The 144,179-nt window shown below is 39.2% G+C and overlaps 4 protein-coding genes and 1 long non-coding RNA gene across 9 annotated transcripts; 3 read left to right on the top strand and 2 right to left on the bottom strand.

Moving 5' to 3' along the window:
- Positions 1-23,925: 23,925 nt before the first annotated feature.
- Positions 23,926-64,057, top strand: SYBU (syntabulin). Of its 2 annotated transcripts, XM_053964217.1 has the most exons (7): positions 23,926-24,049; positions 24,223-24,409; positions 37,608-37,802; positions 57,025-57,127; positions 59,497-59,700; positions 60,679-60,828; positions 62,010-64,057. In XM_053964217.1, exons 1-7 carry the CDS (start codon positions 24,023-24,025, stop codon positions 63,106-63,108), a joined length of 1,965 nt encoding a protein of 654 aa, XP_053820192.1. In that variant the 5' UTR covers positions 23,926-24,022; the 3' UTR covers positions 63,109-64,057. The 2 variants fall into 2 exon arrangements, with proteins under 2 accessions (XP_053820192.1, XP_053820202.1); XM_053964227.1 differs by lacking the exons at positions 23,926-24,049; positions 24,223-24,409; positions 37,608-37,802 and adding an exon at positions 55,141-55,243.
- Positions 64,058-68,797: 4,740 nt separating this feature from the next.
- Positions 68,798-86,951, bottom strand: EBAG9 (estrogen receptor binding site associated antigen 9). 2 transcript variants are annotated; one of them, XM_053939666.1, is made up of 8 exons: positions 86,790-86,951; positions 80,821-80,995; positions 79,848-79,945; positions 76,447-76,525; positions 76,066-76,224; positions 74,295-74,402; positions 73,183-73,274; positions 68,798-69,329 (listed from the first exon to the last, which is right to left on the bottom strand). In XM_053939666.1, exons 3-8 carry the CDS (start codon positions 79,928-79,930, stop codon positions 69,209-69,211), a joined length of 642 nt encoding a protein of 213 aa, XP_053795641.1. In that variant the 5' UTR covers positions 79,931-79,945; positions 80,821-80,995; positions 86,790-86,951; the 3' UTR covers positions 68,798-69,208. The 2 variants fall into 2 exon arrangements, with proteins under 2 accessions (XP_053795641.1, XP_053795646.1); XM_053939671.1 differs by lacking the exon at positions 80,821-80,995.
- A 105-nt stretch (positions 86,952-87,056) lies between these two features.
- Positions 87,057-95,756, top strand: LOC128786444 (uncharacterized). The gene is made up of 4 exons (XR_008430294.1): positions 87,057-87,223; positions 91,890-91,982; positions 93,989-94,075; positions 94,251-95,756. It is a non-coding gene; the product is annotated as an uncharacterized LOC128786444 (long non-coding RNA).
- A 1,650-nt stretch (positions 95,757-97,406) lies between these two features.
- Positions 97,407-101,861, bottom strand: ENY2 (ENY2 transcription and export complex 2 subunit). Of its 2 annotated transcripts, none has more exons than XM_053939681.1 (5): positions 101,779-101,861; positions 101,290-101,383; positions 99,438-99,508; positions 98,569-98,643; positions 97,407-97,638 (listed from the first exon to the last, which is right to left on the bottom strand). In XM_053939681.1, the coding sequence occupies exons 2-5, from the start codon at positions 101,355-101,357 to the stop codon at positions 97,562-97,564; spliced, it is 291 nt and encodes a 96-aa protein (XP_053795656.1). In that variant the 5' UTR covers positions 101,358-101,383; positions 101,779-101,861; the 3' UTR covers positions 97,407-97,561. The 2 variants fall into 2 exon arrangements, with proteins under 2 accessions (XP_053795656.1, XP_053795662.1); XM_053939687.1 differs by lacking the exon at positions 101,779-101,861 and adding an exon at positions 101,555-101,650.
- A 158-nt stretch (positions 101,862-102,019) lies between these two features.
- NUDCD1 (NudC domain containing 1) lies at positions 102,020-139,796 on the top strand. 2 transcript variants are annotated; one of them, XM_053949783.1, is made up of 10 exons: positions 102,020-102,206; positions 111,336-111,490; positions 120,714-120,899; positions 122,640-122,820; positions 125,391-125,576; positions 128,002-128,209; positions 130,277-130,421; positions 131,714-131,839; positions 133,546-133,705; positions 135,370-139,796. In XM_053949783.1, exons 1-10 carry the CDS (start codon positions 102,089-102,091, stop codon positions 135,660-135,662), a joined length of 1,758 nt encoding a protein of 585 aa, XP_053805758.1. In that variant the 5' UTR covers positions 102,020-102,088; the 3' UTR covers positions 135,663-139,796. The 2 variants fall into 2 exon arrangements, with proteins under 2 accessions (XP_053805758.1, XP_053805763.1); XM_053949788.1 differs by lacking the exon at positions 111,336-111,490 and having other exon boundaries at positions 102,124-102,206.
- Positions 139,797-144,179: the final 4,383 nt, after the last annotated feature.

The following is a 144,179-nucleotide window of genomic DNA, read 5'->3' as shown; positions in this document are numbered from 1 at the left end:
TGTTTTTACATCCTTTTAATTTTAAACAAACTGTGTTCTTCACAAAAGGGGTATAGCGCTCCAGGAAAGGACTGACATGTCTGATTCACACTGCTTTTGAGACAGCCTCAATGGAGTTGATAGAAGCATGTTAAGAAATTGATAGAATTAATCAACAATCAATTCTTATTTTCATTGTTTGAATATGCTTGCACAAGAATTTCTTGGAAGGGCAGCAAACACTACCATGCACTACCATGGCCAAGGCTTTTATATCCTTCAGCTTCATTTATTCATGCCTTGAACTGCTGCTGGTTTCTGCCCACATGCCCACATTCACTCTGAAAGGGTGCAGCACAGTGGTTCTGATTTTATTAACAGGATATTTTTTGCTAGAAGCTCTTTGTCAGATCAAATCATTGCTTTGCAAAGTAGCAGGAGCAGTGTAAGCAGCAGGTTTTCCATTAGCATTCTGCCTAGAACAAAGGTGCAGTTCAGCAAATAAGAACTTAGTGCATGTCTCTTTGTTTTCTGTTTGGAAAGGGTGCAACAGCCGCATGTTAAGTGTATTTAAACAGCTCTATTTTTTGGATCCAGATCAAAAAGGAAAATATCTTTTACCGCTGTGTCCAAGACAGGGTTCTCTAAGAAGAACACAGCTGTTGCTGTGCTATCTCATCTCTTCTCAAAAGGCAAGTATTTTCTTGTTTAAATTGTGGAGGAGATTTATTGTTCCTATTGTACTGACACTGCTGGTTGAAGCTCTGCTTGCTTTCCTGAATCAAATCCACAGGCCTTGTTCCAGGCAGCAGCACTAAAACGATTAAGAGAATAATGCTGGTGGGAGGGAACTAATTTTGGAAATTCTTCATGTTCATAGCTCAAAATAATACAGCAATCAAGAAATCAGCATGTTTCATCTCAAAAAGTAACACATAAATCTTAATCCTTGTTACAATAATCCTTAAAATATTACTTTTGATACTTTTTAGCCTTTAGAGATAATTTCATACTAGCTGATTTTAGTAGTCTTTATCAACATAGGTAGCGTTTTGAGATGAGTGAAAAGCATCCCAGATATCCTTTACAATCCAGCATAACTATACAGTGTCTGACAGACAAACAATAGTTATTAATTTGATTGCAGATCCCACATATATATATATTAAGGATTACAATTATTTAGCCTTGTAATTTTTCTGGAAGTGAAAACTTTATTGGAAAGGTCTGCAATTGAAAAATGGGTGCAAATTTTCCCTAGTTTTGAAGTGTATAAAGAAAATATTTCTTTACCAAGAGTATATTCAGACACTGAAACAGGCTTCCTAGAGAGGTTGTCATACCTGTCAATGCTCAAAAGCCATTTAGACAATGTCTTTAATATTCTTTAGCATTTGGTCAGCTCTGAAGTTGTCAGGCAATTGGATAAATTACTGTTGTAGATGCCCTTTAACTGAACAAGTTTAGTCTGGTCTAGTCTATATAATTATTTTATTTGATGTAATTTTTTTAATCCTTTTCTTTTTCTAAAATCTTGATATTTAACATCAAAGTGTTAAATTCAAATCATCTCAGGAGGTCAGTGTAAGTGGGAACATTAACTGTGCTCATCTCATGAGGCCCAACTTTGCCTAACTGCCAAGGCAGCACGTTCTCCTTTGGAGGTGTGGACTCACAAGCAGAGCGCATCATTCTGCGTTTGATTCCAAGCTCTTCACAGTGCTCAGCGTGCACTTCAGAAGAGCAGCATGAGGTACATGCTGTTCTCTCTGACTTGATCTGTTGAGAGTATACACTGAAGCTCATTACTGCTACCTTATTCCTTATGTTAAGTAGTAAATGTGCTACAGGGCAGAAAGGAATAGCAACAAATTTTTATGGGAAGAGCCTCTGATTTTGAATAAAATGTAGGCAGTGCCACCACAGACAGGTGCCCTAGTTTTTGCTGTCATAAGCTTGCACACAGGAATAGCCAAGCTTCCTTTTCTGTGCTATCTTCACAGGAAAATGAAACCTGAAATTCCCATTTACAAGGATGCCCACAGCCATGTGCTTCACAGAGCCATACTCACATTCTGCTACACTCCAGTTAGTCCTGCTGAAGTCAGCATAAATAAAGTACATGACATTGAATGCCAGCTTTTACTCCAATATAGATGCACACTGTCCAATTTGAAATTTACTGGAATTATTTGACTCATATAAAGAGTTCATATGGAGTTTCTGTACAAACAGGTTTTTGGTTCTGGATGCTATAAAGAATGGATACTTCAATATAGCTGACATCTGTGAAATAAGATATTCTCTCAATTCTTTATTGTTTTCCGTTTTGTCGCAAAGCCACACAAAGTTTGCTGTTCAGAAGACCTAAGGAAAGGTTCTCTGTAAATTATTTTTACTTACATTGAAATTATATAAAATGAGTTTATTCCATCTCCAGTTTATTTGATAAAACTTGTGATTCTCAGAATCAGTTCAGAAAAAAATTGCTTCTAGCAATATCTAGGCTAGGGATTAAGAAGGGAGAGGTGCTCCATCAGATCTGCTGTGCTTATTTGCTTTAAATTCCCTAATAATTCACGGTAATTTTCTCTTTCACAGTCAACCATCCACAGGGAAGGCTGTGATACTGTTTACCATCAATTCCATGCTTGGAGTTTGAGTGCACAGAATAAGAAACCGTACAGCATTTTTTCCACAGTAATTTTCCACATGCCCTCTTATCTCCTAAAAAGTGTGAAGTATTTTAAGAAAGCTTACCCTTTGTAGATTGAAAGGCTCTTCTCCATTCATTTGAGAGAAGCAACCAATTCCAAAGCCAATTGCTGGAAAACTACAGATGTACAGAAGCTAGCTTATGTGCTAGTTCACCTTACAACATCTTCTACAGGGAAAGGATTATGATAAATTGTATAATCTGGGATACACTGAATCACTGGTTATATTTATCAAAATTTATAAATATCAAAATATTCTTAGACACTCAAGATCATTATTAGATTTTAAATCTCTAGAGACATGAAGTAAATAAAACAGCATGCATAAGTGTTTAAGCATAAACTATCCTCACTCTTCAGAAAGGTTAAATTTAATGCAGAGATTCTAAAGTATCTTACTTTATTCAAGGAAAATGTAAACAAAATATTCCATATAAAAAGGCAACTGAAACAAGTGTTCAAACATATCGGCTGAATTACAGGGTGAACTTTTCTAGTCTGGCAGAAGGGTGATGTAATTCAAATCATTTTGAGTTTGCATCTATAATAAAAATAAAGTCATCACTATAGCTCAATTAATGAAATTTAGCTTGATACATTATAGAAGATTTGTGCCTGACTCCTTTCTTTTATTAGGATCATTCAAGGTATATGGTATTGGTATATGGTATTAGTATATGGATTATTTGCTTCATCACCTGTGAAAAAGGAACATGACAGTAATTTTGTACAGCTGTGCACACACAGGTTTGACAGTAAGGAGATTCTATTCTTTGATTTTCAGCCTGTGCTGACTGTAGAATAGAACAACACATCAGGCTGTGAAATTATAACTTTCCATTGCACCTGGAGCAACTTTAGAAAACATGCTTAGAACTGAACATGGTGATTTCATTGGAGTCAGTCTTTTTTGCTTTTACAAGTAAATACAATGCTAGGTTTAAGGCTTATGAAATTTTTGAGAAATTCACTAATTTTTGATCTCTCCATAGCAAATACATTAGCCTGTAATAAAAACTAATTGTAGGGGTTGCAAAACAACAGTGAGAGACACATTTATTTTACACATTTGTCTTTATTAAAGGTTCTATATTGCAAAAATAAACTAATTGCATTTTTCACATAAACTGTGCAAGGGAACAGAGATGGAATGTATTATGATCTTAATTAAATTGCTTTATATAATGACAAAGAATATCGCTGGCAACATAATATATCCTCTTGGACCAAAGGTGGTTAAAGAGATAATTCATCTGATGATAATGAGCTTTGAATAACATTACAAATGTTGGTTATTTGTTTCAGAGCCTGCTAGTGCTCCCAGAATTACCATACTAAAGTTATCAATTTTGTGAAAAAATTAATTATAATTGCTTTTCTCTAAGATGTGCTGAATACATGTAAAGCTGAGCAATTAATAAATATCATGTCTCATTTGTGTATGCCATAGATTCAGAAAAATGGCAAAAGAAATTATTTCCTTTCATTTTTGTATGTATGTATGAAGATTTTGAGTATTCAGAAAAAATGCTGAAAAAATGCATCAACAAACATTAGCATAGAAGACGTAAATTGACTCAAATTCCACTAAAAACCCATTAGGAGACCCTGAGTGTCCCTGTGAAAAGTTGTCAGATAATGGGACAAACTTGTTCTATTCTCTACTCATGCAAAGAATTTGACCCTTAGTTTTTATCTTCTTCAAGACAATAAATAGCTTGGAAAATAATTTTGGAAATTAATGCTGAGTTGTTCAGACAGGCAACTCTTTTTCTGGCTCTAATTAATTATAAATTAATAATTTGCAAATAGGCTGGGAGCCTCCACCTGACAATTATCAAAGCCCTCAGGTGTTGTCCCATTCTTGGCTGTGACTCAAATTCTCAGCTGAGGTAAAGGAGGTACTACCACATCCAAGACAATGTTCTCAATCTCCAGATAGACAATTACCCAAGAGGCTCTCCATAGTGGTGTCAGTAACACACTTGTGTGAGAAAACCTAAATGTGAAGCATAGACAAAGAAGCAGGAGACATAATATTTTTATATTCACGAGTTCATTGTCCATACTTCCACTGCCCCTTCCCCCATTCATACAGGCAAGTCTAAAGGCCAACCAGTCTCTTACATTAGATACTGAAGAAGCATTCAATCAGACACACGGATATCAAACACTACATCTCTTATCAGATTCTCTCTTTCTAAACTAAATAATTTAAAACATTTTTGATCCCTATCTCACTTGGATTTTTATATAAATACTACTAATAATTGATTAGCAATTGCAAATGATGTTCATATATAACCACTGTCTAATAGTTAGCAGAGCACCACTCCTAGTACATATTCAGCAAAGCCTTGATTCTGTGCTTTCCTCAGAAAGAAATAAATTCTAATAAATAAATTTATGTGCATTTCAAAGGTTGTATGACTCATGTTGCTTAAAAGAAGAGCAGCAGAATGCTAAACTAGTTGAAAATTCTTTAAAATCATTTATACGATAAAAGAATTCAGCATTCTGATACGATAAATATAAATTGATATTGTACTACAGATCTGTAGAATACTAATATTTGGAAGATAACTTATCATTAAATCTCAATAAAAACAGAATTGAAAGTATTATTCATAAGATTATTTCTGAGCCTAAATAGTAATAGTTAATTCAAATTATGTCAGCTACAGTGGTGCTATACTGACTGGGTCACGCAAATAGTGCCACTTCACTGAATTCGTAAAAAAATTAGGTCTGGAAACTTCTGTAATACCATAAAATACTGTAAAATTGAGTGTAGCACTGTATTTTTCCTGACCTAGTTTTCTGTAGTATTTCTAGAAACTGTTACTGCATTTGGTTTGAATGCAGATGTGGAATTTAGAAGGGAAGTATAAAAGATCTGATCCTTATATTTTAAAAAACTCAAAATAGAATCTGATAGTTATATTTATATTAATTCAATTATATCAATACAATTTTTACTTAAATTTCATTTGGGTTGAAAGTAGATTCTCTTATAGAGAAAACAAAACTGAATGTTTTGGCAAATGGATGTTAAATATTGCAGGAATTTTTGCAGGAGTCTAGACTATCAACATGACTGCCATTATTTATACATTGTTCTTCATGGAAAATAATCATAACATTCTACAAAATTTCTAGCAATATTCATAGGCTATTTCAGAGTCTATTAAAAGAATGAAAAGTGCTTTTACCCACTAAAATCCATCAGTTCAAACAGGCCAGATGAAGCCCACGAAGGTAGAGATGCTGGGTGCCAAGGTTTTTATGCAGAGGTTCACTGCTACTGGCTTTGTCCCTTGAGACCCCCTCTGTGATTCACAAGTTGGACAGTTGCATTTGTCTGTCTAACACTGGAGTAAGTAAATCTTTTAGGGACTTTCTCTTCCCCTGAACAATTGCCAAAAATGTAGTTTCTCTAAAATCCTAAAAATAGCTGGCAAATGAAAAGAATATTGATAAATGAGTTCCAACCAATTTTTCTTCTTATTCAGATAGTAATAATTTCTCTAACAGTAGTAATTGATGCATTAGGGGAAAAAAAATCTTCTCTCCCATTGTTCATACAGCACAAGGGGTGTCATTTTATGTCAAATTCATGTCAATTGAGACATTGGTGCATGACTTTTGTTACTCTGCGTGGAAGACTGATTTAATGATTCTGAAAAAAGTTGTTGAAATTAGTTGGGTGTCAGTCTCTTCTCCCCAGAAACAAGTGGCAGGATGGGGAAATGGCCTCAAGTTGCACGAGGAGAGGTTTAGATCAAATATCAGGAAAGCTTTCTTCATGGAAAGGATTCCCAAGCATTGCAATAGGCTGCCTAGGGAAGCGGTGGAGTCACCATCCCTGAAAACGTTCAAAAAGCATGTGGCTATGGCACTTGGGCACAGGGCTTAATGGTGAAAATGGTGGCTGTGCCACCATTTTGGTGATTGGACTTGGTGATCTAAGATGTCTTTTACCAACCTTGGCAATTCCATGATTCTTTGGTTCTAATATCCCTGACTGGTAACTGGCACCAATCCTGTAACCTGTGGATCGTCACTGGGGCGTCGCCGTGCTTACCCCATTGTGAGTTAGTTGATGTGTGAGATTTGGCCTTTGGCTCTGGCTGTGTATTGAAGTGTGGCTGAGTTTGTTATCAGCGTGAAGTTAGTTTTTTTTGTACCTTCATGGCATACCTGCTGATTAAATATAGCAAATCTCTAATAAACTATCACCTTGCATTTGGCTTATTCTGACTTTTTTGAGAAAAAGGCTATCAAAAGCCTCAAAAGTCACTCACATCTTCATAGTAATTTAGAAATATATTTTCTTTTAGATGCAATCTTTTCTACATGCATTTATTTTTACATATATATTATAAAAGATTAATTTACTCTTATGTATTGCATACTTCTCTAAGTATGAACATCCTTACCAAAATCCTTAAAAGCATGAAAAACTTTTACCTTTCATTTATCTGAGACATTCTTGCAATAGAGAATATCAACATTTTCATAAAACAGCCTGATACTAAGAGCCCTGCCTTTAATTTCATAACATCTTACATTCATATGCATCAAGTGAAATTTAAGACCTATGAAATTACTGCATTTTAGGACTACATCTGCAACTTAAGTAAGTGATGACCTGGTTAGAAAGTGTCCTTTCTCTCTCCATTTTGCATACTTGGAAGAAATTATTCACGTTAGGCATGAAACCAATTTTAACAGAACACGGATTTTGTTTTACTGCTCTCCTTCTTCCAGAACTACAGCTAAAGCTCTGTACTGTGTTCCCTGGGATACATTGTGCTTAGTGACTGGAAGCAGTGGATGCACTGTTTGGGAAGGCACAGGGGAGGTGGCCGTGCTTGGACCCACTGGAGTGACCTTTCTGCAGCACCAGCACTGTGGCTTCACCACATGGCAGGTGGCTGCTCTGGGTCTGTGCCCAAGCATGTAAGAATGCAAATGTGTGATTTCATTTCCCAAATTAACAATACTTTATGACAAACACAACCCCTCCTCAATCCTGCAGATAGGCTCATGGTACATACAGGAAATAGAAAAATAATTTCGTTTCTCTCATCCACTTCATTTCCACTTTAACTTTCAATTGAAAATGTAGGTGTAGTCTGTCATCTTCTGTTTCCCCAGAAGACCTGGCACTTTCCAAGGCCGTATTGCCACTCTTGAGCCAGCCAGGAGAGGGTGCCGGAGAACACATCAGCAAAGAGCTCCCTGGGTAGTTTTGTACCTCAAAATGCAAACCAAAGTCCATTACTGTCATCATGTTTTCTGCTATCTCATCTCTTTAATTCTTGCTAATTGAAGCTTCTTGGTATCCACTCTATCCCTTTCAAATGGCATATCACAAGTACAGACAAATTATACCCAGATCTTTTCAGGTCTGGAATTTTGTTTAGACAGATTTGCCTGTTATTTGAAAAAGATTTAACATCCTCTAATGCTGAATCTGAATTTATGTCTCACCTATGCACCAGTTTAAAGGTTATGTATAAAATCATAGAACCACAGAATGATAGAATCATTTGGTTTGGAAAATCTATTATCATTTGGATAGGTGATCTTTAAAGATCATTGATCCCTCCTACCATGGGCAGGGACACTATCCACTAGACCAGATTGCTCTCTGGATTGTGGATGCCCCATCCAGCCTGGCCTTGAACACATCCAGAGATGAGGCATCTACAGCTTCACTGTGCAACCTGCTCCAGTGCGTCACAGTAAAGAACTTCTTCCTTATGTCCAATCTAAACCTATTCTCTTTTAGTTTAAAACTGTGGCCATCCAGCAAGCTTCTTATCCATCAAATTGTTTGTCCAAATTGCAAAAAACAAATTTATTACTTTTCTTAGCCTGCAGCCCAGAATTAGGAAACAGAAGTCTCCTGGAATGGGAAGCATCTAGATTAAATAGTGCACTATATAACCTTTTAAATTCTGATATTTTTAGATGCATGTACACTAGTACATGATGTTCCTACTTTTATAAATGTTACTGTGATCCCCTAACCTCATAAAATGACAAACAGCAGCAGTAATTAAAGAATAAAAACAAGAAAGATAGCATTAAATTCAGGCAGACAAAAATCTTTCTTCAGGCTCATAACTATTTATGACAAGCATAGAGAGCCTATAAGCTCCCTTCTCCCATGCTTTAATTATTTTCAGAAGCTTCCACGTTTACAAGTCATGTGTGTCCTCCAGTCTTAATAGCAGAAACACCTTTGTGTGATATCCATGAAAACAAATAAGAGAATTCTTTGCCATATTGTTAATGCTAACTGCATAATGATTTTTTTCTGGAATTAATAATTTACTCTATCACTCTATCACTTATAGAGAACTGTTTTCCAAAGTTCACCTGACTTTTTTTTTTTTTTTTTTTTTTTTGGTTTGGTTTGGTTTTGCTTTTGAAATTATCCTTGCTTATTTTTAAATGTGTGAGAGCTTTCAAATGGAGGAACTTAGGTCACCTGGTCTGCATTAGGTTGCCTGAACAAACTCCTAACTGGAGGAATGAGTATAAATCATTGGTTCAGTCACAAAAGGGAAGAAAAGAGACAGCAAGGCCACCTTTAGTGTACAGCTCTGGGAATAGAACAATGACAACCTTACTAAGGCACCTTTTCTACCCATCACAATCACACCTGAGTCTACAGGACATGCAAACATCCTTCCCCCAGAATGCCCTCCCTGGCAGTGCTGCAGCTTGCTTGTAGGAGCATTCAGGGAATGTGCCAGCAACACCTGGGGACTGTCTCTTTTTTTTTTTTTTTTTTTTTTTTGTGTTAGAGGTATGGGATAATTAAATAACTTTAATTAAATTGATTTTGATGATAATTTTATTTTTAAAGGCCCACATATGAAATTTATTCCTAGATAAATACATTTATTATACATTATTATTATACATTATTATACATTATACCTTTTTTATATTATATATAATGCATAGTTTTATGTTATTTTATATATATATAGGTTTATGGTATTTTTCTCATGTTCAACATGTTCACTTTCGATATCATTTTAAAATGTAGTGAGATGAATATAACTATTAAGCTGTCACATTTTAGTGAAAATAAGCACTTGAGCCAACACTTCAATAAAATTCACTCTAAAAGGGCTATCAGATAACAGAGTTTAACTTCAAGACAAAATTATTACTCTCATACAAGGGAAAAAAAAACTGATGCAATAGACATTTGAGGACTTCAATCATAAGGGAGAAACTTGAACTGTTAGTCTACCATTCAGTGAGTATGAACAAATCATGCTGCCAAGTTTCATTTCACTAAAAAGATCACTTGCCAATCAAGTATTTACCACTGGTGAGAACTGTGATAGATTTCAGCTTTGAAAAGGGATGCAAGAGGTTAAGAAGAATGAAGCTGCATCCCAAGGAGTCTAATGAATGTGCCAGGAACCAGTCCCTGGCACAAGGGCTGGCTGGCACAGACACAGCCTGTTACTGACTGCCAGGCAGCAAGGATCCTTGCTGCAGTCTGGAGGGCAGCTAGGGTGAAGAGTCTAAAGAGGTAGGCTTTATTCTGGTGTTAGCCACTGACATTTAGCTGACAGCCACCCATGGTGATGGTCTCATGTCAATTCCTCCCCGCTCCCTCCCTGAACCAAAATGATCATTTTTCTACAAACTATCTGTAAGCACCCGGCAGAGAAGGAGATGACTAAGAGTCAGTGTGGATTAGTTAAGAATAAATTAGGTCAAGCCGATATAAATTCCTTTGTGACAGGGTCACAGGCATATGGGTAAGAGAGAAACAGCTGAAGTCATATATTTTGATTTTAGTACTTGTGACACTGTACTGACAGTGCATTCTCAAAGCAAACTAGGAACACGTGACAGAGGTGGAACTGTCTTTTAACTAGATGTGAAACCAGTTATGAAATAATACCAGGAGAACAATTATCAATGGCTCATTGTAAAAATGGCAACATGTATTTCAGTAGGGTCCTCAGGGATCCATCCTGGGTCTGGCAAACAGTTCCATTAGTGGCCTGCATAATGAAATAAGGACTATATTGTTAATGTGCCGACAACTCCAAGCTGAATGGGACTGTCAGAGATTTGAAGAATGGTTAGAATTTATAATAATCATAACAAGTTATATCATCTGAGTATAATACGATGATTGTTTTAAACAGAATAAATGAAAATAAATGAAGGAATCATGCGCTAAACAGAATAAGGAGGAACTGAGATAAGCAGGGGCAATATTCAAGTGCATAAAAGGTTGCTAAAAACAGCACACTCTGTTCTTCATGGCTGTAGAAGACAGGACAAGAAGTAATGACTTTAGCACAGAACGTTCAAACAACAAGTAAAGATTACTAAGAGTGGAAGAGTAAGGTAGTTGGGGAAATTATGGAAACTATTGCTGGAGACTTCTAAGAGCAAGTTAGACATGTACCTACCAGAATCAATATAGGTATAGTTGAAATTCTTACTCCCAGAATAATTTTTATTACCATCTAGAGAACATATTTATTATTTGATATATTCACCAGAGGAGAAAACCAAACCACATACAGACTGATGATAGGAAGGAACCTGATTTGTTACTTTCAGCAACAAAAAATCTGAGTGTCACCAGATAAGCACATGCCTGAGCCTCTACACAGCCTGGGGGAGGCACATGCACACCATTGCCTCTGCAGAATCAAGGCTTCTCTCATGCTGCTCTAACACTACCATAAGAAGCAACAGAATAAGATGCCATTTTACCACTTAGAACATTTCAAATGCATTTATAATTACCTCAAAGACAAATATATTTGCCAAGATCCAGAACCTGCAAGATGATGATAAAAAAATTATGTTATTTGAAACATTAAACCAACTTCCATGCAAATTTCCTAATTAATCTGAGGAGTAAGGTACAATTTAACTTCTTCACTCCACAGGACAGAATTCAGGTTTATTTAGTATTGCCATTATTTTAAATATTGAATGAGGTTGCACTCTTAATCTAAAAGCATTTTCTGAGTGGAAACAATTCCAAGTATGACTTCATACTGTTCATATTTTTTCTAGTCCTATTTGGAATTGAATAATGGCTTCTAACAAGAAGCTGGAGAAAACCCACAATGTCTTCAATAAAAGCAGATGTAAGTGATCATTAAGAAAAATTAGAAAAGGCATCCCACCATCCAAGATCTGTGAAAAAGTCAGGAGTATGAACAGCATTTGTGACACGTTACTATACAAAACCAGTAAGAGATGTAATTGCTCTCCCTCTGTCTACAGAACATGAAATTCTAATTGAAGAAGAAAGAAGTAACACCACCTCTGCTGATGTTATTAGTTGCCTGTCATTGAAAGAGGGCTTGTCAGTGAATGTTTCCACCTTACAAAGTACAAAAAAATCTACTAACTTCTGAAATCCCTAAATGTTCTTATCTTACATTAAAACAAACTTCAGACTCCTGAACTAATATTTCTTACATATTGATGTACACAAAAGATGGAAGAAGAAATTGTACTTAGGAGAAGATAAATTAGGGAACCCTGAAAATGTACTGAATGATTTGCCAAACTATACAAAAAATATAGCTGAATACAGAAATTTTGGTGAGATTAGACTGTGTAGGATTAGTGATATGTAGATAATTTTGATTCACAATAGACTGTGAAAAGGAAGTTTTGTGAGGTCCAAGGGAAAGGTGCCTTCCAATACATTTTTGGGGCAACAAATAAAGCAATATACAAACTTTTGAAAAATATAGGTTTAAAACCTAGAAGTACCTGCATTTTTGTTGAAGCACTGCTAAACCTATTTGTGAAGATTCCCAGTTGGCAAAAACAAGAGATTCTTTAAAAAAAAAAAAAAAAAAAAAGTTGAACTCAGCTCTGAAATCAAAATCGTTAGCATGTTCTGGAAACCTCTAAAGAGAAAATGCCCCCTCATTACGAAGCCCTGTATTCTCCAGCCACATCCAGTTTCATCTGCTGCAGTGGAGAAGGGAGTTTCTCTGGAGTTCAAGGTCGGGTCACAGATACAGACTGTTTGCAAAAGCATTGGAGTATCTGATGAGAAATTGTATCATGTCCCTGAGGCAGGAGCATGAAATCTCACACCAATCAACAGCATAGAATTCTTGCTATCTTCGGACAAGAGTACACCACAAGTTGTCAGGTTTGACACAAGTTCCTCACCTGATGTTTTAAGTAGATATAATCTCACCACTTCAGTGGTGTCCACCAAAATCCATTTATAAACTCAAAAGTGTTGCCACGTACCAGGCATGAACTGAACACTAATCCCCTATTTGCTGCTTTGTTGCAAAGAGCAGATATTACACAATAACATCTCACAATGAAAAGTAAAAAAACATCCTGTATGTATACAGGATGAGAGGAGCCACCCCCTATTTAAACTGTAATGAAAACTAAATTCTTAAATAACAACAGTGTTTCTAATATTCCTAAATAGTATTAGAAAGTAGTTCTGATACTCAAATCCATTTCTTCCTTATTAAAAAACAAGTCCTTAAAATTAATTTCTGTCTTGGGTATTTGTATAAACAGTTTATGGTTTAATGGCTTTTTTGCCAGATGATTGCTAGCCTTATTCATGGGTGTACCACTTAAAAACAGTGGTGACATTAATATGTAAGCCCTCTCTTTCTGTTTGGTATTACTTTTAATGTGAAACTAACATAATTGTTTGGCACAGCTTGTGGTATTTGCTTACAGTAGGTTTCAGCAGGCTATATTTCATTTTGTCACAAGTTCTCTCTTGAGTCCAGGCTCAAAGTATGTTTCTTTTAACTCTACTGATACCATAAAAAGTAACACTGGGTGTTATTTAAATATTGTTTATCAAGTTTTATTATCTTACAGCAGTGTTACAATTTTAATAGTGATCTGAGGGCAGATCCTGCAGACTTGCCATGAGCAGAATGGCAGTCCTCCTTGCATCAAAGCCCTGCATTTGTGGCATTGTGCGCTGATGTGGGTTAAATCTGCCCTCCATGAAAACTCAAGACTAATGTTTTGAGTGGGTTGAGTGGGTGTTCTTGACTGCTTAAACTCAGTTGAAACCCACAATTAACAATCATGATAGTCTCTCATAATGACTTATAAAATACCTATATTAAAATAAAAATGACAAGAAAAAATAAGAGGTGTATGGAATAATAAAGGAACCTACCACTTAGCGTACTTAAATGCATTCTTAAATACACTTTTCAAAGGAAAAAATTAACACTTTTGAAAACGTGAATCAGCATTGGTTACCCTCCAAATAATTTAAAAGGCCCACTGACCACTTGACATCTAGATTAAGAGAGTAAAGTACAAGGAAAACAGGAAAACTAATGTGGAGAATAGGCAATTTTTAATAACATATGTTTTTACTAACAAGGATTTTGAATCTTTTGAAATTCCTATCACCAATGAGTGTGCAATAACTGCATTAATTCAAGTCCCTCTTATTATCTACAGCAATTCCTCAGTAGGTGATTTCAAAGTTTAGGCCTTACTTTTGGTAGGAACTACAGGGCAGAACATAACCTTTCAGGTGTGCTGCTAATTATGAGTATACAAGGACTGTGGGTTTGAATCATATTTCAGAAATATTTGAGCCCAATCCCTTATCTTGCCTGAACTAAATCTTGCCCAACACTGTTTTGTGCTGCAGGGCATGCTGAAATCCATTGGTGCCAGGTGGCACAGTACCCAGGGCAGCTCCTGGGGGAATGGGATATGAAATCAGCTCTGACGCGATCCCTTCCTGTCCCTACAGTTACACAGATGCTCCTGCTCTCGAATTCTGGGAGGCATTTGTTGCAATTAGCAATTAAATGGAGCCGAGGGACTGGGTGTCAGACGTGTGCAGCTGAGGATTACTGGCTGAGCGCCTCCAGCCAGTTTGGAACAACACAGAGAAAGCCAACACATATCTCAGCAGGAGTGCTGCCATCTCACCCACTGCAGCCAAGGGCCTCTCTAAAGAGAAGGGCACTGCCTGCAAAAACACAGCTGAGTCTCAATAAATAGGTAAGGGGGGCTGATGTAGTCTTGCACTGTCACCCATAATTCATGGCTCAAACTGCATTCAGTCCTTTCAGCTCAATAACCACACTATAAATCAACAGTATATTTGACACAGTCAACAATTACTTATCTGTTGGAAATATTTTCATGATTATCTTGTCTTCTTTTAGAGAAAAACAAAATAAAATTACAAACTTAGAGTGTAAATAAAATTATCAAAACAGATGCAAAATTAAGATTAAAATCCTCATTTCTTCTTCCTGACATTTATAAACATTAAAAATCTTCAGTAGCCCTACAAACATACATATTTTCTTTAAAGTCAGGCATTCTTATTTATGCCCTTCATGTATTCAATGTTCTCAGAAACTTCACAAGGCTTTTACTCAAGGCAGTCTCACTGTTATTTATTGACAGTTGTGGAAAATGTGATTTTGTCGTTGTCTAAAGCAGATGCCTAGATTAAAAAAATAAAATAAAAAAAAAAATTTAAAAAAAAAGGCATGGCATTTTCCTTTCAAATGTCCCAGATGGCAGGCTTATCTTATTGAAAGGGAATGAGAGGATGGTAACAACAGACCTTATTCCCATGTTATGTAGGTGGGTGTTATCAAACAGAAGTTACCCGGCAGGAACCATACACAGGATAATGTAGCTTGTGAACTACAAACACACTGTTCCAAAACCCTTACACCAGTGATTTTGAATCCATTCAGTAATCACTCCATTTGACTATTTAAGAATTTGTAGCCTAACTGGCATCCCGATAATCTTTCTGATGTTGAAGTCATTAAGCTTAACCATTTACTCATATTAACATCTATTGTTTATATGAATTAGCATTTCAAGGTCCTGTTCAAGACCACATTGAAATAGATACTGAAAAAATGGATAAAAAAACCTTGCCCCTGTTCACAATTCCACCTCCAAACTTTCTCAGAGAGTGCCTATGTGGGCAACACTGCTGAGTAAGTGTGTAGCCGAGAATGTCAGTGAAGACAGGAAGGAACAAGAGCAGGAGGAGGACAGTAACTGTGTTATGCTCCTTGGCTTATATACATCAGTACTGTGAAGTTGATAGAAGCAAGACCAGGCTCTAAGAAGATCAAAATATAAATACTATAACATCAGTTGAAAAAAATTTAAAAAACATATTTCTGGCTCTTCTTCTGAGCTCTTCAAGTTTTCATGAACTAGTTTACAGATAAATACACATCTATAAATTCCTACTTGTTCAATACTGAATCTCAGTATTGAAAAATTCATACATATTCCAAATCTTGTTTTTAAAGCAACTCCAGGAGGACTAATAGAGTGCTTAATAAGAAGATAAAAGCCTTTGCAAGATTCTTAGTTTTTAGTCTACTTGGGGTGGTGGGAGGGGGGGAAGTATTGTTCATACTTTTGCCATTTAAAAGGACCAAAGTAAAAAGCTGCTTTGACCATTCTTCTGCTGTTACCTTTGAAATATGGTTAAATTCAATTTAGTTATCCAGAGCTCAAATTACAATGCTTTGCTAATTCAGTTTCTGCTCTTCCCTGAAGCTGGACAGCTACTGACATTGGCAATAATGTACAGTTTATGCTGGTTTTCTTACTTCAGTTGCAGCTGAAATGGATTCGTGCTTCATTTATGGAGCATGGGAAATCATATCATTATTTGACCAGCAGTGCCTCAGATCACATGTGCACCCTTGACATCCTTTCCCCATTGCCTTGTGCTCGCCTCCCACAGCCTTAGGTGGCTTGATTGCCACCTCCAGTATCACATCTCACTTGGCTACAGCACATGCAGTGCTCTTTGGCTCATACAGAGGAGCCTTTGGGGACATTCTAGATGCCATCTCCTTCTACAGCATCATGGCATCTCATTTTGCCTTTCACTCCTGGGTGAGTGTTTTTATAAATTGATGGAATTCATACTGGTTACAACCATTACATTTTGGCAGAAGCATGTGGTAATTGGCAAGGCATTACTTTGATTCAAAGAAGAAAGCTCTTAAGAACCATGTTAGACACCAGATCAGTGACAGTTCATACTTTTAAACATATTAAATTACTTCAACCAATTTTGAGCTTACCTTAAGAGCTCTGCAAGGGTGTGCTTAAATTCCTGGGAAACTTTCTGATATACACATTTCACTGCATCCTTTGCCTTTCCCACAGTGAAGAGGATTCAAAATCGAATTATGTTCTACCTGCATTCTAAGAACAGAATAAAAGTAGATCAGAAATCCAGTTAGGCCTGCAAGCTAAATGAGCAGACACTTCTCAGACACCTGTTTTGGGGTCATAAAAATCCTTTCACAAGTGACAGTTGTTTTCAGATAGAACTAAAAATATCCAAATTGGACTTCAGATTCCCAATCAAATGCTTGTTTTGTCCACTCTGTGATGCAAGTGCTATATACTGCGGCGTGGGTTTTTCCTCTCCCCGGCTGCACGCAGCTCTTGGGAGCCCAGCTGTGGCGTAGGTTCCACGTGCTGCCGGGGTTTGCTGCCGCGGGTTCCCGGACACGGCTCCGTGTCTCGGGCGCGTGGGCTGACCAGTCTCTGTTACCGTGCGCTAGGGATCCGGTAAAGAGGTAAGGAATTTGTCCATTTACTCCGTGCTTGGCAGGAACGGTTTATTGGTCACACATGGCGCGGTTCGATGGAAAGACGCGACTGCTCCCGGCACTCGCATGGGAGAAAATGGCGTCTGACTGCCGGCGGGATAGGGCTTTATGGAGGGGCGGGGCGAGAGGATCCACGGCCTGCCGGCCAATAGGGGCGGCTGCCGTGGCGGTGACGCCAGCAACAGCGACCAACCAGAGAACTCCGCAGGGGCGGGCACTGAGCCTCGGGCTGAGCGGGACCGTGTGGCTCGGCGCGGCCAGCACGGAGTTTCCCGGGGCCGGACGGCAGGGTGGTTACAGGAGCGGCACAGGGGTAAGGATCCGGCAGCAGGCAACATGGGGGCAGAAACCGTGGGGGGGAACAACACGGGGGAAACGCGGGATTACAGAACTTGACTTATTTTAACATAAATTAAAAACTCTAATCTAAACCCAAACTCCGGGATGCAACAATATACTATAAGCCTCTCTATATCTCGTAATTTCACACATAAGATATTGAGGAAAATAAAGCAAGATACTAAAATAATTTTCTTGATAACCCTAAGAGATGCAGCACTCAGAAATAATTAACTGCTGAATACCACCACTATTTACTTCCTCACTTATTCTGACAATATAAAAAATGTCTCTCAGAGGTACCATGTCTCTATCCTCCAGCTTAAATAGTGCTTGGCTGATACTATTGAGCCAAGACAAAATGAGCACTTGCCCCAAAGCAGAAAAGCTTTCAAAACGAGGTAAGAGCCATTGTGTGTGTCCATGTCTGACCAATCTGTTTCCCCTGAGTATTCAGGTTTCAGCAATATCATACCAAAACCTAAACCAATTAAGGTTGAAGATTACACTAGGACTCATCTGCCAGAAATAGCTGCACACCATCATCTTTTTCAGGACCTCACTACAGCTGCATCCCAAGCTCTACTGCAAATCTGTATAGAATTTACATTATATAAAAAAAGCCATATGTTGCAGTAGGATACCATAATTGAGCTTAGATGGTTGGATTTTAAGAATCATAACAAGGCCACTCCTAATCTTTTACACGGGACCATGCAGTAATCTTCTCAGAGATTATAAAAATATGTGTCCTGCTATGTACAACCATTTTATGAATTAGAAAAATCAGACCTTTATAGCAATATCATATTTAGTTCTGTTACAGCTCAGGCACAGCTGAAGTCTAAAACACAGAACACTTCTGTGCCACTTAGACCACACATCTATAAACCAACAGACTTTGATGGGAGTGCCTGTTACAATAAGTAATGGCAATCATTTCTAGATAGATTTTTTGAATGGGTTTATACTATTTTAAAAGCAGATCAGATCTGTACTTTAACCCAAATTTCACATATTTACCAAACTGTTTGGATGCAGAGCTGAGTCATGAGTTTTGGCAGACCTCTGGGACCCCTGGGGAGAGAAGCTTAAATCCAGGCAGTTGCTGGCCACAGACCCTTCCTTGCACCTCCTTCTCCAGTGTGGGCACAGGCACAGATGTGCCTGCTTGCCATGCTTCTGCCTCTCTATATCTCATAATTTCACACAGTAACTTCAGATGCCTGAAGTCAGACAAGTCAGCCCATCCTTTCTACATATATAAGCTGCTTCATAAACATCTGAGAGTACACAGTGCTTTAGGTTGCTTTCTGGCTTGCATTTCACTGAGCAGTACTGACAGAGATCTGTCTAATACAAACAGATCACACAGCTCTTATCAGAAGTCAGATTAAATAAATGTCTTGCAGTAAGTAGTATTTCCCTTGAACTCTTTCCCAATAGCAGTGAACACACTGTTCCAGCAGACATCTTACACTGTGTACACAGGCAAGATCCCTCCCCTGTTTCAGCTAAATATTCCACTTCTTCTGCATTAGTTCTCTTAACCACAGTCTAAGTCTAAGAACTCATATTGAGATATTGGCTACTAAGGGCTCAAAGTATTTTTCTCAAATTTGCTTTCCAAAACAGTTTCCCCTCCTATTGGCAGAGCTTTATTATTTGTCCCAGATGTTTTTTCTTTGAGTTTGGCTGTAAGTTGTAAAATGTCACTATTCACTCCAATGAGCCTTTCTTACAAGATATTTTTTCCTATAAAGATGTCCTGATACCTGTTACTTTAATTTAATATTTAATATTTAATAATTTAATATTTTTAACCTATGATTTGTGCTTTCAGAGTCTCAAATTAATTCTATTATTTTGCCCAAGCGTGAAACAATCCTTCCCCTCTTCTGTTTTCTCTGTCTTATAATGATATTCATAGTCTTCTCATCTTTCTCTCATTTTCTAGTATTTCTGAAAGAAGCTGAAAGAATTTTTCCAGGTAATTCTCTGCTGACCTCCAATGTAAGCTATTGCTATGAAAATAGTTAGCTCCAGCTGGTTTTCTTTTTAGCATTTCTGAAGTGTTTGAGTGAGATCTGCTGATATTATACAATCCATCTGAATAGAAAAACAGGATCAACACATTTGATAAGCAAACTTGTCTCAGCTGGCAAAGTACAGATGCTTTCTAAGTCACCAACAGAAGCATTATCAGCTATGTGCCTGCATTAATGAAATCATATAGTCTTGGGATTACAGGGCCCAGCTCTGCCCTCTGCCTCATTCATCACTGACCTCAGAGGGTGAGGTAATTCAAAACCAAAACATGGCCTATGGCCAGTACAGGTATTGCCTGCACTTTGTCAACCTGTGAAAGCCCAGTGCCAAAACAGAGAAGAAAAACTCAGACCCATGAAATTGAATCTAGAGAGATTTAGGCACCAAAACTCTCCAATTCAAAATAACTTTGTGAGAGAGCCATCTAACCCTAGTGAACATAAGATCACAAAATGTGTCTTTGGTTTCCATCCCAAATGCCCACAAGTACTTTCAGCATTATAAAAAATTGAAACAGTCCTGATCTGAGCAATGAGCCAGCCTGGTTTTGGACCAGCATTCTTTGGGTGATAATCCAAGTGTGGAAGCATTCACTTCTCCACAAAGTCGAATTTTGCAAGTATATGCAACTACCAAATGGTGGCAACATAAAAATAGCAAAGGTGCGTGAGGTGACTATTTAGTAAGAATTCATGTAAGACAGGAATCCTTGGTCAGCCTTTTAATTATTTTAATTATTGCACACACACACATAAACACATCCACCCCCCCCCCAAAAAAAAAAAAAACCCAAACAAAACAAAAACAAACAAGAAAACTCAACAAAAAAAACCCAAAGAAGTTCCACTCCTTTTGCCACCTGGGATGATTGCTGTCTCTGACTTCCTGAAGGACTGGTCAAAACAAAAGTGAGGAGTTGAAGCCTTCTTGCTGAAGCTGAGCTACTACATAGAAAAGGAAAATTCATGGAAAAAGAAAGAAACATTAAAGGCTATACTACAGAGAAGGTCGCAGTTGAGATTTGGTCTCTGCTGGCAGCATGAATAAACCACTTGTGTGGAATGGTGCAAAGGACTCCTGTACGTACTGCTGAGCTCTAGGCAATTCTCTCCTGAGTATGTTATGGTTTCTCCTTATTCTTCTGAAGTGCCCAATTCTGAACTGAGGTATTTGGGCACTCAATTAAGATATCGAGACTTTTACTCTACTGCTTTCCTGCTGTTATTCTGGCAGGTCATGAGTGAAACTACTACACTGCAAGAAAGCAAACTGGAAAACAGCATTTGTGGATGTCTCGAAACAATGTGCCATCAGATGGCACAAATAAACTTAGAAAAACAAATTTCACAGAAAGCTCTGCAAAAACATCAGGTGAAGCTTTTCTCTCAGCAGTTCAGATATGGAAATGTCAATGCAATGAGTTCCTTGTGACTGTGCTAATGGACACAGGTAACTGCTGGCCAGCAAAACTCTGCTGAATTAGAATCCCATTCCCCCTCCCACTGAGAAAATTCAGAGGCAGCAGCAAAACGTACTCTGTGATCCTCTGTATTTCACCGCATCTTCTCTCCCCCACAACTTACCTCTGGAAGGGCACTCTACCAGAATGAAGAACTTGGTAGAAAAGCCTGGAATAAAAACTACTTCATGTACCTTGCTCCACACTCAGGAACGCATAAGGTCTAACCCCAGGGCCTGGCACAGCGCCCAGCTTCCCCTGGCAGCTCCTGGAGTCCAGGAGCTTCTGCTGAATCTGCAGCCCTCTGCAGCTTCCTGGAGAGCTGTTATTTTTCAGGAGGGAGTAAAGCAAGGAAAGGCTAAGAAGACAGTTTGTTCTGTAGGTTTTCTGAGGCCCTTATGAATGCATAACATTTTTTCTTTCCAGCAAACACAGATTTCTTCAGTTACACACTGGTTATAAAATTAGTTTTATAGGTCGTGCAGAGATCTTGACAGTTTGTAAAAGACATGAGAGGAATAGGAGTGATATCACATGTTCATATCAAATATGTGTTTCTCACAGTACTGATGGTTAACTAGTCCAAAGTAAAAATATTTTAATAAATGACTTAAAAGTTAATTAATTCATCAATTACTGAAAAGTGACTTAATTCCTCAATATTTATAAGATACACATAACAGTAAGGGGAAAAAATGTTTGCTTGAAGGTTAATGATTGTTTTATGAGTTATGATAAGGCCATAAATCTCTATGCCAAGAGGAGAGAAGATCAAAAGGAATCACATCCCATTATGAATCCTGAGGCAGCCTGAAGACTTCACTTCTTATATCTTGTTTCTTAACAAGGCAAAAATTTGAGCTTGAAATGTAAAAAGATAAAACAGGCTCCGACAATTGAATCAGCAGCACCAGCAGCTCTAGAGCTGAGTTACTATGGCAATGGCAGTGCTGCTGCACAGCTTCGTCTTACTCTTACTACTGGTACAGCAGCTTTGCAAATGTACGTGGGAATTTTCCACCCCAATGTGCCACGGGTGCCCATGGTGTCAGGAGAAGCCCACAGTCTCACGTGCCCTGATCTCTACTGAACAGAAGAGCAAATTTGTGTGATTAAAATATGTGATTTGCAATTTTCCACGGAAACAGTCTTGGAGCAGTAGAGAAAGGTCCAGAATTCTTCCTGATCTTTTGTGGCAGGAAGGTAGGTGCCAGTGCTTAGAAGGTATTTTAAAAGCACAGAATTTTTATTACAGGAATTTTAGGCTTTTTTTTCAGCTGTAACTACCTCACGTCTCTGAATTATAGATGTCTTGTCACTGCCAGGGAAGGATGGTATCATCTTTTTGGCAAAGCATAGCTTGGAGCTCTACATAAGTAATGGATCTAATTCTGATGCCAGGTTAATAAATTAGTAATGACTCTTTGGATATACAACAATCAGTGCGTCAGTACTTACCAGTGTCCTCTTTCCTCTTTGAGGTCTAGATGAATGCATCACCTTTCCTGTTACTGCTGCTGTGCTCTCTGCACTACACATTAAAAGCAGATTTGCTCTTAATTATTTTTGAGACAGTATTTAATATTTACAATCTAATAGCAAACAGAAGTTCCCAAGAAAAACTGGGGCCTTTTATAGGTGTCATGGGAAAATTAACTATATCCCAGCTGAAACCAGGACAGGAAAATTAACTATATCCCAGCTGAAATCAGGAAGCACAAATGTAAAGGGAATCTTTGCCCAAAAATATGATTACTGAAAGTACAACTTCTGCAAGCTCATTAAGTCCTATAAGTAGACATATATGTGGAACCTCAAATGAGTTTCATATTGAGAATTTCATCATCCTTCTTGTGGAAAAGCAGTCCTTTTCACCCATTGTGTGTATATGCTTATAGCCCAGAATGTAGTCCTGATAATGCTTGTTTTTTAAATAGATCCTCTCTAGAAAGCAGATGAACAAGGTCACCACATGTGCATTAATCAATAGGACGGTCAACGACAATTACCACAATGAATGCTAAGAGAGAAAATACTACAATTAAATATATTGCAATGTATCATCTGAGAATCAAATACTTTTTTATGTCAGAATCAAATAAGTTTTTGTCTCTCTACATATTCCATAAACACGTTACTGAAAAATAATAGGAAGAAATTCTTTACTTTAGGAAGAAATTCTTTTGATTTCAGTGGTGAGACACTGGAACAGGTTGCTCAGGGAAATTGTGGATGCCCCAGCAGCAGCAATCTTCAAGACCAGTTTGGCTAAGAGCTTGAGCAACCAGGTCTAGTAGGAAGTGTCCCTGCCCATGGCCGGGGAGGTCAGGACTAGATAATTTTTAAAGTCCCTCCCAAACGCTTAACAGTCTGTGATTCTGTGACTCAGAAGTAGAGAAGTCTGACGGTGCATTTTGCTAACTCTGTGGCTATACATCCATCGTATCTGTATCGGCATCATCTGCCCTCTGCCCCTGTCTCCTTTTGCCCGCGTTCCTTTCCGCCTTTCGCGGCCAGGGCCCGGCAAGCCCGGTCGGACGGCGGGGGCTGCCCCCGGCAGCGGTGCCGAGGGGCTGCGGCCGCGGGGCCGAGGGCCGCGCCCCAGCCCCGCACCTGCCGGAGCCCCGGGGGCGGGCGCGGCGCGGGCGCTGCGGCGGCACCACGTGTCGGGGCGGGGAGCGGCGGCGGGGCCGGGCCGGGCAACGCCACCCCCAGCGCCGCAGCGCAGCGACAGCGGCAGCGCAGCCCCGCTCAGCGCATCCCTCTCGCCCATGCCAGGTGCCTGTCCCCGGCTGCGCCGTGATTGAGGAGCGATGGGGCCTCTGCGGGAGAGCAGCAAGGTGAGGGGATGGACGGCGCGGCGGGGAGAGAGGAGAAGCAGGGGTAGGCAAATCGCGTCCTGCCCCCGCCCTGGGGGGGGCGGAGGGGCCGGGGTTTGCCTGCCCCTGCCTCGATGATGGAAGGAGGAGGGCACATCCGAGAGGTTCCTGACGGGGTGTCCCTTCCCGAGCAGGAGCAGAGGACGCAGCTGGAAAAGGAGGTGTCCCGCAGCCGCATCCCCCGCTTGGTCCTTCGGCCGCAGCAGAAGGTATCTCCCGCTTCCGAATCGCCCTTTTCGGAAGAGGAAAGCCGGGAATTCAACCCGCCCAGTTCCTCCGCGGGCTCCGGCAGGACTATCAGCAGCAACAGCTTCTGCTCAGGTACCGCAGAGAGATCCCCCCCAGCCTCAGGCACTCTGGGGAACACGGTGCGCCCCACACGGCACCCCCGAGGCTTCGCTGTCATCCCAGCCACAGCATCCGTGTGTTGGGCTCCCATCGAGCCCGCATGAGCAATCCGTTTTACCGATGAAGAAGGGCAACCATTGATTTTTCCAGGGAAATCTAGTATCTGTTCTTTTAATATGTGTCTGTAAGCGACACCAGATGTTTCCATTCCGAGTTCTGCTATCCACCGCTAAAAAAGTTGGCGGTTTTATTGTGGCAAAAGCGTTGCTTTAAAGAGAAATATTTGCCTTAACAACTGCAGCGTGATATTAAGGCATTTTGAAAAGCCCTTAAATCAAAAGTCGGTAAAACAGGGGAGTTGCTATCAGACTGCAATTCCTTTTGGTTTTTTGACAATGATCTCCATCAATTGGAACAGAATATATAGGTGAAGTCTTCACTGTCATATTGAAATACGTTTTGTTTATTTCAGAATTCAGTCTTCTACTGATGAGTGCATTGCCAGATATGAGTTGGGCATGATGGCTTCTCTACAGAGAGGGCAATGGATGTGTGATTGATCAGAAGTAAATTATTGCTCTCCAACTGTAGACCAAAAAATGTCATCTGCTCTTCAAAATATTACATGAGCGACAACTCAAAACCACATTTTTTAATGTAGAATATTTGCCCAGTGTAGAGTTTAGCACAATTTAAATGCCTCAACTGGCAGTGAAAGACTCAGATGCCTACTAGTGGTGAGTAATTTTTTAATTCAGTGAAACTCTTCACTGTAAATGACATTATTCTACACGCATAACAAAACTGAGGGTCACATCATGAACAGCTTGGACTCAATATGCCTACGGTTATTCAAAAGGTATTTCTGGTGTGGAGAAATTTGTTTTCAATAGTCAGTTTTTTGGAAAGCATAACATTTTCAGTGGTGGAATTGGAAGTGCTAGGTTGGACTCAATAACTTTAGAGGTCTTTACAATCTAAATGTTTCTATGATTCTGTGATTCTCTATTTAAAAATCTGAATTATAAGTCTTTTTACAATAGTTAGTATCAGAGAAACTTCTTAAGCTTCCTTTTTTTTTTTTAGTTCATAAAGTATTTTCAATTACCAGAGGTGTTCCTGGGAATAGACAGGAATGCTCTTATTTATCTTGGTCTTCGCTACAGTGGATTAGATTACTGTTGTTACTTTTTAAACTCATTTCATGAAAAACAGTGTATTGAACACAGTGTACAAGTTTTCTTAGATGAGAAACACAATATCCATGTTTGAGTCTAGCTCTGCCAGATTTTGCAATTCAGGCTCAGTGGAATGATCTATTTGGTCATTGTTTAATGAACAATGCAGAGAGTTAAACAAACATCATAGGATTGTAAGAATGCTGGAGTCTTTTTCCCATGCCTTTTTAATCCCTTCACCTTACCTGCTTGAGTTTGTGTGTTTCAAAGAAATAAAATCTTTTGAAGCTTTCTAGAAAAACGTTATTTTTATGATCTCTCCCAAATGGCTGCTTTTCATCCTGATTTTTTTCCTTCTGTGTTGACAAGCCTTTCATCTTGATCACTGACATTTTTTCATCTTTTGCATTTGTACCCTGTTCTTCAGATCTACTCAACAAGTAGCTGCCACTGTCATATACCCTTGTTGTCCCACTGCACTGCACAGGCTGTCTTGAATCCCAGCAGAACGTTGTTTTTATTCTGGGTGTGTCTGATTTCATGGCTTGACAGTTTTAAGGCACCTTATAGGTATTGCAGTGTGCAATGCTGGTCTCTTAACCTGCATCTTAAGCACAACTGCTCATCTCTTTTATTTATTTTATTCATCTTTTATTATTTCTTGCATGCTGCAATGATGTAATTTGATTTTTTTTTCTCCATGTGAGACCTTTGTGTTTCTAAAGCTGCCTGCAGCACCCATACAGGTACACACTATGTGGTGTGCTGCTCTTCGTCTTCAGACCTCACACAGCCATGGATCAGCCAAGGCACTGTCCTCCATCCTAGACCCTGGTTCAGTTGTTGCTAGGTTTGATGGATTTTTCACTGGGATGCAGGTATAGCAACAGTCACTGACTTGATTTCCTCGTTCTCTGACATCTCTTTCCTGTCTTCCACTTATGATCCTTCTTTATCAGCATTTGTCTGATTTAGAGTGAAATCCCCCAGGGGCAGCAGGTGGCTGCTAATTCCTGTTTGGGGAGGAGATGGTGAACAGATGTGTGAGAGGTGAGTGGAGGGACCACAGCCTAACCTGCCTCTCCTGGTGCTTCTTCTTAATTTAGAAATAGCATGTGCAAAAAGGGTATTTAAAATTAGCAAGTAGTACATTTGGAAGACGACAGCAGATGGGAGCATTAATGTAGCAGTTTGAGAAAGTTCATAAGAATTTAGATGAATGTCTCTTTTGTCATTTCTTTTGAGCATTAAACCCCAAAATGTTTTTGATAAGCAGCAGATAGTATGAATTGATCCCTGGAATAATTCCTTTCCTCTTTACCCTTCTCTTGTCAATTTGTTCTTTACCTTTCTTCCATTATTACTGACACCAAGTAATGATCTATAGATTTCTTTTTACCCCAAAAGAAATTACTCTTTTCCCCTCATCCATGAAATATGCATGTTTTGCTTCATTCCCTAGAGCTTCTGATGTTGTCCATTTTTCTTGTGTGCTTACACTGGTCTCAGTGCCTAAGTGAAGGCTTGGAGTTCCTTCTTTCTAAAAGAGGGTAAATCTTGTAGGTATTAATAATGTTGGTTTTGGGAACCATGGCAGTGCTGCAAGCATGGTGGTAACAGCAAAAAATATCTCTTGGCAACAGAAAAGAGATGGCTTTTGTAATGCTTAGTTTCTTTTGAAGAAGTTGTTAGTTCTGGCTGTGGTAAGTTTAAATTTGCATTATCAGCTCCTTTGTCTTGTTTGAGTGAATCAGAGCCTCACTTGATCATGTTGGTCAATTATTTGCAGTTGACTTTATGTCAGTTTTGCTTTGTAAGTCCATATGAAACGCAGTGAGAGTGTTAGTCATATCTGTGTTATTCCTGACAAAATTTTAAAATGCTTTTATATGTGTTTTAATATTCTTTGTTTCTGCCAAGTGAATGTGGATGCTGTCTGGATGCTGGGTAGGCAAGCTGAGCTTTTGTGTTTGCATTCACTATGCACAACCCTTTCTTAAAACCTTAGAGCATCTGGGGTCCTGGTTGTCATTTGATATGGGAGCACTTTTCTTCTTTGGCTTGGATGTTAGCCACAGAACTCATACGATGTCAAATGATGGGAAAACACTCTCCCAGCAGCTTGGTGTGGCTAACCTGCTACGGAGCATTTGCCTGTGTCACACGTGTTTCTCTCCTAAGTTGTGCTTGGCTTCCCAGTGGCTGCGAGCACTTACCTTGTCAGTTGTGCAGAGAATGTGATCCAGAGCATCTCAAACAAGCCTCCTGCTGAGGGATCCATGGAGGAGCAGCTGTTGGGCCTTTGGTCATTCCAGTTAGTGTTTGCTCTGTAAAAAATATGATACTTTGGGTGGAGCACTATCTTTGGGTTTGGAGTACATGTCCTTGGTTTGAAGTCAGCCTGTGCCAAGCTCAGTAAGTGTATTCAGCTTCTCCTTTAAAAAGGAATTTAGTCTGGGATGTATGTTCTTTTCTACTTTTGGTTTTTGAATACCTCAGCTTTTAAATTTCTCTGTATGAAGATGACTTTACAACAATGCCCAATTCTCTTTCAGCCTTTTCTAGGATGCCAGCTTCCAGAATTTTGGCAGGGAATGCAGTGAAGCTTTGGTAACCAAGATGCAGTTTTGCAGGAAGCACTTGTATATTTAATAATTAGTTCAGTGAAGGAATTTTTGAGCCAGAGGACTTGGTTTATACCTGTAGCAAACAGGTTCTCTTTTCTTGGGCTTACCTGTAAATCACCTTTTTGATTAGACTGAATAGTCCTACGAGCTATGGAAAACCAGCATCTCTGTACATTAATGGCTGCGACTCACTCCAACGCAGTCTTCAAAAATAGGAGTTGAAGCTTTGTTTTTGCTTTTTCTTTAAAACGTCAAGATCTGGTTCAACACTCACTCAAGTTCAATCCTTGTTTCATAACTACTTCTTTTCTGGGGTAGAGATTTTATTTAAATCTTGTCCTTTGCATGTGTGGCACAATAAATGTGCACGTGTACAGTGGCTGCGCTGTAAGCCCGGGGTGTGGATGCTGCAGCAAGAATCTCTGTGTTGCCATTCCTTGCTCACTTGCTCCTGTGCCCTTGATCTCAGAGATTATTTGCCAGTTGGCCCAGCTATTGGTGGATGCCGGGGCTGAGTTTACAGTGTGTGTCCAAAAAAGCATGTAGGCTTGAGACAGGCTTATTAAGTCCATGTGAATGCACAACCCATTTTGCTTGCCATAGACAAGAAGAAGAGGTTGTACAACTGTTACTGAAGAAAAAAGCTGTACCTTCTTGCACTCCAGTAAATAATTTCTCTGTGAGAGCATTGAAGCAGGTTGCATTATAAAGCAGCTAGCTTTGGAGACCACACTAAATAAGTATCTGTACTGAAATATATATTCCTGAATAGAAATAGATACAGAAAACTAAATTTTTAGTAGTTTAACAAGTCAACAGACTGAGGCCAGACAGCTAGTTTAAATTACTGAAAGTAGTTGCTCCTATTATTTGTTTATATATATGTATGTATTACTATGGAAACAGTGAGCTCTCTCATTCTTCTCGTTTCTGGGTATATGAAAAAATATTTTGTTTAAATAGTTCCTTACTGGTTTATGTGTTTGATTTTTTTCTCTGAGTTACTGATCCAAACAAGCATGCTTAAAAGTTCTCAAATATGTGATGCTGAAAGTTAGATTCTCTTTCCTGCAGTCCTTTATTATAAGCTTTCCCACAGTCATTTTGCCTTTTTTTTCATACTGCTGGAGGTCTTTTCTAGCACTTTCGTTTGCAGCACTTTGTAAGGCAATTCAGTGATATTAATTTACAAAAATATTGAAACAAAATCTGCTTTCAAAAATACACATATGGCCTTTTTTCAGGAGCGTGGCACTGGTGACATGCTTCCTTTTCTCACTGCTGCTTCCCTAGAGAATTTCCTGCTGGACCAGCTTACATGCAATAATTTATTATTGCTTCATGTTATGAGCCACCAGTTCTGTCACTGTGGCATAGAGATCTGTTCCAAACCTGGAAATAAGAACAGTGCCTAGGTACTAAAGAGCAAAGTCTGCTTGTTCCCCAGTTTTTGGCCTTTCCCTGCTTCCCTTTCAACTTCAGTATTTAATCCCCCTAAGTAACAATCCTTTTGTTCCTTTTGCCACACAACAAGATCTGGAAGCCAAAATATTTGACCTTTTGGATGTTTTTTATCACCTTTTAATGTGTCTGTCAGTACTGTGAACCTTTAAAACCCGACCCAGAGCCTCCTGGGGTCAGTTCCTCTTCTCCCTGGAACATTTTGCATGGTGTCCTGAGAACAGTCACCCTTTCTACTACACCTCAGACTTTCTACTGCCCTTTTTTTGTTGTAGCTTGTTGTGTACTATGGGGGAATTCTAAACACTATCTGGTATTTTCTTCACCACAAATGCATAATCCAATACTTTTTTTTTTACAGTGCTTTTCATGCAACTTTCTATTGAGTTGAATATTGTCATGCACTCTGAAGAAAATCACAACAGGAATCAAACTTTAATCAGAAGTCTTGGATTTACTTTGTGTTAAAAGAGAGTCTTGATGTTTTAAGAGAAATTCAGCATTACATATTTTAGACCTAAATTTATAGGATTAGTATATATATCCATGAAATTTTCAAACAGTGTTTTGAAGTGTATGTGACTAGATTCTATGGTGCTGCTAAGTGCCACTCTGGGCTTGAGGATAGTTAAAAGAGAAAAGAAAAATATGCATAAAACAACAATGGATAGAACATATATTATTTCCTTCCATGAGAAGGTAAGCAGGGCAATGTTATGAGGTGATGTTGAAGCTATGAGGGTCACAGTTATATGCTGTTAGCCATGGAGGCAGAGCTATATGAGACCAAATGAGTATAACATGTTGCACCATTTGAGGAATAGCTACAAAATTCTTTGTGATCTGTTGAAGATTTTTATGTCCCAAAATGATGCCTTCAAAACTGGAAAGAATATTTCTAATTTCTTTCTTTGCTGCATAATGGAATAAACCACACAAAACCCCACAGAAACCCATCTATATGTACACATATATTTCACTTAATGTTAATATTAAATGCATAGTATTTCTTACACTGGATGTAGTCAATGCTTTCCCAGAGGTAGCAGCAGTGGTTCCACTTCCAGCTGTTGTCCTCAAAATATTAATGAGGTCTACTAAATTGCTGAAATCCATTCCAAACAGAAAAGACTCTTCTTTGTCTTTTTTTCTTTTTTTTTTTTAGATTCTTTCCTGTCCTTACATTTAGTTAAAAAATTTCTATAAAATTTTCAAATAGATTTTTCAGTCCTTTATCACCTTAAACCCCTTATCCAGATGTTTTCTGTGATGTGACAATGAAACTCAGGGAGCTGTGCTATTCCTGACCACAGCTCTCCTAGTAACAGTACTATTTTTATTGATATTTTTACTAGTAAGCCCTTGTGCTTCTCTTCTGTAATACACCATTAGTTGGGTTATAAATGTAATGACAAAGCCAGTAAACCACAATTATATAGTCCTCTTTCTTTTCCTATGTTTTGACAGAGCTCATGTCAGTCCTGTTTGTTAGTGAAATCTTCAAGTAGAAGGAACATTAGTAGATTTGCTGCCAAAATCAATTAAAATTAGCTACTTCAGTATGACTTAGCAATTGCACAGTCAGACATCAAGAGCTTTAAAGACATGTTTATGTGAAATCCTGCATTGCAAAAGATGCCCAAGCTTAGGAGCAGGGCAGTCCATCTTTTTTCACCTTCCTCTCTCCTCTCCTGTATAATCTCAGCCTGTCAGCACTCCTGCCATGCTGTGACTGAGTAGAGAGGGCTTCTTACCAAAGTCAGTGAGCAGCTCTCATGCTAAATTTTCAGCACTTAGTGGGCAGCCTGTGGGTGTGACAGAAGCCAGCTCAAAGGGGCTGGTGAGCAACAGGTATAAAAGTTGCCTGTACATTGATGGTCCTCAGCAACCAGTTGAAGATGCTTAGTCGTGATTTTACTGCGTTAGATTTTATGACTAGAACATTACAGTCAAAAGTTCTAGCTTGAAAGATGGACCGTGAATAGCAGGGTGTTTTCCAGATGTGGAATATCTGACAAAAAGAAAAGCATGTAGGTTGTAGGGACCTGTAGATATCATTTAATCCAGCCTCTTTTTTGAAGCAGGACTGTTCCCAGCACATCCCAGCAGCCACGTATTTGTCAGAGTCTAGAAACCCCTCAAGGAGAAGAGTTTGCACAGCCTCTGTAGGTGACCTCAGGGAGTGGTGGAGCTGCTAGCCAGCCTTTGTTCATAAACAAAATGGAGCAGAGTGAATTCAAGTTTTGCCTGCAGAGACACTGAGATTAAATGTGGAAATTATTTGCATGTCAGGATTTTGCATAAGTAGGCCTCCTCTCTTTTCCTGACACTGCTGTAGTTGTCCTTGTGCTTCAGCTCTGCATTACTGTGTTTGACTTTTGGTAAGAGACTTGGCTCACAAGTACATCATATTCTGAGAAAGCTTCTTAAATACCAAGCCAAACAGGTCTTCAAAATAGCTAAGAAATTTCTTTTAAATTGATCAGAAGGACCAAAACCATTAGCGCTTTTAGGACTCTACCTTTAGTGAAGTTAATAAATATATTTTTCTAAAGTCTGTGTGATTTTGTAAGCAACAAATTGTTTCTAGCAAATTATTAAACTTACAGAGTACATACAATCACATACTGCAATGGCCACTACACCTCAGTAAAAATGAAAGGTTTTAGTATAATCAGGAGCTGAGGAGAATATCCCCACTACTTACCTTAGGCTGTGCTCCCTCAGTGGTTGCTGGAAAGGGGAGGGTGCCTCCAGGGGTATGAGATAGCATTTTTGCCTGTTGAGACCCTCCTGGAGTGAATGTGAATATGCCCCTACCTCTGCCTTTCTATGTGTACTAATTTTATCTGATGTTTTGTCTGCTGCTTTTACTGTGTTTCCCAGTTGTTCCAGAATGACATTGTGACCCTACCATTAGCAGTTTTCTCTGCTGGGCACTGAGCCCTTACACTCCCTAGTTCAGCTGCCCAGGTCAGAGCAGTGCTTGTGTTAGTCCTTGGAGAGAGCTGTGACCCTGCAAGCAGTGACTCAGAGTGCTGGGATGACTTAGCCTGAATGGGGCTGTCCTTCTGGCTCACCCTCCAGAGAAGCCTCTTTCTCTCTGTTTAATAGAGAAAAAGACTTACAGGTGGAAGGGAGGTGCTGTATTCCCTTTGGTGTCTGTCAGCAACTTTCATAATTGAATAAACATCCCTGTGCTACAAGGCTGGCTGGCCATGAAGAGAAGACCAAAATAGTTTCAAAAACTGAGGGTCAAAAGAGGTGAGGCAGACAAGCAGGTTGGGAGATTACCCTGAAAAATTATCCTTTGTGGTACCCTCACTGCCAATAGCCAGCTTGCAGTGCACCTTCCTGGAAGAGCTGTGGCTACCCAGACTAACAGATCCTGAGATGAATGCAAACATAACCATCAGGTAAAAGCCACAAAATTGTTTTCGTCTTGGTACACTGAACATTCAAAATTTTGTTAGAGCCACGTGTTTAATTCCAGAATCCACGTTTCTTGGTGGAAATTCAGACTGTGTACAGCCTGGACACTGGTCAGGGGACTCTTAGGAGGAGACAAATGTTGGACAGTGAAATAGGGATCAGGCAGGAACTGGACCATTCAGTGTCACAGGAATGTCTAACTCGATCTGTCAGTTAGGAATAAAAGTAAAAAGAAGTCACTGCTTCTTCAGCAAGAGCATCATTAATTATTTACATGTGTTCTACAAAGGAGGTTGTATATTCGAAGCTTCTTGAAGCCTTTTGGGAAAGGCAGTATTTTTTTAAAGAAGGTTCTAAGGCACAATCTAGTGAACCTTCTAAGATATCTGTGCTGAGAAAATCATCACATCTTAACATATAGCCTAAAAGTCTACAAGAACAGTATTTTTGTCAATTGTTCAGAGTATTATTATCTTTAATACTGTTGTTTATATTTTGACTTTACTGTTTAAAGGTTAGTCAGGGCATGCAAATGTCAGAGTGCTCTGAGCAACTTTCCTGATGGTTTGTTTGAGGAGACACTATCCCGTGCTTGGCTTTGAAATTTGGCAGGCATGTCTGATCTGGGAGAGGGCTTGGACATAGAATTTCAAGTGATGAAATCCAGCTGATGTTCAAAGGAAAAGTCTACTCCCAGAATGCTCCTAGGAGGCCCCTGTGGAAAAAAAAAAAAAGACACTGTGAAAGAAAGCAATGGAAATCGTGTGTTATGAATTCATGTGGTTTTACCTCTTGTGCAAGTAAATTCAGGCAAGATCAGAAGTCCAGGCTTTCACAGCACTCTTTACCAGTTTTCTCTTTTTTGTCTTCCTGTTGCTGATGTGCCCGAGAAGGTAAATCAGGTCTGCCTCTGATCCTAAGGAGTCTAAGGTCTGCAGTCCTTACTGGGGCAAAACTCCTGTTGAGTTACAGCATTGAATCCTTAACTGACCTTGCTGGAAACTATATGCACATCATATCAGAGAGTGAATCCCATTGTGGGCTCATCTTCTCCTTACCCACTTTTTTGAGAGAGATTCCTTATCTTGGCCCATTTCTGGGCAGGTGGAGGTCTCACTTCCTTCCATCAGAGTTTCCAGCAGGGTTTAGGAGGAGCCTGCAGGTCTGGGGGAAATACTGAGCGCACCGTGCCACAGTCACGTTCTGCTTGCAGGTGAGGAGCAGAGGCGTTGCTGCAGCAGTGAGCAGGGAGGGTGGTCAGGCTGTCTGGAGATTGAGGGGGAATCAGCTCCACATCAGGGTCCACAGGGAAGTCTGCTGCTCTCCTGTGGGGAGTTCACCTACAGTATTAAATGCAAATCAATGGCCTGTTAAGGTTTCAATTGCAGGAAAGATGAAGGTAGGCAGGCAATTGGTTGGCACTAAGCAGCTAGAGAGCATCTTGCTCTTCACCAGGATTTTGCCATGTGCCAGGAGGATGAGCTGTGGGTCGGGTGAATCCCCCTGATGTACAGCAGAGCTTTGCTTGCTTTGACAGTGAGCACCAGTGTTTCATAGGCAGCTCTTCCATTCTGTGGTAGCAAACATCTTGATTACTCAAAAGGCTGACACAGAAAAATCTTTCTCTACAGCTTGCCCTAGTTCTGGAAAATTTATAATTTTGTTCATGATTCTGGATAATAGTAGTAGAAGGATGATAAGTTTTACATTACATAAAAAGATAAACTATCGGAGGAGAGGGAATACAATAAAATCATTCCTTTTCTGTAGCTGGAGTGGGAGTGAATGCTCACCTGGTTATTGGTGTATCTAAAGGTTACAAGGGGTATGAGTAGAAAAGAGCTATTCTTCCTTGTGCCAGGCTCATTTGTTCTTTTAAAAAATGCCCTGTTGCACTGAAAGCTGAAGTTCTTAACAGTAAAACAAGAATATGTAGATATGACATAATCTGATGGTACAGTGTCACCAGTGTGATATCACAGGAAGTGTTGAGGGGTGGTAGATAAAACATTTTTGTGGTATTATAGTATGTATTCTTTAGCTACCTTTTTCCTAATTGTAGTTAGTTTTGTACATTTGGGGGTTTTAGTGCCCCAGTTTTTAACACTGAAGTTTAGTTTTTCATTGTGTGAAGTTTTACCAGCTCCTGTGGTTCTTCCAGGCTGCATCTCTATAGCTTTTGGAGTTACTTCTACATAAATTCTCCCATATAAAACAGATCTGTCAGGTCTGCAGAACCTGTGCAGGTATTGCAGAAACTGTATTGGTGGAGAGATGAGGTAAATAGTTTCTTGTGGGTTTGGGTGGAAGGTTTTGGGAGGGGACTCTGCTTTGGGTTTTGGCTTTTTGTTTTGAGTGGGTTTTTGTTTGTGTGGGGATTCTTTGTTGTTTTTGTTCTAACAGAAAGTTTGGAAACTAATACCACATACAGAAACATCTAAGTGGAAAAATCATAATTAAAAATGAACTGCGCAAGCTGTCATTTCTTTCCGAATATATTTGATTATAAATGTTTGTGTGCTTCCAAAGAGAGGATGCTTTGGACACAGCTGAAGCAGATGCTTAAATGCAGTTCAGGAGCTCACTCAGTTGTGCTGATCCACTGTCCTGCAGGTAATATTCATTCAGCCTGCAGAAGAGATTCCAAATGTTGGAGAAACAAAAACACATACTGATCTGGGAGGAAATTGCCACCTTCTGTCTTCTTTGTGTTGAGTTATATTGTGATGTTGGTGGGAAGGGAAAGGATAAAAAAGTAAACTAAAGTCATGTGGGCAGCAATGAAGGTAGGGACAGGCTGAGAAGTTTATTAGCAGTTTTTTCTATTACTTTACTAGGAACTAATTCTGAGTTACAGAAGGCAGCAGCAAGATGGCAAATGGGCTTAATGGGCAAATGGGATTATTTGAAAGAACTAAATATGATTAAACTGGATTGATTAGGTGCTTTGCACTGTTACTGCCCTTTGTGCCCTGGGAGGTGTTTCTGGCAGTAAGCTGGGTTGCCCCTTGGCTTGGCATTATGCCTGGCACTTGGCAGGCTTGGGATGCAACACTTCAGGTTGCTGGATGCTCCTGCAGCCTAATACATGCAGCTTGCTCTGGACAGTCAGCAGCTGTGGGTACCTTGCTGGGAACTGAACGCAGGGCATGGAGAAATGAGAAGCAGAACCTTGGAACACATGAGTGAGGGTAGAACAGCTGCCCCAGCATGAAGGAAAACTGGATCACATGAAAGAATGAAGTTTTTTCTACTGTACTGAGGGAGCAATAGCTAAAAAAAGCAAGAGCTGTTCTTTCTTGCTGAGGGGAGGTAGGCAGAAAGGTGTTAGATAGATATGGGTGGCGCTTCTATCTTATAAATGTGCAGTCATGCACTGACTTTAAAATCAATATGCCCATGCAAAGCTCAGTGCAAAATGACCCTTGACCTACATTATGAACAGGGTGGAAGAGGTTAGTGCAACACAGTCATGCAAATTATTTGGCTCTGTTGCAGGTACTTCTTTGGGTTTCATGTTAGCTAAAGATAATGCATCAGGAGAAGAGTGCAATGGCATAATTCAGATGGCAGCTTTCATTTGTCCTGGGAAAGAATAATTAGATTTCTCCAGGAGAGTCAGAATAGCGTGTTTGGTTTTGTTGTGTATCAATTAAACCACCATGACTGCTAGGGAAACTACAATTACTCCAGATAACATGGAATGTGATTAGATTAAGTTGGGGTTTGATATGTGGATTTCATTCAAAATCAGATTGCTTACTTTGCATTCAGTTGTTAAGGGCTGGTGTGTTTGTATCCCTGGAGGTCAGGAACCTGGGTCTGCTCCCAGGGTGGCTGTTGATGCCCTGGAGTGCTGGTGTGCCCTCAGAGGAATTCAGTTTTAAATAAAAGCAATCTGTGTGTAACCCACTCTCTTCTAAACTAGGTACTTCACAGCACTTGCCAAGAATGGAGGAGTTCTATGATCATGGTTGCTTTTAAAGGAAGGGCAATTTTGAGGAACCTGTATTAATTCCAGTTACATTAAATTCCTGACTTCATGCATGTGGGCTGTAGGCTGTTGTCTTGTTGTTCAGATATGGGAACATTTCTTGAAGGAGAGCACGTGGCCCATGCTTGCTCTTGCAGCCAGTGTGCACTGCACAACATTTATGTCTCGGGTGTTTTCATGCTCCAATATTCCCTAACCTTGCTAAAGGAATTTGTCTTAGATAGGAATTTTCATTATGTAGCCCCTGATTTTGTATTTTGTCAGACTGGGTAAAACAAGTACTTGCCCTTTTAGCTTGCCACAAGACATTCAAGATTTCTTCACAAAATACATGAAACAAATAGCTTCTCACCAGGTTTCAGAGCCAAGGTTGTACATATCACTTACTGTAAAGAGTTGTAGTTCAAACACACTTTCTTTTATTCTGCTAACTTTCATATACATGTTAGAAATGTTGATGCTTTCCCTTTTCTCTTCAGATGACACTGGCTGTCCTAGTAGCCAGTCAGTATCTCCAGTTAAGACTCCTGATGCTGGAAACAGTCCAATCAGTTTTTGCACTGGTAGCGATGGAGACTTTTCCAGGAAGAAACTCAGTGCAGGGTCAATGAGTGAAGGGAATACGCAGCTGGCTCGATACAAGAAGGAGACAAAGACAAGCCTTGTGAAGCCTGGTGAGTATAATTCCTTTCATTTCCTTAATTACACTTTCTAAATGACTTGTATATTTACAGGTGTCTACATACATAGACACCTGTGTTGTGCCACCTGTCATATCACTAATACTGATAGTAAATATAATAGGTGGCTTCTTTCTGTGGAACCACCTGAAAGATATGAAAACACTATTGTTATTGACCTTTTCATGAAAATATAATCAACTGATGTTTTCACTTTTTTAATGAGGCTCAATGGTGATATCAAATAGCTGAAATGGATTTTATTCTGTTTCATAGTAATTGCACACATATTTCAGTGCCCAAAGATAAATGACTCTTAATATAAGAAAAAAGTCTTGTGATGTCCTTACATTTTTTGATGGATCATGCCTAAACTTTGTGCTGCCAGGCTCTGACAGCTCTGGGGATACAAGATGTCTGACAGGCAGCCCGTGTGTGGGAGTTGGGCAGACTTGGACCTGTACTGCGGGGGCTGAATCAAGAGTGTATCTCCCAGTGCTTTGGGCTAATGGGCCACCTCAGACCACCAGCTAAATCAGCACCTGCTTGTTGCACATCCAAGACTAAATACCCAAATGTGCCATTGGTTCCTGTAATTTTAGTGAGTTGATATAAAATATTTTATATAATTTGATTCATGTACAGGCAGCTCTTGATTACACATGGTCAGGATATTTGTGCTGCTGTTTAATTAATCATGGAGACAGAGTTGGCCCTGTACATAGCCAGCTGCAGAACTGACATGGTTTATGAGCTCAGGTACCTCCTGGCTATATTGTTTCCAGAGTCACTTTACCTCTGGAAGCAATTTAGATACTTCCCTGAAAAACCAGCTCAGATTTGCCAGCACCATGTTTAATCCAGAAACAGTGGAAAATCTGTTGCAAAATCTCTTCACTGGCTTGGTCATTGGAGGGTTGATTAAATCTGTTTTACCACTATCCCTGCAAGTTCTGTGGCTCATTTCATAGCATCATGTTACTTGAGTGTTCCCAGTCTTTCACTGCTGTGCATAATGGGTGATAGGTAATAATTTTTACAAGGTTTACACTGAGTGTGGTATATGACAGTCAAATCCGCAGCTGTGGCTACCACAACCATTCTGTTTGTGAATATGAATGTCACTTAGCAAAATGTGAATAATTAATGCAAAAGTTTTTTTCTGATGAAGAGTCCTATACTCATGGAGAAGAGTTATGCACCTTTTTCAATACATTAATTCACTGTTTTCAGTTTTACACTTTAATTGCCTTATAATATGAAGTTATTAGCCTTTGGAAATATTCAGCAACTGGGTCTGTTTTACAGAGTACTTCTAAGTTCCTCCTGCCAAATATATCACAATTTTTTTGTGAAAAGCTGTTCACAATCCTGTCACAGTGTGAGAGCTGACACAAATGAGGGATATGTCAGACATGGATGCCAGGGGACAGCTGGGGTTCATTTTTCTCAGTGTTGCCCACAGGGGTTAATGTGATTTTCTTCTATTGCTGTCTCATTCCGTAGCTTCAGGTGGACCCAGTCTTTTCCTCATGACCTACTTGCAGATGAATTTCTGGTGACTCAGTTAAGATGTAGCCATTGTGCAAAGACATGTGTTTTGCCATGTAGGAAACGGATCAGTAGAAGGGAAGTGGGATATGGAGGAGAGTAACAGCAACATGTCCTTATCATATATAAAAGAAATTGTGTGTAATTTTCTCTTTACCAAAAGCCCTTCTTGATTTATAGAGATTATCTCTACTTCATATTAATCTGAAATGGCTTGTGACAATGATCACATAGCAGGAGTCATATATGAGAGACAAAAATCTAGCCTACCACTTTTTTTTACCGTGTCCTGCACTACATTTTTTACACAAGTACATCCATCACTGTGGACCTTCAAAATTCCTGTCATTTTGCTGAAATCTGTCTGTTTCCAGTATTGTTTTCTTGGGACATGCTGACTCTCAAAAGAAACACACAAATATTTAGATAATTCAGGAAATGTCAGAAAGGGATAGCACTGAGAATGAACCCTGGGATGTTTTTAGGCTGTTCCCAAGCTCTGATACTTTTCTGCACCTCTGGTAACATCACTTCATCTTTCTTTTCTGTACTTCAAAATGCACATAGCCTTTTTTTCCTCTCAAACAGCCTAAGGCCTTGTTATATGAATCTAAGCCATCTTCACCTCTTGAAGTATTAACAAAATAGATTGGGCTATCATTCATATTTTATGTAGTTTGCTTTGAGAACCATACATAATCCTGGAATACTCTTGCTAAGCCTATAAAATATTTATAATAATGGAGAAATTATTCATTTGAGAGAGACGGAAATGGTTTCTATTCTGCATTAAATCCGAATCACAGCAGTGTAGAAGTGAATTTGGCTTAAAACCTGTGCCTGCTTTCCCAGGGAAGAATGGAGAAAGAAGAACATTAAGGAAAATAATAGAACATCCACTCTCAGAGATAGCTACAAGCCTTTTAATTTCTGGATTTTAGAAGTTGGTCCTTCTTTTAGATGTGATTCATTTACATAATATTAAAAACAGTACAAAATGTGTTGCAGAAAATGTCCTCACAAAAAGGCACAAAAAGACTTAATTAATGTTGGTCTTAGTTTTGTATCAAGATGCTGTACTGAATCCTACACTTTTTGTAATTGAATAAACAGGACCATAAGCACTTCTACATGCTCACATTCTTGTGTAGTCCTCCTAGAAAAATCCCTTCTGAATTCCTGTAGTTTATGTCCACATCCTGTTGAGAGCTGTGGGAATTCTGTTGCTTCCTTTGACAGTCTTTCCCATCTGCTTTTTCGACTTCCATTAGAATGCTTAGTGAAAGGATTCAAAATTTGTGTCTTTCAAAGACATGGATAAAGAAACAAATCTTTAGCAGAAGTTGTGTCAATAACTTTTAAAAGTCTTGCATGTTTAAACTAACACAGACGTATTTAAATCTCTGTGAGCATCAGAATTTGAGAAGGGCATCTGATCAGCTGTGTTCAGCATTTCTGTAAAGTTCGGGTCTTCTTGATTTTGGTGTTACAGGCACACTTGGGGCACTTTACTGAATGTTTGCTCTTGGAGCTGTTTCTTAGAGCCCATGGAATTACTGAAGTTTCACATGAAACTGTTAATCCCTGTCCCAGACCTTTTAGCACCTTCAGGATCCTGCAGAATAGATGTGTAAACACCATGGCACAAAAGGAGCCCTGGGTGAGCCCCAATTAGGGTAAGCTCCCAAACCTTGTAAGGACTGCCTGTCTGTCATTCATCTCTTGGTACAATAATAAATATTCCGGGTAGCAGAGGACTATGCAAAAAGGGTTTTTTTTTTTTGTTTTTTTTTTTTTTTTTTTTTTTTTGTTTTTTTTTGTTTTTTTTTTTTGTTTGTTTTTGGTTTTTTTTGTTTTTTTTTGTTTTTTCTTTTTTTTGTTGTTGTTGTTTGTTTGGTTTTTTTTTCACTTCTAATAAAACATCTGGCCATTTATTACTGAATCTGGCTAAAATAGCAATATTTGGATTTCAGTGTCATTGAACTGCTACAGATTATATTTCAAGAAGGGTCATCACTGGAAGTTTGGACATTAAAACTTTTTTTGTTCAGATTAATGGGAAAATCTCAGAGGCTTCCACCACACACAGCACCTACATTTGTTGGACAATAGGCAAAGAGCACAAATTGAAAAACATGAAATTCTATCTGGACACAAGAAAACACTTTTTTTTTTTGTCAGACACTGGCACAGATTGCCTGGAGAAGCTGTGGAGTCTCCATCCATGGATATAGTCAGAACTCAACTGGATACGGTCCTGTACAGCCTGTTCCAGCTAGACTTGCTTGAGTGGGGAATTGGGCTGGGTGGCTTCAAGATGTCCCTTTTAACTCCCAGCGATTCTCTAATCCTGTGTTGCTGGACTTTTTCTTGTCCTTTAAATAGTGCATCAGCTAGATCTGTAGTTAAGTAGTTGCAAGGCACGGTTTGTGTTTTTCCTGCCCTTGCTTGGCCACATAAGTTCATAAAAATGAAGGTGTATTGAAAAAAAATGATCTTTTAACAGTCACTACTCAACTAAAAATGTTATTTAACAAATAGTAAGTACAAGGCAAAGTAAGTAATCTTGTATTCAACATGTGTTTCCTACTTTTTCCCTGTGAATTTATTTAAGTCACCATAAATGAGCCTTGGGATAGGGTGTCCCAGTCTGAACAGATTAATCTTTGAAGGCTTTAGGACAAGTAGGAGTTTTAGGAGAGACAGGTAGAGCAAAATGTGTTGCCCTTACTTGGTTGTGAATATTCAATACGTGCAATTGCTTTTTTAGTCAGTGTTGGAGCTGATAGTGATCAAAAAGGAGGCAAGGAAAATTACCCTAGACAACTGGAAATATTAAGACTAGAACTTAAATAAGCCAAACAGATCAGAAAAGAAATGCAAGTGTTTTATGTGTTTTATCTGTTAAAAATAGCTAGTCTAGCTGTTAAAACATAATGCTTTTCCTGAAGTTTGGGGTTTTTTTATTCTTTTTTTAATTGTCTGGTGTGTGAAGATTAGATTCCCAGGACACTAAATGTCCAAGAACTTATTTCTGGGAGTCCCCTGTGAAAGCAAGGAGTAGTGACTAGTTAATCCATTAGTATAAAATTAGCAAATAAATTAATCCATATTGCTACTTCACTTCCATATCTGTCTGTATTCTAAAGGCAGTCACTTTGGTTATTTTAAAAACCAAACATAATTTTGATTTAGGTTATATTCCTGACATCTGGCTGTATTATTTTACAGGTCTTTTGTCAACTCATTCCCTCATTTCAGTCTGACAGTGTGGGGAATAGCAGTGTCTGACTCTGATATATGTGTGTGTATGTACTTCACTTGAAAAAGATGAGTTGGTGTATAAGTTCTGTGAGAGCATTGTCTTACAGGTAATTCTGGAAATTTATTTCACTGTCAAGAACTTCCTTGTGAGTGCATCATTTTGCAATGATAGGACTTTCGTTTAATCTTGGAAAGTTTGATAAAACATTAGAAAGACATGTTTTACCAGCACATTTATCCAAGAACATTGTATCTGGTATTTGCATGACTTTTCTTTATTCTCTGTATGAAATTTCGCAAGCAGTTGGAAAATAATAGATCTGTTGTCCCTGTTATTCAAGAGCAGCAGTACAGAATACAAAAACCAAGTTACAGAATGTGCTAACTTGAACAATTCCTATGGCACACAAAGAAATTCATGAATCTTTTTAACTACTTGCTAGGACTTCTACCTATTATGTTGAATCACTTCTTAAAATGCTGATGGTGTACTGTGTATTCTAACACAAAGTCACACTGTTTGGTTGTTTGAAAAAAAAAAAAAAAACACACCAAAACCAATGGAAAACCTCTATTTGGAGATAGCAAAGTGCCTTGACTGATCCTTCAAACAAACTGGCATTCTTCATTCCATCCCACAAAGGTAAGAGCAATAAGAAGACTGGTGTCTGTCTTCTTGCTGTAACTTACTTAACAGCACCTCATAACCCATATTCCAAGACTGCCCCTTTTGTTCCCAGAGGGATAATTTAGAACAAGGGTATGGCAAAGAACATTTAACCTGGTTACAAATGCAGTATTTAATCGATGATCACCATGTTCCCATCCTGCAACCAGTGATAACCATACTTGAGTGGTGAAATTGGGAAATTCATGCTTCCGTTCCTAGGAATATGCAATTACTTAGATATGTGGCTGGTGTCACATGCATAAAAATGCTGAAATTAGGAAATGAGCTACTCCAGGTTCGGTGTACTTTAAATAATTGGTCACAGAACAAAAAAATGTTCTGAAGATTGACCAAGTGACTTGAGTTGATACCAAATGATGGAACGTCTTGCCTATGACTGACCATTAGTTCTTCCCTTAAAGTACTTGAATTAACAATAAGGAATCTCTTGATCTGACAATGTTTATTGACAAGTGTAGAGCATAGATTCTCTGATAGGTACAGAGGAGGTTGCAAGTGGAAAGAGAAAGAGCAAAAGCCCAGGTTCCCTGGTAACTTAAATCAGATGAGGAGGGCTTTAACTTGAGCATTATATCTTTAAGCCACTTGGTATTTGGCAAAGATCAGATACACAGTGGTCAAGTACTTGTGCTTCTGGAAGGCTTTTGATCTATATTTTAAAATATCACCTGGGCAATAAAAAGGGAGGAAGCATCTTTCTCAGATGTAAGCACATGCTTTGAATGCTTCACTTCTGTCCCACACCTGATAGCAGCCATTATAACCATCCTGACATTCAAATCCAACCGTATGCAACATTTTTATGTTTCCTGTACAGTTTCAGTCACACTCTTCTCCCTTTCTACTATATGTATTTCATAATTTCATTTGTGACACTAAAATTTCTGAAACCTTTTCTAATACAGAAACTAACAAATACAGTTGAGACAGTTTTTGACCCTATTCATTTTCCTCAGTTACTTTTGCTTTTCTTCTTTCCCTTAACCTTTCATTTTGCCACACAGAATAGCTACTGCTGATTTTCTAAATTAAAAAAAAGTTTCTGGATAATAATTCTGTGTGTGCTGAGTCCTCCTGCATATTTTACTGCTTTAATTTCATGTCTGTTGCTATGGAGCAGTGCAGATTTGTGTGCTTCACTTGCCAGCACAGGGAGTTATTAAGGCCTTGGTTCCATGGGTCCCAGAGGAGCAGGGTGTGCTCTGGGGAGATGCACATGCACATCTCACCCTCCAGGAGTGAGGACACCGTGCCTGGGTTCCAGCCCATGCCATCCTCAGAGCTTGTACTGCAAAGTTGAGCCCAGAGGGACATCTCCCTGTGGAAGTTCGGTGGTTGTAGCAGTCAGTAAGGGCTGGAAGGTGGCCAGCCTGTGAGGTTTGGGGGATGGTGGTGGGGGTGATACTGCTGAGGGTCCAGCATTTGCAAAGCCCAGCCTCCCCTGCATACTCTGGGATATCAGGATTCTTATGGCCCCTTTGAATATTTCCTTCTAGTTCTAGACCCAGCACAGCCAGTAGATCCCATTGGTTGGAGCTCCTCTGTCTGGCATGAATCCCTCACCTTTTGTGATTCAGAGGAAGTGAAATTGGAATCTAATTATTTCCTTAGACAACCTTCAGTAGCAGATGGGGTCTGACTGTCACTGGTCCTAGTGACTGGTTCCATTGCTCAAGGGACACAAAATAGCTTTAACAGGTGAACCTGCCATTTCCCTTCTAGGGGTTGCAGGAGCTGTTTTGGAGGTGAGGGACGTGTGAATTCGTGGTCTTCATCCAAGTTGAATAGAGCAGAGATGGCCCCTAATTTATCTGACCTCAATCCCCAATATGTAGTGTAGGGATTAATTATCTTTGCCTGCATGAGTTTACTAAAGTCCTATTTCGTTTTAAAGGAAGTAGAACAAATAAGTCCACTGTATCTGGTGTGTGTGATCTTTCTGACCACAAATATTAAAGCATTTACTTTAGGATTCACTGGTTATGTTGACTGAGAATTAGGACCGAGGTTGGCTCAGACATGGAAGACTTCCATGTTTCATCAGATGAATCCAACCTGCCACTCCTGTGTCCTCATCAGGCCTCTCACACCTCTCCTGGTGGCTTTTATTGAAGTCAGCCACAGTCTCTGTGGCTTTTCTTTCTCTTTATTGGCTTCATTCTTTTTTTAATGGAAAGTGATGCTCTTAGACATTCAGTTGTGGAAGAAAGTTTGTGCTTGAAGAGCACACATGGACCTTAAAGTAGCTCTAATCAGAGCTTTTTCCTCTTCCATTCATCCCTGGTAATCTTAGGCACTCTCCGTTTGTCCATTTTGTGAGGACTGCTGCCCAAGCTGCCTAGCAAAGGGAGATTCTGAATCCCATTTTGTGCTATGGATTCACAGAAATTAAATGTTTTTAGGAATAACTAAAGACTTAAAGCTAACTAAATACACTGAAGTGAAATAAGTGCTCTGTAGCTTCTGAAAAATAATACTGGAATATAACCAGAATCTAAATATTTTAAGCAAAAGATGCTTAGAAAGGTAGGTAAACATTATTAGCATAGCAGTAGGTTTTTAGTTTAAATTTATATGTATTTTAGATTTAAACTTTTAATTTAAACAAATTTGCTTGAATTGCTGGGGATGAACATGTTCAAATACCCAAACATTTCTTACAAGCATGAATAAGCAAAATAGAAGGTACAAGTAGTTCTTCAGCTTCAAAGTGTTTCATAGTATTTAACACAGATCTACAAATTCCTGTTGAAGTGGCATAGAAAAACCATCTTTTAATTATGTGTCACAAATTTTATAATCCAGCCCTTTCTAAAACATTATTTTAGATGTTCCTTAGTAGAGACATAGGCAATTAGCGGGTAGGCTGTGGCCTCTCAAAATATATTACTTTGTTTGGAAGACTCTTAAGCTGCAGCAAGTGCACAGATGTCACTGCAAAAAAAGAAGCCAGCAAGTTGTAAAGGAGAACCTGGCAAGTAAAAGCTGAAAGCCTGAGTCACACCTGTCCTACATAGTGACCTGCGCAGCTCTGGGCTGGTGGCACAGGCCACCTGCAATTCAGGGCTTTGGGTAAAAATCTGCAGTTACATACCTCCTTCCTTACAAAAAATAAATAAATAAAAGGATGTCCTTGTTGCTTAGTTCAGTAAATGAAAAATGAACTTAGATTTAGATGTCTTTGTGTGCCTTTAGCCCAAAGCAGAGGAGTGCCCTAATACAGAGCCGCCGGGCAGGCTGAGGGCATGCAGGGTGTCTGCTCCCAGGGCAGCTGCTCCACTTTAATTCAGTTACTCTTTTACTGGGGGCTCGGAGCTGAGCTCCCAGCAGGCACACAGTAGCTCCTTTCTCCCTCTCTCCCTGACCCATTAACTGTACTGCTGCTGCAGACACACAGAAAGTGGGACAGCCACTGTCACAGGGAGATCATGGCCCAAGGATGCCCGTGGCCTCCAGCTCAGCCTCGCTCTTGGTCTACAAGAGAGCCACTGCTCTGACTGCAGGTCACAGGGAGGAGGGACCTGGGTGTGGGGCTTCTGCAGGGACTACCTGGGATGCTGCAGAGGATGACATCCCTGCCACACAACACATCTGTTAGACCCAAATGCCTTCTGATAGAAATGAAGGTCTCCTAGGGCTTGCAGGGATGTGCTCCTGCATCGGGAAAAGGCAGCTGAGGGCCTGGCATAAGAAGGGCCCTGGGGTTTAGAGGTAGGTATTGAAGATGGCAATAGCTGTGATCTTTAGTAAAAACAATAAAATTATTTTTGTATATTCAAGCAGGTTTCTTTGGGTTTTTTTCTCCTCTGCTAATCCAGAGTGAAATTTGAGCCAGAAAGGAGAAACCGATGCTATACACACTGCAGACTCTTAAGTATTTGGTTTAAAATGTGTGTGAGGTCAACATAGAACATGCCTTGAAATTTGTATATTTACTGCAGTGAGTTTTCTGTGCCTTGAGTTTGCTTTCTGTGGGTTTCAGCCCACTTCACAGAATGAAATGCTGTGCATGAGAAAGAGTCCATTATGAATCTTCCCTTAGGAATTTTTTTTTTTGTCCTCTGCTTTTAAATTACAATCTGTATTATTTATGCCAATGTTTAAAATAGCTTCCTAACTTTCCCTGGTTAAAGTATTCTGAACCTACTCCAGACACATTTTACTATGCACAACTCCCACTCACCATGAGTTTTTATTTCAAGTAATTTTTCATGAAATAACATGCATCACAGCCAGAACCCTCTGTTGCTGTTACAAAGTTTTCTTTACAGTTTTCCAGCTGTATTCCCCCTCCCATGATAAACTGTATTGTCAGTATGCATTTTTATCTTAGAATAAACAAATTGCATTCCCTTAATCTCTCTTCATAAACAGTGTCCTGCCATGCTGTTATTATTATTGTTGACTTTTTTTTTGGAATTTCTCCAGGTTATTAATGCTTTTTTAATGAGAATCATGGGATTTAAAGTGTTTTCTGAGCAGTGTTTACTCAGGAATTGATAGATGTTTTCCTTTTCTATTCTTCTTTTCATCCTCTATTGCTTTTTTGTCTGACATCTTACTATGTTCAAAGCAGAGCTATGCAAACAATTGATTTGGGGGTTGCTGCGAAATCAAAACATTAAAGAAAATCTTTGTTTCAAACTGAACAAAGGCCATATTCAATCTAAAATATTTTGAATTTTGGGGGATTTATTTTTATGTTTTACCCCATTGTTAAAAGAAGAAAGGCATTTATTAGTTTTCATAATTAAAGCATCATTTTGAACAGAAATTAGAAAAATCTGATTTTACATTTTTCTGGTCATATTTGACTTCAAATCATAAATATTTTCAGTGCTCTCTGATCTCTTTTTTTGGTGACCAAATTACTATCTAAAAGATTTGTTTCCCTCAGAGTCATTACTTCAAGTACTTTTGAACAGTATTGAGTGGATAAATCAGTATGTGTTTATATATCTGTATTTATGCATAGAAATGGAAATCTATGAGAATGTCTTTATTTTAGTCATGGAAATCTCACTTACTTGATTTCACTGTCATATAAAGGCATTGGTGACTGGGTAGTGACTGGCCTCAGAAGGGGAAGGTCAAGCATAAACAACTTACTGGATCTTTGCAGATAGTGGTGTCTTTTTAAGCATCTGGCCTATTTAAGCAGTGGTATTTTACTTGCTTTTATGTATGTAGAGATCTAAATCCTGATCCTTTAGATGTCTTAACTCTGTTTTGTTTCTCCCTTGAAGTTAAGAATTCTGAGCTTGGGAAGAGCCTAGGAGAAAGGAAAAATGCATGCCCAGTCCCTTTTCCAGTAAAGAAACCGCAATACTCATAAAATCCAGCAGCCAGAACAACTAGATAGAAGTTGCCCAACTTTGCTAAAATTTTAGATTGCAGACAACAGTTTTCTCAGCTGTGTTGTGTGCAGGATGGAGTCTCCTGATGGAGGTGGGACGGTGGGAAATTCATGCCTGTATGGATTTCACCCATGTAGCAGGGGTTAATGAAGACAGGCATTCCAAACTACTAGGTGGTTTTATGGAGCTGGAGAAGCACATGACAAGCTGCAAAGACGGGGCCTCATCGCTTTATCAAGTTCTTATTGCTGGATGCTGTGTTCCTGGGGGTGTGATGGGGAGATCATGTGCAGCATCCTCCCAGTTCAAAGCTAAGTTTGGCACTAAGAATCCCAGGTGGAGCCTTTCTTTCCCCAGTAAATCAGACAGCATAAAAGAGCTGTCACTGGGTTTGTTTTGTGTGGATCCTGATATATGTGGTGTATTGTGAAACACCCACCCAGGTCTTTCAAAAGAGGCACCAAACTGTTCACCACTTTTTAAGCTGACCTGTTTCTAGGCATGCACAGAAATGAGTTTGGCAGAGCTGAGAAACTTTGCTGAGTGAGACTGGTGGAAGGTGGTTCCCAGTAGAGATGGCAGTTAGGGAGAGCACCAGCTCCAAAACTGCCGTAACTCTCCCCAGGAGCTGGAGACCTGGCCTTGTTTTGTACATTCAACCTCCAACCACTGCAAGAGGGACATGGCTTCCCCAAGGAATCTGAAATGTACTGCCTTTAATGTGGCATAAAAAATAGCAAACCTGCTTTATAATAGTGTATTTTATATACACAATTACATAAAATATATTTTAAAGAAATTAAAATTCTACCAGGTTTGTTTCATATTTTATTAGTATTATATTGTCTTGTTTCCATGCTGAGGCACTTTATTACAGGTCTGTGTTCCACCTTTCTTAGATTCTGTAAGCAATAGGAAGCTGTTGGCTTTTGAAATCTGGGCAAGCTGTGTCTGTTTGCTAGAGCTGGTGGAGTACAGCTTGACCACAAACCTGCAAGGATTGATAAGCTGAAAAAGGCTTTTTGCTTGTCATTTTTGCTTCTTAACAGTAAGAGTGAAAAAAAGCAGCAAATGATGGCAGTCATAACTTGAAATGCATTGACCTCAGACCTACCTTGGATTTGTTACTGTAAAAAATATAGTTTATGCAACCAATGGCATAAAGTTTTGCTGTTCTTTTCAACAGATGGCACTTGAACTTCATTAGTTTTTCGTAATAATTTCAACATGTGTGTTACAGTAAATATTTGATTAGCTTATGACAATTTTTGCTTTTCATCCTGAATTGCAGGGTTGTTTCATCAGTTACCCCCCAGATACATTTCTCCTTCCAATGTTTTCCCCTTGCCTGTTGAAAACATGTCAAACTGATTTAAAATGTTTTATGCATATTGAAATGAAAACCATATGTCTTATATTAAGGGTGACTATGCAGAAGCTTTCACTTGAATCAGGTTTTGCATGCAATTTCATGCAACTTCATGCAGATACACTGTGCCCTCCTCCTTGCACACGGGAACCAGATTTGGGAGATTGTTGAAGGGGCCTCTGAAAGCCCTTTGTTAAACTTCTGCCACCAACGTGACGGGAGGGCTGGGATCTTTTCCCAGTCTGTGATGAAGTTTGCTGCCTCTCTGTGTACTGCTAAGTTATCCCTGCCAAAGATGACATTTTCCAGTTCCTAAAAATACTTCTGACCAGCCTATCCATTTCCCTTCAAACAGACCAAATAGTACTGCCCGGTACATTAAAATATCCCCTGAGGTGTTACTGCATGGTTGCTTATTAAATATACTTGTCCATAGGTGGATTAATGATATAATTTATAAAACTGTCAAATGCAAGTTAGCATTATGTTATACAACTCCTAGTGTATTTTTTGAACCTCCGGTCTCAATGTTTGTATTGAGATTGGTCTAGGAAAGCAGCATCCTTCTGTCTCTGATAACAAAGAGCCTTTTTGTTTGAACATGAAGATAAGTTCCCCAGACTGTTCCCTTCTGCTCCATGAGCATATGTTCCCCCTGACAAAGGTCACTTCAGGCTGAGAAGAGTGAAATTATGGGAGACATTTTTAAGGTGTTGTTAGAATGGCTCAAGTTCATACAGAAGCACAAAAAAATAACTAGATCAGGCTGACTTCTGTATGAAAAATATACTTAAAAATACATAAAGCAGCAAAAAACTCCAACTTGTAATGCTCTTTGTCTGTTCCAACATCTGCTTTTGGCTTCTCTACAAATCAGTGAATTAGAAACAATTAAGAAAAATACAAGCCCAGATCATAGTGATATGCAGAATATGCATGATGGCTCTCAGCCAATGTCAGTAATTATTTTGTAGTGACTGTGTTTTGAGAGAAGAGCTTGATTGATTGTGGTTTCACAGAATATGTAAGTCACATTATGTATTCATGTTGACATCTGCAATGCTTATAATTTGCATTAGTGTGGTTCAGATTACTACTAAAACTATAGTACTTAGATCAGAAAACTGCTTAATGAGATTAATTATTTGATAACAATCCTTCTTTCAAAGTAAAAAGAATAAGCAAGAAAAATAAGCAAAAATCAAGATAAATAATCATTTGTAAAATTGCATTTCAATCCAAACACAGAGAAGCAGGATCTGTGTTGCAGTCCTTCCCAAAAGTCTGTCTGGTTTTGAGCTGGAAGTCTTCTTGCCCAACACGTTTGAACAATTTATGGAGACCCACGCCCAAAGTTTTTCTCCATATCCCCTCTGACTGTGTCTCTGCCAGCTGCCAGCTGTTACTGGGCCAAGCACTCAGCTGAAATGTGACCACAGACCTGTCTGCTGAGGGAGCACTGTCGAGCAGTTGGGTGGATGTCCACCCAAGAGTGGGGAGTGATGGCTTCATTCATTGCCCAGTGCAGTGGGATAGGGAAGGGATGCCTGTTGGTACCCTGGATTGAGGATGCCAGACATTGCTGTACCCAGTTTCTTGCCATTATTCGTGGAGCACAACTCACAAATGTGAGTTCGGTGACTAAACCTCATATAAAACCAGAGGGGTGATTAGGTACTAAAATCCAAGATTCACAGCAGAGATCATGCCAGAAATGCCCACAGGAGATGCCAGGGAGAAGTGCCCATCTCACAGACTTAGTCACCTGCCTGTAGTCCTGGGTGTGCCCACGTGCATGCCTTAGATTCACTGTGAACCTCCATATCAGAGCCAGACCATTTCTGTGAGTGCAGAAATTCAGCAGGTTTCATTCCTCTGAAATATGGGCAGTGCTAGTGCTGTGTCACACCTGAGCAGTTAGAGCTTGAGGAAAAGGTCTGAGTCCAGTGCCCTTTTTAGACGAAAGGAGCCCAAATCTACACTTCTCCTAGGAGTTCCTGAACCAGTGCAGCCTGTCCTCAGCTTCCTCCGCTGATGTTAGACCTCATTATAGTGGAGAGAGTGACAAAGGCAGAGCATATGGGAGCAGCTTTTGTCACCCAAAGATTACAACAGTCCATATGGAGGAGAGCTGTGACCTGTTCCTTGATTGCAAGGTATATCTGCTTTTACCCAGGTACTGTTCAGCGAGAAATTTAATAGTTAAGTCCAAAATAAGAGTCTCCCATACAATAATCCTAAGTCAAATAAGTAGTAAGTCAAAGACCAGGGACTGGAACCAAAACTCACTGTCATCTACGGTCTTGACTTTGAATTCAGCACATCTCCCACGAGGAGACTTCAAAATGGGTCATTTTTAAGGGTGTTATCTGAAGAAAAGCCTGAAATGTGAAAGCAAGATTTCACTGCTTCTTTGCAGCTTGTTTTTTCTTACATTTGTCAGTGCATGTGAGCAGTGTGGTTTTCTTTCCTAGGTCATTTTTAGTGTACAAAATCTATATTGCAGAAACAACCTTATATTAAATAGAAAAATAAAAGCAGCATTAGTGCTTTCCTGGAGATATACTGCTTATGCTGTTAAATATTGGAGCTAGAGATGTAGCTGTGACTTAAAGCTCTCAAGATAAATTGAACCAAATCTCTTAAAAATACAGGTCCTTTCAGTAGTGGGCATTACAACTGAATTCTCTCTACTTTTCCAGCTGCTTCTAATGACTTTGCTGGATATTTTTTCACACAGTCAGGCCCAAGCTCTGGGAGTCTCTAGATCAAGCTATCTAGAGAGACAGCATGACACTTATTTGTCAAGTAGCTACACCAAAGTGGTTAATATGTATGCATATTTTGGTCACTTTGCTGTATCACAGAGTGCTTTTGAAGGCAAGAAAGCTCAGTAAATTTAAATGCTTTACATTTTGAGGACAAGCTGTTACTGTCAGCACTGTTTTATTTACAGCTCTCTTTCACTGGCTATATGCAAAATCTACTTCAAGACTGATATACATATAAGGATATGTCATTTTTAAGAGTGTTATCTGAAGAAAAGCCTGAAATGTTAAAGCAAGATCTCCTTGCTTCTTTGTAGCTTTTTTTTTTTTTTTTTTTTTTTTTTTTTTTTTTTTTTTTTTACATTTTTCAGTGCATGTAAGCAGCTTGGTTTTTTTTCATTTCTGATGTACAAAATCTATCTTTTGACTCCATAAACATGATATATGTATATGTATATATGTATATGTATAGTGAACTCCAAATGACATACTGCTGAAGTTGGTGACTCAACGTGTAGCACCTTTTGCAGGAAGGGGTAAGAGTCCTTTTAAGAAGAAACTGTACCGCTGTTGTCCTTGCACTGTTGCTGCGGCAGGGCAGAGGATACAGTTAAAGGTGAGGCTTGTCCACGCCCAGAATGTGGCCGTGGTGGCCGCCCTGCGCCGCTGGGGTAAACACGCAGCGGTGCCAGCTGGAGGCGTAGCGGCCCTCGCACAGGCAGCTCCTTCTCCCGCTCCTCAATCCCGCCCCCAAATCTGTAACTGCATCAGATGCAGGATGGGAAGCCTGCCCTTGGGACGTTCCTAAGAGTCTCCCAGTTGATTCCCGTGCTGCGACCGGAGAGCGTGCGCTCCCCGCGCAGTGGTGGCAGATGCCACGCGCGTCTGCCGGACCGTGGTGGCCCTGTGCGCCCCTGCCCGGGTGGCGCTGCCCGCACGGCACGTCACGGACAGCACCGCAGCTGGCACGGGCTCCCTTCCCCTCCCTCGGGGTCAGCCGAGCCCAGTGACTGTCGCGATGCTCTCAGGGCAGCAAGGAGGCGAAAAGGCAGCACAGAGCGTGATGGTGCCTGCAGAGCGCTCTCAGCTCGGTGCCGCAGCCCACCGAGCGGTAAAGAGCACTGGGCTCTGCAGGATTGCGCTCTTGCTCCTCAGATCCCCATTCCCGGCAAAGAGCAACCCTGGAAAATGTGACGGTGTTTCCTTGGCCATCCTTGTGCTGTTCCTCCCATTGCACAGAGCAGTGCAGAGCTCTGCTCCCATGGCGTGGGCGTGCTGCTCGGAGCCCGCTGCCGGGCGGGGGGGGCCGGAGGACGGGCTGCCCAGCGTGGACACCAGCCTGGCTCCTTGGGCTGGGACACCGATGGCTGCAGCGCGGAAGAATGCGAACGAGTGAACTCCAAATGGCATACTGCTGAAGTTGGTGACTCAACGTGTAGCATCTTTTGCAGGAAGGGGTAAGACAGTCCTTTTAAGAGGAAAGTCTCTGATTGGAGCTAAACAAGTGTTACGGCCAGTTAGGACAAAGGAATGCGGGATTGAGAAATGTTAGTCTCTTTCATAGTTAGCACTAAATTAATGGGCTGTTCTGGAGCTTACATGTGTGAGTTTTTGCCGTTACATAGTCACAGTAACAAAAATAATCAACAGTCATCCTTAGGAAGCTGTCGGCCTGGAGAATGGCATTAGGAGAACGAGAAGCCACGTTCAGCTCCTGCCTGCACTGCTGCTAGACAGTTTCATGTTTTGTTATTTGTAAGACAGAAGTCATGCCTACCCAGGAGAATATGTTGCAATAGATATCTTATGGATAAATGCCATGTTATTTTGCTCAGAGATGTCTACCAAATGGGAAAAGATGTTTTTTAAAGTCTCCTAATAACATTGCTGTCAAGCTGTGCTACACACAATACTGGCTTGAACATAATTTGTACCCTTGGAACCATTACTAGCAGTGACCCCTATAACTTATAAAATGTTCTCAAAGATACTATAAATAGCCACATGCCTAATTTTAAACATAAGTAGTCTCCTGTGCTAAGTGTTAAGCTTGTGTGTAGCTGTTATTAGAACTGGGGCCAGAAAGGTTATTTCATGCTTTGCAGACACTGTTCCTGGTCTCAGATGCAGTTCAGTCTTTCAGAAAGCTCTGCTGATGGTGTGGTTGTGTTTTCAGGCTCCACTGGCTCTTACCAGCAGTGCCCAGCCCTGCAGCTCTTGGTGCTCCAAGCCAGGCAGGTCAGGGAGAGGCGATTGCTAAGCCTTGCTACTCGGCAATGCTTTCAATAGTGAGATCTGATTATGATGTGATCTACTTACCCAGAGATGAACCTTGGCTGGGGCTCCTGCTCTCTGCGCCACAGCCAGGACTTGCCTTGGGAAAGCTGCTGGTGTCTTGCAAGCGCGAGAATGTTTTGGGGACCCAAACACCAGAGGTATGACATCTGTGTGACATGTTTACCTGTTTGGGTCTTGGTTAGAAAAGTATTTTGGGGTGTATTGTGATATTACAAGAAATTATTTGGAGTGTACATTAGTCTTGTAGATGGAGATATTTTGTTTATCAGGAAAACACTTTTGCATCTTGGAACATCATGTCCCATGATCATTTTGCTTCCCCAAGGAGAGGGTCACTCTTACTTACATCAGTAAACATGATATAAATACTCTGTGAAATGAAGTGGCTTTTCTGCTTTCTTTCCCTCCCTTTGCAAATTTGCACACAGCTCTGACTTGGTTATGGGTGTGGTGGCTTGGGTCTGATTATCAGGGGCATTGCACTGGGTATGGAGCTGGTTAGAGGTGCTAGAGCTGGGTCCCTGGGATCCCCTTTTGAAGAGCTAAGCTTTGTATCTGAGCTCTTTGAAATTGGGCTGAGGAATATCATGGGATGGGCTGATGCAGAGGCACAGGGAAATGGAGGCTGGTCTCAGATGTCATGAAGTAGGGAAAGTAATGGGTTAAATCAAATCGCACCTTATCCTAAGGCCAGTTGCTAAGTGTTGCCTGATGGTAAGAATGGTTGCTGGCTGAATCAGCCTCTTTAAGGCTGTGAAGCCAGGCTCTGATAAAGCCTTTTCTCGTCTCAGGCATTCAGGGTGAGTGATACACCCTTCACTATCAGCTCTGTGTAGTATTTAAGAGAGACTGAGGACTAGAAGGTCTAGCTGCAATGAGGGAATGATGGTGGCTACAGCTGCATCTCTCCTCTGTGGAAAAGATAGCAAAAATTGCAAGTTTGCAGCTGCTGGCTTGGGGATGTCTATCCATGGGATGACACCCAGAAAAGTCCCAGGTGAGAAATGCTCTGCTTGGCCAGCTGCTTAAAGGATGTTGGAGAGTTATTTCCATCCCCTCAGCTGAAGTCACCATTCATTATTGTGGTTCAACAGCATGAGACCTGGGTATGGCATAGGACATTTGCCATTAGACTGACAGATTGGGAAAAAAATTATAGCTTTGGTCTGTTTTTCTTCCAGGGGATAAGACTTTCTTAATACATCTATCTACCTTAGCAAAATGAGAGCAGTTTTCCTTGTATATGCCAGAGCTTGTGAAATAAAAGGTGTGATCCGTAGAAAATCAGTCATCAGATGACTTGGTACCTGAGAAGCACTTGAGACCTACATGTGATTACTGGATTATTTTGAGGTTATTAGAACTGCCTCACTATGCTTCTGTACCACATGAAAACCTGCATATGTGTGTAGATAAATACATAGATATTAGCCTGTACAAGTTTATCCCGATATATATGTACATTTATGTTATCTGAGGAAACAAAACAGAAGTGGTGAGCAGTGTTTCTGCATGGTTGGAAGCATGAGAAATACCCAGTTACAGTGGTGTGTTCCTAATCACTGTGCTCCTGAAGGAGCCACGTGAGCAGCCTCATTCGTCTGTCAATGTCTGTGAGAGAGCAAACAGGTTGTCACAACAAGTGTTCCTGTCTGAGACCTAAAATGGCTTCTGTAGTGTGAGGGTTTTGTGTCCAAATGTTTTTTTTCTGCTCTTGTTGAGGTGCCAGTTCTGAAGAAATGTTGAAAATCTGGAACAAATCCAGCTCTTGTCCCCAGGGATGTTTGAAAATCTATGCAACTTCTGAAATTCACCCAGAACAGACAAAGGAAGGATGCTTGTGATTCACTGTTATTTTGAAAACAATCTTTGAGTTACAATTTCCATCATGTTTTCACTCTTTCCTTTTCCTTTCCAGGCAGTGAAGCCGATTTTAGCTCTTCAAGCAGCACAGGCAGTATTTCAGCACCTGAAGTCCATATGTCAGCTGCTGGAAGCAAGAGATCTTCTTTTTCTCGCAAGTAAGCAAAGCAATTTTTCCTAAATATTGCTAGTGCAAAGATAGACTACTGGGTAAGGTCTTGCATTTTAAAGCAATTGGGTTAACACAAGGCTCTTGGGTAGCACACTGGTGAGAACTGCAATATGAGAAAGCAAAAAAATGCTGTATTCAGTGCACAAAAATTGTCAGTATGCCAGATCAGCCGGCTTGTTGGGGTTTTTTTATTTATTCATGGCAAGTATGGAAAATAGAATCAGGTAAGGCAGAAAAGGCATTGGCTGGAGTGAAGAGAGCTGGGTGTGTTAGTTAACAGCAGTATTTCTAACCAGTTAACCTAAATATCTCAGTCTTAACAATTTGTTTTATCTATGTCATAAATTATCAGCTGAGCTTACACCTTTCCAGATCATGGTCTTATTTTTTGTTGTAAGAAGTAAGCAGTATTGCCTTTGGTGTAGGATTTTTTTTTTTTCTGAAATACCCTTGACCAGCCTATAGGCAATTTTTTTTTTTTTAAATGGTATCATAGTCATCTGTCTAAGTGAACCTTTCATGAAAGATTTCTGTAAGATTTCTCCCTGTCATATCTGAATTGCAAATTCAGACAGCTTGAGAGCACAGGGGCATTGGGATGGAGCAGTCCTGCCCACACAGTCCCTGCTGGTTACATTTTGTGGAGCAGGAGGAAGCAGTTCACAGGGGCAGGACTGGTTTCCTGCCCGATGTGGAAGAGCTGGCAGGCAGGCTGGGACGCCAGCAGGATACCCGTGTGCCTGAGTCACACCGGCGTCCTGAAGGTCGCAGTGTGCCCCGGCACACAGAGGCCGCCAGAATGAGGCTTTGAGAGTGCTTTTCTGTCTGTTCCATGAGACTTTTAGAAAAATAAACACTACTTAAGTTCCCTCTAGATTACATTCAACAAGTAAAGTTACTGGCTGTGGGAAAAAATGGTACTAAACATAATATGAAGCCCTAAAATCACCTTAATTTCAGTAAGCTTCTGTATCATTTCATATACTGGGCATTTTAATATAACTTTAAACTAGAGCATACTGACATCCTGCATTGGACAAAAGTCCTCTGTAATAAGGCTCCTTCAGATGCACTGCTATGTTAAGTACAGTCTCTGCAAGTTCTGCCACATGCCAGAGTTGATGATACACTGTATAGAGTGGAAAGAGATATCTCCTTTGCAATATGCTCTTTTTTAACTGTTCTTGCTATGAAGCACTTCAGCGTTGTCACAAGCCACAGTCCTGTACTTCATTGTAAAATAATTACAAAATCACCCAAACCGCAGCAGTGTGATGAAGGTTCACAGCAGCCACTCAACCATCTGTTCCTTATAAACTGTTCCATTTGCTGAGAAGGGAAAAAACCAAGTGAAACAATTTAAAGAAGAGCTGTTGCTTCATAGTTCTGTGGTATTTGATTTTTTTTCTATTCAAGCCTTCTCTTTTGCTGGCTGGGTTTGCCTTTTCCTGGTATTTTTGTTTGGATTTTTGATTTTATTTTTTTTAAACCTGCCCTTTCATTACCATTTAGAAGAACAACTTCAGTGGGAGAGTGAAGGTAGCAGTGTAGTAGTGTAGGATGCCAAACCAAATGAGCAGGAAAGGGACACATCCCGGGAAGCTGGTCTCAGAGCACTCCAGCCCTTGGGCAGCTGTCAGGCAGGGAGGATACCAATTGCTTTCAAGTACACACAGTTGACAGATTCTTTAATAAAGAATGGGAAGAGAAAGGTAAATATATGTATGAGAAAAACTGGAAGAAAAAAAAAGAAAATACTTTGCTTTTCTTTGTCTCTTTTAATACTATTTTGGCCTGCTCTCCATGGGGTTCAGACTATATCAAAGTGAATGAATAGCTGACCATGACAGATGAAGCACCCAGTATGCCAAAGGCAGAAAAGAACATTGGCCCAAACAAAATCTGTTTTCATTGCACACTGTGATCCCTCAGGCTGCTTGCCGAGGAGTGTGAAAGCAGTCTTACAGCAACCCTCCATGCACAGGCACCGCTCTGCAGGCCTGGCCAGGGAAAGCTGGAGTGTGGTTCTTTTGGCATTAGTCCAGACCACAGGCCCCCTCATTACTTAACAGAGTCAAAGATTTGGGGAACGTGGATGATCTGAGGGAGTCACTGGGACCTGCGCTGTCCACAGAGAGATGTAAAATGGCTGAGATTTCCTTAGAACATGTAATTCAGATTGAGAGCCCCCGCCAGTGAAAGAACATGCAGTGACTGATCATGTCAGAACTTTATTTCTTTCCAGCCACTCACAGTTATCTCTCTGGTTTATTGTTTAGAGAACTTTCTGTGTAAAATAAGACACATGGGTTGTGTGATAAGAATAATGCTTTCACCGTTTTGGTTCTTCTCCAGTCGTGGTCCTTATGGTCGAAATAATGGATCCTTATCATACAAGTCTGGAGCCAGTCCACCTGCTTCACACGGAAAGGACGCTTCATCAACACTGTGCAAAAACCATCTGAGTCCTGCTAACATCCATCAGAGTTATAGGGCTTCTTCAGCCAGCAGCAGCAACTCAGGCTCATACAAAGGAAGTGACAGCAGTCCAGTGATGAGGCAAGTCTGTGTTTCAGCCTCCTGGTGTTGGGTACATCGACACTCTCTCTGCACTGTAGCGTGGGATCAGCTGTAGGAGTTGCCATGCAGGTCATCTTGCTCCTCACCATAGTTGTAATGCCTTGTATAGGTGACTTAACAGTCAGCAAGGTTCTCAATGCCATGTAAAAGCTTTATTGTTTCAGCACTGTAAAATTCAAATTTACTTTAAGTCAAAGTCCTTTGCAGTTGGTTTTCACTCCAAGGCAGGCTATTTCATGCCATCAGTTCTCATGAGGATTTACTGGTTCATTTGTTGTAGGGTTCTTTTCACTTCAAAGAGAATTGGGTGGGGTAGTGTAGGAAACATGATACACTTGGGCAAAAATTCATCTTGCCTAGCCTTAGGCACCTCCCTAAGGAGTGCAGTTTCCTGTTTAGGAAAGAACACAGATACCTGCCAGAACATGTGACACATGTTGCAGAGGAGAAATGGCCACCATGCTGCTGCTGTTGCTGTCTCTCCCAGACAACTGAGCAGCCAAGCATGTAAGATACACACCCAAAGCTAGACAGGATGAGTGTAGATTTCAATGTGCTCAGCTTTATAAATCCTGTGTGGAGCTGGACTCAGTCCTTGGGCTGCCTCGCCTGGCTGGCTGTAGATGGGGGCCCTTGCCCTGCCTGCTCTTGGGCACACCACGCATTTGGGATGAGGGGGTGGCCAGGTATTTTAAAGTTAAAATAAAGTTAAAAGCCTCATTTGATGTAATGACACTGAAACCAAGTACAATTAATAGTAAATTTTGCACTGTAGCTACAAATCAGCTGTTTCCTCAAGTACTTTGATTTGCAAAGTGAAGTAACTTCTGTGGACACTGAGGTGCCCCAGATGAGTCAAGCTTTGCATTTATCAGTCAGCAGGATGTTTTTCATTCTGCCAGGACTTAAGAACTGTAAGAGTGATGTTATGTGATGGTTTGTTTTGGGTTTTTTCAGGCGATCAGGGAGATACAACTCTTGTGGTGACAATCACAGCATTAAGCCACAAAATCCAGAGCAGTATTTGACTCCTCTGCAGCAGAAAGAAGTGGCAGTACGACATTTGAAAACCAAGCTGAAGGAATCTGAAAGCAAACTTAAAGAAAGGTAAACATCACTTCAGAAATCAGTCAGAAAGATTTATTTGGGAACATTTACAGGTGGGAATCCTGAGTGTTTTTACTCATTTCTTGATCAATGAAGTTTCCATTAAGAAATTTGAACTGTGATCAGTCTGATTAGGTTGTTTTCAGTATTTCAGGTTTCAGAGTGTACTAATGGGATGCAAAACAATGAGTTTATTTATAAATATAGCTGTCGCTTTTTCCTTTTTGAAACATTCACAATAAAATACTTTAAAAGGACAACTTTCTACAAGTTTGATTTAGATTGAGACCTTTTATACATAGAACAGTTTCTACCTGCCAGCATGTGTTACCTTAGTGTCCTGTTCTGCCTCTCTCAGTGAAGTAGAACTGCAAATGTCCCCCTTTTCCCCAGTGAAAGAAAAGTTAGTACCCAAACCACTGTGCCTATTTGTGTTTTTGTCACTTACATACTGAATTTTTCACAATAGCCCTTTGTATGGATGCTGAGCAAAGAAGTGACAATGTGCATTATGCAGCAACAGATGTCTCTTTTACTAAAACTGCACTCTGAGAGCTGGCTGTCCAGCACAGACAACCCAAGGGGGCACAAAGGGCTGCTTGAATGGAGCCCAGGAGAGAGTTCCAGGGACTTTGTGCTCTTCCTCTGCATCAGCAAGGCCTGGAACTGACATAGGAGTCCCCTCTCCCCTACTTGCTCCCCATGTGCTTGCAGCAGCCTCTGGCTCCCTGCTGGGGAAAGCCAGCCATGTGCCTGCAGACCTGAGCTCCCTGGCTGTCCGAGGCCAGCATTGGCTCTGGCAGTGGGTGACAAGCTGCTGGCAGGCACTGGGGATGCATCCAGGCAGATGTTTCCCCTTTGCTTCAGGGTGAGGCAGTAGGAGAGATTTTAAGCACTACCGTGGTTAGACCTGACTTAAGAGGTCACCACTTGTGCCTCAGATTGTCCAGGATCATGGCACAGCCACAAGGCTGCTGGTTTTCTGAGGAGGTCAGTGACTCCCATTAGCAATCAGCTGGCATATCTTGGCTCTCTCAGAGGTGGCCACAAATGGCACCTGGAAAAATTTGCTTCCTTCTTGGAGCATCTCAGCAGCAGAGCCATCACTGTGTGGTGGGGCCTCATGTTGACTTTCACTGAGCAGTCAGCAGAAGTGTTACATCATTTTTATTTTGCTACAGGGAAACAGAAATAGAAGAGCTTAAAGCTCAGCTGGGACGGATGAGGGAAGACTGGATTGAAGAAGAGTGCAATCGTGTGGAGGCAGAGCTGGCCTTAAAGGAAGCAAGAAGCGAAATTAAACAACTCAAGCAGGTTATTGAAAGCATGAGAAATAGCTTGGCTGAGAAAGACAAAAAAATTCAGAAATACTTCACAGACATAAACATTCAAAACAAGAAACTGGAGTCTTTGCTGCAGAGCATGGAGATGGCTCAGAACCACTCTGTGAGGGATGAGCAGTGCCTGGAGTACACGAGCGACTCAGAGGGGAAGCTGTTATCATTGTGTGCCACCCTGCCAGACAGCCCCATCACAGAGGACCAAGGTCTGGAGGAGGTGGCAGACAGTGATCTGCTTCTTAGTGAGGACAGAGCTAATGGGACTGACTCATCTGGAGAGAGTTTGACCACCACAACCTCTGAGTTGAGTGATCCAGCTCCCTTCAGTGCTGCAGTAAATAAAGAGATGCTTGAAATCATTCTGGATGGAAAACTAACTTATTGCCAGGAGGAAGAAAAAAGCAACATGACAGTGGAACAGGCCATCCAGACTGATGTGGTGCCATATAGCTTAGATGTGGAGCAGCTCATTCAAAGTATCTTCAGAGCTCAAGACACCTGTCCTCTAAGCCCACCTTCTTCACTGAAGGAATTGGGTGATTTTTCTCTTGGAAGCTTCAGTGATTCTGGTATCATAGTGGACTTAACTCCAAGTGATCCCAATTCTGCCATCCTTTTGTCTCCTATGGAGTCTCCATGCAGGAGGGTGGAGCACAGAGTTAATGAAAACCGTTTCATGAAAGAACTTGATTTTACAGAAAGTCATGATGATGAAGCCTTTGAGTATGTTAATACAGGAATAAAGAGGAGATACTGGAGCAGCAGTCTCCTCGGCGATCTTCTGGCTGTAGCAGCACCTGTTGTACCAACTATTGTGTGGGCTTTGAGTACTCAGAGAGGAGGAACAGATCCTATTTACAATATTGGAGCATTGCTTCGTGGTTGCTGCCTGGTGGCCCTGCACTCTTTACGCCGAACACCCTTCAATATCAAAACCTAAAGTCTACTCTGTCCCTGGGCACCAACTGGCTGAGGCAGAGAGAAAGAGGGATGAGATAGATCATAAAAAGTTACTGTATATTCTGGCAGAGTCTGTCGTTTGCTTTTGACTATTTGATTTGCACTATAAATCAGTTCAAAAACATGTTCCTTGTTTCAAAATAAAAAAAAATAAGCTGAACCTCGTACTTCCACTCGAGGTTTTTAACAGTACTGCTGCTTACAGAAATAGTCCTCCTGCTCCCAGGCACCATGTCCCTCCCCTGTGCTGGTGACTTTCTGGTGCTAGCACATCTTCACAGTGAACATAACAAGGGAAATAGAGATTCGAGCCTAGTGCTCTTTCATGTTCCACTGCTGAGCTAGGATTAAGCTCAGTCACTCTCCCTGGATGGTTCACTGAGCAAATGTACAAGCACTTTGCACTGTCTCAAGGGTAGTGCAAGATGCACAAGGGAACAAGTGGCTGGAGAAAGGTGGGGTATTTCTCTAGACAACACTAACCTTCCCTTAGGGTATCACACCTGTGCTCCAGAAGGCATGCTAGCGCTTTCCATTTGTTGTCCCAAGTGTCAATTCAATTTAGAGGTAAACCCCGTATTCCCCAGGCAGCTTCCAGCACTTTGTTTGTGCCTGTCTCATGTAGTGCTCTTCTCAATTGTGCAATTGCTTGAGCATTTCACTGGTCTTGTGCGTATACAGGGTCTGTAACCAAAAATTTACATCGTTGGGAGTCTTAACACTTGTTACAATGATAAGTATAGGTGTGGATACACTTCGACTCTTAATGTTGTTTTAAAGTCTTTGTGTATTGGAACCTGAGAGTCTTTTGAGCCCTTTGAAATACTATGTATAAATGTATTGTGTTTTAACTTATTGTTTATTTAATTGCTTTATTGTAAATTACCTTTATAATCACAAGTTCAGTAAAGCATGATAGATATGTCAAACGTGTGAGTGTTTTACTGTAGAAAGGTATAAAAAACCACCCCATTCTAGCTGAGCTGTCAGATACAGGCTGAGCTAGGGGAGGTACTCTATCAGGTACTGCTCCAGGAAATCAGAATTAGACTGAGAAAACCTGAATACAGTTCTAAGTGTAAGCACTCACCAGGCTGATTAAAGGCTCCAGCTGGGCTGCAGTTGCACACACAACCCACTCTGCTGCCTTACACAGCCTTCACAGATGCAAGTGACCTAGTCTTTAACCCAATGCAATCATCTGGAAACCTCTAACTCCTCAGCGCTGCAATCCCAGAATAGTACCAGTCTTTCTAGCATTTAACCCATCTGACAGTCATGTGGTCTCAGTGTGCATGCACACTGTGACCATCAAAACATTAATTCTCCATGTCCAAAACCTAAGATCTGTGGATAGGTCAGAGGACAGCAATGCTACCCAACAGGCAAAACAGTGGGTTTTGTCTGGCCCCACCCAGGCTTTCAACCCCAGCTCTCCCCATTCAAATCTCACTGGTCTCCTGTTTTCAGCAAAATAAATGTAGTATTTCCTTGCGTGACCCAGAGAAGAAGGGATCCAGGGAAGCCTGACAGTGCCATGTATATTGCTCTGCAGCTTTTGGGAAGGAAGTTATGAGTAATCCACAAAGCAGTGTAGTTTGCCCTGTGTGGGGAGCATTTGCAACACTCAACAGGGTGATACTGATGCTTACAGAGGTGACTTGCACACCTTTCATGTCCTGCGGTGCCTGAGTGATGAATTATTTTCTGTTTGCCGTATAGATTCTAGAGCTTTGTTAAGCATTACATTAGGGAAGAGAACTCTAACAGATCATTTGAAGTAATATAATCCCCATCTAACGGAGATGGACATGAGAGCATCTTGTTTACATTGCCATAACTACTTCTTCCATGCTCTCCCACCTCGGGTGCCTGCAGCCATCTGGCTTGCCTTGTGACACTGCTGCACTGAGTATTACTCAAATGTCACTTTCAAAAGCTTTTACATCATAGGGACACTAGGGCCAAAATTACCAGTTGGAGATATTAATATAATTTTTCGACAACCATGGACTTTCATAATTCCTGAATATCTCTTCGTGGGACTGAAACACATTACAGAAAATTTTATTCCTATATCAAAATATGTCTCTGTAGGGCCAAGACAGCAGTACTTTATACCTGATGTTACCAACTTCATTACAATGTTGGATTTTTCTTTCACAGCCATTATTGTTTAAGTGATCTTTGAGTGACAGTGAAATGCACCATAATGTAGAAGAAAAAGTGATTTTCCAGTCCTAGATGTATTCACTATTGACTTTGTGGGGTGTTTTTGCAGCAAGAGACAACAAAGCACCAAAAAACTATACTTACATTTAAGATGCCATAGGCCGATCTCATAACCAGAACAATGTCGAAGTTTCTTTGTTCCCTTAAGATTCTTCAGTCAGTTCAACTCTCATAAGACATTTAACTGCTATGCTCAGCGAGAGGTGACAGCATTCCGATCATATTATTGATAAAAGCCTTTGCTCTGATCTCTATCTAAAATTCAGTTCACTTCTAAGCCTCCACCTTTCCTCCTCCGCACTGCAAGGACATAGACAGCTCAAGGTGCCCTTTGTTAGAACACACCTGAATTACTATAATGCACAAGTCCCAGACTTTGGTCTTTCTTCCACGATCCATAGAGAATATGCCAGTTGTTGCTCCAAACATACCAACTTCGCTTTTTCCTCCTCTAATATTACACATAAGACTTAGTCATGTCTCATCTGAATCTCACTGGTGCTGTAGACAACTAGGGGAGGACCATCAGCCTGCAAACAGTTCAACAGAAACTCCCATCCTTTTATTATGAGTTTAGAAAATGCTCATACCCACACCCATACCCCACTGGAAACTCGTATCTCAAAACATGGAGGTGAGGAGGACATGCAGCTCATACATTATGGGTAAAATAGTGAACACTTGAATTCGGGCTTACAGCATAGGAACCAAATCAGCTTCTTCTTGGGCTGAAGGGATGCATGTTCATATCCCACTATACATTATATTTCTAATCCAGAGACAAAAAAAGCCTTTCTTTCATATTCAGCTTTAAGAGGTACCCAACATGCCCTGCTGCTGAAAATGTTGAGGCTCAGGCATTTGACCCCCTTCCCACCAGAGATTAATCTCTATCCTTCACAGAATGTGTCAGGTTGGAAGTTGGTAATCTGGTCCAACCTCCCTTCTCCAGCAGGGAGCACATGGCACTGGACTGCATCCAGGCATTTCTAGAGTATCTTTAGAGGGGGAGACTACAACCTCTCTGGGCACACTCAGTGTCCCAGTGCACACTCAACTCAAGTAAGGAAGTTCTTCCTTATGCTGAGGTAGAACTAGCTGTGCATCAATTTCTGCCTGTTCACTCTTTCCACTCTTCCTTATGTCCTTTTCACAAGGCTGTTCCCAACTCGTAATTACACATTTCTCATTCCTTTCCCTGCAAATCAACTCTCTCTTAATCCCAAACTCCTGAAACACATTTAGCGCTATTTTACATATGCCCTATATAAGAAGTGAGAATTTTGCCCCAAATTCCCTCAGACAAATCAATTCAGGACCTGGCAAGCATGAACAACTACAGCACAGTCAAGGAAAGGATTTTCAGTCATCCTGCAGGTAAATCCTCCACAGTCAAGAATATCAGAGAAAGCAATCAAGTCCAGCTTTCAGCCAAGAAAGAAAAAAATCACATGGCCAACAACTAAAATATGAATGAGAAAAGGAGGAGCATATGGGAGCAGAAAGACAAGAAATGCACACAGGGGTATACAGGATCTTCAAGAAACTCAAACCAATGGAAAAGATAGTATCAGAGCAGCAGCCTCAGTAAGTTTAACAAAAGTGTTTTCATATTTATCAAAGATAAAAAAATCAAGATATAGGAAAAAGACAGAACTGATATTAATGCATGGGTTATGACCATTCAAGAGACTTCCTCCAAGAGCAGCATCCTCTCTGCTGGCACCATGTCAACACAGGGCAGAGATAGGAGGAATATCTAGGGCAGCTGTGCTCAAGTTTGGCAGGTAGACGGAAGGAAGAACAGCAAAACAGTACGCAGCAAGAGGGAAAAGCAGTGCAAGAGGACTCCCAAGCAGAAGGTGGCAGAACTCAAGGGTTTTTAAAATGGCTGAAGGCTCAACGATCAAATGTGTTTTCATGATGTATTCAGGGGTTTTATTTGCAACTTAGTAACTGGTCCATCTGTTGTTATTTTTAAAAAATAGTATTGATTTACATATATTTTATATTGTCTCAAAAATAGCAACAGTAATCACTATTTTTTTAGAAAATGAGACAGCTTCCAATGAATTTCACTTTAAATAGGCAGTAGACAGCCAGTTTCCTTGCCCTGTGTCAGCAATAGTTAAAGAATCGTGAGTGGCAAGAGTGCTGTTAAAAGGAGAAACACAGATTGTTATTAAAGCTTATTCATAAACTTTCTCATCTCCCATCCCTTGTCAGATACTTTGGAGGTGTGTAATAGGAGCAGACTTGCTTGCCATACTGCTGAAGTCTACACTTGAAATAATCTGTTCTACTCCAGCCAGAAGACTTGTGCAGAAAACATGCATGGCACTGTTGGCTTCAAAATATATTTCAAAATTTAACATCTGAAAATTGCTGTCAAATCAGTTGAGCTGTGCAAGATTTGCACCTATATAAGTATACTTAACATTTTTAAAAAACTTTTCTCTGTGACTAAAGCCATGAAAATTAATTCTTACTGTCTTCTTTTCTCAATTATGTAGACTCTCAGCAAAATTTGTGCCAGAACCTACTAGAACTTAGTTACAAATTCTATTTTTGTAGGCAGGCAAGATCTAGTCACATCCCCCCCCCCTTTCCCATTATCTTAAAATTGACACTTCCTGTGCTGTCCCTAGATGAACAGGAAACAAGTCTCATGTGCAAAATGTGCTGACTCATCTGTCATAAGGTACGAAATCCATACAACCCACGCATCAGGGATAATACACCCACACAACAGAACCTGGAAAAAGCATTCACTGAAGCACTGGGCTGGATAAAGCACCTAGACCCTACCATCCTCCCATACAGCTTTTTCCATCAGACATTGAACTTCATTAAAGCTCTGCTGCCTTCTACTGCACATTTACCATACACACTTCACCAGGGAAATTACAGAGTAAACACATAAAGTGTGCAAAAAATGGAGTTTGAAAAGTGTTTGTAATTGAACTGAGAATTTTCACACTAGCTTTATTAGCAGGAAGACACAATTTTTCTTCTCAATTATGCTAACTATGCAACAACTGTAAGGTGTGAGGATTCCTATCTATAGGAAGTATAAGAACTTCTACTAGAAATACAAATTTACCAATACAAGTAAATTATTAAAATGCTCCCTTATATTCACATCAGCCTTTGTAGGTTGCACCACTCCTGTGTAGTGATGCCACTGCAGGCAGTCATTGCAGTGTCATGTGTAAGTGGGAACACAGGAAGCTGCAAGTGACAAAGTGACAAGAAATCCACATTCAGTGTTCAGCTGGATAACCTACCAGGAGCACATTTTGAGTTGCAGGTCATCCATAATAAGTTATTTTCTTCTACAAGAAAATATGATCTCCCATGGAGAACTTTCAAGTGTTTACAAATACTTTCATGAAAGAGCAAAAGCAGACTTTTTTTATCAGGCAGGAAACAAAAGGTTCTTTAAAACTGTTTAATTACATGTTTCAGGTAAGCACAGACAATACAGGTAGATTTCCCACCACTCAATATTTACATTATTTTCTCTAGGCTTGAGCTGTTCATTAAGAGTGTTTTTCAATCAACATCCTTGTCAATCACTTTTGCTGCAAAGAAGGGTGCTGGAAAAGAACTATTGCAGGAAACATTCCATCAAGGCATGATTTTCTGTGGGGCTTCTCTTCCTTACGAACTACGTACTAGTAGTTCAAGATATTTTGGGAAAATCCTGGCTTCCAAGATGACCTGAAGAATGCATTGAAACCAAGCAGTGTGTTGAAGTCCTATAAATAGTTAAATCAATACCAATACATATGTTGTGGAGCTGAAATTCTCTTTTCACTGGCACTGCCATTGCTGCATGGCTTCTGTTAGGACAGTTTTACACCAATTTTGTTTTGTTCCTTTTTCATTAGCCTTTGTGCCTCTTTCTCCATTTTCTTTCGCTGCTGTTCTGCTGCTCTTTTTTCCCTTTCTGCTATCTTCTGTTGTCTGTAATTAAAGAAAACATTAATTGATAAATAACACACATGCAATTTTCAGCATGGTCATACCTCAAGTTCCTGTCAATACATAGGTTATTATAACTAATAAAAACAGAGCTTCAATCTATTGCCATTAGGCTTAGACCCGTCATTCTTTTACTATGCTGAAGTCCTTTTTTCAGATTAATCTAGGATTGTAGGATATTCTGAACTGGAACCCACAAGGAACATCAAAGTCCAACTCCTGGCCTGCACAGGACCATCCCCATGAATCACACCATATGCCTGAGAGTGTTGTTCAAACAGTTCTGGCAGGCTTAGTGCTGTGACCGCTTCCCTGGTGAGCCTGTTCCAGTGATCACACTCTAGGTGAAAAACCTTTTCATAACATCCAACCAATCCAATCTAGTTTTAAGCAATAATATTTGTTCAATTATTCTGCAATTTAAAAGCCACTAGCTTCTCAAAGATTCAGAGTAAATTAATCAGTGAGAGTATAAGGACAGTTGTAAAGCCTAGAGCAGAAACGAAAAATCTATCTAATACTTTCAGCAGCAGCTCAAAAGTTTTGAGGTTTTGTTGGTGTGAGGGTTTTTTTGAGATTGTCACCCATTATTGTACATTCTACCTGACAGCTGACAGAGCTGTCAATCTAGCAATATGCAGAGTAATAATACTTGCCACATTACAGTGGCAGATTTTTGTATTTCCCACATCTCTGAACTGATGCAGAAGTGCTATGCACACCAGCCAATATAGAGACAGTAAAATTCCAAAAGGCCACATGGTGTTAATGCTGCTGTTCACGTGCAGTTCTGAAGGGAGGGATCGTGGCAGCTCCTGTTTCTTTCCCCAGGATGACCCGCAGGACACCGAGCTCCTGCACGTGACAGCGGTTCTGTGCCCTCTACAGTCTGGGATCCTGCACTCAGTCCTGCCCAGAGAGAGACCTTCACCTCGCCTCACACACAACAACTGGCCAACAAAATACAAACAAGTAGCTGCTATAAACTAAAAATGTGTGAGCTTAACTGCTTCCACTGGGATAAAAACTGCATTGGTAATATAGTCTTGAGTTGTAGACAGGTATCTAAAATTTGCAGAAGAAACTAAGTTCCAACTAACTCAAGTTAACTGAAAATGCAGTTTACAATCCACTACATCAATTCATCACTGACTGGAAAATTTCAGTGCACCCCAGCCCAGAACCTGCTGTAAAATGGGGAAAAAAGAGACTACAGAAACTTCTCAGGCTCTGATAGCCTACTCTTCATCACTGTCTTTCTGCATGCCTTAATTCCAGGAAGAATATACTGACTTACTATATGTGCTCATTTCAACTTTATGTTTATACAAAAACTCACCAGAGAGGCCAAAGGATAGAGTCTTCACTGCTACTTAGGAGGACACAGCCCACTTCTGCATAACTGATCTCCATTCCATTACTACACAAAAATTATTCTGGTCTTACTGACCACCCAAAGGTACCAGACACAGCAGGCTAAGGGAGACCCTTACTTTTTCTGCACACTCATTTCATTCTCAAAAAGCACCACTGGAGGATAGTCAGTATTAACACTCTGGAACATTAGGGGGACTCTGTCCTCTATTTGGCAGTCTGAAATATTATACAAGATTTTTTCAAGTGTTACACTTATGCATTAAGTCACCAGAGTGGCCCCAGTATCTTCAGATCATTTTGCAGACTTCTATCATTAAGAAGAGACTCCACAGCAGAGTGTGGAGTATTGAGTATTGCCTGTGCAATACTATACTTAAGTTTAATGTTAAATGTCAGATGTTAAAGACACCAGTGATGTCTACTGCAAGAGAAACTAAATCCAGTCAGGATTTTTAATCAATATTGCTAAAAATCAGCCAGGACTCGACTCATTTACAGATAAACATTGTTATTTCTGTGTCATGAATAAAACAAAGGTTTTACGTCACTCAGCTGGGATACAGCTTACATAATGACCAGCTGTATTGAGGTAGCCAGCCATAGCTGGACAAGTGGTAAGCCACAGACAGCTGGAGTTCTAATTATGTTTTATCTGCTGGAAGTATTTAGACACACATCCCTTCTATAACAACTGGAGTTTGATACTTTTTAGTGAGGCCAAAAAGAAATCCTATGAGAAGTAACCATTTGAGTAGAACCCTTTCAACAGTAAAGATGGTAGGCTGAAATCTTTAGGATAGGTTCAACCAAATATCATGACACTTTGAAAAATTAAAAGTTTTTGGGAAACCCCACTGCTATCACCATGTAAGAGATCTCTCTTCCAAAGTATTCTAGAGCATGAACCTGACATTTGGCAAACAATATAACTTTGACCATCCTGGAAATGTTCACTGCACAAATTTTACACTCCAAGAATAAACTGGCATATACATACACTAGGTAATTTTTAGTAGTTAATTCATATACGACAAACCCCTGCTTCAGAAAGTCTGAATACTACTTTTGATAGTCCTAAGACCATCTGTAATGGAATGTGGCAAGGGTGAAGTAAATACAATGTAGCCTCTGCAGTAGCAAAAGTAGCTGTTTCATTTCTCCATAAAAAAAAAAAAAGAAAAAAAAAAAGTTTTTCATTGTCTTTCATTTAAGTCTCAGCAGACTGCACTCTAGCTATTAGAGATCTTAATGCGTCTATTGATATTCTTTACAGGAATAAGTACTATCCGTGGAACAAAAGCAGCCCAAAAGCACATCTTTCATATCACAAAGCTTGTACTTCAGTACAAGACTTGAAACAGTAATCAAGTTAAAAAAAAAAAAAAAAAAAAAAAGACAAGCAAGCTATTGACCAGAATGTACACATAGATACTAGATAAAGTTTACAAAAATATTTGCATTACAACTCTATTCTCACATGTTAAGCTGCTGCAAAGCAAGACTGACAGAGATAATAAATTGAATAAATTCTAATTATGATTAGCACATTGAAAATGAGCTAGTACCTTCCCTCTTGTCTTATTCCACAGACTGAAAATGTAAATCTTTCAAAGCATTAAAATAAATAACTTGATCAGATAAATCTTTTTTTTTTCCTCATAATACCCATTTTCCTTAGAATGATTTTTGACTATATCATGTCTTTATTTCATATTATCACTAGTGGACGATGGAAACCATGTACTTGTGATTTAGTGAGTAGAATTACGATAGCCCAGGAAGCTAAAGCTATCTGAGGCTGGTTAACTGATGATGTAGCAAGCAATAAAGTTTGATACAACTGTAAGTCACTACCAGTTCAAATCACTGTGTATGATAAACTTAATTTGCATCTCTTTACCCTCCATACCCCTTAAAGGAAAGGAAAAAAAAACACAAACTGAATGGCTGAAGTATTCACATTAACTTTGTGCAAGACTTTGATTTTACATTCAGCCTTATCAGCTAGTTTAGTTAAGACAGAAAAGCCTAGCTCCTACAGGGATTCCAAGCACATACTTATCACTTCACCTTCTATCCTGAACTATTTTTACCTTAAACACTGGTTGTGATACTTTTCATGAGGACATCAAGTGGTATTTTACTTAATCAAGTAATGTGATCTGAATATAATAAATTGTTGGGATTGGTGGAGCACCATTTTTTTAGCGCCTGCATGCACACGTGTTAATGTGTTGTTCCAGTGTTTCAGTGATTTTCAGATTTCCTCTCTCACCTCATTTATTAAATTAAATCGATCCAAAATGTCTTCTGGTTACACAGAGACTAGATGCATAAAAATATTTTGTTTTAAGAGGCATTTAACAATTCTTGGCACTTACTAGAAAGATGTCAAATAAACAAATGTGGTTCTTTTACATGTAAAACCTTTACATAGTGTTATATTACTTTCAATTACCTAAGAACTTCTTCTGCCTGCCAAGCAGCATCTTCCTCTTCTTCCCAGGCATTTGTATTTTCTTGCCAAGTATCCAAGTCTCCCAGTTCAGGCTAAAACAAAAGATAAGGTCTAAGCACATAGAAAAATTAGATAAAACACTGGTGTGACTGCCAGAGTGGCTCCTGGATGACAGCAAAGTTTGCTTATCATTTATTTTTAACCTTAATGCTTCAGACTTACAGACATATTTGAGGTATGGCAGTGCTTCTCATCTTATTGTCCATGCTTTTTTTCCTGCTATAATACTGAGTTTTTTCAGTTGTCAAAGGGTTTTTTGAACAAAGACAGGAAGGAAGTAATGGAGTGCATTTTCAGCAAGAGGAAGATAGATTGAGCAGATTTTATGAGTAGATAGTGTAAAAGATTTCTGGCAGTTGCATGAACAAACCAACACATACACCCACATTTTTATGTCCAGTATCAGCTGAGTGACACTTTTACTCACTGAAAGTCCTTTCCTGAACTATTTTCATAAAGGACAGTGCAGGGAGGTGGTATGACCATTCTGTACTGCTTCCTGCCTGTACCCTTTTGTGCACAATGTTTATCAAAAGAGAAACACTGTTAAAAAAGGCAAAGGGCAAGGGAGGGAGAGCATCTCCTGCTAACTGGCCAGGCTGTTAGGCAACTAGACAATTTTTTCAAAGGCTAAGAAGCAAACATTAGGAGACTGCTACATTACAATCCCTACAGAGAGGAAGGTAGAAGCAGAAGGTTAAAAACGGGTCCAAAACAATAAAGCAAAGGTAACTTAGAGGCTTTCAAAAAAGACTTCTACTCTTTTGTTAGTAACTTACTGTGTAAAATGCAAAACTTATAGTTCATTGCATTAGCAGATTTGCAATCCCATAAGTATATGGCAGCTTCATATCTTTTTATCACTGATCTGTCAAGTTTCTCAGCAGAACATATTGGACTGCTTCATTCTTCACTCAATTTTAAAACAATTTACATTATTCCCCAACTATTCCAATTACACCCCACAATGCACACCTTAGGCAGACTATTCCTTTCCCTAGAGAACATAATTTAACTGACAAATACAAGATCAATACCTAAAGCATACTTACAGATTGGTGAATAAAAGGAATATCTTGTGTGGCTGCTAATCTGCTAGAGAATCCTGTGTTTCCCTCTGGAATCCCAAAATTTAAAGGCTCTCGTTTTTTAATAACTATCTGAAAATATTCAAAAAAAGGAACAGAAGAGTGGTACATCAAAGCACTGCAGAGATTTCTTGGCGATCATATAACTCTGTGCCCGTGAAGGTTCAGCTACACAACACCTCACTGTGTCTTAAGCCTGGCCAGGTTCTGAAAGCTGCACAGCCAAATGAACTTGTAAGTGAAAGATAAATGCAAAAGATAACTCCTCCTCCCCCCACTAACTTTTTCTTTAGCCACATAGAAACCTGTGACTGTATCAATACAGAGAATGGGCACAAAGAATCACAGATCAAATAGCCACATCTCCCAGTACTCATAAAAGCTACCAATTATGTGATATATTGCTTGGAGAAATCCTGCTTCTGTGTCAGATCACCTTAAGGTACTACTTTTGAGTGCTGTCTGCACAGCTGTACTGCACTGTAATGTCAGCTCTCTCAACTACTCCAAGAGCGTTTCTGTGCAGTTTCAACAGCTGCAAATTCTATGTCAACAAAAACTAGTAAAGCTCTGTACTGGTTTGGCTGAAAAGCAGTGCTTTTCCCAAAACAGTTGCCAAGATCACATACCATTTTCACTTGTCTTGACCTCAAGACACAAACTTTGTTTAGCCTACTTTGAGCTTCTTCTGCTTCCCAATGAGGCAGATCCACAGTTCCACTGCCTGTATGCTTGTACCAATCCAAGAAAGGAAACAGGACTAGACAATCTTATTGAGCAACGACAGACTGTTATTTGACTGAGGTTCTATTCTCAAATAGATCAGTATAGATGAGTGACAACATGAGTAGACTGTACCTCAAATCTCAAGGTTTATATTGAGACATTCAGTGGAAATAAACACAAATTCACACTGAATGGTATTAACTTGGCCAAGTTAAGAGGGATGTTCTTTACAGTGCTTGCAGTCATCCCTAGAGATATATTTAAACTAAACCCAGTGTACAGTACTCAAACAGCATGGATTCTTCCCCAGTTTTGTTCTGAACCTGAAGCTCATTCTATGAGGAAAAATGTCAGTAGATATAAAGGAGACATCTACTGCACATCTTCTCTGGTAACCTATTCCAATACTTGTGAGGTTTTTCCAATTGACTCTAGGACCAGTAAGTATCCAGCTAAAATATTTGCACATAGAAGCAAAACCTGCAATCATCAGATTTTAATCAGCATTTATTTACAACCTTGATGCTCCTGTAGAAATGCCCTCCTGTCTTGTCTCCATAGTAAAAATGGATATTTGAAGAACAAGCTATTTTGAAATATCAGTTCCCTTATTCCAGCCTCCCCAATATAACTTGGTGAAACAAATAACCAGTTTTCTGAAACAGCAGGGCTGCTCCCTCAGACTTCAAAAGAGCAAGACATTGAATGTCTTTGTTCAAATAAGGATATGAGCACAAATGACTAGAGGGTTCTCACGTTATACTTCCCAGAACTCTTAAGAGTATGAAACGATTCAGAAGTTTCCAGTAACATGAAGACTAAAGATGGAAGCATGTGATAGCATCACAACTGTTAAGATCTCAAAGGTCTTAACATTAAATATTATAAACTACACACCAGCATCTATTCTCATTTACCAATAGCACCTTCTGTAAGTTGCCAATTTACTCGCTTTTATTTTAAAGCAAGGAAAGCCCTCCGTAAGTATAGTTGAAAATGTAATACTTACTTTTTGAGTTTTTCTTATAGTTGGTGCCATATCTTTGAAATAATCAGGTTCCATTTGTTCCAAAGAATTTTGCTGAGCAGCCACATTACCATTGCCACCTTCAATCTTCACACTTGTAGGTGCATCTTCATCCCATGAAGACCAGTCTTCTACTTCAGGCTGAATGTAAGAATATGGTACAAGTTAGTATTATCTGCAAGTAAAAACTTGTCTTTTTATATCTTGCTAAGATATATACTTAATACTGTATCACATATTATTATATGTTTCATATATATCACATTATATTATATCTTTCTTGGATATATACCAATTCAATATTGTAGGGCATCTACAATCACCTTGTTAAGGGATTAAGTCACCTACCACTTTAACAATTACCTGCTTAGGAACAGATGAATAATCCACTGTGGTTGGCAAAGTTATTTGGTCTCCACTTAACTTTCGCCCTCTTCCAGACCTGAAAAAAAAATGTAGGATTCCTCCAAGCTCTGAAAACATGAGCACTAAGTTTAAAAAAAAAACACAAAAAAGGAAGTCTGAGAACAGCACTACTGAAAATAGTCATGGCTAAAACATTTAGTGCTTTAATTACCTTTGTATTAACTACTGTCAATAAGTCTGCTAAGCAAAGAAATTTCATCATGAATTGAAAGTTGTGTTCACAAGAATATCAAAGTGCAATTTACTTTTCTAATTGCAGTGAAATAAAGGAGAAATACTTCTAAGAAATAGAAAATGGACTAACTCATCTGCATAATTCAGTTACAATTTTTAGATTGTCAGTGCTTATGAAGCAAGTACTAGCGATCTATATTTGCCAAAGAACCATTTCTACTGTAAAATGAGAAATTTTTCTATTTGTCTTAAATTTAAAGCTATGTCTAACAAATAGCTTTCTGAGCTGCTTGATTTGGAAGCCCCTCTAAAGCTTTTTTCTTCAAAGTTTAAACAGAGGTAATGCAAGATTATGCAAGTCATCAGCTTCAATTCAACCCACGCTTCTACTTAGAGAATACTGTTTCAATACATTTCAGCAACTATATAAAATAATTTTAATTGAAAACAACACTAATGCATTGCAAATAAACTACTTAGATATTTACTTCATGACAATGTTCAAAGATCAGAATAATAATTAAAATATTCCTAGTTGCATTCACTGTATTTTAACACCTTACAACACAAAATAATGCAATTCAGGCTCACACTTGTGTTTTCCACAAAGAATGTAAGCTCCTACAGCAAAATAGTCATGTAATTGACCTTTCTTACTACTGATGAGAATAAACTGGGAAATTTCAATTTCTAGTTTCTATCCATTAGTTTTAGTATTAGAGAACATACTACCAACTGACAAGCTAAACTGCTTGTAATAGCACCTCTGCTGTATGCTGGTGAGTGACTAGATATATTTTTTTCTACTCAAGACCAAACAAACACGGTCAGGTGCTATCATCAAATTTTCAAGTTTTATATAAGTAACTCTACTCCCTTTATAAACTGTTCCTTTAAGTTGAAAAGCAACAGATTTTAGGGATAAAGGAAGGTGAAAACACTGTGCCCTCAAACACATTAGAGACTTCTGGTTGACAAGATTTACTTGACATCTCTAAAGGAAACACAAGCTTAGAAACATCCTTCTTCAGACCTCTACAACATACATGTCCTTAATACTATTTACATTTAATACTATTACAAACCATCACTTCTGCACTGACTTGCTCTACAAGACAAGCAAGCGGCTTGTAACAGACATTAATCAAGTCAAAATGGTTACAGCAAGAGGGCTGAAGGTAGGAGGAAAGAGCTTTTGTCACACAACATCAGAAAGGATATGGTACACAGAGCAGCACCAAGGAAGGCTACAGATCTCCACTTCCTCTAGGAAGGGAACAAGATGCTTATAGAAACAGCTGCTCCACAGCCATCATTAGATACCGATCACTGCTCTGCATGCCAAATGCCTCAAGAATGATTGGATTTGTTTCTCCTTACTAATAAGCAGCATCCAGATTTCTCAGTTGGAGATAATTAGAGATTTTAAATGGAAGGAAGTTTCATCTCTTTTTATATTTACATGTTTTATTTCCTGAAAACTGGATTCAGGCAGTCTGTTGTTTATCAAGAAAAGATTTAACTAAAAAAGGACTAGTACTGTATGTAAGCTCTGTGCTGCCTAGAAAGTTGCACAATCTCTACAGGCACTTGTTCAAATGAAAACCTAATGTAAACTATGTAATCTATGTAAGTACTACCTCATATCCATTTAATTAAACTGCACGTTTAATTAAATCACATTTGCTGATTATTAGGCATAGTTATATATGGAGGGGTGTATCACAGAAAAACAAAAGTTATCAAACTACACTTTGCAGATGACAGTGAACAGAAGAAACATCTGTAGTTAGTGGTCTGAATTAATGTGACTTGCTTATGTGAAAGACTTAATTTTCATTTCTTCAACTAATTGTTATTAAGCAAATAAAGGGTTTTCTATTTTATGTACTCTGCAGCCATTTCAAGATCATAGGTCATTCAGAAGTTGGAAAAAAGAATGAAAATACTGTCACTACACAAAACCAACTATCTGCTTACAAAAAATATCTTTACACTCAGAGAAATAAAGGAGCCACATAATATAGAAGTTATGATCAACTCAGTGTTTTGACTTCTTTCAGAATTTGAACAGCAAATATTCTTAATTTAATTTGGAATTCAAATCACAGAACTAAGGTTGACATCTATGTAATTGTATGCAGCATTAAAATATATATTTTTAATGCTTCACTAGATCTGCAAGTGAATTTACCAACAAGTCAAGAGCTTCCTCTTATTCTTGGAATAAGTAAAGGTGAAGAGGAAATAAACAGTTATTTTGTGTCTACCACATCTTCTGCATATGCTTTAATCCTCACTGGAAAAGTAGTTGTCATCACACACAAAAAGAGACTACATTTCTCTAGATTGGTATTTGTTTATGTAAACAACATGCTGCAAAAGGGCAGGAAGTACAGCAGTTCATATGACAACACAGTGCCAAGAATTGCCTCAGGTACTCTACTACTGTATTACTGAACTCTACCACTCCACATTAACCCTTGAGGGTTTTTAGTCTGCTTCTAAGTACTACACTGCAGCATTCATGAGTCTACAACTCAAAAGGACACCATGTATGACTTAAGAGTGTAAAAAATAAACCATTCTTCATCATTAAAAAGGAAAAAAAAAGCCATTCCCTTGAACTTCAATCACTGTCCTCCAAACTTCTGAAAGAATCTTCAATATGCAGAAGAATCTGAAGTCTCAGGCAACTGTTTTTGACAAACAAGATGAGAATTGCCTACATTTGTAATGACAGCCTACTGACTGATGAGAGATTGGATGCTCCCATTAACTGAATCTCTTAAAACACAAAGTATCACTTGCTAAGTGCTTTTCAAAAATGTGCAGCACAGCTTTTCTTCAAGTTTGACACAGAATAGTTTTAAAAGCCATTTTAAAACCCTGTCATAGCTGTTTACAAAACCTCATTCAGCTACCATACAACAAAATACACTCACAAATGCACTACATAGACTTTTGGAACTCTGAACAAATACACAAATTAAAGAATTAACTTGATTTAGTTTTCATCTGTGTTGATTGTTTTGCAATTAGTAAAATCAGAACTGGTAAAAGTGGTGGCTGGGTTCTGGGGGAAGGGCAGAAGTGCAAGAACCTGTAATTGAAAAACGGGGAAAAAAAAAAAAAGGTAACCAAATTAAGTAAGACTTGTTTACCTGCATATTAACTTTTTAATGAAAGAAAGCACTGCTGCCAGGCAAGTACAGACTTTAAAGAGTCGAAACTGTGTTATGGCCATGGTAAGAAACCCTTCCTGTAAAAGAAAAAAGTTAGATGCAGAGGATTATACAACTTTATACAGTACTTAAAGCCAATTACCTTAGTTGCTACTAAGTTAGGAGCATTCCGTGGAACTGTATTAATGCAAGGAAAGAGAGCAGGTACCTGGAGCAAAGATGCTACCTCCCTACTATCAGGATATTTCACGGATGTAAATAATCCAAGTATCTAATATATATGGCCTTTAAAGAAACAGCACAAAATCACAGGTAGAGTCAAAGTTAAAGACACTCTTAAAGGGGAAGTGTAGGCAACCATCCACAGTGCCTGAACACTGGCAATGCAAAACAGAATAATCATCAGAGAAAAGCTCTTTCTTGATCATGTCATGCATATACAAATTATAGATCTAGTCATTAAGTGAAACTCCAAAATTAGCTGTTTAAATTTACCTTCCATTTTGATGGAAATGTGTGATGGTAACACTGCTAATTTTAGAACTAGTCTCACTGAAAAATCATCATCGAAGGAAGAGTGTTCATCCTGTGTGAACTACTGCACCAGCTAACCCACAGAGCTACTGATATTTCTATGCCTGACTGGATCATGATAGCAAAGACAGAAAAGAAAAAAATCATCTTTGGCTGAGGCTATTCCTGTTTGTAGCTATTTTTTCAGTGACAGTTTGAAAATCTAGAGAATTTATATTCATCATATCACATCATACCAACATACCATGTTGAATAGCTACAGACTGACTCAGAAAAATCTGCTAGAACTGAAGGATCCCTTTTCTCTTCTATAGGTGAACATTTCAGAGTAAAGAATAAGAAGTTAGGCTTCACAAACAGCTTTTCATTATACACATCTACACTTGTAACAACATTTTCTGTTGCAAGTTTAACATACCTTCTGGTGAGAAGAGAAGGCAGCCCTGTGACATTTTCCTCAGGCCATGAGTATTCCATGGAAGGACAGCTTGATTTCAAATATGCTATGGCATTTAAATCACTTTTTATATTCCAGGCTTTAAGTTAGGAAGAGTCAGGAAGGTGGATGGTAGGTAGGCTGCTCCAATACTGTCCTGAAGATTTTATTAAAAAGGTACACAATGGGATTTGTGAGCTTCACGGAGCATAGATGTATTTTTATTGGTGCTCATTTGCTAAATAATGTAACTACTATTAAACACTATAGTAATACAGTACTGGAAATATTGCTTTACATATTGTCCAGGACAGGACTTTCTGCTACTGAAAAATCATCCAGAAGCTATTAAACAAACTGGCCCTTTAACTGCAAAATGGAAGGCTTAGTAGTTACCACCAAATTACAGGCTGCACTACCAAGCTGTAGCTCAGGAGAAAGGCTTCATAGGACATGTATCACACCTCTACTTCAACATTTGTGTTACCTTATTTCATTTCATGGGAGACTTAAAAATGTAGCGAACTTTATCCAAGGTTGGACTGGCTCTTCATCTAACAGAATTAGAAAGCAGTCAGTTCCCACAAAGAAGCAAGAACAGACATGGTCCGACATATTTAGCTTTTAGTTTAAAAGACTAGACCATCATTTCGTATTATGCTCAAGCACTTCCTTACCTTTCAGAATGAGCAATGTTGACAATATCTAGATGACAGAAGAATGCATCAATCAAGAATTTGAATGATTAGGAAATAATGGGAGTTAGTGAAAGAAGAGTGAACAGTAGTAAGATGGAAAGTTCTCTATCCTAAAGGGAGAAATTATCGCAAACTAACACCGAATTGGTGAAAGAAAATGTTTTTTTTAGGAGAGGCAGCTAGAAGTTATCTGCCTGGGATGTGAGTGAGGCATGAAGAGCACGTGACCTGCTGAAATGATTATAAAGGCACATCTTTTCTGAAAGGAAGCTTGTTTAGAAGCTCGCTCCACTCTACCAGAATTCACTCTTTTATCAGCTTAGCGGACAGGAGGGAAGGAGTAGAACAGTACCCAATATTAGCAAGAGTAAAGCTCTTTTCCCATGTTCAGGCTATCCAACTGTTACACTGGACAGTACAGACAGACCCTAAATTTAAAAACTCCTAGCTATTGACTGAGAAGGTTGTTTTAGGAAGCCACCAAAAACCTTTGCAGACTCTATATTAATTATGCCTAAAGTCAAGGAACTAGGAAGATTACTAAGTGCAAAACTAAAACCAGAACAATGTTCCAGTGTGTCAAATTGTATACTGTACTGAGTTCTCAATGTAAAGTTAAACAATTGAATAATCCACAAGAACTCTGGCTTGCAGAGTCAGTGGACTTGTGAAGTCCACAAGAACTAATCACCAAAAGTTAATCCATTTCCCAGGTCATTCCCATATAAGAGTGGCTACACTTCCAGTATCACCAGTACGCCCATTTGGCAGAGTTCAACAGCTATGATTATGTCCATGACAGCCAGATAACTTGCACCTCTCCACTTTCCATGTGTCAGGCAAAGATTTCAGAGTTACAATGAGACATATGGGCAGTTAACATATTTGTGATAGAAGTGCATTTCATTTCAGCTGAGCTAGAACTAGGCCCTTCAAAGGCTGGACTTGATGACCTTGGGGGTCTCTTCCAACCTTAGTGACTCTATGATTTAAGACAGTAAGTACTGTTTTGCCCAGCTCTTTTCTGAGCATTGATTGCAGTCTTCCCAGTTAAGCTCCCACACTGTCAACTCCCAGCTGTCAGATGCACAACCTGAGTTTTGTCAACAATAAGCTATCAGCCAGCCATAGTATTGTTAGCAATCATTTACCTTTTAAAAGAGCTTTCCTCAATACACCTGCTTTTTATACTGCTATTTATGATATGAAGCAGTATATATGTATTTATTTAATGAATATTATTTTTTATAAATTAATTTAAAGCACAATCTTGAACCAATTATTGTCTCAAGGTAAGGACAAGTCAAGTATTTTCTGTTTTGTCTGAAACAGCACCTGAAATATGTGCATTGCTGCTCTAAGAACAGCACTACCGGAAAAGTTAAACGTTTGCTAAAGGTTTTGAGTTTTGTTTGGTGCCTTTTGGGGTTGGGTTCTTTTGTGCTTGGGAGTTTTTTTATGTTGATTAAATTTCTCAAGGTAAACCATTTTATATTCATAAGTAGTTGTATGAATACAGAGGTACACAGAACCCTAATTTTCCTCAGTTCATTGCGAACTTAATTCACACAATACCATTATACTAAACTTGTGAAGTGAAACAAGTTTTTCATCCTTTTCTTGTCCATCTTTCTCATTGGAAAGAAGCACAGCCATGTACCTTCTCTTTCACCTGGGAAAAAATACTGAACAGTGTAATGGTAAATGGCAGGCCACAATGTTCTTTCTTTTCTTAAGCCTATCCTTGATAAACAATTCCAAAAGGAACCACAACTGTATCAGCAGTCAATTATAAGACAGGATGACAGAGACATAATGCAAAGTTGCAATGCTACATCAAGAATCCTAAAACATTTCTTAACAGACAGAGGCAAATGTGAAACACTGGACTAAAATTCGGAAAGTCTGGTAAGAGTTGTCTGCCAGCCTGGTACATCCTTCTGCATATCACACCTCATGCCTCAGCTTTCCCTTTATAAAATGGGATAGATTTTCTTCTCCCACTACTGGAATTGCTTTGTAACATGTATGAGACTTAGGGTCAAATGAACTTCCATTACAACAGATATAAACAAGCAAATAAATCTGGCCCTTCAAGACATGAATTCTAATCAATTTAATACTCATGGTCAACTCAAGAATTCTGTAACAGACACCAAATTTAGCTGGAGTTTGACTTGTGCATCTCATACTGCCTTCCACTGGTAAAAAGTTAAAACAGGTGTTCACATAGAACATGAGCTCAGAAAGGACTACAAGACAACAGCCATGAGATGTTAAACACTTTAGAACCAAGTCAGAAGAATGAGGAAACTTAAAACATTTTAGGGACCCATAAAGGAAATAGAATGAAGGGAGGGAAAGTTCAGAATTTTATTGAACGTTTTTACTCTGCTTACAGCTTGCAATGTAAGCAGAACCTTATGAATGTAAGAATGTAAGGCCTTATTAGAACTCCTGATTTCACTGACAGTAGCCAGCATAGTCCACCGTCAGGTGGATTGGTTAACCAGCTATGGCGCAATAAGCAAGACTCTCACTGTTTATCATTGTACAATAAGCACACTGGCACCTGGAGAAACACTTCCTCTTTCATATCTAACTGTACACACAAATACCACTTAAACAGGATTTCTACAGACAGAGTCAATTCTAAAATAAAGTCACTTTGGGGCACTAAAATTATTCTTATATAAATTATTATATCTTTATAAATTATTATTCTATAAAATTATTATACTTGTTCCCTGCTACTGAACTCATATTTTACTGTCACATCAGTTTTCTTTCACATCAGCTCACTTGTAACTCTGGAATGTAAACACAAACACACCTTGGGATTAGTGATTTCAGTCCATATTAAACACAGCTAGATAAATAACCAAATGATGATGCCTAAAATAACTTGTCTGAAACTGAAAGGCTCCCCTCCAATTTACATACGGAGACACAAAAAAAGCTTCACCCTCCTAAAGCAAAACAAGAAATTCATTTCCTAGTACTGAAGACTAACATGGCCTTTACATTTGTCAGCACCAAAAATCCATACTGGTTCAGTAGTGCTTTTGTGTTGTCACTAGAACAGCTGAAAAGACCCTAGCAAAGTTTCAGTGGTAAGGATAGAATTACTTAAAAGGGGATCTTGTATGAAATTCTAGTAGAATGGCCACATCAAAGATCATAAGTAGGTTTATAGAGAGATGGAATTTTATTAAGATTAGTAGATAGAGAGAAAAAACCTGTTTTCAAGCACATAAACCCTCCTCCAAATCATGTATGTTACAAGACATAAAGACACTTTGTATGTTAAAAAGACAAAGTAATGATTCAAGAATAGCTTTCAATCAGGTACTGAAAGACAAAACCAGCACTTCCTGCATTTCAATGACAACAACCATGACTCTGTAGTCTACTGAGAGGTTCCACTGCCCTCTTCCTGGTTGATTTGTTTGGTCTCTTGGTTTTTTCATCACTTTACACAGAAACATAATATTGGGAACACAAGTGTGGAGGGAAAAAATCTTGTCTAGACCACTGAGCTTGATAAATAGATACATTAAGTGGCACCGTGACTGAACCCTAAAGCCATGCTATTATGGCATTAGAGAGAGAAGAAGAATGAAAAGGGAAGATCAGGAGGCATCTCCTCTATCTAACTGTAGGTAAGTGTTGTGGGATGTTTGTAAAGGTACTGTAGTTTCAATACTGATCTTCCAATTTTCACTGCAAATACCCTAACTAGGGAATTGAAGTAGCTGGGACAGAAGACAGCTCACTCACATTAATCATAGGCAGAGTGAAGTCATCAGAGGCACTCAAATCCAGAAAGAGATACTATCAAAAGCTGCAGAAGATACCAAAAGTCAAGGCAGAATGTCTGCTTCTCTAACTAAAGGCAGCAAAAATTGGTGACTGATAGCAATTCCTGAGTTGGAATACTCTGATATACAACATACAGAGTTTCAACTCTTTTTTTTAAGATGTTACTCCCAGAGTCATAAAACTTCTGTAGTAATACCACCACATCTCACCCTTTCCTCTCCAAGAAACTGAATTTAGTTACAAACTCATTAATGTGAACTCCTGAAGCTTTCTGTTTCAAATTAGAATAAATTCTGCTCTTCAAGGCAGCATTAGTTAAGATAGAAAGTTTATGTCCACTAAATGATCAGCTATTCTTTGACAATTTGTTACCTATATATGCCACTGTCTTGTGAAAACCAGCACAAAGAACACAGCTTGAAGTAATGCAATCGTGTGAGACCACACTATAACTTCATTCACTTTGCAGCAAGTCTTTTAAATAATGCACTAATTCATGTAACTCACTTCACAAAACTGAAATTCTCAGACACAGAACCAGAGTTTAAGTTTTCTGTAATTACACGCAATGCCAGAGACAACAAATTAACACACACTCCTTGTTACTACTACAAAATCATCTTGCAATGCCTGATGAGAACCAGCTATTTACAAACAATGACACTATAAGACGGCCTGAAGAAATCTCTGCAGTGCCCATGTGCATTTCCACAGAGCTATAAAACTGTAAATCATGTATGTTAACAAGCTATAAAGCAGCAAGCTATGCCATTTTTCATTAGATATGCAACTCAGGCACTTACACTGTGAATTCATTACCAAAAAGCAGTGCCATACTATTCTACTGACCAGCCGAGTCTTGAACATTATTAGAGACATCACCGAAGCCAAAGAGCAGCCCTTATTTTTCTGTGAGCTGTTAGAGATTCTTAAGTATTTAAAAGCGTGCTAAGAAGTTTTCACACTATGTATTATTAAATGTGCCCATCAGCGTGAATAGCAGGTAACCCCAAGCAATGCCGTCCCACCACAAGCTCTGACAGGACGTGTGCCCTCGCCCTTTCCCACAGGGTGCGAAGTCGCTCAGTCCTCAAACGCTGCCTATCGACTTGTTCGCTACTTCATGCTCTTCGCAGCCCATGAGATTCCCCCCACTCAGCCCGAGAAGGGGCCCGGACCGGCCGGGCAAAGGCCGGGCCTGGCGCTCCCGGGCCGCCCGAGCAGCTCCGCCGCTGGGCGAGAGCCGCGGGGCGGCGGCCACAGCGCTGCGGGGCCGGGGTGCCCCGAGCGGAGCGGAGCGTGGCGGGGGCGCTGCCGCGGGAGAACCGCGCGGGCGGCTCTGCCCCGGGAGGGAAGGCGCCGAGACCGGGCCCCTGCCCACCAAGGCGGAAGCGGCACCCGGCGGCGCAGGAACCGACCCTTCCCGCTCACCTGCCCCTGGGGGGAGGCCTCGCCGGGGGTCGCGGGGCTCCAGGGGCCGAGGCGGCCGCTCCCGCAGCCTCCGGCCGCCCCTCATCCAGAGCCGGGCCCGCGCCGCTCCTCCACCGCCTCGCGCGCCGCCATCTCGGCCCCGTCACCCGGGAGACACGCCCGCCCCTTCCGGGCGCACCGCCTCCCGAGCGCTCCGCTCCGCCCGCCCCGCTCGCGGGGCCGCGGGCACCGGGGCTGTCCGAGCGCCTGAGGCCGGGCCGGGGCACGGTCACAGCCCTGCCGGGCCGGGCTGCCCGCGGCCCCCCCCGCCCGCCTTCCTCCGGCCCCCACAGTGGCTGGGGGCGTCTGAGCCGGCTCTTTGGCCCTCCGGGGAGCTGCGAGAAAAAGGCATTGGACTTCAACCGTGTCGGGTTACTGCACACGTGGCAGTAAAGGTGTTCCTCTGTGGTAGATAGGATGCTGAGCTTAAATTTGGATGTGGCTAAGAAACAAACATTGCTTGAAGTTGCTTCTGACAGGTGCTGCCCTGGTGTCCCGGTTTGTTCACCAACTGCTTGTCCCTTTTAATGTCCGGTTAAGTGATTTTAAGGTTAATGTTAAGGCATTCCAGAGCTCTGTGTAACCCTCCAGTTGTGCTACACTCGGTAGGTGAGGTAAAGGGGGTGTTTGTCTCTTTCTCCCATGGAAAGCTATCAGTTCTAGAGCAGCACTAATACAGCACTCCTTTCAACTCAACTGCAAGCTGTAGCACTCCGTTTTTTGTGTGGTCTTTAAATATCTTCCAATAAAGACTTCTGTTCTGCCACTGAATTTACTCAGCTGCTGTGTCCCCTGTGTGTATCAGGGCAGTGAGGAGATGGATGAAGGATGATGGCTCTTGTGAGGAGGCACTGGTATCAGATAGAGTTCCTTCATTTGCCTTTTCCCATGTCCTAGCAGACACTATGACTGCATTTCTGCAACTCTTCATCAGGAAGAGGACAAGGAGCCAAACGTGATATAGCTGACCATGGGGCAAGGTCCCTGCCAGCCAGGACACGAGCAGGGTGATCTGGGGGCAGCTCAGAGTCCAGACTACCAGGCAGGTTTCTGGTGATGAGGCAGACCTGAGGACAAGCCAGTGAGTCTGCACTGGTCCAGGATCAGTAGAGTCCATAGCAAGTCAGGACACAGTTGTGGCCAAGCTTACGGGCAGCATTCCTATGATATCGTTGAAGTGGGGATTGACACCCTTACGCCTGCAGAACCCACCTTCAATAAGAGAAACCCATATGCAATGCTGGTTTTAATTTCAAAACCATTTGTGTAGCAAATGGTTTCAGTATAACTTTTGTCTAAAGCAGAAACTGGAAGATAATCATCTGCATTCACACAGAAAAACAAAACTGCAAGTGTGACACACTGGGAAAGGTCAGGTTGTGAAGATACCCAGTTACATTTCTTTTGAGAACACATTCAGACTTTGGCATTGCAATCTATATATTCAGTAAGGAATATGCCACAGTGAGAAGGAAGGATTTTAACATATGCATATAAACACCTACACTTAATATAAAAACTGCCAGAAAGGCTCACCTACACTATCCACCTAAATGCACAACAGACCTGTGTGTGGCTGGTGCATTAATGAAAAAAGGCTAGAAATTGGCTGACCACTTATGGAAAATAAGTCTTCCCTAAAAATATAATTATGCAGTTTCAAAAACAGTAATAAAATAAAAGTATCTTAATTTCTAAAAGCAGTGTTCACAGAGATAAATACTTCATTGTTCAAAAATGTCATTAACCTCCAGCTCTAAAGTTTTAAACTTGGATTCCTTTGGCTCAGTTAATTTTCCTAAAGAGATCTCCTATAGTCTTGGGTATTTCATTGCCATATTGAATGCACTACTGCTACAGTAAACTAATCAAGTTTGTTAGAGAACTATACCTTTTTAATATCTTTTACAGATATTAAAACTTAAACATCACTGAAGACTTAAATCACATCACTTGACAATTTGCAATGTGCTAATGTCACTTCTTTTACATCTATGACAATTTCCATCACTTCAAAGTTTGATAGTTCCATTATCCTGATATAGTAATTTCTACTTAATAAACTCATTCTATCTGTAAAAGTGATACAGTCTCTTTTTCTAAATGTATGTTCCCTCCTATGGGATATTTGCTTCATTTGTTTGTTTGTTCTCTCAAGTGGTTTATTAAAGCTACAAATAGTTTTTTAACTAAGAGTACCTTTCCTCAATTACACTCCTGATGCATTTTGTAGTAATTCAAGTTTTACATTTATGGAATAAATTTAACCTTCAATAAGTCTTTGATTCTGATAAAAGCAGAGTTTTCATAGTTCTAACCACAGAAAAAAATTGCAGGTTTTTACTGTAAATTTCAGAAGTAGTTTTGTACACTGCTGCTACAAATTTAATCATTAGAATGTCTTGAGACTCCAGATGAGAAGAGGCAGTTCCATTGTTTGATACATTTTCCATTCCTTTGTAGTATTCCTGAGCACATATTTTGGGTAATATCTAAGTATTGTCCAAATAATTTGCCTAAGTTTAGACGAATCTGTATCCTAGCCTGTGTGAAAATATGACCCAAGTAAGTAGCCAAGTAGTCACAAAAGCCCCTTTTCTTCTCTAAACGTCTTCCTGGCTGAAACTGTACTCCTCTGCCTCTGCTGGCATATCTTAAATTCTTTCCCTTATTCCTACTCAGACTTGATATACCTTGTAGAGGAAAATTCCAGACCAGTGATCTTGGTAAGAGGCCTTTATAAGAAAATTCAACAAACTGACTTTTAGCAAGCACATAATGTATAAAAATAATATTTGTAACTTTGAAATGGAGCACATTCCAAGCAGCTTTTTTGGAAGCAGTGGCCAAAAGATGCCAAAGAACACAGTGACTGTCTAGGTCTCCCTGAGCTCAGACTACTGTGTAGGTCTGGTCTTCTGCTGGACTGGGCAGTTTCATTGCACCACTGAGAATGTTTCAGAGGTTCTCTCTCCTTTAAGCATCTCTCTGAGGCACTGACCTTCCCACTGGAGCCTGGCCAGCTGACAGGACCTTTTACAAGGCAGAATCCCCAGTCATCCTAGAGGAATACCCACCCCAGGTTGAAAGAGGCTGTTTTTTTCAGTGTTATAAGAACTTAGGTGATAAGGAACGTGTGATTTTTAGCCTACTGCTGAGTAATTTCCTGAAGATATTATCTTGGGTTCTCCTCTCTGCTGATAGCATCACCTCCTTCTGCTAAAATGTTTCTGTATTTAATATGATGAGTTAATATGCAGCATAGATGGTAGGAGTGTTACCAAAATCCAGTTTTCTTTGTCCCTGCAATATTACTCATATTTCTCAACTAAAAATTCAGGAGAGGATAATGGGACCTCTTTTCTCTATACAGCTATTTTCTGTCCATTACTGAACAGAAAACCTTCTTTTCATCCTGCCATATGCAACCATTAAGTAATCTTTATTGACTTACATACACAGCCTGCCTTTTGTTCTTATAAGGAAATAAAATGCATTAAGTTGAAGTTTTCAGAAACTGGATCCAAAGCACCATGTTAGCATTTGAATTCAAATCCTCTAAATACTTGAGTAGCTAACATGTTGCTTTATAAAAATATTTATTTACATGGATGGGTTTGTGTGTGCATGCCTGCAAATTTATTATTTGCAAGAAAACAGGAGAGAGAGGGCATAGCATGGAAACAAAACATCATGAAAATTTATTGGAAAAAACATTTAGGAAAGCAAAGGATTTTCTTCCAAGAGGTGTTTTTGGTTGTTGGTGGTTGGTTGGTTGGTTGATTGGTCGGTTGGTTGGTTGGTTGGTTGATTGGCTGGTATTTGAGGGGAGAGAATAATTAAGCTGTTCTTTGTTTCTTCGTATTTCAGCATTTGTTAGAGGAATTTATACGAATTTAGAAAGTGCAAGTTCCTTTAATTCATGTCATTTGCCAGATCAAATGGTCTAATTTCAAGCAGGAATTCTCTGAAGTTTGGAAAAGAACTTAATAGAAAAATATCAGTAATGAGTCCTCGCTTTTCCCATTTTAAAACAAATCAGTTCTGCAAAAAAGACCTATGTTATAGCCCAAATACTTCAACTTGCATTCTTATCTGAACACCAGTGTGCCAAGACCAAGTGATGTTGGAAGTGTTGAGTTCCCAAAATGTGCCTAAAAACAATGCCAGCTTCAGACAAATATTACTGTCTCCGTAAAATTTGGACTGGGAAACGAGATCCTAGTTTTGATGTGGGAAAAAACCAACGGCTCATTTTGAATATAACTGTGTAACCTCATGTACCTACAGTCTTAAGGAGAGAGCAATCAAAGAAGGGATATAAGGAAGTAAAATAAATACCTTTTTTCATTCATTATGCAACTTCCTCATATGACGAGAAGAAGAGGGGCAGACACTGATCACTTCTCTATGGTGACCAGTGACAGGACCCGAGGGAATGGCCTGAAGCTGTGTCAGGGGAGGCTGAATATCAGGAAAAGGTTCTTTACCCAGAGGGTGGTTGGGCACTGGAACGGGATCCCCAGGGAAGTGGTCACAGCATCACTGACCGAGTTCAAGAAGCATGTGGAGCATGCTCTCGGACACATGGTGTAATTCTTGGGGATGGTCCTGTGCAGGGCTAGGATTTTGACTTGATGATCCTTGTGGATGCCTTCCAACTCAGCTTATTCTGTGATTCTGTGATTATCAAATTTTCCTGTTCACTTCCTGATAGTGAGTAAGCATTTTAAGTTATATTTATCATTACAGCAGTCAGTAGGCTGAACAGGCTTAGATCACACTCTTTTTTGTCTTTATTCAACAAAGGAAGAACAGTCCTCTTCTGGCTATTGACTATTTCATGAAACTCCTCCTGCAAAATATGCATCAACAGATATTTTGAAATGTAAGCTGAACAACTCAAATATTAGCAAATTGATCCAGGGTTTGGGCAGAAACTTACCTCAGAATGAAATGTGCCTGAAAATGTTAACAGATTAGCTAGAGACAGCATTTTCAATTCAGGTTAGAAAAAAAAGATTTTGTAATGCTTAACTTTTATTTCCTCTTCTATTGTAGCTTCCAAGGACAACGCATTCCACCCACCTACACCTTGTTTGAGTGCATACACACTTATGCTTGTGTTCAACTAAGGCAGCATTTCTCTTTGTGGTAAGTGTTTATTCTGGCTTTCTTTTCTCTTCTGGAAGAAACTGAGCAACTTCTGCCAGCTCCAGGGAACATAAATAGGTGAGTACTGTATTTCCAGAAATTTGGATTAACTCTGAACTAAAGCAGTTCTTCCTTAAAGGCATGTTGCACTCAGGAAAGCATTGAAAAATGAAGGATCCACCATACTTCTTCACTGTTCTAGTGATTAAGCAGTTGTTCTTTTAAATCTGGATTTTGACTTCTATTTTCATCTACTCTTTAATCCTTTCTCTGTTAAAGTTTTCTTTGTTTCCTTCTTTCTCCCTGAGAAGATTATGACACATCACAACTATATTTTGTGTCGGCTTTCTTTTCAATAGAATAACACAGGGAGGTCTTTCAAGCGTAGCTAGCAGAGCTACCCCTTGATAATTCCCTTTTCTCTTTCAGTGCTCCATTTTTTCCTGCTTCCTTTCTAAATTGCAAGTTGAGCATCAGACTCACCAATGCAGCATACAAAGCTAGGATCAGTGTTATGCTCATCTCTTCTCATATGTATTCAAAGAACCCTTGGAAGCAGATGCTGAATTTTCCCCTGCAATTTCCAGTGTCATTGATCTCCAGGGAATTGTGTTCCTTTTGCCCTGAGCACTAGATGCAAAAGCCAACACTGTGCTGACTTTGTACATAGACAGTGGATGAGAGCCAGGCATCAGAAGAGGCCAGCTTGCTCTGCCCTTGTCAGTGTTCACCCACAGGCTGCCAAACACAGATTGATCAACAGCAACTTTACATCTTACCTCAGGATCAGTGATTGAAAGAATGGATACCTCTTTTCTAGTGACTCCAGCAAAGAGAAATTAGCAGGGACTTCTTAGAGGGACATTTTTTATGACCTGTTACTAAATCACTAGTTAAAAATTAGTGGTATACATAAAAACAACAACATAAAAACAACAACATAAAAACATTTTTGAGAAAATACTGTTCAGATGGAAAGCATGATGGTAAATGTGAAATATAAAGTGAGATTAGGCTTTTTGTTATTCCAAGCAGAATACCAATTAATCTATTTATTACACTAAGGTGGTGAAATATAAATTATTTATGAGGAAAGGAATTTGTTTTTCCTCATTTTGAGTTCCAGTCATTACACATTTGGCTCTGGAGCCACAGCTGTTTCTTTTTTGGAAAATGGATAGTTGAGAAAAACAGGCCATGTAGAACACAACTCTGATTTCAATTGCAAATACTTAGAAATTTAAATAAAGCCAAAGAGACCCAGCAGGTAGAAACACTCAATATTTTTCATTGCTCCAGTGAAAACTCAATCACTAAGTTAAAGCCAAACTCTCCAAGTGCCACAATTGCTACAATTAAACATATTCCATAATATGATGGCATGGATGAGATATTGCGGAGCTGTCACCTCAAAGGACCCTCCAGAGAGAAATGAGAAGCTGCAAATATTTTTTAATAGCACTGACGGAATTTTACTGGATTTAAACAGACTTCAGGTGTACTTGTTCTCCAAGTGATAAAGGGACATACTGAAATATTATGGCAGTAAACAAGAATAAAGAAGGAATGGGGAGTAAAGAAGATAAATAGTACCCCCCCCAAAAAAAAAAATTGAAAAACCTATGATAGCAAAATCATTCTATCTAGGATGTGAATAAAAGTTTGACATCCCAGCAGAAATTATTGGTGATGTCACTGGTTTGTAGCATTTTTTGACTGAAATATGTCAATATAGAGAAGTGTTCATGGGAGAATAATTATCAAACAAATTAGAATCAAACAAATTAGGATCAAACAAATTTCAGCTCATTGTGCATTTTAGATCCCTCAGGGCCTGACTAAGGGATAGGCTGAGCTAACTTTTTCCTATTGGCCTTTCACTGACAGCAGGAGAAATATTCAATTTGTTGTCACATAGAATTTGGATTAGTGCACATCCAGAGCTATATCAACTTATCCAGCCCGTTATTTCCATGTCTGTTTACAAACTGTTTTATTTTTTGCAGACTTGTCTACAAAAAGATGAAGCTGAACCAGCTACTGGAATGTATATGCACTGGGCCTGCCAAAAGAAATATATTCCCACAGTTGAGGTAATTCACATCAATCCTGAATTCTCACTTCATGGCTGTTAGTTCTGGGTTTGTAAGTGCATTTCCTGACATTGAAAATGTGGAAATTTGGGAGAAAAATTAGTTAATGCATCTATCTGCCTGTATATGGTGGAGATATGGAACCTTTAAAAACAAATATCATTGTATTTTTCAGTGGGGAAAAAAAAACTCAGCACGACATTGCTCTGACTGAATCCTAAATGTTACTGTTTTCAATACTCAAACAAACAAGTAGAAACTTAGACTGTGCAGGGAACAGTTTGCAAAACAAGCCAGCCTATGCATCTGAGAATAAAACTGCAGTTACAACAAAAATAGGAGGCCACAAAGAAACCATCTCTCATTGCTGATATCACCACAAATCGAACTTCATTCTTACAAGATCCATCGAGATACTGCTGACCAGGACAACCCAGTCTAATTTGGATCTGCACATGTTCTTGCCTGGCTACTTAATGGAGGCTGCACTGGTGTGATTAACAGAACTCAGGTGGGGAACAAGTGGCTTTGGGCTGCTTACATCGAAGAGCAGCCATCGGTACCCTGAGACAGGAGTCACTGGTGTATCTCTGGAATGCAGTCACTCTCCTCTTCCTTCTTGGTCTCTGAATATGCTTGCATTTTAAGCCAGTCTGGGCAGAACTTTACAGCTTTTTTTTTGGCAGCATGTGAAAGAGCTTGTTGTCAAGCCTTTAGCTTCAGATTGGTCAGCACAATTTTCTGAAAATTTTTACAGTGTTCAGTCTTTATTCTGTGCTAAGTATGAGCTGACTGCAGAGGACTATGTTGAACTTACAGCAACTGCACTTCAGCTGTCATGTTCCAGATGGAACTTCAAATGTTTACAGATGAGACAAGTCTTCCACAGTTCAGTGCATGAATACCATAAATTTGGCCCTCTCCCACCACAGTGAAGGAAATCAATTGGTAGCTCTGGAGCAAGTTGAGTGCCCATGATATGCTGCAGCTATTCATTAAGCAAGACTTTTAAAGTCATGTGCAAAATATTGAAGAACATTAGCAAAGACCTCTAAGAACAAAAGGGTATAACTACTGATGGTAATTTACAGCTTTGACATATGTAAAACACGCTCAAGTAGCGTATTTTCTGCTAGATTGTGTGAAGAAACAATGTACTCCATCAAGTACTAGCATTGGGTATATTAAGTCTGGAATGAAGAACTCATAATAATTTTACATATATGCAATTCAAATAGAACATAAAGCAAATAAAGTTACAAACATTGAATTAACATACTGTGCTGGTTTGGCTGGGATGGAGTTAATATTCTTCATAGTAGCTATTACAGGGCTGTTTTCAATTTGTGCTCAAAATAGTGCTAAGATAGTGCTGTTTTCATTATTGCTGAGCCGTGCTAACACACCATCAAGGCCTTTTCTCCTTCTGACCCCACCCCACCAGTGAGGGGACTGTGGATGCATAAGGACTGGGGAGAGGACCCGTCCAAGACAGCTGATCCCAAGGTGGGGTGAGCACATAAAGCTGGAGGGAGAAGGGGGGATATTTGGAGTAGTCACATTTGTCTTCCATAGTAACTTAATGGGATGGAGCCCTGCTTTCCTGAAGGTATCTGAGTATCTGCCTGCCAATGGGAAGTGGTGAATGAATTCCTTGTTTTGCTATAGTTGTCTGCATGGCTTTTACCTTACCTATTAAATTCTTTATTTCAACCCATGAGTTTTCTAACTTTAATGCTTCCAATTCTCTTCCTCATCCCACTGGGTGTTGGGGTGAGTGAGTGAGCAGCTGTGTGAGGCTGAGTTGCCAACAGGGGTTAATCCATGATACATACTGAATGCAAAAACACATTTTAAAAAACAAGATGGATTTTTAAGTGAAAAAAATTGTCTTCTTTCTGACCTCCACCATTATTTAACAATGCAGAGACAATGACATACAGCAAATACACTTAAACTGACATGAAGGTAGATTTAAAACAGCACAGGAGGAATATCTGCACAGATCCACAATCTTGGCTTCAGTGTTATTTCAGTCTTAGCAGGAACTTGCTCGTTGTAGACAAAAGATGTTCGTGACCAGTTACATCTCATCCCGTTGATGTTGTTATTGCCCTGTTTATACCAACTCCTGTCTACTGCCAAACTTCACCTTTGGGTGTTGCCAGATTTCTCCCAGACCTGTTTCCCCGTGTGAGCCGGCACTGGAGCCCGTTCAAGCTGGCACTGCCGCTGTCGCTCTGCCCAGCCCCGCGCAGGGGACGCTGCGGCCCGAGCGCAGCGGGCGGCAAGCGAGGGGAGCGCGCCCTGTGCCGTGCCAGAGCACCGCAGGTCTCTCCCCGCAGGCCAAGGGGCTGGAGAAGGACTGGGAGCTGCCACCACCCTCCCGTGCGAAGGGCGCGGGTGCCCCCGAGCGGCTCCTCAGCCGGGAGCTCGCTGCAGTGATGGAACAGCACAACCCACTGGCACAGGAACGGTTTTTTAAAAAGTGACAGCTTTTACAGTACTCTTCTAATTAGGAATATGAATGTTATGTTCAGTCAGTAATTTTTCACAATGGCCACCGAGTCACAACAGTATCCAATTGCTCATTCAGTTTTTGCTTATGCTTGTGCTTCTACTCCACTTTATAGACAATTCAAAAAGATAGGAAAAATTAAACATTCTCACTTCAAAGCCTCTTTCTTGATTCTCTCTATTCATCAAATTTATTTTTGCAGTTATGTATAGACCTGGCTATGTTACAGTTCCAGATACAAGAATTAAAAATGCATCATGTTAGGAGACTTACATTGGCAAATTATTGAACTATACTTCAGTTTCAAAAGGCCCCAAAGATCCACATGAAAAAAATACCAGTAATATGGGCAAAGCTAGAAAACAGTAGTTGTTCAGAAGTAGAATAGCAACTCAAAGTAAATGTGAAAAGAATTGCTGATGGATGATACTGCTGCCTTTTTCTTAAAGAATTCAACCTCTTATGAATTGCTGAGTAAATACTTGCAACCCATGTCAGAGACTTTAAACAACTCATTCTCTAGAAAAGAAGTACAAAAGGAATTTCATCAACAGTTTTATGCAGTCTTAACTTCCTCCTGCTTACTCTGGGAAAATCAGAAAGACTATGTTCAGCAGTATGTCATATCCCATTTTCCATGCTTTTTTTTTACAACTTTCTGCATTTCTGGGCAACATACTTGTTAACTGTGCTTCTTTTCTGAAAATCTTTGCAAGGTTGCACAATTGTATAAAGTTACAGATTATTAAAAACTGGAACAGGTGATACCACATTACAGTCCACTGAGAGAGAGAACCACCTTAGAACCATGAGTCCACAAAATTTTTTATTAAAATAACACCAACTTTAAGAAATCAGTGCAGTGCAAAGAAATTTAATGATTTTTCATCCTTAAGTATGTAAACTGCATTCCAATCCTGACATGACTGATATAATACAGGAAACTGTATCCCAGATGAATGTCAAAGTTAAAGACTGGCATGCTGAGCAAGAAAGGTTCTTATTCTTTGCAAGAGCTCCTTCTTTACACTGTCTGGTACCAAAGCTGAAACACAAATAAGAAAGCAAGAAGTAAAAAAAGACAAAATAAAAAGTATGCTAAAAACATACTTTTACAATATCCATTTCTATTCTTTCATTGTTCTTGCAATCCTGTTAATACTTAAAGTAATTGAAACTACTTAATTTTCATATACCCCATCTATATTTTTCCCCATATAAAATAGGCTAAAATTGGGATCTATTGAAAACAATGTTGTTACTAGTCAGTTTTTTTTCCTATTTATAGTCCAGAAAATTGTAAAGTTTGAGGAAAATGATTATTTAACAGGAAACAGGATATAATCACCAGAACAAGTGTGATTATCCTACTTTTTTCTTCACAAATTTAAGACCAAAAAAAAAAAAAAATCTCAAATCTGGTCTCTGAGTAAGGGTCTTGAGCAAGCTATTTTGAATGCCTATTTTTATATAGAACTTAATGAAGTTTCTACCACTAAAATCAAACCCTGCTAGAGAGCCTGAGAGGAACAATATAAAGAGGACTGCAGTTTCCTTAAGTGATTTCATTTTTTTGTATCTGTATGCTATGTTCTTTACTCTTCCCATTCCCATTACACTAGAACTGTTAGTTCTGATTTTCCATCTTAAAAGATTTGGAATTTTAAAACATCTGTGTTGCATACACAACTCAGGACCATTAAGTCAATTATAAAAATGAATACAGACATGACTAAATAATCTACAAAAAAAGTTGAGAATCTAAAGGCTGCTTCACAATACAAATTCACATGTCACACTACATGGTAGTTAATATTAAGCTATTAACATTTTATTTGTCATTAATATCAAGCTATTAACATTTTTCCTTGAATCCAACACAGGCAAGCTCATGATGCTCCTTTCAAAATACTAATGAAATAGAGGTAGGTGTGTTTATTGATGTACTACTCCATCCACATTTGCATTTTCTTACCTCTGCCTTTGGGAGTGATTTCTGCCACCAAATCATCAACAGTAACATGCTCTAATCCTTTTTCTTTAATGACATCTGGGGAAGACCAAGACCGATACTTTGAGTCTTTTACTCCATTCATAAAATGACAAAACCTGTGCTCCTGATTAAGAGACAAAACCTGCCTACATAGTCATGGGAGAATACAAAGTAGCATGGGACCTAAATATGGGTTATTAGCTCAGTACCTACTGCATTGAACAGTGGATTTTAGTCTCTCACTCATGCCATAGGTTTAAGGATGGGAACTTGTCACTGCTGATGCATCTTGATCAGCTCATATTTTAAAAACAAACATGAAATTGTTTTATCTCATCTGAGCATTACCAGATGTGCCTGTTACTGGAGTGTTGGAGCACTTCACAAGTTGGCTCACTTATCTCTTAAAACACATTATTTACACAGTAGTAAGAAAGGTGCAACTGGAAAAACACTTTGGAACATACAATAAGGAAGAGCACAGACAGTAAATCCTTATTATTCTTCCAAGTGGTTTAAACAAGATTTCTGTACATATTTCAGCCAAGTCAAAAAGTATGTCAGAGAGAAAGGAATAAATCTATAGCAAAATAAAGGCTATCATTAATACACATCACTATGAAACAACTGTTTACTTATAGTGCCTTGCACACTACTGAAAAATACAGAAATCAAAGCTGAAAAGTAATCTCAATTCAGTAGCATGTTTAAACATAAATGTCAAGTTGCCAGGGATGCATTCTTCTTGCCCAGGTCTTGTTTAAACTGTCAGTAAAGCCTTCATCTGGGACTTTTATTTGGCCAGAATCTCAGTTGACTACAAAGGAAATTAATAAATTGACCACTGTTACCTTTGCAATGTGCCTTCAACTGATCCTTCCAGCCACATTCAATTAATTTGGCTCTCAGCAACTCTTTAAGGCTGTTAAAACAATATAAAACTTGTTAGAACAGCAAACATTGCTGGAGCTTAAATATACTCCAGTTTGAAAGTCAGGCCTACAATTACTACCCAAGAGCTCTCAGAGCAGCAGCAGAAATGGTTGAACAGCAGGTGAATCCAAACCCAAATGAGTTCCAATTTCAGATTACCATGTTGGACTATGAGGATTTGGTGCCTCTGGAGCTAACTCACAGAACTGCTTCGCAGCCAGGGAGAAAAAGGTAGAAGGCCTTGAATTACTCGACCTGACTGAGTCTACTCTGGTAGCAGATGTATGCAAACTTTCAAAGTTGGAGTATTTCACCTGATGTCAGGTCTTTAAAAATAAGTAAAACCTTCTCCCTCACCTTTCAGGAAGAGTTCTGCACTACTCAACTGCAGGTTTATCTCCTCAGTTACACATTACCTCATTCTGGGTGAAAATGAAGGATCGCGTATCTTAATCTTCCTAAGCATGGTTAGCTTAAGCAACAAGGATTCAGGCATTAATGGAAAAGACACAACAATCTGCCACAATGAAGCATCTACTCCATATATCAAAATTGAATATTGAAAGTTAGCTAAAAAGTGAAAATTAGTACTAAAAAAACAGAAGGGAAAATTAAAGTAAGATATGATAAACAACTTTAGTATCTTTTACCCTTTTCTCCATTAGCTAGGAAGCCTGCTTATCTTATACTATCCTAACCCTAGCGAAACTATCTAGCAAAACCCTGTTTTTATGAATGAAAGGATTGTAGCAAGAGGCTGAACAGTGTAGTCTAATCCCTTTTACTCAGTGAATTGTGTAGAGGGCAGATGAACTGATGACAAAAAGCAGAGTAAGAATACAGGTGAAACTGGCTGCCTCTAGATATTTCTCAGTTCAAGAAATCCAAGTGCTCTGCCTCTGATCATGGTACAGCTCTGATAAAGTCTGTTTGTAAGACAACTTTTGATGTCCTGATAAAACCCTTCCTATTCTTAAATTAGCCTAAAATAGATCTCATTACCATTTCAAGAAATTGCTTGCTTTTCTCTAGCTCTGTGCAATCTTCAAGGGTATGGTCACAACCAGGAAAAATATAGAGCAGAGACACCACATCAGCCTACAAAAGGTTACACCAGGCACAAGGCTATGCCATGACCCAGGAAAAAAATTTCTTCTCATACAGACCTTTAAAAATGAAGGAAACAGAGCTTTTGGTGCATGGTGTTGCAAGCACAGTGAAACGATGAGGAGGAAAATGTCATAAGCACTCTAGTAATATGTAAATAAAAACAGACTGAAGAGACAACAATAGGCAAAAAAAATGCAATTTACTTGTTTGCCTTGACTGGGATCTCTACAATGACTTGCAGGAGCGCTGCTTTATGTATTCTACAATATATTGCTTTACCTAACAAGAGCTAGAAACACAAGAAAAACTTAAAAGCAAAAAGGGAAGTTTTGTTTCCTTCTCCTTATCAAGAAATAACAAGATTTAAGTGCAGCAAATTGAATGGAATAATGATTCTTACATGAATCTAGGGCATTCCAACACAAAATACCTGTGTAACCAATTATCCCATCCTTTATTTCCCCACTATCTCTTTTCAATTGGAAAATTAAAATAAAACTGTTCAAAAGGTATTTTTTAAAATAGTTTATATGACACTCAAGACTTTCACGTGCAAGCATTTAAAGAATTTAGAACTGAGTTTACTTTATGAAGTTTACTGTAGTGCAGTCTTGATGTATTTAAAGCCTCTCACGGGCATGGAGTAGGAAGTCAACTTACCGTTCTCGCTCTCCTGTTTCTATTAGCTTTTGGTTAATGGTTGCTCTCATCTGCGCATCTTTATTCATTTTGGAAATCTAGGTTTTCCACAAACCTACACGGAGCAAAGCAGAGTTTCGACAAATGCTGGTGTCATTCACTCAACAAAAAAAAAGTGACCAAAACAGAATGACATGAGTGTTCTGTCCACTGACACATCCCCGCGGTTAATGACCGGAGCACCAGTGTGTGACCGGCTCAGGGGTGACTTCGGCACGGCACCCACCCGGCTGCCCGAGCGCCGGGCACCAGCAGTTCACCGGGCCGCCTGCGCGGGCACGGCCCACCCTCTCCGGGCGCGGCCTCTCCGCAGCCCGGCCCTCCCGCCCGGCGCCCCCGGCGCTCGGCCCGCCCAGCGGCGCCCCCGGCGCGAGGGAGCGGCGCGGGGAAGGGAAGGGAAGGGAAGGCCCGGTTCGCTCCCGGTTCGCTCCCGGCTGGCTCCCGGCTCACCGCCCGCCGCAGCCCCGCCGGTCCGTGCAGCAGAGGCGGAGCCGCCCGCAAGACGCGCCACGCGCCACCAACCTCACCGCTCCTGGGCGCGGGTGCCGCCGGGAAATGCAGTCCGGGCTCGGCGACTACAGCTCCCGGCGCGCCCCGGGCGCACGGCTGCCTTCTGGCCCGGACTACGGCTCCCAGCATGCACTCCGGCGGCCGGGCGCCCGCGCACCCTCTTCCCGTGGTGCTCCGCGGCCGCTGCCGCGCGTTCCCCGAGGGCCCGCGGAGTTGCCGGCGCTCCCCGAAGTTTTCCCGGAGCTCCGGGATGGCGGGCGCCGCCCACTGCTCCCTGCAGGCCAAGCGCCTGCTGCTGGACCCCAAGTTCGAGGGCTACAAGCTGTCGCTGGAGCCGCTGGCCTGCTACCAGCTGGGTCTGGATGCGGGTGAGGAGCGGGCGCGGAGTGGGGCTGATCCCGCCGGGCATCCCTTGGGCAGCGCGGGGGGGACGGATCCCGCCGCGTTTCCCTGCGTCCCCTCGCGGTGCTCCGCGGCCGGGCCGGGCGGCGGCCCTCGGTGCAGGGTGCCCCCGAGCTGGGGACAGGCCGGCCCGCAGCACCGGCAGTCCTGCGCCTCTCGAACGGCGGGGCTTTCAGAGACCGAGCGCTCCGCTCGGCTCTTCTCGTTATAGTTGCTGCAGTTGGCCAGGGCCGTCCGGCCTCCTCCCCGCCAGGTGGCTCCGTGGTGGACCGAGGTCTCTGACTTGTCACACCTCGGCCCTAGCCTGCTCCTGGTGTGCTTAGTTCCTAAATGAGTAAGGAAACCTGTGTCCTAAATCTGCTCTTGCTTGTACGGGCAAGGGGAGGCCAGATGACCAGCTGAGGTAGTTCACAGCGGAGTGTGAACGGAGCACATGCGTTTTAGAGAAATCCATATGAAATTAACGTCTTGCACAAGCTTCAGCAAATTAGCTGTTTTTCTTTCTTACTCTGCCCAGAGTTCAGAGGTGGATCTTCATGCCATGCATTCCATACCCTGCTTTTTCTGCCAAGCATCATTAATATTTGAGATGCTGGTCCATTAACAGGCTAATTCACTGAGGAGTACATTAGCACAAAGTCCTGTCGGATATGTGCCTACAGTCTTAGCCATGCCCTGAAGTATCTCAGCACTCTACATTTACTGCTTTGAGAAATTCAGGTCTTTTTGTAAGGTGGATAAATTAGTTTGGTTTTCTTTGTAAAGCTGAGACGATAAACACAATTTGTGTGGACTAATCTTTGTCTCTATATATTTACTGAACAATATACCTGTCTACAGTGTGACCCATTACATGCTGCTTTAGTTTTGTGTAGAACATACTGTATTCTTAGTAGATCAGAAAGGTATATTTGCCATGCTGAGTTGTCAGCAGTAGGAAGGAAGCTTTTAGATAAATTTTACGTTGAAGGTTATGTGAATGAGACTGTGAGTGTATCTATGGTAGGACTGGAAAATTAAACAAGAGTAACATTTTTACTGTAAGACTGCTGTTCACCGTTCAAAAGACAGCCCAAATGCGGGTGAATGGGTGTGTGTTATGAGTGTGTTGCAGTTGTGTCAGATAGCAGCAGTGTAGCATTGGTGCACTCCCTGACTTTGTCTCTTATTTGCTGTTCTGCCTATGGTCAAGCAACCTTTGTGGTTCTTGGATAGTCAGTTGTGCACCTGTTCTAAATAGGTGAGGATTAAAGATCTTCATTAAAATACATGAACAATGGAGTTGCTAATGGAGAGATGGATCTACTCGGCTCTTGTCTGTTGAGATATTTTACGTAATGGTTACAGAAACTTGTGTAATAGAGGATTGATATGTGTGACCATGTTCTTTTCTTTTCCCACTTCCCACAGCACAAAGACCCTGACTCATTTCTGTCTGACTTACTCAACTGTGCTACAAAGTCACTAACACTAACTCATATTTCCTGTCCTGTGTGTGCGTATCTATCTATCTATCTATAGATACTGGTCGTCTAAAGAGTGGAAAGCTTTTATTGTTCTTGTGTTTTGGAATTGTATCAGTGTAAACAGGAAATATATCAGGCCTTATATCTGTGTTCCAGATGTTTTGATTGCAGCCTACTCTTCGGCTGTACAGCTGTCTCTTTCTCCTTGCTGGTTTTCTTTTGTGTTTACTCACAGTGCAGAGGTGTTCTGTACCTGACTTTTGTATTTCCCAGTGCCAGTGGTCTACACATACGTTAGATTTAGGGTATCCTTCCAAAATTTGATTTTTGTGTTGTGCAGGAATAACGGGTTGAGTTGTAGAGACTGTGGATGGTAGTGGATGTGTAGGCTGTGCCTTTTTCAAATTACTGCGTGGGAGAAGAAACCAGCATTGTGTGGGAAAGCCAAGAACTTCTGCTTTCCAGCACACTTGTGTGCAGATTCAAAGCCTCTAGAACATGATGAAGAGCTTGGTAGTTTTTGGATTATTAAATAAATATTTGTCACTGTGTGAAGAATTTGATTTCATTTCCTTAAAGTGGGACTGAGTGCAATAGCTAAAAAAAAGTCTAATGTTTAGGAACACTGTCAGTACAACTATTTCTGATTTTATTCACAGCTGTTTGCAAAAATAACATAGTAGAAGCTGGAAGATTAATATAAAAAGGCGGTTGATTTTTTTGTTTTACAGAAGAAGATTGAATGAGTGTTTGTCTCAAATGACCTGAGATTTGTAGTTCTGCCTGTGTGGTATCCCAAATTTGGTGGCAGTGAAGAGGAATATGTGAGTTTTAGAGTACTTGGAATACATGACAATAAAAAGAAATAAGTGCTTGTTCTTAAGTAGAAGTGATTTTTAAGTCAGCTGTAGTTGAAGTGTTTATGCAGTGTTATTACAAACTTTCTTTGTTGACTTGAGAGTATCAATCTTCTCTCAGTATTCTATCTCTGTTTTTATATTTATCTATTTTCATGAATTTCATTGCTAGCTATAAAATCAAATGACCAAAAATACTGTCCTGTGGAATTGATGCAGAGTTCAGCCTCTGGAGCAAGTGGATAGCAGCATGTGGTGGTGTGTGACAATTTGTGGTGCTTGTCTTGTTCCTGAGGACTACAGTGAGCTTCATTTTCTGACTATCATGAAAAACTTAGTGTTCAGTTCTAATATGCCTTCAACTGGTTGAGTATGGTTGCCGGGAATTTGCTGTGGTCAGATGTGCAACTGACAAAGAAATACATTTAAAGAAACTATTTATTTATTAGATCTGTGATAGAAGGTGATTCTGTAGTCAATTTCTTAAAATGTATGGTCACAGTGAAGAAGACTGGGGGAAGTACGATACCTTTCCTTCTCATTTGAATACTATGATTTGCGTGTTCTTCTTTTATTCCTTATTCCAAGCCATTCTGTCCTAGTTAATGCTAAACTGTCACAGTCATTTGTTTTCTCATTCTCTTCCTGGTAATATATTTCAACTAGTAATGAGTCCTGTATTATTAGGCTTTTAATTCCTAGCTCTTCACTGTAGATTTTGTCTTTCTCCTTACTTTTTTTATGTTTATCTCCATAACTTATTTTCAAATGTTTCCTTTGCATTGAGTTTTGTAATGCCTTTTTTTTTTAGAATGTTTAGGAGGGACGAATGAGCATCTTGGTTGTGGTTATCTCTTCTGCCCTAATCTGAGCTCAGCAGAGTCCAAAGCAGAGATTGTGGGGCAAATCCTTGTCTCCAGCAAGGAACATGTCCAAGTTGCACAACATTTTTAAAGGATCAAGACCTTTGCTGTTTACTGGTTAGGTGTCTCATAATTCCTTTTCCTTTCCAGAGGCTTGGAATTTATTCAGGTGTGGATATCCCTGATCCCCTTCCTCTCTATCTCGTCTGTTTGGCAGGACCATTGTACCTCTAATGTAGTATTGGATGCTTTTCAGTATAGCTCCAGCTGGAAGGCAGAGTAAACATTTGCTCAGAGATGGAGCTGCTGATGCAAGCCAGGAGCATATAGAGAGAATGCATTCCTTTAATCACAAAGTGCATTCATCAGTTTTATCACTTTTTTTGAGAAATGGTGGTAATGCATGCTGCTTAGAAGGTCTGCTTCAGTGAAAAGTTGCTCATTACATGGAAAATTGTTTGTGATTTTTTATGGAGCAAAAGGCACTGGTATGTTTCAAACATTTACAGAGATTTTAATTTGCATTTTCCATTTGCATTTGAAAAATTAAATATTAAAAAAAGTGTTTAAAATAGTGTATGGGCAATAGTAAGAAATTGAGACATTTTGAGACTTTTTGAGACATTTACAGCTGTAATTCATAGAAGTTTAGGTCTCAGGTACATATTTACTCAACAACAACGAGATGCTGCCTTTAACAATAAAAGCATTGTTTTTATAATTAAAAGAAAAAGTATTAATGCAGGGTTAGAAGGATCTTTGAATGCTGATACTAGAAAATAAATAATCTCTTCCACTAATAGACCAGTGTGTCTGCAATACAAAATTGCTTCCACTGGGTGGCATTGCAAAACAAGGCATGATATACAAGCATGTAATATTTGATGCCACAAAATATGGTGGTATAATTACTTTGCATGTTTTGCAGTTTTGTAAAGTTGCTTTGGTGTATTCAGGAAAACATTTAAAAAATGGAGGGGCTGTTTGGGGTTTGTTCCTCACCCTTTTTTTGTCCACGTTTCTTTTTTTTTCACCCCATTTCTGCTTCATAGTGTTTGGTGGCAGATGTAAGACCTCTCTATTCATTTAAAGTATAAGTTCCTTGAAGGTGTTCTTTATTCAGAGAAGATTTTTTTTTGCCTTGCAGACTCATAATTATAATAATATTTAACTAGGGATCTTATAATAACAGGTTAGGGATGTGTTCCTTCTTCTGTTGATTCTCATGAATTGCTTTGTATTTAGTGCTTTTGCTTTTAAGTAAAGCATTGTGAGTGCAAATCTTTTCTTTAATTATGTTTAAACTATTTTGAGTCAAATGATTCTTTTAAAGCATGGAACTAGTAGAGATAAATACAATTCTAGAAAAGTAGCATAGTTTTCTTTATACTGGTCCAAAATATCCCATGCAACTAGGGTTGTTGGGACATAATATTTAAAGCTGAGATTTAGTTTATACATTTTGTATACATACTTTCTTTTCTGGTGTGAATAGCAGTGTATGAATCAATGTTCCTGGGTTATCATGGTGCAGGTGTATTTATCAGAAATTTGAAAGAGACCATGTATTGTTCTGTTGAATAGCTGCCATTGACTGCTGCTTTTTAATTGAACTCAAACAGACTAGTGAGCCCATTGAGACTGGTGCATTAGTGTGACTCTTAAAAATCACATATACACAAAAACAAACAAACAAAAAAAAACCCCCCCCAAAAAAAAAAAAAAACAAAAAACAGGAAAAAAAACCCTAAAACAAACCCAAGCCGAACAACAACAAATCAGAAAAAAATCCTGACTGAGCAACCAAATTAAAACTCATAAGACTGTGTAACTGTGAGATTGAATAAGGTGATGATCTGATTGAAGTATTTCTTCTTCTCCATTTATATTAACTTTCTCTGAATTTACTTTATTAAAAGTCTCCATCTCTTTTCTCCTTTACTTTTTTGCACTCAGCTCTATTGGTTTTCTCTTTCTTTTGAAGGACCATCAAGAAACCTTGAATCTTGAAGGCTTTAGAAAGGAAAGAATGAATTTCACCCTAGTGTAGAATTTTCTATAAGCTATGTTAAATACATGGTATGTGATAGCAAATGGCAGTTGTGCACAGATTTCACAGTATGGGTTTCAATTAATGGAGAATGGAATAGGTTATTTAATTGCTTCATCTTGGCAGAGCTACACATATGTATGATAGCATATGTTCTGAAAGCACTTGGCTATCTAGTTTGAAGTGTTTCTTGACAAGACAGGACACATTTGTCAGATTTCCTAGTTTAAAATCACCTATGTTTTGTATTGTTTCTGACTTCTGTTTATGTGGAATTACATATTGCAATCATACAAGGGATTTCAATCTCCTATTCCTGACCCCCTTTATTATTCAGGGCTTATCAGAACTACAGTCTAGAAAACTCAAGGACAAAGAGCTCATGTTCTTCCAGATTTTATAAAGTTTATCACCTTACAATCAGCTAATCAATAGTTTATTGTTCCAATAATCTTAGTGAAAACTTGTACATTTACTTGAGGAATCATCTAGTTTGGAGTATTAAGACTGTTTAGTTACAGTTCTGACAGGAGTAACATAACTAGGGGAATGGGGAGGGAAAAGTGGAGACAGGAAGCCTTATCATTTCAGGGTTTTTGTGCTAAAAAATCTTTACATGTTTCTACATGTATATTTTAATTTCATAGGATCAGCTATACAGGAAGTAGACAACATGTGCTTGGTTTCACTGAAAATAATCATCCTAGATTACATTTGGTTTGGTCTTTAATTGTTTACAAAACGTTCATATCACCTCTTGTTGTGCTGGGAAAAATATCTCTGTGATAAAGCTTGGTTACACAAACAGCTTTAAAATGCATTTTCACAATATATTCTTTTTTTATTTTTATAGTGTAATTTAGAGTAAAATAGTCTAATTAATTAAAGTAGGAATTGGAATGAATAGCAGTCCTTGCTATTAAGGCAGGTGTATTTTCTTCTCTATCCTTTGTTGACATTCTAGCTTGTTTTGAAGGGCCATAGCTTGTGGAACAGTAATTTCTTAATTGCAGAGGTACGGAAATCCCTCCTGTGTGGTGAATATGAATAATGATTTGATCTGGGTGGAATTAAAACTGCTGGTTTGCAAATATAAACAGTGATTAGGAGTCTAATTGCTAATTATGCTGGCATTTTGCAAGCATTTTGTATAGTATGACTAGATTTTTTTATTAATCAGGCAGTATAATCTTGCATAGTTTCCTAAAGCCACTCTTATGTTAATAGCCAGTGTCTCTAATGGGGCCTGTTCAGAGCCATATAGGGATTTTCTGGTTGTTCAGTTTGTGATAGCTGTGCAGTGGCACTGATGGCACTGCCAAATGAGCTGCTCTTTGCAGAATTGGTGTTCTGCCACAGTAAACTACTTCTGCTGCAGTTGGGTTTAAGTAGATGCTAAAGAAGAGTAAGAAGTCTGAGTGCTGCTGCAGAGAGTTGTCAATGGTCCCCGTTAGGGGGTGGGATGGAAGTGAAATAATGGAAGTAGATTTGCTCTGTTTCTGAGCAGAAAAGGGAAAAAAGTAGAAGTTGAAAGATTAGGAGCTGCAATAACAGTGAACTGCTGCTATGAGAAGGATTAGCCTTGAAGTGCTTTCCCCATGCTCTGGGCTTGAGCACTAATCATCATGGACTGACAGAGTTTAGTGTAACTTTCCAAAGGATTTTTCTTGTGTGAAGTTCAAGATAAGTTCCCTGCAGGAAAACTCAGAATCCTGGGTTGACTGTACTGGAGAATGAAGTGGAGTTCTGGTCTATCTCAGACTATTTACAGAAGGATGGACGAGACCTAGCTAATGTATTTTGAGATGTCTGGACTACAGCTGCTTCATCTCTGTATAGATATGAAATAGGAGTAAAACGGCTGCACATAATTTAAATAAAAACCTGGTTAGTCTTTGGCAGATAATCCAGTTCTGATTACTGGTAGTTGAGTAGATGTCTTCTGTTAGGAAAAATCTTGCTCAAGTGAATGACTGTAGGTAGCATGCTTCTTGCCTTGATGAAGGTAGTATTCTAGTGGACAGCCATTCTTTGCAGCCTCTTTCAATTAGAAAAATTTAGTCTGAAATTTTGATGGTATCTTGGACCTTTCTAGAAATTTCAGCCTCAGAGTGCTAAGAACACGGGGGGGGGGGTTATTGTTTGTTTGCTTTTGATTTTTGTTGTTATTTTGTGTTGTGCTTTGGGTTTTTTTTTTTTTTTTTTTTTTGTAATTACTGTGGACTAAGTCTGCTTTGTACAGTTTTAATCTTTTGCCTTGCAAGTGTTGGTAGAGTAGTCCAGAATTTAAGACCATGAAATCCATGTGGTTATATGGAATATTTCTTTTGGCTGCTGTTTTCCTAGAGTAACTATAGAGAAGACTTTTTTCCTTTACTATAATGCGGAGTAGTTTTGACATTGTTGTTGCTTGTGTGTAGATATGTGTTTCATCCTGTGAGGATTATTGATAAATTGGACCTCAACACGTGCTGGTGAGAGACAGGGTGGAGGTGTATTGGGTTTGCATGGCAAGGTTTTGGTAACAGGAGGGCTACAAGGGAAGGCTTCTGGGAGAAGCTGCTGGAAGCTTCCCCCATGTCTGACAGAGCCAATCCCAGCTGGCTCCAAGATGGACCTGACACTGGCCAATGCTGAGCCCATCAGCCATGGTGGTAGTGCCTCTGGGACAATATCTTGGAAAAGTATAGAGAACTGCTGCACAGGAACTGCAGCCAGAGAGAGGAGTGAGTCTTTCTGTGTGAGAGAAACCACTCTGCAGACACCATGGTCAGTGAGAAAGAAGTGGAAGGAGGTGCTCCTGGTGCCAGAGCAGAGAGTCCCCTGCAGCCTGTGATAAAGACCCTGGTGAGACAGGTTGTTCCCCTGCAGCCCATGGATGCCCACAGCGAAGCAGAGATCCACCTGGAGCCTGGGAGGGACCCCATGCTGGAGCAGGTGGATGCATCTGACTGAGGCTGTGATGGCATGGAAAGCCCATGCTGGAGCAGGCTCCAGGTAGGACCTGTGACCTCATGGGGAGAGGAGTCCACACCACAGCAGGTTTGGCAGCAAGACTTGTGACCCTGCTGGGCTGATGAAGTCTTTCCTGAAGGACTGTGACCTGTGGAAGGGAGCCACTCCAAAGCGGTTTGTGAAGAACTGCAGCCTGTGGAAAGAATTCACCTTAGAGAAGTTTGTGAGGGGCTGTCTCCTGTGGAAGGGACTCCATGCTGGAGCAGGGGAAGAGAATGAGGAGGAAGGAGAAGCAAAGAGGTGTGATGAAATGACCTCAACCTCCATTGCCTATCTCCTGTGCCACTGGAGAGGGGAGGAGGAAGTGACCAGTGGGAGTGAAGTTGAGCCTGGGAAGAAGGGAGGGTTGGGGGGGGGATTGTGTTTTAAGATTTGGTTTTATTTCTCATTACCCTGGTCTGATTGGCAGTGAATTAAACTGATTTCCCCAGATTGAGTCTGTTTTGCCTGTGACAGTAATAGGTGAGCGGTCTCTCCTTGTGCTCATCCTCCTCGTGAGCCTCATGTTTTCTCTCCCCTGTCCAGCTAAGGAGGGAAGTGATAGAGTGGCTTTAGTGGGCATCTGGCATCCAGCCAGGGCAAACCCACCACAATCGGTCACTGTAAATGGTAATGATGGTGAAATGATCAAAGCAAATGATTGCAGTGGCCTTCAGCGTGGATGACTTGCTTTCTGAGTTTATGGTGAAGTTTTAAACTATGTATACATAATGTATTTTTCTTCAAATAAAGCAAAACTACAGAATGAAAATGGAAGAATTATTTTTAAATTATTAGTTTGAATTTTAAATTACTAAATTGTAAATAAATAATTGTTAAAATAGTTTTTTTCTTTTCCCTCCAGCTGTAGCAGAAGTGCAGCTTCGTGATGATCAATATACCCTTGACCACATGCGTGCTTTTGGCATGTATAATTATCTTCACCTTGATTCCTGGTACCAGGATAATGTCTACTATGTTGATCAGTTTGGAAGGGTTATGAATCTATCAGTGACTCTGGTAAGAATAAAATCTGTTTTTTAAACCACTGAATTGGAAAAGATGGGAGCAGATGAGATAGAAAATATTGCAAGCAGGATCAAAATGCAAAATTTGGGGGAAGCTATTGCCAGGAAGATAAGTGGAAGATATTTCAACAAAAATACATTTCAGCAGGAAGGATAAAAGGATTTTAAGTGAGGTTTCTGACTTCTTTATGTTAATACTATTGCATTAGTGTTGCTACAGTGTGTGTTGCAATAGCCCTGTCCTCCTGCTTAAGGGGACATGAGCACTCAGGATTTGAAGATGCTTGTGGCCAAAAGGAATAACAAGAGCCAAAGGGTCCACAAAAGCTTACAGAGGCTTTTTAGTGAGTTACACATTTGGTATAGAAATGGAAATGTTAGTCCCTGAACTCCTAATACAAGCACTGAGCAGTAGGCTGATGGGATGTTCAGGGTCCAGGTGGTGCTGCCTGGGCTTGGTGGGAGTACCTGTTTATGGGTCATTTTCTCCACTTGGAAAATAGGTGAGTCACTTTCTGTACAGCTTAGTTATCATGTAAAGTTTGTTCTTTCAGTCCCTTCTGGAAATAGGTTGGAGGGCTTAGGGGGTCTCTGGCGGTCTTATCTCCCCCCTGCAGTCCATGTCCACATCCACTTCTCCGCATTGTTCCTATATGCGTGCTGGTCTGTGCTGTGCTTATCTCTAGGAGCCAGAACAAGGATGTTTGTCCCAGAAAAGTGCTGTCCTGCCTCTATGTGGCCCCTGTCTCCAGCCTCATCCTGTTCTATCTCACAGTGTGTTATTACCAACAAGCCTTGGTTGAGTCCACAGTCCATAGCTTATGGCTATCACTGCTGGACACATACACATTAGCTCTCTTTTAGGCTTCTACATAGTGTTACATCTGCTTCCATTCTGGGCAAGATAGACATGACAACAAGCTGAAGGAAAGGGAAGATGCCTTTTTTCTAGTTGCTTTTCTCTTTCTCCCTGACATTACTTGATGTTTGTTTGCTAGCTTGAAAACCCAGTTATTGTATATATGCTAGAATTAGAAATGCTTAATCTAGACTTCATTTGTTGGAGGCAAAAAGATGCTGGCGGCTATGAGGGAAGTTGAAATAGTGTAAGCAAGCTAGGCCAAGTCTAAAATTTCTGCTTTTATACTGGTGGTCCTAAGTAATCAAACTGTATTTCTTTTGAGCCATTTTAATGCACGGATGCTTTCGTTTCCTTTACAAAACGATACTTCATTTCAGAGAGGGGAGGACATGGTTCTGTGGACACCGTGTTTCTGGCACATACAGTTGTAGTGCTTGGGCATTAAGAAACAAAAGACTGTGTGGAAAGGAAAATACCCATTGTCATGCTACCAGACTTGTAACCCTGTCAGACAAAAGAAAACACAGGGCTATGTGTGGGTTTTTGAGAGCATGTGGCTTAGTCTGTGCAAGGTTCTGGGGACAGAAATTACTAGGTCAGGACTAAACTAAGAAAAATTCTGAAACTGTAGTTTTAGATTTTCAGGAAATAAAGGTTTCCAAAGGATGGTAGGGTGAGAACTGAAGCTGCAAAATATTCCTTTGCTTTTCACAGTATACAGCAGTTGGAGACATTGGCAGACTCTTTCTGTGACAAAATAATCTTCTAGGACTTCTTCCAAAAGTTTTCAGATCATCTGGATTCCTAGTAGAAGCATCTAAAAGAAAGCCTTCTCTTAACAGTGGCTTGTCATAATCTCATTTTTTGTTTTATCCTCTGAGGTTGGTTAACCCTGGCTTGCTGCTGGATACCCACCCAAATACTCTCTCACTCTCCCTATTCTACAAGATGGTGAGAAAAAAAGAGAGAGAAGCTTGTGAATGAGGATAAACCAGGGAGATCACTTACCAGTTACCACGATGGGCAAAGCAGACTTGACTTTGGGGAAAATTATTTAATTTACTGCCAATTAGGACTAGTGTAGGATGGTAAGAAAGAAGGTCACACAAAGCTTGTACGAGGAACAAGCTCCATTGTTCAGAAACTTGTACTTGCTCCACTGTGTACTTTTTCATGGGCAACAGTGTGGATATCTGTCCTCAGTGAGTTTCAGCCTGCTTTTCCATGGTCTGCTCCAAGGGCTGCAGGCAAACCTCTGTTCCACTGGCTTAGCTGACACGCTCAACTATCTCCAATCGAGAGTACAGTGGAGCCAGCTGGAAGTGGCTATATGTGCACTGGGCAGCCCTGGCCCCTCCTCACTGAGGCCACCCCTGCAGGTCTCTGCCTGCACGACACAGACACCCAATACATTCCTTTATTAGGAGGGCACTATGTGTGTAAATTTATTTCTTAGCAGATAAAATATTTTACAACAGCCTATAAACTGACATAAAAAATATTCTTCCCTAGGACCTATTTCACGATAATGGCATTTGATTAATATCTGGTCACAGGTTTTGGTTCCACCTGAAGGGGAAAATAAAACTGATTAAACTGTGAAATAAATAAGGCACCATCTTGTGTCCTAATACATGATACTGTGCTGTTTTGCAAAGGAAACATGTTTGCATATGAATAAAAAGGAATGTGTGTTCAGAAACGTCAACAAGGTGTCTCATTACAAATGTGCCCAGCCATATATTAGTTAAATGTATATTAAAAATAGCATTGGTTTTAGCCAAGTACAGCTTAAAATTAAAATTAATGTCAGTCTTTTTAAAACAGAGGATGAAACAGGGTAATGTGTTCATCCTAAAATCAGAGTGAAAGAACACATAGGCTTTCTAACACATCATTATTTCTGGTTTTATTTCTTACTTTAATTGCAGCTTTGATTCTAATGACAGTGTGTTGGTTATCCATATATCTTGAATTATCCTTGCAACTTAGGTGTTTAAACAGATGTTATCTGTGAAGGGAAAGAAGTGCACATAACACCTTGCCACTGGCTCAAAATCACACATAATTGAAAAAAGAAAAGTGATCAACACAAGCAGTTCTTCTGTGTTGATGGATGAGTATTCAGGTGGGTTTTTATATCAGATCGAGGAAATTGTTACTCTAACTTGTCTGGAAATACTATATAATAGCTTTAACCTTCTCCTGATACAGCTGTTGGACTTTTTTCATTCAGTATGCCAGCAGCAATCAATACTTTGCTTTAAACACCCAGTGGGCAGGGTGACAGGATTACTGATTTCAGATTTTTTAATTGGTCATGTTTTTATTCATCTGACTCAACTTTGTTGATTGCTTGGTGTTTGTAGCGTTCAAACATAGCTGCAGAACATTCAAAGTTTTCTCCTTTAGCAGTTGGACTTGGTTTCTTGACCTTAAACTCTTCTTGCAAAGACAAGGTGACTTGCAAAGACACCTGTTTACAAGGAAAAACAGGTGATGGACAATACAGTTGTTCACCAGCGCTGACCAATGACCTTAGCCAGTTCTTGCTGGTATAATACATGACTACAGACTCTCACCATCCCCTCATGCTTCTAAAGCAGGGAGTTATTATTATTATACCCAGTTAACCACCTAGTGAACAAAGAAACAGTCAGTCAAAAAGCTGATCTGACACAAGGGGATTGAGAGGAGGTTTTGTTTCATCTTCAGGGAAGTCCATCATTTTTATTGTCAGAATGAGATTAGAGACTGTTTTAATAAATGCCTGAGGTTAAATTAGTGAACAGAAAGGTTGTGAAGAAGATAATTTCCTTTCTTGCCTATTGAAAGAAAATTTGAAAGGCTTTGTAGTAAAGATTGTTTACAATTTTTTCAGGAGTTTGAGTTCTGAAATTCATGCTCAATGCTGATAAATCTGATGTGAGCTTTAGAAGATTAAGTAGTTGATAGTTTTTTATTTTAATTGCATCCAAAACTATTTGAAGCTTACTGTTAAAATGCACTTGAAGGCCAACAAAAGTGTGGTCTTCTGTAATATTATATAGTATACCTCTGTAAGTCACTGTTAAGAGGAATGATGCTTCCTCTTTCCATGACAAGATATGCAGGATTTTGACTTTTTTTTTTCCTAGGCTCAGTAATCATTGCTAGTTACAATGGAAAATTTTCCTACTTTGTAGGAAAAAAAAAAAAAAAACAGCCTTTCAGTGAAATGTGAAAATTAAATAAAATATGATAAAGCCAAAATTCATTGTATCTAGTGATTGTGTGATATTTGTTTGGGTTGTGGGTTTGGTTTATTTTGGGTTTTTTCCTTTTAATTCTTTCATTCTCCCCTTCTAAATGTGTTATCAATTAGCAGAATAGTCCAAGGGGTGTAGTGATACAATGACTCCAGAAACTGACCCTGAATGCTTCTAATAATTAAAAATTTGTGAATTTTCCATTGCAGGTTTCATAATCTTCTTGTAGCACACAGTAATCTCTAATAGGAATTTAAGTAGGCCCAAAAGGCAGGCAGACTATCTGTTTGTTATCTGGTCCTTTTTTTCCGTTGCTTATTAAAATGGTACTTACCCAAATGCAATTTCTTTTACTTACCTTTCAGGATGTGTTAAATGCACATCTGATTTTACTAACATCTGGAAAATAGGAATGTTTTGAAATGCCCTCGAAGGCAAGGTTCTCAATAAATGAGGCTGCTGCACACTTTGCATGCACAGTGTGCTCTCTCTGTATTGCATTGACGTGCCCAAGTGCAAAGGACTCTTTTGGAGATGGTCCTTTGTATGTATATTTTTGTCTGCCTTATTTCACAGAGCAGAATGAGTAAGTTTCTTTTGCTAGATTATTCCCCCCAAGCTACTGATTGTTTGAGTGAAAATAGAAGGACAGAAGATGTTTAAATGATTGGTGGCTGAAGATTCGAGGTCTATAATGAGGCACAGTTTTAATCTTGAATGTTCTCACTGCTGTTTCTTAGTCTCATGCCTTAGTATATTAAGGATGGACCTTAACTAAGACTAAGAAACATTTTGTGTCACAGAATCAAAAATTAATTGTTTCCCACCCAGGTTGTCAATACAAAAGTATTCTTTTGTTTGTGCTTCCTTTTACATACTTGTCAATATCTTCAAAACTTTCTCTGTAATATTTTTCAAATTTTGTTTTTCTATTTTTATAAATACATTTCTTTGTAAATATATTTTCATCTTAGTGACAGCAATGCTGATATTTACTAATGAGGGAAGAATTTCCCTCTTGTTAAACAGAGGTTTCTGATTTGTGGACCTTCAGAAATAATTGTAGATCAACTGACTGGAAATTAGCCTAGTAAAATAAAACAAAAAATAGTTTCATTGGTTCTATAACATTTTTTTATGTTTTCAACATGGTCTATTTGTTGTTGGATTAAGAAGATAGATTGGGTTTAAAAAGGGATGCTCTCTAAAGGTCAGTCAGGCACCACTTTTTTTACAGAAATAATTTTATTGTTTAAATACATGTGGTTACACTAGCTTGTAAAATACCTATGAAACCCATTTTATCTAATTTTGTTTCATATATGATACATATATATATGTGTATGTATATATGTATATATATATAACACTCTGTAAATTAGGGGAAACAACCATAACTTCCTGTGAAATGTTCCCCCAAAGATACAGAAAAGAACAGGAATTGTTTTTCTTTGTTACTACTGGAAGACCTCTTTGAAGACTGCAGATCAGATTCTGCAGTCTATGAATCTGTAAGAGGGACAAGGTGGTGAATATGGTGTAGGTTTGGATTTTTTTTAATTATATTTTTTGCTTATTTCAGAATCTTAGAACAGCCCAGATGAAGGTATCTCAAAAGATTATAGTCTAAGCTTTCATGGTGAAAGGAGTCTAGGTGAGGTTATCTAGCACTCTGTCCAGTTTTGTCTTGAAAACATCCAGTGATGGAATTTCTGCCATGTCCCTGGAGAAGTTGTTCCAGTCATTGATTGTTCTCATTGTAAAACTTCTCTTATACCTAGATGAAACCTCTCCTAATGCAACTTTTAGCTGTTGTCCCTTGTCTTCTCTACATGGCTTCTTGTGAAGAGAGAGACCCTGATATCTTTGTGGCTGCCCTGGAACACTATGGTGCGGTCTCCCCTGTATCTTCTCCAGGGAGATGAGGCTTAACTCCTTCAGTCTTCTCACACAGGGGAGATTCTCCAGTCATTTGATGGTGTTCATGGCGGTTCTTTGTACCTTTTCCAATCTCTCCATGTCTTCTTACAACATTACTCCAGGTGGGGCCTGACAACCACTGGGTAGAGTGGATGATCACATCTCTGCTAGTGATACTTGTGCAGATGCAACCCAGGATCCAGTTTACCTTGGTGCTGCAGCATTGCCCTGCTGGCTCATGGTCAGCTTGTTATCCCTGTTCCCTCATCAGGGCTTCTTCCTGCCACACGGATCCTGGCCTGTTCTGAGCTCTCTGGTTGTTCCATTCCAGGTGCAGGACCATGCTTGTCTTTGCTTATTTTCCCAGTATTCTTTCTGACTCACTCTTCCAGGCTCTCTGGCTCTCTGTGCCACATGTATTTCCCTTGTAAGTACACATGTCTACCTCATCACCTAGTTTAGTGTCATCAGCAAATGGGGTGAGGGTGCTTTCAATCCTGTCATCCAGGTACCTCATGAGGATGTTCTGTGTGTGGGGCCTGGTATCAGTCCCTGGGGACCCCATTTGTGACAGACTGCCAGCCCATTTTATTTAACAGCTTCTTAGTTCAGTTGAAAAACTTCAAATGATTAAGTTCTATTTCAGTTAAGAGATTATAGAGATGTGGCTGTGATGTTGCTGAATCTCCAGTTTGCATCTTTTATTTTTCTGTGAGAATATTTTGTTTGTGCTCTTAATACTGCAGCCTGATCTACTTCATAAGTAGCTGATCAAGCTGTATTGCTAATAAAGATAAAGCATGTCCTGACTGTTTTTTAAACTGTGACGCCAAATTATTTCCAAATCATAAAGATTTTGTTAGAGTTTTCTTTTAACCTAACAAGCCTCTTGGGTATTCGGAGATTACTTCAACTCAAAAAATTGAGGTAAATTTTAATCCTAAGCAGGCAGCAGCATGGCTGACATTCCATGAGCCAAATAATGAGCAGAAAGTTGGTCACAAAGCCTTATTCAGCAAAGAAAGAGCTGTATGTGAGAGTGAAGGCAGAAGACAAAGAATAATCCCTAAAAGATATGCTGGAAGACATGCCACTGTACTTAATGAAAGCAGTTGGAAATCCAATTTTCAGCATGAAAGCAGTTTTTTTTTCTGTTAGAATTATCAGGAAATTAAGAGCACAACACAGAACTAAAGCAGGACTTACTGGAACAATTACTAGAAATGTAGATGAAATTGTTAATCTAACATCCATTTTGCACTGTTACTGAATCGAGATGATTTGTGTAAAGTTAACAGAGTAGGAAATAATTGATTTTTGTTTTTTTGTAAAATGTAGTGGTATGCATAATTAAAAAAAAATCTGTATGTCTTGATTGTTCACTGAAGAATTATATCATCTGTGCAATTTGTTCACCATAGTGTGTCTGTTTATTCCTGCTCAAAAGCTATCTGTAGTTCAGCTTAAAAAAGCTTGCAGTGTGGCACTGCAACAGAATGCCATATAAACTTATCCTGCATGTAGTAGAATCATAGAATTATTTAGGTTGAAAAACCCTTTTAGGATCATTCAGTCCCACCAGTCACCGAGCACTGCTAAGTCCATCACTAAACTGTGTCCCGAAGTGCCATATCCACACGTCTTTGAAATATATCCATTGATGGTGACTGCACCAACTACCCTGGGCCTGGACCAACTAGCCTGTTCTATAGGTTTTCCTGTTTTCCTTCCTGTGAGGGCAGCCTGGGCAGCCTGTTTTATAGCCTGTTTTCCTTCTGGTGAGGAAATTTTTCCTAATATCATCTGAGCCTCACCTGGAGCAAGTTGAGGACATTTCCTCTTGTCCTGTCACTTGTTATTAGTGAGAAGAGACCAACCTTTAACTGGCTACAACCTACTTTCAGGTAGTTGTAGAGAACCATAAGGTCCCCCCGAGCCTTCTTTTCTCCAGGCAAAACAACCCCAGCTCCCTCAGCTGCTCTGCTCCTCATAGGACTTGTGCTCCAGATCCTTTTTCAGCTCCATTGCCCTTCTCTGGACATGCTTCAGCCCCCTCAGTGTTTTATAGTGCGGGGTCCAAACCTAAATCCAGGACCTGAGGTGCAGCCTCACCAGTGCTCAGTATAGGGGGACAGTCACTTCTCTATCCTGTTGGCCACACTATTTCTGATACAGGCCAGAATGCCATTGGCCTCATTGGCCTTCTTGGCCACCTGGGCACACGCTGGCTCATGTTCAGCTACTGTTGTCCAGCACTCCTGGTCCTTTTCCACTGGGCAGCTTTCCAGCCTCTCTACCCCCGGCCTGGGGCTGTGATCCAAGGGCAGGGCCCAGCACTTTTCCATGTTGAACCTCATACTGTTGGCCTTGGCACACCAGTCCAGCTGTCCAGATCCCTCTGCAGAGACTTCCAACCCTCCAGCAGATCAGCCCTCCTGCCCAGCTTGGTGTCTTTTGCAAACTGAGTGAGGGTGCCCTCAAATCTCTCATGCAGATGATTGATAAAAATATTAGACAGGACTGGCCCCAATACTAAGACCTGGGGAACACCATTAGTGACTGGCCACCAACTGGATTTAATTTCATAGTATAATAATAATGTGATAGAAAAGTTACTGAAAATGTGGTAGGAATTAGCACAGCTTTTCTTTGCTGGCTAATGATAGGTATTACTTCTCTTAACTTACTGAATAAAGTGACCACTCTAGAAAAACGGAGAAATTATATTTGCCAGTTGTGCAACAGAATAAGTTAAAATTCTTTTAAATTTACAGGTGAGTTTTATGTATTAGTTTGAGTACAATTCTGTGGCTTTCATTTCTTTTTGAGTCTCCACATTTTTCCTGGGACTAGAATTATTTGAGGTAAGTGATTATTATATAGGAATGCTAGGGGAAAAATGACAGCCTTTTCTAATGCAAAATATAATTACTGCTTAAAATTGAAGAAAAAGAGAGCTGAAATATCATTTAGAAAAACCTCATACAAACAAATTTGATTAATTTCCACCACCTTTTCCACATATGTGGGAATTATGCTTGCTGCTCACTTTTTTCCAAATATGCTCAATGATACACAAAACTGGTACATTGCTACTGAGATTTATTATTCTTAATTTGCCTGTAATATTTACTGAAATTAATAAATACTTCATAAAGTCTTAGTTCATGACTGTTTGTTTATAGGACACTGCTCTGCAAAAACCAAGAGAAGTTTTCAGGCTACCTACAGACTTGACTGCATGTGATAATCGCCTTTGTGCCTCAATGCATTTCTCATCCTCCACGTGGGTTACCCTTTCTGATGGTACAGGAAGACTGTATTTAATTAAATCAGGCAAGCGTGGAAGCAGTGCAACTGAAAAGTGGGAGGTATGTCCTGCAATAAATAATATATTTATGAGCTGTACATATATCCCTTTCAAAGTTATCTAACTGCATTAATAATGGTATTTGTTATCCTGCTTGGACACCACAAATACAATTGATACATTTCTGCCTGAAGCTATGAGTCTCATGTTCTGTGGTTAGTTCCTCTGTTTATGAAGGTGAAGCTGGTAAAAAGTGCCTGCATTTTGTATCTGTTTTCTTTATTAGAGGGTAGTTTCCTGAGCAATCACAGATGTTTCAGTATTGACAGAAACGTAGGTGTATATACTGAAGTGGAAGATTTCAACATGATGGATTAACTCCTTTCTCTACATCCTTTGAGAGCTCAGTAAAGGAAATTGATCATCCTTTTTTTAGATGCTTGGTAATAAATACCATCTAGTTTTTTATTCTGTATGAGAATGCTGACACATAAATAAGTTACACTGAAGTTGTCAGTGTAACAAAAATACAAGATTTATATCTGAGGTTCTGTCATCATTTAAATTGACTTGTTGAGTATGTACAGCATGCAGTGGTTTAGAGTTGTTTAGAGTAATGTCACAACCCTATAAATCCTCAAACTTTATCGGGTTTCAATAACAACAGCTGGATTGAGTCTATACTCATTCAACTGCTGCAGCTTGAATTCTTTGTAATTTATTCTTTCATTTGTTCTTTCATTTTTATGTATTAATCTCCTAGCAAATAATGCTTATTTTCTTATTTTTCTTCTCTGTTGTTTGGATTCATTTTGGTTTTATCTTCTTCATTTTTTTGCTGAATAAGTACTTTTTGAAAAAAGGTGAAATACATGGTTTTTGAACTTAAAACTTCCAGCTATAGGTACCAAATGTTTCTTGCTGTAAGATATGGAGTCTTTCTGTATTAAATTAATGAAATAAGTTTCATATAATAGAAATAATTTTCATGAATTAATGAAATGTATAACTTTAAGTTCATAATTAATGACATTTTATATTCACAGTGGTGCCTAATAGCCTTTCAGTATGACAGTAATAGTTATGTATTCTGCCTACCTAACTCAAATATTGGATGGACTTTTCCAATCCGTGTACATAAATAAAAATTCAAGAACTTCCAACCCTAGTTTCTCCTGAACATGAATATTATTCTCCTTCATTTCATTATAGCTTTTTGTTTCTTACTTCATAGAGGAGGAAAATGGGATCTCTTTGCAAAGCTAAATAATGGCACGTTTGATGATTGAACACTGGCAATGATACTTTGGACCTTTATGTCTTCTTTGCACATGTCAAGGTCTACAAAGATTTTCAGAATGTTGAAGTATCTAGAGAACTAGTGAGGGCCTTGGGAAATGCCTGCATTTTCATCTTGAGTGTGAGACTGTTTGCCCAGTTGATAGGCAGTGTTTATGGACCCTCTTGTTCGCATCAGCTGCTGTACCTCTGTTTATTGCAGTGCTAAAAAGCCACAATGCAGACAGGTTTGGGGATCTTTGTGCTTTGTTTAATGGGCTCTTACCCAGTGATTGTTCAATATAAACAATAATGTTTAAAAACATTTCAGTACAGTAGCTTGATAGCCACAGAAGGAGGAACCAGAAATGTGTAACATTTGTGGGTTCATATTGGCAGAGAGATTTGTGGGAGACAAACTGTTACTGATTTGACATTCACTAAAACCCTTCCCTGCTTTCTGTAAAAGAGCAAGGCTTCCAGCTTTAACTGTCTGACTTTTTATTATGTTTTTGTCTTCTAGATTGTGTTTAATGAAGAACTAGGAAGTCCATTTATTGTAGCACACAGTGTTTCGTTTATAAAATCTGATGCACATTCAGTAGCTGTGCTGTTGCTTAGGGTAGAAAAAGATGAACTGGACACAAAAGGAAGTGGATTTCATGTTACTTTGGAATGGGTTACAATTGCAGAAGGAAAAGAGGGTAAGTTTTTGCATCTATATTATTGGTGAGTAATGTTTAAAAAAAAAATAAAATCTTGCTTTTATTCTTTGTCTTAGAAGTTATTTTTACACAGGTTCTGATATTTTTCTTCCACAGCTTAGATTTTACATAGGTAATTTTTTCTTATATTTTGACATCAAGTTATTGGTTATAGACCTAATTTTGACAGATGTTTGGAAAACATGAAGAAGTAAAGTTTTGCACTTGTGTCATTAAGACAATTAGAAAACAAGATAGCACTTTACTTGAATGTTATGAAATGCAATTTCTGTTTAGCTTGGTCTTGTAAAATCGAGGTTATATGGAACTATTTCTAACTAATGTCTGTTGTATTTCTTAAAATATTGTACAGCTGGATATGGGTCTTCAGTTGTTTTTTGTTGTTTTTTTTTTTTTTTTCTAGCTTCTAATTAATGATGTAGGGGATTGGAAGTAGTATGAGATAAATGTAAGACCTATAGCATAAAAAGTAAATACTGCATATTCTAGGTTTTCCTGCAATAAGAGTATCAAGTTATTCCATTAATTTTAGACAAACACATTGAAAACATATTAGTATATTAATACCTACTAATTAATATTTTATCCTAATAAAGTTTTACAAATGATACTTTATATGTTCAATATGACCATATATATGTCCCCATATATAGGATACAAGACCCCATGTGTCACTGATTTAAACATGTGTGGATTAAATTAATAGACATTCTTGGAATGACTGTGATATGGTCTTGCTCATTATGTTCTAAGAAATAAAATTTTGATACTGACAGAAACAAGATTTTTAACTAGTTGAACTAAAGCATTTGAGGCATGCTGTGATATTATTAGCCAAATGTTCTTCCATCTTCGACATACATACTACAGACAACATAGCACAGAAGAGAACAGTTCATTTGGAAATGACCTACAACTGTCATCTAGTCCAACTGCCTGACCAGTTAACGCCTGTTGTTAAGAGCATTGTCCAAATGCCTCTTAAACATTGACAGATGGGGCTTTGACCATTTCTCAAGGAAGCCTGTTCCAGTGTTTAACCACCCTCTCAGGAAATAAATGTTTCCTGATGTACAGGCTGAACCTCATCTGGTGCAGCTTTGAACCATTCCCATATGTCCTGTTCCTGGCTACCAAGAAGAAGAGCTCAACATTTCCATCTCCACTCCCCCTCCCTAGGAAGACTGTAGGTTGCCCCTCAACCTCATTTTCTCCAAACTAGACAAGCCTAAAGTCCTCACCTAGTCTTGACAGGACATTCTTTCTAGACCTTTCACCAGCTATGTTGCCCTCAGTGGCTTTAGTTGTTTCCTGCTGTTGAAACCTTGGATGATGGAAATATTTTTCAGAAGGCCATATGAGACCAGCTGCCTTATGCTTTTGTGGCAAGCTCAACAACAGAAAGAAACCTCTGAACATTACTGTTTATAACTTAGAAGAAAAACTAAATCAGTAACATGGCCAGTATAGAACTGAAGACTGTTACTCATAAGAGCATCAACACAGACTTTTATTACATTTTTAATACTGCACTCTTTCATAAAAAATTCTTGTTTACATTGTGTGTTTTATAACTTATGACAAATATTCTTGGAATCCCTTAAAGTGGATTTAAAAATCTTTCAAAAAGTCTTGCCAGTTCTCCAGCATTTCCAGGGAACAAAAAATGTTTGAAATTATTGTCACTAGAGATGCAAATAACAAAATTCAAAGCAATCTTTAATTATGAAGAAAGAAATAAATTTTTATTTCATTTAAACAAACATCTCACAAATCAGACTGATGTATGAACCAGTCTCAAAGATAAAAGCTGTTTTGAGGAATTAAAATTCTTTACAATCTCTTTCATCAGTAGTCAATTACTGTTGCTTGCCTTTCCTTGAAACTGTCTGTGAATGCAGTTTATCAAATCAGATTTTAGTAAAAGTAACTAGTTAATCAACAAGCCTTTTCTTAAATTATCAAAATCTATGCTTCATCAAAGCAAAGCTGTAAAACATGGTTCTGTCTCTTGATCAACAAATGTGAGATCTCTGCCCTGTTTGGCAGACTGGACAAGGGGATCACACTCACCACTATTGTGTAACCAAAAAACAAAAAAAAGGGAAGCATGAAAATAAATCAGAATGGGGGCAGTGGTTAAGTCTTTTCATATCTTCTGTGGTACTTCAGAGGACTGTAACAAAGGTATACCCTTTCAAAGTTAGTTTTCTATTATTAACCAAACTTTTAGGAATACTTGCTGTAAAAGCTTGAAATGAGGAACCATCATGCTACCTTATGAGATTCAGAAAATGTGACATGCTTAGCTTTCTTCTGACCTTCTCTACAAGAAAAATATTATTTGTACAGAGGGTGTGCTGGGCTAACTGTGATCAGCAAAGACATCATAAGAATAAAAGGCAGTCTTAGATTAATCCAGTATATGGAAAACCATTGTACTGTGATTTAATAGGTAGGAGTGCATAATATTTTTAAATATTATGAGTTCCTTAGATAATCATGTGTCTTCTAGAAATATATTATGACTTTAAAATTTTATTTTATAGGTGATCATAGATACGAAATCATTAAAAGGAGAGTTTTGCAAGGAAAATCAGTTCCCCATTATGCAGCAATAGAGCCAAGTGGGGATGGTCTAATGATTGTTTCCCACAAACCATTCACATTTATGCAAAGTGAAAGTGACAAATTGGAAGAAAATGATGAAGCAAAAGTATCAAATGAAAAGAAAGGTAAGACTCAGGCTGCTCTCTTCTTTGACTTAGGACAAATCTTGTTAGTTTAGCATTTGTTTGGAAACTATAGCAATAAATGTTTTAATATCTGTCTTATGGACAGATTGACTTTTATTTGTTTGTTTGCCTTTGCTGTTGGAAGTTACATTGTGCATAAACCTATATTAGGTTCTTTTTTATGGATAGGAGGCCCTTAAAGAATTTTGTTGTCTTAAGGAAAAGGATATTTTGCAGACAGATGTATAATAAGTTTTTGGTATTAGTTGGATTGCTAATGCCTAAATTTAGGCATCTCTCTGAAGTACTCAAATTCAGAAAACAGTCTTCCTGGATGGGAGGGGGGCACGGACCTCCCCATACTGTTACTCATCAGAAAGCTTTTTGATATGTAATTTATTCCTGCCTTTTTTAAAATCCAAATAATTATTTTGAAAAATATTTTTAAAGAATGAGACTCTTCTAAAAGATTCTCTTTTCTCCAGTGGGAAAGCAGTTCATAAAAATTTCAACAAAATGCATTCCTACTTTTTTTTCTTTGCAGTCAAAACAAAATTGAGTACACAAAAACCTATTTATAGTTGTTTATTCCTAAGTATCACTAAGTTCTATAATGTCTATGTTTATGTAATTATGTTGGATTGTTTCACATTTGGTTTCTGTTTCTGCCTATGAGGCATTGGTTAGTGAACAAATTCTGAGTGAAGGATAGTAGCACAATCTTTGTCAATAGTGTGAAAATCTATTTGGAAAACAATTCAAAAGGATCAAATTTCTGGAATGTGTTAATGTCATACATTGTGACAAATGTTATATTGTATATGTAATTTTATTAAGAATAGTCTGTACATATGAATCTTGAGGCGAAGAAGTTCTTCAGTGCACTGAGCACCATAATGCAGTTGTCTTTTGCTGAACCTAATGTAGGCTCCAGTTTTATTTGCACAGTTATATAAAATTGCAGGTAAAATGGACTTTTAATATCAGATACAGTTTGTGTCAGTGTTCACAATTTTAAAGGCTCTCATGTCTCAGATAGTGATAGTTTCTGGAGAAGTATAATTATAGCACCTGTGACTGATCCATTGCAACCAGGGCAGTTGCAGCAAAGGGAAACAGTGCAAGAGTCCTTTCAGAATCACAGTTGCTGGTATGAGGCTTTGATCAGTGGAATCTTGGGTTGGGTTGTGACAACTTGAGGGCCATACTTTACTTTTTCTCAAAATAGAAAGGTAACTCTTACAAGATTGCTCTTTTGAAAATATATTAATCTGTATTTGTATTTTCTGTATTATGCATTACCCACTCATGCTGTCATAGCCTTCCTTTTGTATAAACATTTCTCTTAAAAGGCCATTTCTTCTAGCAGTTTAATAATCAGACAGCTTCTAAACACAGTAATAAAAGTCGATCACTATGTCTGGGCAAGCAGTTCTATTTCATCTCCATTAGCTGAGGCAGATTAAGGCTACTTAGTAATATAAAATCATTTCTATTGAGTAGTTAGCATAGCTTCTGGCAAAATATATAAGAAAAAAGAGTTCACATCTCTGAATGATTTGTACTTCTAGCATGCAGTAGCTTGTCACAGAATCACTAGGTTGGAAGAGACCTTCAACATCATCGAGTCCAACCCAGCCCTAACACCTCAACTAAACCATGGCACTGAGTGCACATCCAGTCTTTTTTTAAATACATCCAGGGATGGTGACTCCACCACCTCCCTGGGTAGACCATTCCAGTACTTTATCACTCTTTCCATAATAAACTTTTTCCTAATATCCAACCTATATTTCCCTTAGCACAGCTTAAGACTGTCTCCTCTCATTCTGTCAGCTTCTGCCTGGAGAAAGAGACCAACCCCCACCTGACCACAACCACCTTTCAGGGAGCTGTAGAGAGCAATAAGGTCACCTCTGAGTCTCCTTTTCTCCAGGCTAAACAACCCCAGCTCCCTCAGTTGTTCCTCACAGGGCTTGTGTTCCAAGCCCCTCACCAGCCTTGTTGCCCTCCTCTGGATGCACGCAAGTGTTCAGTATACTGCACCTGATGTCCCCTCAACCAAATTATTAATCATTAATGTTTTGTTGTATTTAAGTACATTTTGCATTCCAATTTCATAATACTACAGTAAACTTAACAGTAATAATTAATGCCCATTGTATAACTATCAGCATATTTGAGTATAGACATGAATATAAATTACTTTCCAAATGAGGGATACAAACAGGCTTGATTACTAAAAAGGTGTTTCTCCATTTTAAGTTCAGAATATATTTTGTATAAATTGTTCAGAGTAAAAGTTAATTTCCACTTTTTCAAAAACACACTTTCAGAACATTCCATGTGTCTCAGCACTGAATGCTGTGGAATCCAGTAATCCTTGTGAACTAGTTTGTGTTTTGCTGCATGTTTCCAATTGTAGACCCTCTCTACTACTGGCAGCAGACGGAAGATGATGTGACCATAACAGTTCACCTGCCTCAAGACATCACAAGAGATGACATAAAAATACATTTTTCCCCGAATAATATATGTGTTACACTAAAAGACCAGCCTCCTTTGATGGAAGGAAAGCTCTATTCATCTGTGGACCATGAAAGCTGCACGTGGATAATTAGAGAGGACAAAAGGTATTCTATATATGTTTTAGTTTTTTAATTGATAGGAACTGATTTTAAAACATATGCCACATCTGATTTCTGACCCTTCTGGGATGGTCTCATTTAATGCTTCACCCCATGTCTCTTCTTGCAAGAATGTCTCCTCTCCTGGAAACAGTTCACTGGCTTTTGCTGTCTCAGTACTGTTTCTTTATCTAATTGTGAAAGTGATCCCTTCCTTTTGCAGTTATTTTCCAGGAAAAAAACCTGCCTAGTATCAAAATGTTAAAACATAGATTTGTAAGAAGAATAAAATTAATTGGTTCAACAATTTTTTTTTTCACTATGTTTCAGGATTGATTAGTCTGAATGTACCTTGTTGTATGTGTTAGTTTCTCTTCTACTTTCCACAAATAAGCATTTTAGTAATAATACAACCGAAATTCTTTAGGCTTGACTTATAAATTCCCTAATATATTTTCCTAAATAATTATATATCATGTGCCTTACAGAAAATGAATCTATGTGAATTTAACATGCTGTAGACCTCAAATAGAAATGCTTTTATTTTAAAAGTAACTTGTAGGTGCTTTTCTCATTCTGAAATAAAAATATGAAAGAATGGAGAGGGTGCAAAAAAATAATTCAGAGCTCCCTAAAACACAGTCAGGTTTTTCTCTGTGCATTGTCTAGTTTTCATACTCTGCCTGGGCTGAGCCATGTATTCACTCAGCCACACTGGTCTGGTTACCGCAGAGATATTCACACCCTTTAATGAACTCAAGAAGAAACATGTACACCACCAGGTGATCCACTCAACAGCTCATAGCTGTTTATCTAAAACAAAAGCTGCCCTTCAAGTTGTGATAAGGTTGGCTTTTTGCAGTTTCCAAAAGGTTAACTGTAAAGGACAGTAATTCTCAAAAAAAAAAAAAAAAAAAATAGAGGGACTAATATATACTATTACTGTATATTAAAATTTGACTGTGATTAAAACGTGTGAGGTTGTTGGTTTTTAATAAAACCTGATGCTGAAAAACAACTGAGTATCTTGATTTTTTTATAAGCTGAATAACTTAATTTTTTATTACTCATTCCAGTGAGTGTTATTGCATGAATATCAGGCTTTTACTTTAATGAGAAAGGGTAATTCCATATTTCACTATAATAAGTTGCACTCAGTTCTTAATGCTTGTACTGCAACACTGATATAAATCTATTGATTAAAAGTCAAAAACTCACTCCAAATGTCTTCTGTAAAAGTATGATGCTCCTAATACCAGTGTAATTGCTTCAGAGTTCACTAAATAGTTACTGCTAGGGCGCAGTAATGAGTAACTTAGAGGGTTTTCTGTCAGGAACACTACAGCTGTCATTGCTGCAGAACCTGTAAATTTATCTAAAAAGTGAGTATGATAAAATTTACTTCAGTTTTCCCATTATATCTTTGTGTTTGTCCAACACAGTATTTAAATAGAATTACTATGTTGGTGCGTCAGGCTGTGTCTTGTATTTCATTTACTTAATTAGCTATTCCCAATAGTTTAGTGATTATACTGGGTTCTCTTTGTTGTTGTTGGGGTTTTTTTCTTGTTATGGAAATCTTATCTCTTCTGAGATATTATTTTAGATAAACAGTATAGATAATTAGTTGATATATTATTTCTGAGGTCTGTAAAATACAAATCTTTTTGTCCCAGATGTTATTTAGAGGTAGGGCACACTTAAGTAGCCCTAAGAACTACTGCTTGTGTTACAAATAAACCTCTGTAATAAAATTATGACAGTCTTTGAATAGATTGCTTTACAAGTGATTTCCTGCCATATTTTAAATATTTTAATGAGACTGCTTCAGGGTAAACTACACTTATATTGAAAACCCTGAGGTTTGTGTATTACAAATCACGCCCTTGGTCTGTTTTTCTTTGGAATAGTTTATTTTATAATTTGAATGCTAATGGTTTCTGGTATGTGATTTTCCTTATGAATTCATTTTGAAGAGAAGTTCTCTTATGTACCTTTACAGCTTTTTGATTAATCTGACAAATTGATGTTGTGTTTTCATGTGCTGCTTTTTGTCTTCTCTTTGCATTTCAGTTTGGAAATCTCTCTGATTAAGAAAAATGAGGGATGCAGGTGGACAGAGCTAATCGTTGGTGACACAAGAGGGGAATTCATTATAGACCCCTCCCAATGCTCTGAAATAGCTGAAAGCCTGATGCATCTTACCTCTGAAGTAATGGTAAAGAGTCAAGAATCAAACACTTAAAGTTCTTGTGCTCTTGCATGTTGTCTTTTCTTGCTACCCTTATTTGCACTGCATTGACCCAGCTCATCAGTTCTTTTACTGTTTATTTATTTTTAATTGAAACTGTAACAAACTAATGGCACTAGAGTTGTGAATGCACTTCGAACAGTAAAACCATCTTCAAGGGGAACTGAATTTAACTTCCATGATGGTGCCTGTGCACCAAACAGAAGCCTGATTTAACACTGAAAATAAACTTTGTTCCCACCATTTAGGATGTGCCAGTTTGTTTTAAAGCAATTAATTAAATGATTTTGAAAGATGTCTGTTTCTTGTTTATCAATAGGTTAGCAAAACTTTTTTACTGTCTTGCTAGCGATACTGTACTTGACCTACAGAGTGCAAATGATGTTTAAAAGGAAAATTTAGGAAACTATAAATATGACTCATGAACTTTCTGGCATTTTTATTATACAGGAAGTCTGTTTAAACTAAAATGTAATTTTTAGTTGATATTTACTTGATACTTGGCTTAATTAGAAAATGGCACTTCATCTGAAACTTGTGAAGTGTGCCTCCCTGTGGCTTTTGATATATTAGGTTTGGATTATTACTTTCTTTTTAAAAAGGCTGAAAAGTGATATTAAAATAAATTCCATTTAGTACTCCAGATTGATTTCTCTCCTCTCTCCCTCAGTATTTGTGAGCAAGATATTGTAGTATATCTTTTTACCATAGATTTTTTTTGAACTTTAATTTTTTTTTATTTTGTACTTCATTCTGAGCTTAAAGTGATGATTTTTTAACCAAAAGTTTTCATTAATTTATAATATATTTTAATGAATTAAAATTAATAACAAAACAAAAATGTGTCATATATTTGGAGCTGCTTATAAAATTAATTAAACTATTTTTAATAGCATTACTGATTGTAAGATGAGACAAGCTTATACTGATGTGCATTTACTAAATATGCGTATGTTTTCAGGATTGTATGCTTTTGCTACTTAGAGAAGGGAATTTATTGTCCATGTTTTAGTGGCTTATGCACCTTTCCTCAAACTGAAATTGATTGTATTGTACCTACCACTTCTGCTGTCCTTCAGAGCAGAAATTGTTCTATTAATTTTGAGTAAGTACATAATAGCTTAATCTTTCAGTATTATGGATATGCAAATAATTCTTCACATTAAATTGTTCTTTGGGTTGTTTTTTTTTTATTCTAAAAAGGATTCTTTTTTTATTCAGTAGTGTCGATTTTCAGTGTAGTTCATTCTTTTTTTCAGAATCCAAACCCCGAAAAGGAAAACCCACCTTGTAATGCTCAAGAGTTAGAAGAATGTGATGCTTTTCTTGAAGATGGTGCAAGCTTGAGCAGATTTGATGGTGATACCTTGAAAGTCACTCATATAGTAAGTACTGCAAATTATTATAGAAATACTTTTAAATATTTTTTGTTTGGAAATGGACCTCTATTTTGAATACAAAAATTTGTAGACTCTTGAAATCACATAAATTTCTCCCATAATATCAAACCACAGTAGCAACAGAAATTGTTAATTCATGTGTCCTTCAATGTCATTTTAACATAAAAACAAAGCTCCTTTTGTTCTCATAAAAAAAAAAAACATACACTTTCACAAATGAGCCATTTGAAAAAACATAGTTATATCAAAGTAATTATAAGGAAAGGGTCTTTTTCAGTGGTATACAATTCTTTAGATGACTTAGTTTGCATTTTTCTCAATAATTTTTCAGCTAGCCCAGTAGAAACCTGACCTTCTTTACTAAGAAACTGGACCATAGAGCGCTTTATAATACTTCTTTGTCAATCACACTAAAAATAGCAGACTGGGGGCAAAATGCTTCAATAGCAGGCTTCATCTGGGTTGTAAGCAGCCCTAAGTAACAGGAAGCTAGGATTTGATCTGGGCTATTTTCTAGAGTTGGCAACAACAAAATCATATGAAAACATTACAGATTAACTCACTGTTGTGGTATTTTTTGAGTTTTTTTTTTTTAACTGGATGAAAGCAAAAACTGCATTGTGGTTGTGGCATGATTTGGGTTGCCTAGGAAATTGTGCAACTTCTGTCCTTGAGATTTTCAAGACCAGGCTGGATAAAGTTCTAAATAACTCAGCCTAAACTATGCTTTTCACACTGAAGGGTAAGAAATACCCCAGAGTCCACAGATCAGGAGGAACATGAGCTCATCACAAAAGGGATGCTTTTGTGCATCAAAAAAGGCTGCTTTCTAGCAGGCAGCAAGTCATAGTAGAGCAAGTTTGAGCTCCAGGGTGCTTGCAAAGAGTTCTTAAAATGGGTGGCATAAAAGTAATTCAAAAGTTAATGTGTTTAAAACATTACGATCAAAGGACATTTATTGTGGGTAGGAAATACTAATTTCAGCCCCTTCTATTGGAACTTGCAGTTTTGGTCCTTGTTAGAGTATGTAGAAATATGAGTATTTTCAGCATACAGGAATATATTTTCACTTTGATTTAGTTCTTTTTTCAAGTTGTTTGGGGTTTCTTGTTAGCAATTATGGGCCTTTTCCTTCAGAAATGGGGCTAGTATAGCTTTTTACCCACAAATCCTACAAACATTTTTATTGGTGAGTGTGCTGATGTGAAATTTAGTAATTACTTGTTTGCAAGTAAATTGAAAAATGTTGACATTTCATAATTTTAGTATTCTATCTAATCCTTGTTTCAGTGCTTGCCATCTTTTACCTGAGAGGGACAGTATTTCCTTCCCTATTAGCCCTGCAGAATACCAGATGTGATTAATTAGAGAGAATTTTTTCCTAACATGAGAAGTTGTAGGTTAGGATCTACCCTAGAAAATCATTTCTGCACAAAACACATTCCCATTTGTTTGTGCAGTGGACATAATGTTTCTCTGAATGTTTCCAGCAATCTTAATAGCGTCTCCTTGAAATGTGTAAGGCACCTATGATGTATTGAGCTGTTGATCAATGGGATGCAGCGTAATGTATTCAAACATTTTGTCAAGTAACAAAGATAAAACTGTTGATCATCTAACTTCGGCAGTATGTGTAACAGAATCTGCTATTTATGCTTTGAATCAATATGTTGTATTTGTTTTGTTTTCAGATTAATCTTGGAAGCAACCAGTATCTTTTCTCTGTTGTTGTGAATCCCAAAGAAATGCCATGCTTCTGCCTGAGGCATGATGTTGATGCTCTTCTCTGGCAGCCTCACTCTGACCAACCAGAGAATATGTGGGAACACATTGCAACTTTTAATGCTTTAGGTAAGAAATTAACTTCTGTGTCACACACCTCTGAGACTTTTCTATATGAATATTGCTGGTTTGGTTATGTTGATATTTCACTTACTTAAATCTGAATTGAAAGTTACTATAATTCTGTTGAAAGCAGCACGGTAGCTTGTTGCATATAGGTAAAACCTTATAGAAGAGAGACCTTGTAAGACATGGTTTAGACCTTGCTGTTAGCCTGTCAAGTTCCCATAAGAAAAGAATCATAAGAATGAGAATTAGTTTGCATAACAATGTATTTTTGTAAGAAGAGAGTTTGCACCTGTAAAAACAAGAAGTCTATCCCATGAGAATCCATGAAGGAAATATGTAACCTATCTAGAGAGAGGGAGGTTTGACTGACCATACACAGGCCATATATGTAGCAGTGAAGTGAGTTTCAGTGGATTGTTAACCAGTAAGAGGCAAACATGGTGCCTTCTGATACCATGTAAAAATGAGCTGTGCACAGTAAAAATTTGGCTCTTAGGCACAAAGAAAGAAGTGTCTCATCTCATTTCTATCTCTAACACAAAGTCAACAGCGACAGTAGCTTAATTTTAGAAATAAGAGGACATAGAAATGAGATGTTTATGCTCTGGGAGGAGGACAAGCCTTTTCAGACCATGTATAGGATGTAAACACAGAACTGCATAGTAAAAAGAAGAGTTCCTTGGATAAGTGACCTTGAGTTAGAGACTGAAAAGCATAATCACCACTGTAATTCTCGCACAAACATCATCACGGCAATAGCCGCAGTTAACTGATTATTTGTCTGGGTGTGTGTAATGTAAGGAGTTTTAATAAGTGACCTTTAGATTTTTCCTGTCTTGTTGACCCATGTGATAACCATTGGCATGCATTTTTCATTGGAAGTGAAACAAATAACCTTGCAGAAAGACGGTAGATCACTTTGCAAAATTGCATCTCAGTTCTCTTTACCTAAGTGTGAAAGGACTTCAGTCTGAAATGAGTCAATTTGATACTAGAGTCCTGTAATGAAAGTGGAAAAGGGAGGGTTTTTTTCCTTCTGAATGAATATTAACAGAAATTACAGTGTGTTGAAAAGTAACTTCTTTTTTTTTTAGTCAGTTCTAAACAGAAGATAAGTTTTAAGTGTCTGTTCAAGATTAGGTAGGCTCAGAAATCAAAAATTTTAAATGTAATTACGCACTGGGAGATGAGGAGAGAGAAGAGATTTATTCTACTTAGACTGCTAATATTGGGCCAAGATTGCCCATATGGACCATGTCTGTGGCCTGCTGAGAAAATGAAAGAACTTGTGAGGCAGAAAGGAGCCAGAGTAGGAGGAGTATCTTGCTGTATATATGTATCCAAAACTCCATTTAAGATGAGGTACATGAGAATTGTTTATTGGTATTAAACTGGTTAATGCATCTCTTCAGAAAGTACTGGCTTATATAATAAGAGTGGTTTGGTAGTTTGGGGTTTGTTTTTTTTTTTTTTGGTATTGGAATTTTTTTGGTTGGTTGTTGTTTTAGGGGTTTTTCTGTTACAAATTGCATATTATTTTTTAAGTTAAGCTTGCATTTTTATCAGTCAGTTAAACTAACTGTTAAAGTTACAGTATTAACTATTAAAGTTCTGTTGAAACCCATATATTACTTATCCCTTCTACTTCGTTTTGGGCTATACAGGTTATGTCCAAGCATCAAAGCAAGACAAGAAGTTCATGGCTTGTGCTCCAGATTACTCCTACGCTGCTCTTTGCGAGTGCTTGCGAAGAGTTTTCATCTATCGCCAGCCGACTCCTCTGGCTACAGTTCTCTACAACAGGAAGGAAGGAAGACAAGTAGGACAGGTTGCTAAGCAGCTGGTAGCAACCCTGGAAGCCAATGATCCTATCTTAGGCTTTCAAGCTACGAGTGAGAGATTATTTGTTCTCACAACAAAAACCTTGTTTTTAATAAAGGTGAACTCTGGAAATTAATTATTCAGTGTGCTCTGCTATAGTTTGTGTTAACAATTTGTTACAGAAGTGAATAGGTTGACTATCTGACAATTTCAGTACAATTTGCTGAAAATCAAAAAGGGGATGTTTTACAGGGGAATCAAATTTCTTCATTAGAATTTTTCTGTAAGAAAGTGCATTTTTTGACTTTGCTGCAATGGAAGTAAGCTTTTTCAGAGCTATGGGAAAATGTCTTCTGTATTAACATCTTTGTAAAAGTAATTGTCAGATGCTGCTATGCTGCTATTGCATCGGTGAATAGATTTATGCATTGCTTTTTCCAAGTGACTTTATTTGCTCACTTCTGAGTTTGGAGAATTCACTACTGTTTTTGAATGCCACTGTTTACCTGTGAAAAAAGTAGTCAGATAAAGAGTTACAAGCATATGATATGCCAAGTAGATGTATCATAAAGAAAAAAAAATCTCCAGTTCAAATACACTTGACCAAAAAACTGATTTGATATTTTGACATTCAGTAGTTTTGAGTGAAATGTGAGTGAAATGAATGGGGTATTATATTTCTTATGCAGGTAATAAAATGGAGCAATTTTACTGTATGTGCACTTTTTAAATTATTGGTTTGGAACTTTATACTTGCAGTGAAGTCTGTTCACATTTCTAGAATACATTTTAGTAGCTTTTTCCAGAACCAAAGTAAGGGTCAATATATAGCTGGCAATTATACATTGAGTGCTGTTAGTTAAGGTCTTGTCATACTCTCAGTTGTGCCATTTTCACTTTATACTTCATTTCAAGTGACTCATTTACAATGAGAAAATGGCTGACAGAAAAAGCACTGGTATTGTAACCTGGGATGGGACACTCAGAGGTGCTGCTTCTGCCTCAGATGCCACTGTAAATGCTGCATTGTCACTTAACTGTTCTGTCTGTGATGCCTAAGTCAAAACGTGGTATATTTACAATGTGAGAGCACTCAGGCCAATGAGGATGCTTTGGTTTACAAACTAGTATGGTTAATTGAGTTGAAGAGTTGTATCTGAAGATTTCTTATTTTAAATTGGCATTGTCAATACATTTAAACCAAAGAGTCAGTTGTGACAGCTCCACCCCTGTGTTGGACTTTTTTCATAGTTGGCTTACAAATCCATAGCAAAGGATGCCTAATATGTTGTGTACTGACAGGAAAGCTGCTGTCATCTGTGGTACCAAAGTACACAGAGAGACACAAATACAGGCAGCCTTTTAGTTTACATCTCCTTACCAATATTATTTCAGAACTCTGTAAGAATCTACTGAGAGAAGAGTAAGTATTTCTTTAGTTGTGATTGTTTTGACTCTCCTGTAAATTCCCCAGATTTGTATCAGTGAACTGATTAAATAACAAGAGGGAGGCAAGCAGCTGTGGCTTGCAAAAACCATCCAAATGCAGAAGCTTTTCAAGGAATCTGATTTTCCTTCTCCTCACAGCAAGATTAGTTTGTATATCCATTATTGAAAAGCTTTTCTTTACTTTTAGGTAAGTTAAAACAGACTGGATTTGTAAACAACTTTTCGTTCTGTCCTTTTAAAACTGTCTTGAAAATGCTTTTTGGAAAGGCTCAGTGAATGTATTACCATTGCATGACTGTTTTGCATCTAAATTTTATTTGTCCAATAATGTCAATCAAAGTTATAGAATTCCTGCAGAGGTCCTATAGAAAGAAAATGTAGCTTATTACTTTACAGCATAAATTAAGTGCTTTTAGATGTATATGAATGTTACTTAGTAACCTGAGATTTAATCTTTGGGGACACAGAGTTAAGAACGTGATATTTAGGAAATGGAGGAATGAAAAAATAAAGGAATCATAGCCAACATGCATTTTTCACCTCTGGTCTACTGCAGGCAGCTTTAATACAGATGAGAATTTCAGCTGTTCTTTGTCAAATTCTTCTTGCTGTGAGTTACATGTCTGGAAACATGCTCTGCTGTCTCCTGCAACAGAGGAAACAAAGTCAAGTAAAATGGTTACCTCTTCAGAGGTATTACAATATGCAATGACTAGAACTCACATTCCAAATGTGTGTCTGTTTGAAGGGAGTTCTTGTTTGCATCTTGAAATAACACAGGGAAAAGGTTCATCCCTTTTCCATGTTATTCATCTGTTTGTAATCATGGTTTCCTAGAACGATGTATCAAGTAGTCTCTCCTATTTTGCTTCTGTGAGTCAAGGATATTTTATAATTTAAATTATTTTTTACCTTGAGGAACCTGGAGTGCTGTTGCACAGCAAGCTTCTAAGCCACCTGAGGCAGGGCAATCCCAAGCACAAAAGCAGGCTGGGCAGAGAATGGCAGGCTGGGCAGAGAATGGATTGAGAGCAGCCTTGAAGAAAAGGACTTGGGGGTTCTGGTGGATGAGAGGATGGACATGGCCCAGCAGTGTTCACTTGCAGCCCAGAAACTCAAACATGTCCTGGGCTGCATCATGTGAAGCATGGCCAGTATATCTAGAGAGGTGATTCTGCCCCTGTGTTCTGCTCTGGTAAGACCTCCCCACCTGGAGAAATGCATCCAGCTCTGAGGACCCCAACATAACAGAGACATTAATGGTTGGAGCAAGTCCAGAGGAGCGACATGAAGATCGTCAGAAGGCTGGAGAACCTTGTCTAGGACAACAGGCTGAGAGAGTTGGGGTTGTTCAGCCTGGGAAAGAGAAGTCTCTGGGAGACCTTAGAGCAGTCTCTTATTAAATAAAGGGGGCCTTCCAGAGTGTTGGAGAGGGGTTTTGGACAAGGGCATGTAGTGGTAGGACAAGGGATAATGGCTTTAAACTGAAAGAGAGTAGGTTTAGATTAGATACTGGAGGAAATTCTTTACTGAGTGAGTGGTGGGGCACTGGACAAAGTTGCCCAGAGAAGTTGTGGATGCCCTGTCCCTTGAAGGGATGGGACTTTGAGCAACTTGATCTAGTGCGAGGTGTCCCTGCCCATGACAGTGGAGTTGGAACTAGATGATCTTTAAGGTCCCTTTCCAGCCATTCTATAATAATTAAAGGGCTGCAAGTCACCAGGAGACACTCCTTATCAGCATTTCCATTTATCTGTTGAATTACTCTTAAGGCTTATTTGTTCAGTATATCCTAAATAGTGCAAAGTATACAATGTGGATATTTAAAAGAGATGGTTTTCTGACAACCATGCTTCAATTTTTCTAGGATTTTGTTTCTTGAAATCTTACTTTTTCAATTCTTCCTGAGATGTCCCAATCACAGTACATTTATAGAATTTCTGAGAAAATATTTGACTATTAAAGGCTTACTTGGCTGTTACTGCATTATTTGATTTTAGTATTCTTCTTCAGTGCTTTCCTTGACTGCATGATTGGAATGCATAATGTATTCTTCTACAAGTTTAAATGAATAGAAAAAAAATTTAACATTTTAAACTTATTTTAAAAGATTTATATAAATTTCAAATGTGTAGTCTTCATATGCTACTGAAATAAAATAGAAAAATAGAAATAGGAAATTCCTTAAAATAAAACTTATGTTAAGTAGATTTCTGCTAGGGCAAACTTCTAGTAGGGCCAGGGCTGTTGCCAAGACATTCACTATTGTACTCCTTGTTTATCTCTGAAATCCCCTGTACAGCCTTGCTAATGTTCCATTTCTGCCAACACACACATTTACAGAGGTAGTTATTGGAGAGGGTTGATAAGTATTCAGGTGTATGTTTTTGTTAAAGTGCACACTCTGCCTCTGATCCTGTGTCTTTTATGTACAAAATCCAAATGATCTGGACAAACCCTTCTAGATGCAAGAGAGAGATCTGCCCTTCCTTCTTTCCTCTCCCCCTACCTCAACATGAGTGCTTTTTTGCAGAAAAATAAAGGAAAATCTGAAGGATTTGGTCTGTATGTCTGTCCTTTGTCGAAAAGTGGCTCTTCATTAATGAAACAACAGATCCTATGAGAGTAACAAGTAGGGTTAAAGCTTATATTTTATTTCAGTTTTTTGTGCTTTGTTTCAATAATGAGCTGCTAGAATTTTTTTCATTTCCTTGCCTTGTGTCAATTTATGTTTTCTATTCTCATTATGCAGATTAGATGAACTTGAAGCCTGCAGTCAATCACATATTAGCCAAGTAATAAAAATTTTGGTTTAAAATTTTGTGCCGTCAGTCCTATGTGCCATTTGTAACGTATTTCTGGAAATCTGGTGGGATTTGTTTCCCCTCCTCCCTATGCAATACATGTTCATTTGTGCTATGGATAAAAATCAGCAAGGTCTAAAGATAACTTGACATCTTTGACGTAGAAGAGCCAAGCATCAAGCAGGCCTTTTCATCAAGACTATTGCAATCATTTCAAACTCAAGGTGTAGTCCCTTTTTCTTGGAGAAGTGTTTGCTGGAGTAATAGTTTTCCTTTATAAAATGTTTAAGGTCCTTCTGAAAAGCTTTCTTTACACAAAGATCTTTGTCATGATGTGGTAGCTGGATATTGATTAAAATAGATCTAATTAAGAGTTTCAGATGCAAACCTGGAAAATACCTGTCATAGTCTTTACCAGTCTAATGCTCTGTGCAAAATATCCTTTATAAACCTTTCCAGTGCATTTTTACAATCCAATATCAGTTACAAGGAATTCTCAAGAAAAAACACAGGAAAAAATTAAAATTGGTCATTTTAGGACATGACTTTCATTATACTGTGATGAATGTACAATTTCTAGTAGTGTATTCTAGTACTACATTTCTTAATGTATTAGTTACATTCTGAATCTGCAGGACTTGTGTGCATGTACAATTGTATTTTCATCTGTAAATGCACACACCTGTATGAATTCATACTGCCTTGAGGTACTGAGGAGGGTGGGGTGGCTTTTGGAGAGGAGACTCTTCTAACTTTAGTGACAGCAAAGCTTGGATTCTTTATTAACATGTTCATGAATCTGCCATACATGTGTTGTAATGTCATGATAACTGCTTTATGTGAAAATATCTGCCATGAGTCCTGTGGTGGCTTCCTCTGCTGAGGATTAAATATGAGATATTTCAGTATTTCATTCTACCCAAACTTAAGCAGTTCAGAGGCCAAGTATTGAGTAGATGCCTCAAGTTGGCAGAATCAATGCAGATGTGATAAGCATTTATTTTTATCAAAATAAGTGATGTTTAGAGGGAAAAGAAATAAGACACACTGAATACTAATTCAGTCACTTTCAGCATTGAAATTGCAGCTGATTGGCCTTTAATGATTTTTCTCTGTGAAGTTACTCATTCTTTCTGTTGCATGTGTCCCCTGTAATAAATGTAGAGTAACTTATGGTAATTTAAGGTTGAGCAATTTGTGGGAATTTTCTGAATAACTGAATTATGCTTGCATATGCAGTATCTAAAATATGAGCATGAGGCACAAGATGGATGTGCCCAGTCATAAAGAGACCAGGAACTCAGGCTCTTGATTTGATCAAGGGTTGGTGACCATCTGAGCAGAAATAAAAATGGATGCTTTGAAGACACTTTCATGAGTTGCAATTTCAGATTCTGAAAAGAGTAAAAATGTGGGAGTCTGTGCAGAATCATTACAGAATCCTAGAATGGTTTGGGTTAGAAAGGGTCTCGAGGATCACCTAGTTACAACACTCCTGCCACGAGCAGGGGCACCTTTCACTAGACCAGGTTGTTCAGAGCTCTGTCCAACCTGCCTTGAACAATTCCAGGGATGGGGCAGCCACAGCTTCTCTGGGCAGTCTGTTCCAGTGCCTCACCATTCTCACAACAAAGAATTTCTTCTTAATATCTAATCTAAACCTGCCTCTTTCAGTTTAATATCCTTACTCTTGTCCTAGTCACTGCATGTCCTTGTCCAAAGTGCCTCTCCAGCTCTCTCTTAGGCTTCCTTTAGGTACTGTAAGGTGCTCTAAGATCTCCCTGGAGCATCTCTTCTCTGAACACTGCCTGACACTGGACTGAACACTCTGACACTGCCAGTCTCCACAGGAGAATAAGCTTGCTTAGTCAAGATAAAACATACACAGGTTCCCTTTTAAAATCTAGGGATGTATGCAATACTTTATTCAAAGCAGCTGGATCAATCAGAAAGAGAACTTGTTTGTTCTCAAGACCTACTCTGTTGTCATTTTCTTTGCATGTGGCAAGGGTAAGTCATCAGTAAAACTGCCTGGATGCTGGTGTGATTGGAGTCACTCTTTTTGTCCTTTCTTACCTGGTGTAGCTCCAGGTGGTTGCTGCTGTCTAAAAAATTCAGTTAATAGTCCTATAATATATAGTTAATAGTTACATTAACTACAGAAATAGCTATATATATAATTATATATATATAATTATAGTTACATAATATATAGTTAATAGTTATAAGCTGTAAGAATTGGCTAGTGTTAGCAACACAGTTCTAAGCCTCTTTGCATCCAATGTGACATCTGATAAAATCTGCCTTTTCAAATAAAACAAATGAACAAAAAAGAAGAAAAAAAAAAGAAAAAAAAACCAAACAAAAACGACCCAGATCAAAAAACCCAAACAAACAAAGCAATACACAAAAAACCCCACCAAAATACCTAAAACTCAGACTGCTTTATTTTTTCACTTTTTTTTTTTTTTTTTGTGGGGGAAGTACACCAATAATGTTTTTCTTTCTGCTCTTAGAAATGTTTTCCTGTGCTATAAGGAAAGATGTAATATCCTCAAAGTTTAAGCCTCATGTCTCTTAATGCCATGGGGACAGCAGGATATCTGTCACTGATTCAATTGAGTTTCAGAGACAAATTAGTGTGCAATGTGGTTAGACTGCCTGCTGTTCCCTTAGGAAGTGGGGAAAGTGAAGTCAGGTTATTTTAATAGGTTCACCATGTCTCTTTGCATGGCTGCACTCTCTGAGGTTCATATAATTCAACATACTGGAAGGTTCAGGTGCCCAAACAGGGAGCTGTGAGCACATTTCACTGTGTGAACCCATCTGATGCCTCTACACAGTCTGGTGCTCTTACTCAGTTACCTGCCATCTCAAATTATTTTCCATTGTCTGTCTTCTGTGATAACAAATAAGTTAACTTGCTGACTGACTGCAGTGTCTGCTGTGGAAGGAAAGAGCACACAGTAGATTCTTGAAGTTATATTTCTATATCTAATGTGATTTATACCATGACAAATCAGTTACATGTTTTTGACTACAAGTTGGTTAATGTTTACAGTTAACAAATTCCCACAACTCATATTTTCTGGTGGAATTATTCACAGTTTTGTAAGCAAATATATGAGAACATTAATTCAGAACTGGAGAAAATTAGCATGTCTCATTTATTTTTCAGTTGGTTATTCTGCCTTCATTATATGAACTAAATTTCTTGAAACCTATAGGAACTAGTTCGCTTTGCAATCTTAAGTGATGCTGACTAAGAAAGTGGAACTTTGCCTCCTAAGTACTGGCAGGGGTCAAAGTCCACAAGGCCAGAGAGGACTAGGAAGAACTTCATGGTGCTTTAAAAGCATCCTGTACCAGTGCAAAGGGAGTGCAGATGCTTAAATCCCACCACTTCTGCATACTTCCTGAGTTTAGCAGCCCTCATTGTTCCAAAGCAAGATTATAGCCTAGGAAGAAGCATCCTGCAGAACGCAACCCCTCCTGCTTTACAGCTCTGCAGAGATTCTGAATGTGTGAATTAAAACAATAATGTCTTTGTACCAGTGATTTTCAGCTGTGTCCATACCCACAGCACATTCCTCTGAAATATGTGTGGTTGGATGTGAAATATAAAACATATAATAAAGTGGTCAGGCCAAAGCTCAATCTGTCCATCTCTCATTTCCCTTAAGCAGCTGCTTTTGGATGCATGATTCTTCGTGCTTTGTCATGAGCAAACAGGCAGTCAGTGCTGTGCTGTCTGCAGCCCTGAGCCCTTCAGCTTTGGGCTGCTGGCTTTGTAGCCAGCTGTGGTGCTGGTACCAAATGGCACAGCTCCAGCTTTCCTTGTCACCTGCCATGTTGTGCCCAGCTCTTGATGTCTCTGCCATTTAGCTGGAGGAAACTGTCATGTGCTGGAAGTTACAGCCACACACCACAGCAAGGGTTTGCCTTGTGTGGTTGTGGCTGTCGTGGTTTAACAGAGCAGGGAGCTGAACACCACACAGCCACTCCCTTACTCCCCACTGCCGGTGGGATGGGGGACAGAATTAGGGGAAAAGAAGTAAACTTTGTGGGTTAAGATTAAAATGGATTAATAATATAGGAACTAAAGACAAAATAATAATAATAGTAATAATAAAAATAATAATAATAATAACAATAACAACACCACCAACAACAATATGTTGTTTTGTTGTTGTACAGAACAAGCGATGCAAAATGCAATTGCTCACAACTCACTGACCAATGCCCAACCAGTTCCTGAGCAGTGATCCTCTGCCAGATTTCCCCCTGATTCATATGCTGAACATGACACCATATGATATAAAATATTCTTTTGGCCATTTGGGGTCAGCTGTCCCACTTGTGTCCCCTCCCAGCTTTTTGTGCACCCTCAACCTCCTTCA

This window comes from Vidua chalybeata, chromosome 1, assembly GCF_026979565.1.
Source record: "Vidua chalybeata isolate OUT-0048 chromosome 1, bVidCha1 merged haplotype, whole genome shotgun sequence".
Taxonomy (NCBI): domain Eukaryota; kingdom Metazoa; phylum Chordata; class Aves; order Passeriformes; family Viduidae; genus Vidua; species Vidua chalybeata.
The sequence above is the reverse complement of the archived record's forward strand: the minus strand, read 5'-3'. Positions and strand labels throughout refer to the sequence as shown.

Coding starts and splice junctions, on each gene's coding strand:
- SYBU (XM_053964217.1), top strand. CDS start 24,023: ATGGGGCCTCTGCGGGAGAGCAGCAAG. Junction 24,050..24,222: donor CTCTGCGGGAGAGCAGCAAG/GTGAGGGGATGG, acceptor CTTCCCGAGCAG/GAGCAGAGGACGCAGCTGGA. Junction 60,829..62,009: donor GAAAGCAAACTTAAAGAAAG/GTAAACATCACT, acceptor ATTTTGCTACAG/GGAAACAGAAATAGAAGAGC.
- EBAG9 (XM_053939666.1), bottom strand. CDS start 79,930: ATGGCCATAACACAGTTTCGACTCTTTAAAGTCTGTACTTGCCTGGCA. Junction 74,403..76,065: donor CTATAAGAAAAACTCAAAAA/GTAAGTATTACA, acceptor GAATATTTTCAG/ATAGTTATTAAAAAACGAGA. Junction 69,330..73,182: donor CAGGCAGAAGAAGTTCTTAG/GTAATTGAAAGT, acceptor CTTTAATTACAG/ACAACAGAAGATAGCAGAAA.
- ENY2 (XM_053939681.1), bottom strand. CDS start 101,357: ATGAATAAAGATGCGCAGATGAGAGCAACCATTAACCAAAAGCTAATA. Junction 98,644..99,437: donor GTTGAAGGCACATTGCAAAG/GTAACAGTGGTC, acceptor GGTCTTCCCCAG/ATGTCATTAAAGAAAAAGGA. Junction 97,639..98,568: donor AATCACTCCCAAAGGCAGAG/GTAAGAAAATGC, acceptor TTTGTGTTTCAG/CTTTGGTACCAGACAGTGTA.
- NUDCD1 (XM_053949783.1), top strand. CDS start 102,089: ATGGCGGGCGCCGCCCACTGCTCCCTGCAGGCCAAGCGCCTGCTGCTG. Junction 120,900..122,639: donor GTGCAACTGAAAAGTGGGAG/GTATGTCCTGCA, acceptor TTTGTCTTCTAG/ATTGTGTTTAATGAAGAACT. Junction 133,706..135,369: donor TGCAACTTTTAATGCTTTAG/GTAAGAAATTAA, acceptor TGGGCTATACAG/GTTATGTCCAAGCATCAAAG.